Source organism: Pristiophorus japonicus, chromosome 18, assembly GCF_044704955.1.
Source record: "Pristiophorus japonicus isolate sPriJap1 chromosome 18, sPriJap1.hap1, whole genome shotgun sequence".
Classification (NCBI taxonomy): domain Eukaryota; kingdom Metazoa; phylum Chordata; class Chondrichthyes; family Pristiophoridae; genus Pristiophorus; species Pristiophorus japonicus.
This window is the reverse complement of record NC_091994.1, coordinates 9,306,571-9,450,749: the sequence shown is the minus strand read 5'-3', so window position 1 is coordinate 9,450,749 and position 144,179 is coordinate 9,306,571. Positions and strand designations below refer to the sequence as shown.

The following is a 144,179-nucleotide window of genomic DNA, read 5'->3' as shown; positions in this document are numbered from 1 at the left end:
AATGACCAGATAATCTCTTATTTTTTTAGTGCTGTTGGTTGAACAATAATTATTGGCCAGCACGCCAGGGATAACTCTCCTGCTCTACTTCAAAATAGCTTTTTTTAATGTTTACCCGAGAGCGCAGATGGGACCTCGGTTTAATGTCTCATCCAAAAGACTGCACTTCCATCGGTGCAGCACTCCCTTAGTACAGCACTGGAGAGTCAGCTTAGATTTTATTTATATTTATTCCTGTAATCCAGGTGCTTCTTTCCGGTCCTTTTATCCTGAAAGCAAGGATTGAGGCTGCCCCGATTATCACACAGCAACATGCAATGTATTGAAAGGGTTAAATTCAGCTAGACACTTGGGGCATGAGTGTTGTTTTCTGTTTGTCTACACACTGCAGCTGCTTTTATGAATGGCCTTGTTTAATAGCTGGGCTTCCTGATTAAACAGAGACAATTCAAAGAGACGTGCATCTGCTTGCTTGATATATAACTGTTTTAATGCACACTCCACCAGTGTATACATCACACTCCTCCTAAGCTCACACATGCACAGAAAACATTTTTAATTTCTGTAAGAGGACAGAAAAGATGAAGCAGAGTGGAGGTGGTTGGCGGAATGGAACTGACGAGTAACCTTCTTCCGATTGTACTAGTCCCAGCAGGATACCAACTCCAAAGGTGAACTTTGTTCATGAAGCAGAGACCAATTTGACACAACCCGTGTCTATACTAGCAATCACAAGGTAAGATTTTGTCAAATTACATATTCCAAACCATACGCCAGTGGTGAGTATAACACAAAGCACAAGGTTTATAACTATTGTTTCAGCTGCTGAAACCCTCATCCATGCCTTTGTTACCTCTAAACTTGACTATTCCAATGCACTCCTGGCTGGCCTCCTACATTCTACCCTACAAAACTCGGCTGCCCGTGTCCCAACTTGCACTAGTCCCACTCACCCATCATCCCCTGTGCTCGCTGACCTACATTGGCTTTCGGTTAAGCAACGCCTCGAATTCAAAATTCTCATCCTTATTTTCAAATCTCTTCACGGCCTCGCCCCTCCCTATCTCTGTAATCTCCTCCAGCCCCACAACCCCCCGCGATGTCTGCGCTCCTCTAATTCTTCCCTCCTGAGCATCCCTGATTATAATCGCTCAACCATTGGTGGCCGTGCCTTCTGTTGCCTCGACCCCAAGCTCTGGAACTCCCTCCCTAAACCTCTCCGCCTCTCTATCTCTCTTTCCTCCTTCAAGATGCTCCTTAAAACCTATCTCTTTGACCAAGCTTTTGATCGCCTGCGATAAGTTCTACTTATGCGGCTCCGTGTCAAGTTTTTTGTCTCATAATACTCCTGTGAAGCACCTTGGGAAGCTTCAGTACGTTAAAGGCGCTATATAAATACAAGTTGTTGTTGTAGACCCTTCATCAAAATGGAGGTTCTGGTGAAAGGTCTATTCCTGAAATGTTAAATTATCTCTTCTGTCCACAGACGCTGACCGACCTGCTGAGTTTTTCCTGAATCTTCTGCTATTGTTTTAGTAAATGCACGGCCTGGTGTGGAACTAAGCCTAGCAGTCGCTGTCGGTGATATTCACGGGTTACTTGTGGGCGAATAAAAGTTTTCTTTGGAAGTAACAAAGCACGGTAGTTTAACCCACAGATTGATGGATAAAGATCATGGATAAAGTGGAAGCTTTGTCTCCCACACAAGCCAACGAAAAGGGAAAAACACTAATCCTCTTAATCAGCTGTGAGCTGCAAATGGGAGGCAGTTAAGCAGCCAAACTGATAGTGGGCCTACTTTAATTGGACCGGTAGGGGTGGCACTGGAAAGCCCAGTGACTCCAGACAAAGAACAGCATCACAAGTGCCCCCTCTAGGAGAGCAGTGGTAGTGGGAAGATGAGCAGTAATCTTTGCTGAGCAACATTTCTGTAAAATTGAGCTTTACAGAGTGAGGGGGTTGAAAACTTACTGGCCAGGCACTGCACACCCTACTGCAAAGGAGTCAGAGAGAGAAATCATATACTTTATGCCAAGAATGGCCTAGTGTACCAGGCATGGTGAGACGATGGCAGAAAGCAGGCCGCATCGGTCAGCCACCACAGACCTGGATATTACTAGCTCCTTATTCACATTTTCATTTCACTTAAAAGATGTAGTAGTGCCAGGTTAGGTGTTGGATGGAGTACAAAAGCAGGGAGGTCCTTCTGCAACTGTATAGGGTATTGGTGAGGCCGCACCTGGAGTACTGCGTGCAGTTTTGGTCACCTTACTTAAGGAAGGATATACTGGCTTTGGAGGGGGTACAGAGATGATTCACTAGGTTGATTCCGGAGATGAGGGGGTTACCTTATGATGATAGATTGAGTAGACTGGGTCTTTACTCGTTGGAGTTCAGAAGGATGAGGGGTGATCTTATAGAAACATTTAAAATAATGAAAGGGATAGACAAGATAGAGGCAGAGAGGTTGTTTCCACTGGTCGGGGAGACTAGAACTAGGGGGCACAGCCTCAAAATACGGGGGAGCCAATTTAAAACCGAGTTGAGAAGGAATTTCTTCTCCCAGAGGGTTGTGAATCTGTGGAATTCTCTGCCCAAGGAAGCAGTTGAGGCTAGCTCATTGAATGTATAGATTTTTAACTAATAAGGGAATTAAGGGTTATGGGGAGCGGGCGGGTAAGTGGAGCTGAGTCCACGGCCAGATCAGCCATGATCTTGTTGAGTGGTGGAGCAGGCTCGAGGGGCTAGATGGCCTACTCCTGTTCCTAATTCTTATGTTCTTATGGACATCATGCACCAGGAGGACTTCTTCAAATAGTGCCATGGGATCTTTTGCATTCACCTATTCATACCAATTGGACATGGGTCAAGTAGGCCGCATTATTATGGACAAGGGGCTGGATTTTCTGGTCCTTTGTGTTCCGGGGTCTCGCCCCAGAGCGCTGTGAAATGGGATGGCAAGGTCTCCTGCGTCCGGTCGGGAGCTTCGGTTCGGGTTTTGCGGCAGCACGGGAAGAGCTGCGCCAAGTGTGCAACGCCTCCCTGCCAGGGAAAGGTAAGTGCGAGTGTTTGTTCTTTTAATTATTTTAGCGATTTGTGTTGTGGTGACGTGGGCATATGTTTTGGGAATATTTTTGTGGGGTTTTTTTCAAGGTCCCCCCCCCAACAAAAGGCCCCTCTCGGATGCAAACGGCATGGGACTTTAGTTCGCGAGGTTCCCGTTTTTGTGCCTCAAAAGTTGTACAATGCTTCCCTTTGGGTCCCAGGGTCTAGATGGTGAAAATTCCCGGTAACTTTCCCGCCCCGCCTCCATTTTTGCCCCGAAAACAGAAGAGCCTAAAATCCAGCCCAAGGTCTCAAGTGGCTACATGTGTGCAATCAATCACCCTTCGTACTCATGGATAGCCAGCAGTGTAATAGAAATGTGCAGCCCACTCATGCTGTTGTTGCTGCTCAGTGCTGCACATTATCAAGGTTTTAGTCCTCCTGAATAAAGTATCAGTCATCTCCTTGATGGATCTAAAAGCAGCAGACTGGATGACAGTGCAGATGTGCCCAGACTGAAGTATAAACATCAAGGACGCAGTGCCATCTGGATTGCAGATGCTGTCTACAGTCTTCTTTTGGGAGACAATACATCTCGGTCACTGCCTCTCTGCTAAAACTTAGCCTCCTGATGCACTGCTTTTCCAATCCCAAGTAGCTGTGCCTGGGATGTACACCTGCTAGGTAGCAATAGGGGTAGAAATGGGCAACAATCTTGGTGCCATCTTCCATCTCTGCCAGTCCTTTCCTACTAATCTTTCTCAGCCAAGTTGAGTGCCAGGAAGCACTGTACGCAATACGCATCATCGCTGCCCCTCCACCCTCCCCTTTGTGTCCAAGATAGATCATCTGTTTAGCTGCCTCTGCTGCACCCCCATTCCCCTTCCCACCCAGCCACCCCATGCCTGAACATATGTCTCTCTCCAGCTTCTCTCCCATATCCTCTTAATGCTCATCTACAAGATCCACCTTGTTCCCTGGACCCCCCCGTAACCACTAAGCTTCAGTCCATTTAATTTCTCATCTTGGCCCCCATGGAGGCTGACATTATAAATGGTTTCCTCACCATTTCAAATCTGCCACCATCACCATCCCACAAAAATGCCCATCTTTAACCCTTCTGTCCTTGCAAGCTACCATCCCATCTTCAACCTCCATTTACTCTCCGTAATCCTTGAACATGTCGTCTCCCAGATCTGAGCCCCATCGATCCTGCAACTCTAAGTTTAAATCTCTCCAATCAGCTTTGTGCCCTGTCCTTGCTGAAATGCATTGGACCTTGGTCCCCCAACATCTCCAATTTAAGATTCTCATCCTTAGGTTTAAATCCCCGCATGGCTTTGGCTTTGTCTGCCTCTGTATCCTCTTCTAGTCCTACTTTCCATTCCTCTGACCAGCTTCTGTGTTTCCCTGCCCCTCACCCCCACCCCCTTTGCCCCACTATTGGTGGTTGTGCCTCCAGCTACCAGTTCACGGGGTTGGGGGTAATATATTAGCATGGATAGAGGATTGGCTAAGTAACAGTAAACAGAGAGTTGGGATAAATGGTTCATTCTCTGGTTGGCAACCAGTAACTAGTGGGGTGTCATAGGGATCAGTGCTAGGACCCCAACTATTTAGAATCTATATAAATGACTTGGAAAAATGGACTGAGTGTAACGTATCCAAGTTTGCTGATGATACAAAGATGGGATGAAAAGCAATGTGTGAGGAGGACACAACAAATCTACAAAAGGACATAGACAGGCTAAGTGAGTGGGCAAAAATTTGGCAGATGGAGTATGATGTTGGAAAGTGTGAGGTCATGCACTTTGGCAGAAAAAAATCAAAGAGCAAGTTATTATTTAAATGGAGAAAGATTGCAAAGTGCTGCAGTACAGCGGGACCTGGGGGTACTTGTGCATAAAACACAAAAGGATAGTATGCAGGTACAGCAAGTGATCAGGAAGGCCAAGGGTATCTTGGCATTTATTGCAAAGGGAATGGAGTATAAAAGCAGGTAAGTCTTGCTACAGCTATGCAAGGTTTTGGTGAGGCCACACCTGCAACACTGCATACAGTTTTGGTTTCCATATTCACAAAAGGATATTCTTGCTTTGGAGGCAGGTAAGAGAAGGTTCACTAGGTTGATTCCGGAGATGAGGTGGTTGACTTATGAGGAAAGGTTGAGTAGGTTGGGCCTCTACTCAATGGAATTCAGAAGAATGAGAGGTGATCTTATCGAAACATATAAAATTATGAGGGGGCTTGACAAGGTGGATGCAGAGAGGATGTTTCCACTGATGGGGGAGACTAGAACTAGAGGGCATGATCTTCGAATAAGGGGCCGCCCATTTAAAACAGAGATGAGAAGGAATTTCTTTTCTCAGAGGGTTGTAAATCTGTGGGATTTGCTGCCTTGGAGAGCTGTGGAAGCTGGGACACTGAATAAATTTAAGATAGAAATAGACAGTTTCTTGAACAATAAGTGGATAAGGGGTTATGGGGAGCGAGGGGGGAAGTGGAGCTGAGTCCATGATCAGATCAGCCATGATCTTATTTGAATGGTGGAGCAGGCTCGAGGGGCCGTATGGCCTACTCCTGCTCCTATTTCTTATGTTCTTATGTTATACCTGGATCCCCTGCTCAAATTCTTTCTCTAAATCCTTCTGCGACTCCATCCTCCCTCCCTCCTTTACGACAGTCTTGAAACCGGATGAAGAATTTTCCACTGCCGAGTGACCAACGAGATTTTCAGGAACTTATGGCCACCTCTCTTACTATCTCCTTTGGCTTAGTATCCAATTTCTTTCCTTTTGCCTCTGTAAAACTCCTTGGGACATTTTTCCATTAAAGATGTTCTATAAATGCAAGTCATCATTGTTGTTGTGTTGTGCTTTCAGAATAATGTCTGGAAATTAAAAGGAACAGTTTGCTACAGACTAGGGGCTGGTTTAGCTGTAATGCCCGTGATGGTCTGAAAGGTGGTTCGTCTCCAATTATGTCAACATCATTACCTTGTATTGAGCTAACATAGACACTGTGTATTTTAGTGCACAGAAGCCTTCACTTGTAGTTAAAGAAAGACTTGCAGTTATATAGCCTCAAAACACCCCAAAGCAGTCTACAGCCAATGAAGTACTTTTGCAGTGTAGTCACTCTTGTAATGTAGGAAACGTGGCAGCCAATTTGCGCACAGCTCCACCAGCCTGTCCTCACCACACAGCATTGCCCACCCTGTCATCAATGTCCATGCGCGGCCCTGGACACCGTGGCTCACTTCCTTATCTCGGGAGCCTCCTATCAACAAGAGCAGACATTGACGACGAGATCCAACACTGTCTTCAGTGCGCCAGTGCAGCCTTCGGCTGCCTGAAACATAGAAACATAGAAAATACGCAGGAGAAGGCCATTCGGCCCTTTGAGCCTGCACCACCGTTCAATAAGATCATGGCTGATCATTCACCTCAGTACCCCTTTCCTGCTTTCTCTACATACCCCTTGATCCCTTTAGCCGTAAGGGCCATATCTAACTCCCTCTTGAATATATCCAATGAACTTGCATCAACAACTCTCTGCGGTAGAGAATTCCACAGGTTAACAATTCTCTGAATGAAGAAGTTTGTCCTCATCTCAGTCCTAAATGGCTTACCCCTTATCCTTAAACTGTGTCCCCTGGTTCTGGACTTCCCCAACATCAGGAACATTCTTCCTGCATCTAACCTGTCCAGTCCTATCAGAATTTTATATGTTTCTATGAGATCCCCTCTCATCCTTCTAAACTCCAGTGAATACAGGCCCAGTCAATCCAGTCTCTCATATGTCAGTCCTGCCATCCCAGGAATCAGTCTGGTGAACCTTCGCTGCACTCCCTCAATAGCAAGAATGTCCTTCCTCAGATTAGGAGACCAAAACTGAACACAATGTTCCAGGTGAGGCCTCACCAAGGCCTTGTACAACTGCTCCTATACTCAAATCCTCTAGCTATGAAGGCCAACATGCCATTTGCCTTCTTCGCCGCCTGCTGTACCTGCATGCCAACTTTCAATGGCTGATGTACCATGACACCCAGGTCTCATTGCACCTCCCCTTTTCCTAATCTGCCGCCATTCAGATAATATTCTGCCTTCGTGTTTTTGCCACCAAAGTGGATAACCTCACATTTATCCACATTATACTGCATTTGCCATGCATTTTCCCACTCACCTAACTTGTCCAAGTCACCCTGCAGCCCTTGAAAAGAGTGTTTGAAGACCAGGCCCTCAAAACTGCCACCAAGCTCATGATCTACAGGGCTGTAGTAATACCTGCCCTCCTGTATGGCTCAGAGACATGGACCATGTACAGCAGACACCTCAAGTTGCTGGAGAAATATCACCAACCATGTGTCCGCAAGATCCTACAAATCCCCTGGGAGGATAGGTGCACCAATATCAGTGTCCTCATCCAGGCCAACATCCCCAGCATCGAAGTACTGACCACACTCAATCAGCTCCGTTAGGCAGGCCACATAGTTCGCATGCCAGACACGAGACTCCCAAAGCAAGTGCTCTACTTGGAGCTCCATCATGGCAAACGAGCCAAAGGTGGGCAGCGGAAATGCTGCAAGGACACCCTCAAAGCCTCTCTGATAAAGTGCGACATCCCCACTAACACCTGGGAGTCCCTGGCCAAAGACTACCCTAAGTGGTGGAAGTGCATCCGAGAGGGCTCTGAGCACATTGAATCTCAACACCTAGAGCATGCAGAAATCAAGTGCAGGCAGTGAAAAGAGAGTGCGGCAAACCAGTCCCACCCACCCCTTCCCTCAACGACTACCTGTGACAGAGTCTGTGTGGCTCTCCTATTGGACTGTTCAGCCACCAAAGAACTCACTTCATGAGTGGAAGCAAGTCTTCCTCGATTCCGAGGGACTGCCTATGATGATGATGGTGATGATGAGCAAGGTCCCACCAACAGCAATGTGTTAATGATCAGATAATAGTGCAGTTGATTGAAGCATAAATATTGGCTAGGAAACCAGGGATTACTCAGCTGCTCTTCTTCAAAATAGCACCATGGGATAGATATTTTACGTCCACCTGACGGGGGGAGACAGAGCCTCGGCTTAGCAATATGGAAAGAACTGTAGTCCGGTTGAAACATGTGTTATGTGGTTACCCAAATTACCACAGCAGTAACTGATCGTAATCTCTAGGTTATAGATCCTTGATTTATGCTGTGTTTGTTGATCTCAGTGGGATTGGTAATGGGGGGGGGGGGGGGGGTTGCTACTATTGGCTACAGAGCCACTGGGCTAGCATTGAGAAATATCAACCATGCTTTCCTCTCCAGCATCAGGGTCAGCTTTGATGCTGCCCACAGTTGAATAGCTGGAGGACGTTCACTGTCTGGATGGACAGTAGCATACCAGAGGGTGATCAGCACTTGTTCTTCAGCAAAATGAGAGAAAGACTTGGATTTATACAGCGCCTTTCACGACCACCAGACGTTTCAAAGCGCTTTACAGTCAATGAAGTACTTTTGGAGTGTGTTGTAGGAAATGCGGCAGCCAATTTGCGCAAGCAAGCTCCCTCAGACAGCAATGTGATAATGACCAGATCAACTGTTTTTTTGTTATGTTGATTGAGGGATAAACATTGGTCAGGACACCGGGGATAACACCTCTGCCATAGGATTTTTTACGTCTACTTGAGAGAGTAGACGGGACCTTGGTTTATCATCTCATCCGAAAGACGTCGCCTCTGACAGTGCACCGCTCCCTCAGCACTGCACTGGAATCTCAGCTTCGAGGGCAAAAGCAGAGCACAACAAAGTTAAGATCTTCAGGTTTGACAATCTGTTACCATCAACATCAATGCTGTGCCTGCAGTGTAAACTAGCGTGAACATGATTGTTAGACTTGGGACGGGGGGTGGGGGGGGGGGGGGGGGGGCGATGGGTGAGGGCAGGGGAAGGAAAAAGGAAGATTGTTGATATTCTTGCTGGCTGTAGAGGTTTTCTTGATTATCCAAGGGAGTTGGAATGAAAAACTAGCTATAAATCTGCAAATGAACTTTCCTTCTCAGAAATGTTTGTCTTTCACCCAGGGCCTCCTCCAGGGGCATGGTTGATAATGGGAAATAGCCCCGTGGGGAGTGACAGGCACGAGCGCATCTCTTGCTCTATTTTGCATACTATTCTTGTTCCATCTGACCTTAATGAGTGGAACAAAACTCACATGAAACAGTTCACAGTTTTGGTCTCCTAAGCTGAGGAAGGACATTCTTGCTATTGAGGGAGTGCAGCGAAGGTTCACCAGACTGATTCCCGGGATGGCGGGACTGACCTATCAAGAAAGACTGGATCAACTGGGCTTGTATTCACTGGAGTTCAGAAGAATGAGAGGGGACCTCGTAGAAACGTTTAAAATTCTGACGGGGTTTAGACAGGTTAGATGCAGGAAGAATGTTCCCAATGTTGGGGAAGTCCAGAACCAGGGGACACAGTCTAAGGATAAGGGGGAAGCCATTTAGGACCGAGATGAGGAGGAATTTCTTCACCCAGAGAGTGGTGAATCTATGGAATTCTCTACCACAGAAAGTTGTTGAGGCCAATTCACTAAATATATTCAAAAAGGAGTTAGATGAAGTCCTTACTACTAGGGGGATCAAGGGGTATGGTGAGAAAGCAGGAAAAGGGTACTGAAGTTGCATGTTCAGCCATGAACTCATTGAATGGTGGTGCAGGCTAGAAGGGCCGAATGGCCTACTCCTGCACCTATTTTCTATGTTTCTATGTTTCTATGTAGTATTCACCATTCTGTTGCTATTTTCTGACATAATGTTATGTTGAACTGAGTGACTCAGTGGCTTAATGGACAGTGCAGTGGGGTATTGAGTCATCGGCTAGAAGCTAAATTTGACCCCCTCTATGCTGACTTAGCTGATCGTAGCAGGGTCAACATTGCAAAAACTATAATTATTCTCAAGTGCCTCAGCTTTTGAGGAGGCGCCTGGGGTGTCAGAAAAAAAAGAGAGAACCAACATTCTCCCTCATGATGGCTAAACAGTGACCCCTACTGGGAAGGGCACATGATTAGCAAGGGAGATTTTGTCAGTTATATATAATAAAATCATAATTCCCTTTTTTATATAAAAGGAGTTATAATTTTGTTACACACGGCACAGAGGAGATCTTGTGCACCCCCAACAAAAAATACAGGATAGCATCCGATGGTTCAAAAAAGGAGAGAAAAGGCCATGTGGTTCATCAATGCTCGCCCTTGTGTACTAACTTCTGGGGGCAAACAAAAGGCACGAGGAAAACAAATCTGACCAAGTTAAAGGAAAAACTTGGAAATTCCGCCCCTACTCCCTTAAATAAACAAGCAAGCTCCAGGAGACCATGGCTATCAATGACATCTCACTAGCCCTTGAAATGCGCCAATGTTCTTGGGGGAGATTTTCCACACATCAACAAATTGCGCACTCCTAGCCCATGATTTTCTGCTCATTAATGTCCTTTCTGGTCCTTGTAAAGCCCTACTTCTATCCATCTGGCTAGGCCTCTACTCCATTTTATCTCTGATGCCCATCAAAAAAGGATTAAGTATGGCTGTAATGTCCCCTACAATCCAATCACACCCGGTCTTGCATTGAAAATGGCTCCCATGTCAAGTGCTGCTATTCCCCTCGCATGAATCGCAACTTTCATAAGAGGAGTGCAAATGTTGTCCCAAAAAAACAAGAACTCATTACAAAGACGTTTCCTAAACAATTTCCTTATACAGAACAACGAGTACCCAACACTATTTTAGGGAGGTGTGTGTGTGGTTTTATTTTGGTATGCTGAGAAAGACACTATTTTTAAATGATGAACAGTTTCTTAAACCGGTTTATTTCCTTTCCTTTCTAAAAAAAACATCCATTTATGGCATTTTAATCAGGCTGAATTTTTTTTAAAAAAAGAAACAAAGATCGAATTTCCAAAACTACCCATTTTGAAACAGTTCCGAACATCCTTAACTGCTTGGTGTGCAGGTTAAACTCTAGAGATTTACATTGTTTTGCAAAGTGGCGGCTGCAATTTATTGCTTTCACCTGATTTAATTATGATTGAGTTTCCTTCTCCCACTGGCGAAGTGGATAAAGGCACCAAAACAATGTTACACAAAGTCCAACCTGTGGGCCACGTGCAGGCACCAAGTCCTGCCAACCTGGCCCTCGAAGCCCAGGGAACTCATTAGTAGCGCAATTATTTATTCATTGGTTTGTCCTTTTTGGTTTTAATGAGCCTAGAGGTTTGGAAATGGCTGTTTCCAGCACAGTCACCTTATTGGTGGACAAATCAAAAATTGCACCATCAAGAACTGCAACTTTAAGCCATATGCAAATGAATGAGAACATGGATTTCAACTTTATTCGCAGCCCATGAAGACGCCCCTGATTTCAACGAAAAGCTCCCAGGGTCAATTTTTAGTCTGTCAAGTTAATAATCTCATGTGGGGCATCAATTTGCTTCAGCAGTAGGAAAAATAAGACAGCCTGGGTCTCACTCGTGATTGCTAAGCAATGATGCCTGAATCAACATGTGCTTGCTGACCTACATTGGCTCCAGTTTTGGCAACGCCTCGGTTTTAAAATTCTCATCCTGGTTTTAAAATCTGTCTATGGCCTCACTCCTCCCTATCTCTGTAACCTTCTCCAGCCCGACAACCCTCTGAGATCTCTGCACTCCTCCAATTCTAGTCTCTTGCGCATCCACAATTTTAAAATCGCTCCACCATTGGCGGCCGTGCCGTAAGCTTTCTGGGCCTTAAGCTCTAGAAAGCCCCTCCGACTCTCTTTCCTCCTTTAAGACGCACTTTAAAACCTACCTCTTTCCTGTCCTAATATCTCATGTGCCTTGGTGTCAAATTTTGTTTGGTGTCAAGCAGAGTCAGCATGGTTTTATGAAAGGGAAATCGTGTTTGACAAATTTGCTGGAGTTCTTTGAGGTTGTAACAAGCAGGGTGGATAAAGGGGAACCAGTGGATGTGGTGTATTTGGATTTCCAGAAGGCATTCGATAAGGTGCCGCATAAAAGGTTACTGTATACGATAAAAGTTTACAGGGTTGGGGGTAATATATTAGCATGGATAGAGGATTGGCTAATTAACAGAAAACAGAGAGTCGGGATAAACGGGTCATTTTCCGGTTGGCGAACAGTGACTAGTGGGATGCCACAGGGATCGGTGCTGGGGCCTCAACTATTTACAATCTATATTAATGACTTGGATGAAGGGACTGAGTGTAATGCAGCCAAGTTTGCTGATGCTACAAAGATGGGTGGGAAAGCAAGTTGTGAGGAAGATACAAAAAATTTGCAAAGGGATATTAACAGGCTAAGTGAGTGGGCAAAAATTTGGCAGATGGAGTATAATGTGGGAAAATGTGAGGTTAACCACTTTGGCAGAAATAATAGAAAAGCAAATTATAATTTAAATGGAGAAAAATTGCAAAGTGCTGCAGTACAAAGGGACCTGGGGGTTCTTGTACATGAAACACAAAAAGTTAGTATGCAGGTACAGCATGTAATCAGGAGGGCAAATGGAATGTTGGCCTTTATTGCAAGGGGGATAGAGTATAAAAGCAAAGAAGTCCTGCTACAACTGTACAGGGTATTGGTGAGGCCACACCTGGAATACCGCGTAAAGTTTTGGTCTCCATATTTAAGGAAGGATCATCATCATCATCAAGGTTGTTCAGAGAAGGTTCACTAGGTTGATTCCAGAGATGAGGGGGTTGATTTATGAAGATAGGTTGAGTAGGTTGGGTCTATACTCATTGGAGTTCAGAAGAATGAGAGGTGATCTTATCGAAACATATAAGATATGGAGGGGGCTCGACAAGGTGGATGCAGAGAGAATATTTCCACTTCTAGGGGAAACTAAAACTAGGGGGCATAGTCTCAGAATAAGAGGCCACCCTTTTAAAACTGAGATGAGGAGGAATTTCTTCTCTCAGAGGGTTGTAAATCTATGAAATTCTCTGCCCCAGAGTGCTGTAGAGGCTGGGTCATTGAATATATTTAAGGCGGAGATAGACAGATTTTTGAGCGATAAGGGAATAACGGGTTACAGGGAACGGGTAGGGAAATGGAGCTGAGTCGATGATCAGATCAGCCATGATCTTATTAAATGGCGGAGCAGGCTCGAGGGGTCAAATGGTCTATTCCTGCTCCCATTTCTTATGTTCTTATGTAACGCTCCTGTGCAGTGCCTTGGAACCTTGTTGTTGATGAATGTCATGTGAGGGTAGGATCCATCTCATCGGTCAGGCACTCCAGAATCAAATGTCCTGACACTAACTATCTAGGTTTACGTGAAAAATATGTAATTTTAAGAGATACTGGAGTGACCCCAGCACAGTCGAAATATGTCCCAGCATTACAAAACATAACCTCTGCTACCATATATCCCCTATTTATCTCTGCAATTATCTTATCCAGGGATGGAGTATCATATCATTTGTGCTTAATTTGTTGGTCACACAGTCCCACAAAGGGATATTGGGAGTCTTGAGATTAAGGATGACTACCAAGTGAAAAACCAATGTGTCAGACGATCGATGTCTTCAGTTTGACCACTATACGCCAAATCTTTCAGCTTTGCTTCAACTTTCTTCTATAAAGAAAAGGGTTTCTTGCAACAACACTGAGCAACAGAAACAACAAACTTGTCATTATACAGTGTAAACTGCATGCCCTTCAGCTAGCCTATAACTTTGAATAAGTGAAAGAATTCACGGCAAACGGCATCCTCTGATGTTGGCATATTGACGTTAAGTACTGCTGAAGCAAGCCTAATGAGCTGTAGTGCTTCAGCTTTTTGTTGGCCACGTAGAATCATTACAGCACAGGAGGAGGCCATTCAGCCCGTGCCAACTCTCTGCAAGGGCACTTCAGCTAGTCCCATTCCCCTGCTATTTCTCCGTAGCCCTGCATTTTTTTTTTCCTTCAGGCTCTTATCCAATTCACTTTTAAAAGCCACGTTTGAGTCTGCCTCCATCACCCTTTCAGGCAGCGCATTCCAGATCCTAACCACACGCTGCGTAACGAAGTCTATCCTCATGTCACCTTTGGATCTTCTGCCAAACACCTTAATTCTGTGTCCTCTGGTTCTCGACCCTTTGCCAGTGGGAATAGTTTCTCTCTACCTACACTGTCTAGACCCCTCGTGATTTTGAACACCTCTATCAAATCTCCTCTCAATCTTCTCTGGTCTATGGAGACCAACCCCAACTTCTCCAGTCTATCCACGTAACTGAAATCCCTCATCCCTGAAACCATTCTTATAAATCTTTTCTACACCATCTCTAAGGCCTTTACATCCTTCCTAAAGTGCAGTGCCCAGAATTGGACACAATGCTCCAGTTGTGGCCGAACCAGTGTTTTATACAGCTTGTGGGACTCAATGGGACAAAATTGTTTCCCCAATCGCTGGAAGGGGCTTTCATTTACTAAATGGACTTAAGTGGATCTGCATGTGGTAGAGTTTTATTTGAGATTCAGAACCAGCAACAATGGATTGGCAACATATTTTGTCATTGGAACTCCATGGATAGCTGTAACAAACACTGATTTGAAATGATACATCTTGAAAATATACTATTGTTGGCTCGTTGTTGATCATTGAATTGATTATATGCTGTTTTAAGATGACGAATAAATGAGTCAGTGTCTGGAGAGCTGGATACAGTGGTTCCAATTTCAGTAACCTGCTGTGTTGTGTAGATTGAATATGTATTAGGGTTGCCATGTTTCATCAGATGTTTTTCTAGAGGGCTACAGTTGGATGATTGACAGCACTGGGAGAAGTAGTTCTGTTTCTTCAAAAGCACATTATTTGGCCATTGTTGGTTATCACCAATATGGGAGTAATTTCCACCAGAGTAATAACACATACAATTAGTTGATTTGTCTTGATTGATGTTTCGCCTGAAAGCATCATGCTTAACATTTATCCAATTGATAAAGACTTGTTGCTTAGTTTCTACATCTGTTGCACATCAGTCAGCTACATTCCATGGCCTGGTCAGTTCTAAAAGCTCCATAAAGATGTGCCCATTCTCCATAAACACAAGAACATAAAATAGGAGCAGGAGTCAGCCATCTGGCCCCTTGAGCCTGCTCCACCATTCAATAAGATCATGGCTGATCCGATCCTGGCCTCAACTCCACTTCCCTGCCCTCACCCTATAACCCTAGACTTCCTTATCTTTCAAAAAGCTGTCTATCTCCACCTTAAATATATTCAATGACCCAGCCTCCACAGCTCTCTGGGGCAGAGAATTCCACAGATTCACGACCTTCAGAAGAAATTCCTCCTCATTTCCATTTTAAATGGGCGGCCCCTTATTCTGAAACTATACCCCCTTGTTCTAGATTCCCCCACGAGGGGAAACATCCTCTCTGCATCTACCCTGTCAAGCCTCCTCAGAATCTTATACATTTTAATAAGATCGCCTCTCATTCTTCTAAACTCCAATGGGTATAGGCCCAACCTGCTCAACCTTTCTTCACATGACAACCCCTTCATCTCAGAAATCAACCTCCTGAACCTTCTAAATTAATCAATCGTATTCAGACTTTTTAAAAACTAATTCTCCTGCTCTTGACTGTGCAAAATTTTAGATAATCATCCTATAACCTGTGACTTGATCTCAAGATCTGTATCTTACATTTTGTTGCTCAATGATGCAAGTGTGGGAAAAAGGCATCTACAGATTCATATCTTGTATTTTGCTTAAGAGCGAAATAATCAGATAGCTTTCATACTCTTATCGTAATCTACATAATTTCCTGCAACAGATAGCATGTCAAATATATCCTGCCGATGTTATTTCCCCCACCCCCACAATGAAAATTTAAAGTTCTCCTTCACATGCTACTGGGCATATCAAAACCTACCATGAAACTCAACTAGTTCTCCCACCATGAAGGGATTGGAGTTGAATGGGGATAAGTGAGTCAATATCCCTTGTACAGGTAGAATGTCCAAAATCCAAAAACCGTAATTGTCCGAAAACCAGATATTGTGCAGATTGCAAGAGGCGATGTCCGGAATCCAGAAATATTTCCCGAAAACCAGACTTTTAAGCTGTACAGGTACATATCTTTCTCCAGGCAGGAATCCAAAAAAAGACGCAGCCCGGCGCGATCTCGAGGTCGCCATGGGATGTAATGCTCCAAAATCCGGAAATTCACAAAAAGTCAGCCCATGGGTTACCAGATTCGGGACGTCGGATTTCTTCTCTGAAATCCAGAAAAACCCGAAAACCGGAATGGCCTCGGTCCCGAAGTTTCCGGTTTCGGGAAGTTATACCTGTCGAACTGTAGTTACTTGGATGAATGCTGATACAGGAGATGCACTAGATTTATGGTTATTGACTCATTCAAGACATATACAGGCTGACAGCTGAGCAAGTCCGCATGCCATAGGGGAATTAATCAATCGTATTCACACTTTTTGAACTAATCTTCAAGTCCTAAATTATCCATAAGCCTCATTAATATTCACAGAATTTTAATGGACGGGAGACTGCTCAGCCCATTGTATCTGTGTGGGCTCTCGCAAAGAACACTCAATTCACTCCCATTTCCTTACCTTTTATCATATCTATTTCTCTTGTAAACATTATTTAGGAATACTTGCCTTTATTAGCTGAGGCATAGAATATAAGAGCAGGGAGGTTATGCTTGAACTATATAAAACACTAGTTCAGCCACAGCTAGAGTACTGCATGCAGTTCTGGTCACCACATTACAGCAAAGATGTGATTGCACTAGATAGGGTACAGAGGCGATTTACGAGGATGTTGCCTGCACTGGAGAACTTTAGCTAGGAGGAAAGATTGGATAGGCTGGGTTTGTTTTCCTTGGAACAGAGGAGGCTGAGGGGAGACCTTATTGAGGTGTATAAAATTATGAAGGGCCTAGATAGAATGGATAGGAAAGGCCTATTTCCCTTAGAGGGGTCAACAACCGAGGGGCATAGATTTAAAGTAATTAGTAGGAGGTTTAAAGGGGATTTGATGGGAAATTACTTCACCCAGAGGGTGGTGGGGGTCTGGGACTCACTGCCTGAAAGGATGGTAGAGGCAGGAACCCTCACCACATTTAAAAAGTCCATTTGAAGTGCCTTAACCTACAGGTCTATGGACCAAAAGCTGGAAAGTGGGATTAGGCTGGAGAGCTCTTTGTCGGCCGGCACAGACACGATGGGCTGAAATGGCCTCCTTCCATGTTGTAAATTTCTATGATTCTATGACTCTGCTTCACCATTATTTCTGGCAGGGCACTCCATATCCTTACAGTTGCTGTAGGTATAGGTACAGGAAGTTATAGTTTACAAAGCTCTAGCTTGTGGTAGAAGTGTGCAACTGCGTCATAAGAACATAAAAAAGAACACAAGAATTAGAAGTCGGCCATACGGCCTCTCAAGCCTGCTCCGCCATTCAATAAGATCATGGCTGATCTTCTACCTCAACTCCATTTTCCCGCCCTATCCCTCGATTCTCTGTGTCCAAAAATAAATATTGGCCAGGGCACCAGAGAGAACACCCCTGCCCTTATTCAAAGTTGTGCCATGGAATCTGCAGAGGGCAGACGTGGCCTCGACTTAAAGCCTCACCCGAAAGAAGACACCTCCCTCAGTACTGTACTGGTGGGTCAGCCTAGATTTTGTGCTCAAGTCTCTGGAGTGAGACCCAAACCCACAACCTTTTGACTCAGTGGTGAGTGTGCTACTCACTGTGCCAACTACTCAATGGTACAATTGTCTACTCAATTGTCACAATGTTAATGCTCAAATAAAGAGTGCATGACATGCACTGCACATTTAATATATCCCTGATGAAAAAAAAAGCCCACTTTCTTTAGTACCTCCTCATACAAAAGCCTTTCATTCCTGGTATAATCTTAAACCATCTTTGTTGCCAAGGTTGTCATGAATTGGCATTGTGAACATAGATTATTTATTTACAAGAAATGTCCTTGGTGGCTACAAGTGATACAATCACATCAACCTTATTCCAACAGAAAACCCCTAGTTCTGCCTCTAATGTCTGGATGAAAAAAAAATTAAGCAAAAAAATAAACAAATCCTTTGGAAATATTGCAAATTGTTGCTGGAAGTGGAAAAAAATAATTGGGTTGCAATAAAAATTGTAAAAGTTCCAAGAGCAAAGACAGCAAAACACAGATCTCTGATTCTTGGCGGTTCTAATGAACTAACCCCTGGCGATGATAAAACTTAATGCGATGTGATTTCTTACAAACAGGTTTACTAGCACTCTTTAATCTTACTCATAATTACCGTGATGTTGGACTGCGAAAGGAGAGTTGTGTGTATGTATAGCGCCCGTCAGTCACAACCAGACTTTGCAAACCAATCTCTGAAAGATAAAGTGAGATATTGACCTAGAGCCTGAAATTTACAAGCAGTTACAATTTACTCTTTATGTAAAGAGTGTAATCAAGCAACATTAAATTTATCTCAGCAGTTTAGAAGTAATTATAATTACCTGGATTTACCTATTTACAGCATACACTTAAAAGGGATAGGGCCAGCCAAACAACAACTTGCAACATAGCAAAACATCCCAAGGTGCTTCACAGGAGCGTTTTGAAACAAAACAAATAAATAATGACACCAAGCCACTCAAGAAGAAATTACGGGAGATGATCAAAAGCTTGGTCAAAGAGGTAGGTTTTTAAGGAGCATCTTAAAAAGAGGGAGGGAGGTTTAGGGAGGGAGTTCCAGAGCTTGGGGTCGAGGCAGTTGAAGGCAGAGCCACCAATGGTTGAGCAGTTATAATCAGGGATGCTCAAGAGGGCAGAATCTTGGGGGGTGGTTGAGGCTGAAGGAGAGTCATCATCATCATAGGCAGTCCCTCGGAATCGAGGAAGACTTGCTTCCACTCCTACAGTGAGTCCTTTGGTGACTGAACAGTCCAATGCGAGAGCCACAGATCCTGTCACAGGTGGGACAGACATTCGTCGGGGGAAGGGGTGGGTGGGACTGATTTGCCGCACGCTCCTTCCGCTGCCCTTCCGCCTGACCACTTCACGCTCGCGGCTTTGAGATTCGAAGAGCTCAACGCCCTCCCGGATGCACTTTCTCCACCTAGGGCGGTCTTCGACCAGGGTCTCCCAGGTGTCAGTGGTGATGTCACACTTCACCAGAGAGGCTTTGAGGGTGTCCTTGTAGCGTTTCCACTGCCCACCTTTGGCTCTTTTGCCGTGAAGGAGCTCCGCATAGAGCAATTGCTCAGGGAGCCTCGTGTCTGACATGCGAACTGAAGGCCTGCCCAGCGAAGCTGATCGAGTGTGGTCAGTGCTTCAATACTGGGGATGTTAGCCTGGTCGAGGACATTGGTGTTGGTGTGCCTGTCCTCCCAGGGGATTTGCAGGATCTTGCGGAGACATCGTTGGTGATATATCTCCAGTGACTTGAGGTGTCTTCTGTACATCGTCCATGCCTCTGATCCATACAGGAGGGCAGGTATTACTATAGCCCTGTAGACCATGAGCTTGGTGGTAGATTTGAGGTCCTGGTCTTCGAACACTCTTTTCTTCAAGCGGCCAAAGGCTGCACTGGCGCACTGGAGGCAATGTTGAATCTCCGCATCAATGTCTGCCTTTGTTGATAAAAGGCTCCCGAGGTATGGGAAGTGGTCCACGTTGTCGAGGGCCGTGCCATGAATCTTGACTGGGGGGCAGTGCTGTGCGGCGAGGACAGGCTGTTGGAGGACCTTTGTCTTATGGATGTTAAGCGTAAGGCCTATGCTTTCATATGCCTCGGTGAATACATCGACTGTATCCTGGAGTTCAGCCTCAGAAGGAGAGTACAGAGATAGGGAGGGAGGAGGCCATGGAGGGATTTGTAAACAAGAATGAGAATTTTGAAATTGAGGCATTGCTTAACCGGGAGCCAATATAGGTCGGAGAGCACAGGGGTGATGGGTGAGTGGGACTTGGTGCAAGTTAGGACATAGGCTGCCGAGTTTTGGATGACCAAGTTTACGTAGGGTAGAATGTGGGAGGCCAGCCAGGCGTGTATTGGAGCAGTCAAGTCTAGAGGTAACAAAGGCATGGATGAGGGCTTCAGCTGCAGATCAGCCATGATCTTATTAAATGGCAGAGCAGGCTCGAGGGGCCAGGTGGCCTACTCCTGCTCCTATTTCTTATGTTCTTATGAGCTGAGGCAGGGGCAAAGACAGGCAATGTTACGGAGGTGGTAATAGGCAGTTTTAAATATGCCAGGGATGTGTGGCCGGAAGCTCATTTCAGGGTCAAATATGACGCCTAGGTTGCGAACAGTCAGGTCCAGCCTCAGATGTTAGGGAGAGGGATGGAGTTGGTAGCTAGGGAATGCAGTTTGTGGCAGGGACCAAAGAAAATGGCTTGTGTCTTCCCAATATTTAGCAGCACAACTGTGCTCTAGGCCCTACCTATGGACAATGTCACAGGAAAGCCACTATCTAATTTAAAAAATAACACCAAAGTCATCCATAGTTTGATCTAAACCCTCCCGCCCCCCCCCACCCGCCAAATTTTTTTTAAGTAGGCTCTTGCTATGCCAACACTTAACTGAATCATAAATTGCTGAAAAAAACCACAACTGATAAAAGTTAGCTACCCAAGTAAGTTGTGTACACGTTATATTACTGTTTCATTATGGTGGGAGAGCCAATTATTTTCATTTTAATTCTTACATTACAACAGTGACAACACTTCAAAAAGCATTTAATTGTCTAAAGCGCTTTGGGACATCCAGTGGTCGTGAAAGGCTCTATATAAATGCAAGTCTTTCTTTCTTTTGATGGCAGAAGATGAAGAGGAATTGGGAACACAAGAAATAGGCGCAGGAGTGGGCCATACAGTCCCTCGAGCAAGCTCTGCCATTCAATAAGATCATGGCTGATCGTCTACCTCAACTCCACTTTCCTGCACTATCCCCATAAGCAACTAAAGGCCTCAAAGAAAGACTCATCCTCGATTACAAATTCTCCATGGTCCTGCTCCAGCCCACATGCTCTGCTTGAGTCAGGAGTACGGTGCCAACTCACCCACCAATGGCACAGCCCTCGGGCAAAGTCTGGAATCCTCGCAACCCTCTTCATCTTGCAGCAACTCTCCCAATCTTCAAAGAGTCTCCTCATAAGCCATCTCGTCAATCACACCTTTATTCAACTCCCCTAACTTCTCCCAATGTTACTAGACATACCATCAGCCTCTGAGAAGTATCTTAGTGACTTTTCGCACTTGAAGACAAACTTCATGTCTGGCTTGATTAATAAAAATTAATCTAATCTAAAACTTTTAACTTACAAAAATATATATTTAAAACTGATTTTGATTTCCAATGTGTCCTCAGTGGAGGCACTTGCCACAACAGAGAAACTTGAAGAGTGGGACATAACATAAGAACATAAGAAATAGGAGCAGGAGTAGGCCATTAGGCCCCTCGAGCCTGCTCCGCCATTCAATATCATGGACTCAGCTCCACTTCCCTGCCCTCTCCCCATAACCCTTTACTCCCTTATTGCTCAAAAATCTGTCTATTTCCGCCTTAAATATATTCAATGATCCAACCTCCACAGCTCTCTGGCAGAGAATTCCATAGATTTACAACCCTCAGAGAAGAAATTTCTCCTCATCTCAGTTTTAAATGGGTGTCCCCTTATTCTAAGTATCCTAGTTTTAGTTTCCCCTATAAGTGGAAATATACTCTCTGCATCCAACTTATCGAGCCCCCTCATTTTCTTATATGTTTCAATACGATCACCTCTTATTCTTCTGAACTCCAATGATTATAGGCCCAATGATCATAAGTCAACCCCCTCATCTCCAGAATCAACCTAGTGAACCTTCGCTGAACAGCGTCCCATGCAAGTATATCCTTCCTTAAATACGGAGACCAAAACTGTACGCAAAGGTGTGGCCTCACCAATACCTTGTACAGTTAGCAGGACTTCTCTGCTTTTATACTCTATCCCCCTTGCAATAAAGGCTAACATTCCATTTGCCTTCCTGATTACTTGCTGTACCTACATACTAACTTTTTGTGTTTCATACATAAGGACCCCAGGTCTCTCTGTACTGCAGCACTTTATAATTTAAATGGCGAAAAATTGCAATTTGCTTTTTGATTATTTCTGCCAAAGTGCATGACCTCACATTTTCCCACATTATACTCCATCTGCCAAATTTTTACCCACTCACTGAGCCTGTCTATATCCCTTTGCAGATTTTTTGTGTCTTCCTCACAACTTGCTTTCTCACCCATCTTTGTATCATCAGCAAACTTGGCTACATTACAGCAAGTCCCTTCATCCAAATCATTAATATAGATTGTAAATAGTTCAGGCACCAGCACCGATCCCTTCAGCACCCCACTAGTCATGGTTTGGCAACTGGAAAATGACCTATAAATCCCAACTGTTTTCTGTTGGCTAGCCAATCCTCCATCCATGCTAATATATTACCCTCAACCCCGTGCCTTCTGGAAATCCAAATACACCACATCCATTGGTTCCCCCTTATCCACCCTGCTCGTTACATCCTCAAAGAACTCCAGCAAATTTGTCAAACATGATTTCCCTTTCATAAAACCATGATTGAATTATGCTTTTCCAAATGTCCCGTTACTGCTTCCTTAATAATGGATTCCAGCATTTTCCCCAACGACAGATGTTAGGCTAACTGGTCTATAGTTTCCTGCTTTTTGTCTGCCTCCTGGGGCATTACATTTGTGGTTTTCCAATCCACTGGGACCGCCCCAGAATCCAAGGAATTTTGGCAGATTACAACCAATGCATCCACTATCTCTGCAGCCACTTCTCTTAAGACCCTAGGATGTAAGGCATCAGGTCCAGGGGACTGGTCTGCCTTTAGTCCCATTATTTTACCTAGTATTACTTCATTAGTGATAGTATCAAGTTCCTCCCTACTTATAGCCTCTTGATTATCCACAATTGGAATGTTTTTAAGTGTCTTCTACCATGAAGACAGATACAAAATATTTGTTCAACGTCTCTACCATTTCCCTGTTCTCCATTATTAATTCCCCAGTCTCATCCTCCAGGAGACCAACATTGACTTTAGCCACTCCTTTGCTTTTTATGTACCTGTAGAAACTCTTACTATCTGTTTTTATATTTCATGCTAGTTTACTTTCATAATCCTATCTTCCCTCTCAATCATTGTTTTTTAAAGTCATTCTCTACTGGCTTTTAAAAATTTCCCAATCCTCTGGCCTCCCACTGGTCTTGGCCAAATTGTATGCCTTTGTTTTCAATTTGATAATCTCCCTTATTTCCTTAGTTAGCCACAGATGGTTATCCCTCTCTTAGTCTTTCCTTCTCATTGGACGAACAAGTGGGACACACCAACTCCACACTATTGCCCATCAGATGCATTTTACAGCAAAGCAGGCAGGCCAACAATTTGCTCTGTAAAACAGACGGGCACTTGGAAGTAAATAAATAAATAAAAAGAGTAATGAAACAACAATAAATACCTAACTGGAGCAATTCAGTTATGTTTTATTGTACATTTATGCAAAGAAAATTCAGAAGGCATCTTTTCCCTAAATTGCGGTAGTTAATTTAGTTTATGAACAGGCATTAACAAGGTAACGCGATTTAACTGTGCATCTATTTTATTACGAGTCTCTGTGCTGCACGTAAATTTAACAAGTAATGACACACAGATTAATACATTAGATTGATAATAAATCAAGGTGTAAATAGTACCTTGCTGGCAATTTAACAAGACAATATGGCACGTGTTGTGTTTCTTTATGAAACTGGAATCTGTAATGTGCCATTTCTTTGTATACAAACACAAATAAGATGCGGCCTGCAAGGCAATACTGATGATGCGATGTGCATTCAAATTGTCCTAAGCCCGAGCACACAAGACTATACTTTCAGTGCATCTCAGAACACAATTGGGAACAGTACCAGTTGTGGTTAGGGTTGGTGACTTCCAGAGCTAATTAAACAGATGTGACCCTCAACAGATCTTAAGGCAACCAGGGATGGATGTAGGATAATGGGATGAAAGGGCAAGGATTCATAGATTTATACATTCTCACTTTGTCTTCTGTTCCTCCATCCCTTTTATTGCAGTTCAAAACTTCTCGTTTCTACCCTTCATTTAATACTCGGCAACCCTCAAATTAGGACAAATGAGAATTTTAGACTCCAAGGTTCCAATGGTATTACTATTGGGGGGGGGGGGGGGGAGGGTGGGGGGCAAAAACTAATATATTCTCTTACAAATAGATAGTGTGGTGGAAATCCCCAGTCAGTTCTTGTTGGGCCACCCCAATTAATGTCAAGTGCTGACCAAATTCATCATACTTAATTGGTTTAACTACTAGTTCATCAAAATGCAAACATTAAAAAAGGTTACAAGTTCATTAGATTGTTTAGGAACTTTTTTTTTTAAAGTTCACTTTGCATCAGATGCAGTTAGTTTTCAGTTCAGCAGTTTCACTCTATATTACAGCCAAAGCAACTTCTCATATGTACATATAGAATTCAAAGTTCTACATCTGGCACATCTATAGGGCAATGAGCCACAGCAATATTCAACAAGTGTCAGTCGTGGCTCAGTGGGTAGCACACTCGCCTCTGCGTTCAGGTCCGGCTCCAGTGGGAGCGCTGCACTGTCGGAGGTGCTGTCTTTTGGAAGACATGTTAAATAGAGGCCCTGTCTGCTCTCTCAGGTGGACGTAAAAGATCCCATGACACTATTTCGAAGAAGAGCAGGGAAGTTATCCCCGGTGTTCAAGCCAATATTTATCCCTCAATCAACATCACAAAAACAGATGATCTGGTCATTATCACATTGCTGTCTGTAGGGGCTTGCTGTGCACAAATTGGCTGCTGTGTTTCCCATATTACAACAGTGACTACACTTCAAAAGTAAAGTGCTTTGGGACATCTGGTGGTCGTGAAAGGTGCTATATAAATCCGTCTCTTTCCAACATGCCCAAGAGTGTGAAGCATGCCAATTGGCTCTAAATCAGCTAAAATGTCTGTACAACTATTTTCTCACCATCTCTTTATGCAAACTCAAAAAATCCAACTATTCACTAAAAGCAACCAAATTGATTATTTTACTTTCAAAATTCCTTTGAGCACCCACATAATAATGAATATATTTTTTTTGAAAAACTTACTTATTCTATATTAGAAAACCCTACAATCAATCCATATTACAAAACATAATATGGAGCTGGTGTACGAGGTTGATATGTAGATGGACTTTCAAAAGGTGTTTGATAAAGTGCCACATAATAGACTGATTAGAAAAATTAAAGCCCACGGGATTAAAAGGACAATGGCAGCATGGATACGAAATTGGTTAAGCGTTGTTCAGACTGGAGGGAAGGATGCATGCAATGTTGCGAAAATTAGCGGTAGGCCAAAAGATTGGCAAATTTTTAGAAATCAGCAATGGATGATTAAAAATAATAGAGGGGGAAAATAGATTAGAGTTAACTAACAGTGAATATAAAAACAGACAGCAAGGGCTTCAACAAGTATATAAAAAGGAAGCGAGTAACTAAAATAAACGTTGGTCCCTTGAAGGATGAGACTGGGGAATTAATAATGGGAAACAAGGAAATGGCAGAGACTGAGCAAATATTTTGTTTCTGTCTTCATGGTAGAAGCACCCCAATAACAGTCGATAATCAAGGAGACAAAGGGAGGGAGGAACTGAAAACAATCACTGGAAAGTACTAGGCAAATTAATGGGACTAATGGCTGGCAAGTCCCCTGGACCAGATGGTCTGTATCCTAGGGTCTTAAAAGAAATGGCTGCAGAGATAATGATATTTGGTTCTAATCTTCCAAAATTCCCTAGATTCTGGAAAGGTCCCACCGAATTGTAAAACCACAAATGCAATGCCAATATTCAAGAAAGGAGGGAGACAGAAGGCAGGAAACTATAGGCGAGTTAGCCTAACATTTGTCATTGAGAGAATGCCGGGATCCATTATTAAGGGAGTAGTAGCAGGACATTTAGAAAATCATAATACAACAAGCAGAATCAACATGGTTTTATGAAAGGGAAATTGTGTTTGACAAATTTATTCGAGTTCTTTGAGGCTGTAATGAGCAGGGTGGATAAAGGGGAAACTAGTAGATGTAGTGTATTTGGATTTCCAAAAGGCATTCTAGAAGGAGCCACGTAACAGGTTACTGCACAAGATATGAGCTCATGGTGTTGGGGGATAATATGTTCGCATGGATAGAGGATTGGTGAACAGAAAACAGTGAGTCGGGATAAATGGGTCTTTTTCAGGTTGGCAAACAGTAACTAGTGGAGTGCCACAGGAATCAGTGCTGGGGCCTCAACGATTTACAATCTATATTAATGGCTTGGATGACGGGACAGAGTGTACTGTAGCCAAATTTGCTGACTATACAAAGATAGGTGGGAAAGCAAGTTGTGAGGTGGACACAGAATCTGCAAAGGGATATAGATGGTTAAGTGAGTGAACAAAAATATGGAGTATAATGTGGGAAAATTTAATGTTATCCACTTTGGTAGGAAGAATAGAAAACCTAGAGCACGGTGTAGTTTTAGTCTCCTTACTTAACGAGGGATATACTTGCATTGAAGGCAGTTCTGAGAAGGTTCACTTGGTTGATTCCCGAGATGAAAGGGTTGTCTTACGAGGAAACGTTGAGCAGGTTGTGCCTATATTCATTGGAGTTTAGAAGAACGAGAGATGATCTTATTGGAACATACAAGATTTTGAGGGGGCTTGACAGGGTCGATGACGAGAGGATGTTTCCCCTCGTGAGGGAATCTAGAACGAGGGGGCATAGTTTCAGAATAAGGGGTCGGCCATTTAAGACGGAGATGAGGAGGAATATCTTCTCAGAGGGTTGTGAATCTTTAGAATTCTCTACCCCAGAGAGGCGTGGAGGTGGAGTCGTTCAATATATTTAAGGTGGAGATACAGATTTTTGAACTACAGGGGAGTCAAGGGTTATGGGGAACAGGCAGGAAAGTGGAGTTGAGGCCAAGATCAGGTCAGCCATGATTTTATTGAATGGCGGAGCATGCTTGAGGGGCCAAATGGCCTACTCCTGCTCCTATTTTTTTTAATGTTCTTATGTATACAATGCTTTTCCCCCCCAGAGTTCAATATTAGGACCACTGCTTTTTTTGATATATATTGATGACCTGGATTTAGGTATACAGAGCATAATTTCAAAGTTTGCAGATGCCACGAAACTTGGAAATGTAGTAATCAAAGAGGAGGATGGCAACAGACTGGTGAAATGGGCAGGCACATGACAAATGAAATTTAATGCAGAGAAATGTGAGGTGATACATTTTGGTAGGAAGAATGATGAGGCAAGGCAATATAAACGAAATGATATAATTTTAAAGGGGGTTAAGGAACCGAGAAATCTGAGTGTAAGTACACAAATATTTGAATGTGGTAGGATAAGTTGAGACGCGGTTTAAAATAAATAAATAAAATAAAGAATTGTATAGTTGGCTCATTGGCTTTATAAATAGAGGCATAGAGTACAAAAAGCAAGGAAGTTTATGCTAAATCTTTATATAAAACACTGAGCTGGAGTATTGTGTTCAATTCTGGGTACCACACTTTAGGAACGATGTATAGGCCTCAGAGGGTGCAGAAGAGATTTACTAGAATGGTACCAGGGACGAAGGACTTCAGTTATATGGAGAGAGTGGAGATGCTGGGGTTGTTCTCCTTAGAGCCAAGAATATTACGAGAAGCTTTGATAGGTGTTCAAAATCATGAACGGTTGTGATAGATTACATAAGAAACTGTTTCCAGTGGCAGAAGAGCGTAACCAGGAGAGACAGGTTTAAGGTAATTGGCAAAAAAAACAGAAGCGAAGAGACAGATTTAAGAACCAGAAGCAACAGGAGGGGGAAAAAAAAAATTCCGCAGCAAGTTGTGATCTGGAATGCACTGCCTGAAGGGGTGGTGGAAGCAGATTCAATAGTAACTTTCAAAAGGAATTGCATAAATACTTGAAAGAAAAAATTTACAGGGCTATGGAGAAAGAGCAGGGAGTGGGACTAACTGGATAACTTTACCAAAGAGATGGCACAGGCATGATGGGCAGAATTGCCTCCTTCCATGATTCTATTATCAACCTATTAATGATATCATTCTATAGTTCGATTAACAACCCCCTCCCACCACAAACAATCTAGAGTTTTAATGCGACCCTTTTAATTTCTAGATGGATGCCACGGTAGTGTAGCTTAAGAGTAGAGAAAGGAAAGTAAATAATGCTCAATCTCAGCTTGGTCAAGACTGCACAGCCAGGCAAGCTATAAATGAAGGCTGTACATAGTCCACAAGTGAGCCATATAGGAGGGTGGGTATCACTACTGCCCTGCAGACCATAACCTTGGTGCTGGGTTTGAGGTCCTGGTCTTCAAACACTTCCTCAGGCGACCAAAGGCTGCAATGGCATACTGAAGGCAGTGGAGAAGTATTACCAACGCTGCCTTCGCAAGATCCTGCAAATCCATTGGCAGGATAGGTGCACCGATGTCCGTGTTCTCACTCAGGCCAACGCTCCCAGCATCAAAGCATTGACCACGCTCGATCAGCTCCGTTGGGCGGGCCGCATTATCCGCATGCCCGAAGTGGAGGAAGAGCATCTGCGAAGGTGCTGAGCACAGAGTCTCATCACCAAGAGTAAGCTAAAGCCAAGCACAGACAGCAAAAAGAGCGTGCAGCAACCCTGGCACCCCAGCCACCCATTCCTTCAACCCCACCTGTGAAAGACTGTGGGTCGCACATTGGACTCAGTCACCTGAGAACTCATTCTTAGTGTGAAACAAATCATCCTCAACTCTGAGAGATTGCCTAAGAAGATGATTAAGAAAGGGAAGATAGACTATGAAAGTAAACTAGCGCAAAATATAAAAACAGATAGCAAGAGTTTCTATAGGTATATAAAAAGGAAAAAGGTGGCTAAAGTAAATGTTGGTCCCTTAGAGGACAAGACCAGGGAATTAGTATTGGGAAAATGGCGATGGCAGAAACTCTGAACAAATATTTTGTATCAGTCTTTACGGTAGAGGACACTAACAATATTCCGACAGTGGACAGTCTTGGGGCTATTGGGGGGAGGAACTTAACACAATTACTACCACCTCCTTGGTGATTGTAAGATAATGGGACTAAAGGCAGATAAATCCCCTGGACCTGATGGGCTTGCAACCTAAGGTCTTGAGAAGTAGCGGCAGAGATTGTGGATGCATTGGTTGTAATTTACTAAAATTGCAAATGTAACACCCCTGTTAAAAAAAGGAGGCAGACAAAAAGCAGGAAACTATAGACCAGTTAGCCTAACATTTGTGGTTGGGAAAATGTTGGAGTCCATTATTAAAGAAGCAGTAGCAGGACATTTGGAAAAACAAAGTTCAGTCAGGCAGAGTCAGCATGGATTTATGAAGGGGAAGTCATGTTTGACAAATTTGCTGGAATTCTTTGAGGATGCAATGAACAGGGTGGATAAAGGGAACCAGTGGATGTGGTGTATTTGGACTTCCAGAAGGCATTTGACAAGGTGCCACATAAAAGGTTACTGCATAAGATAAAAGTTCACAGGGTTGGGGGTAATATATTAGCATGGATAGAAGATTGGCTAACTAACAGAAAACAGAGTCGGGATAAATGGTTCATTCTCTGGTTGGCAATCAGTAACTAGTGGGGTGCCGCAGGGATCAGTGCTGGGACCCCAACTATTTACAATCTATATTAACGACTTGGAAGAAGGGACTGAGTGTAACGTAGCCAAGTTTGCTGACGATACAAAGATGGGAGGAAAAGCAGTGTGTGAAGACACAAAATAATCTGCAAAAGGACATAAACAGGCTAAGTGAGTGGGCAAAAATTTGGCGGATGGAGTATAATGTTGGAAACTGTGAGGTCATGCACTTTGGCAGTAAAAATCCAAGAGCAAGTTAATTTTTAAATGGAGAAAGATTGCAAAGTGCCACAGTACAGCGAACCTTGGGGGTACTTATGCATGAAACACAAAAGGATAGTATGCAGGTACAGCAAGTGATCAGTAAGGCCAATGGTATCTTGGCCTTTATTGCAAAGGGGATGGAGTATAAAAGCAGGAAGTCTTACTACAGCTATATAAGGTATTGGTGAGGCCACACCTGGAATACTACCTGCAGTTTTGGTTTCCATATTTACGAAAATGATATACTTGCCTGGGAGGCAGTTCAGAGAAGGTTCACTAGGATGATTCCGGGGATGAGGGGGCTGACTTATGAGGAAAGGTCGAGTAGGTTGGTCCTCTTCTCATTGCATTTCAGAAGAATGAGAGGTGATCTTATCAAAACGTATAAGATGGAGGGGGCTTGACAAGGTGGATGCAGAGAGGATGTTTCTACTGATGGGGGAGACTAGAACTAGAGGGCACGATCTTAGAATAAGGGGTCATCCATTTAAAACAAGAGATGAGGAGGAATTTCTTCTCAAGGTTGTAAATCTGTGGAATTCGCTGCCTCAGAGAGCTGTAGAAGCTGGAACATTAAGATAGAAATAGACAATTTCTTAAACGATAAGGGGATAAGGGGTTATGGGGAGCGAGGGGGAAGTGGAGCTGAGTCCACGATCAGATCAGCCATGATCTTATTGAATAGCGGGGCAGGCTCGAGGGGCCGTATGGTCTATTCCTGTTCCTATTTCTCATGTTCTTGTGTAAGAAATAGAAGGCACATGGAGCTGTCAACTCTGTTGAGTGCCTCATGTGATGGCAGGCTATGCATGGGCAGCGATGCCTACATCCCATGAATAAATTTTTAAAAAAGGGCAGGCTGGAAATGGTCATTGGTCCAAGAACTGTCCATCCTTGCGATGCCTTGAACCAACTTCTAGTTATAAGATGGAAGGTGGAGAATTGGATCTTAAAAATGGAATTACACCATTAACTAGGCTGAAGTCAAACATTTATTTAATAGAGGTGCCAAAATTGAATATAGATAAGAATAATGGGATATGGAACTTGAGCATATTATATCCAAAGTTCCAAATAAGCACTATTTTGATTATTCTCTGAAGATGCGTACATGAAGTTTTGCATTAATCATGTAACTTTGGTTTACAACAGATTTCTGCCACTCAGAAAAATGGCAGCTAATATTTAGAGCGGCATTGTCACTTTAGGAATGCATCAGTTTTAATGACATATATAAAGAATGACAATTAAGTTGATGTACTGAAAATACTGAACACTTTATATAAAAGATTTGCACTGTAGTTGTATTTAATGGTTAACTTGGTCAGGCTACAGCTACATTTACCAGAAATATCCCAAGATGGCTGCCCCATTCCTGTCTACCCCTCCCTCCTTTTAGCATCAAGTCTTGCTGAAGCACAGTTGCAGACACTAGGTGCCCTTTAGTGCCGTACCAAAGTGAGAACCTGGACAATAAATACCAGCAGATTATTCCAACACAACTACACCCCAATCCAATCCTATTCCAATATTCCAGAGGGAAGGGTAAGAGCATGCAGGAGCTGGTGCCCTAGTTAGCATTTCCCATTTCCAACTCCAGGCAGAAGCCAACTGCAGCACCCACGCTTTGGAAATCAGCTAATTCAGTACAGACGGAGGGATCAAACCTGGCTCCTTCTCAGCCCTTAGGACTAATGTTCCCTCTTTTTAAAAAAAAAATGTTGGCCTGTGCAGCCCATTCAAAATTCGATCTAAAAGTTGGCTCACGGTCAGGACAAGACCTCAAGAGCGTTGCGTGGCCGCACAGCTTAAAGGGAACATTGCTTATTACTCGGCTACAGACCGCCTTAACCAGCTGAACCATAAAAGGAAGCTGCAACATTCTGCCTCAAGTCACTGGCGACACCATTCCATGCTTGCTTGATTTAGAACAGCTTAGTGGTGGATTATTTAAGCAATATGCTGCAGCACTAAGATAGATCGTCAGACATTTTACCAGCTCTTTGGGACTAAAAAAAAACAGAATAACACGCAACATTTTTTATAAACAGTGCCCCAGGGTTACCAGTCTTCAGGAATTGTAAATATACGAGTGGTTTGGGATTAAGGTTTCATCCCTTTAACAAAAATTGAAGCAAGGTTTTATAATCAAATCTGCATTAAAATACCACAGTAGTCATTTATTTAGTACAGGGTACTTCCAAAAGCAACCAGACACAGTTGGGTCTCCATTCCGACTGTACAGTGATGCAACATTCCAACTTTTATAGAGCGGTCATCACCCATCATCATAGGCAGTCCCTCGGAATCGAGGAAGACTTGCTTCCACTCCTGAAGTGAGTCCTTAGGTGACTGAACAGTCCAATAAGAGAGACCAGACTCTGTCACGGGTCGGACAGATAGTCGTTGAGGAAAGGGAGTCTGGTTTGCCACACGCTCGTTCCGCTGCCCGCGCTTGGTTTCTACATGCTCTCGGTAATGCGACTCGAGGTGCTCAGAGCCCTCCCGGATGCACTTCATCCACTTAGGGCGGTCTTTAGCCAGGAACTCCCAGGTATCAGTGGGGATGTTGCACTTTATCAGGGAGGCTTTGAGGGTGTCCTTGTAGTATTTTTGCTGCCCACCTTTGGCTCGTTTGCCATGAAGGAGCTCCAAGTAGAGCGTTTGCTTTGGGAGTCTCGTGTCTGGCATGCAAACAATGTGGCCCGCCCAGCGGAGCTGATCAAGTGTGGTCAGCAGTCATCTAACCATGGCAAGGTGACGAGGACCCCAGGCAGCTGCCAACTTCGAACCCATCACAGTAGTGACATTCACATATGCGTCTACAAGAAAAGAAACACAGCAAGCGAAGAAAAGGTTGTTTTTGCCACTGCAAAAATAAAACATAATTGGATGTAGATTTTCACAAGTTAGGAAACTCTCGAATAAGGAAAATGTGGAATCTAGTAATTTTAAAATTTAAAACTTTTATATTGAGGCTTGATTTGGCTCAGTGCTTCACTTTTGAAATGTTAGCTCTTACGAGTTTTACAAAGTCAGTTATTTAAAAACAAGCCAGAAAAATCTGTAATTGTTACAAATGCAACTATTTAGACTCACATAAGGAATGGGCCTGTAGGTGAGGGACAGAGGGTGGTCAGCTCAGCAGATACCAGGCACCAGTACGGGTAAAGTTTGAGGGACAATCACAAACCCATTTACTTTTAAGAAACTGACTGGTGCTGCAAGCACATCTGCACAATGTACCCAGGAGAGTCCGCGCAACACGTGAGACAAGATGCAAAGTGAAAACATTGAAACCAGACCTAAATGTTGGACAGAAAGAGACTAACTTGTACCATTTGACATACAAACAGCTCCCTCAAGAGGCTAAAAGGAGGACTAGTTCACAAAACATCACATCTATCCATGTGCATCAGCTGAAGCAAAACGGCAAATGCTGTTTGTCATGAGGAAGGACCCAATACTGACCAAGAAAAGCATCAAAATTGTATATTATGTGTATTTACAAGAAACTAATCTAATCCGTGATCAGATGGCTCATTACAAATTGAGCAACCGTTGCTTTTAGCTCATACCAGCCTGGAGATTACATTTTTACTGTCACTCATATCCTTCATGCTCTTTGCAACATATTACACAGAAATTTTTCTACTTACTTTCAATACATGCTGCAAAGACAAAGCATTAATAGTTGATACTGAAGCGCATAGATAAAGAGTAATTCCACCCCCTTCAATATGTCCCTTGTTCTCATTCCTGCCTCCTTTCAGACACTCCCAGTACTGCCTTCAGCAATCGGCCAGATGTCTCCCGCCAATACTGAAACCAACGCTGCCCTGGGGTTCCTACAAAAGGAAAATTGGCAATCACTGCAGATGAAAGGGGCTGGCGCCAAAAGTGCTAAAAGTGTGAGGTACAAGCTATTACCGAGCTGTAAAAACTGACCACAGGAGTGCAAAATTCCCCAAATCGGTAGCAAAGCGGATCCAGAATTGAGATTTCTCCTCCAACTTGCTGTTGGTCTTCTGGAATATCAGCCTCTGCTTTATGACTTGGACACTTGTTTTCACAGCACTTACTTTTACAAATTCACTCACCCATAACTCCATTATTTAGTCAACATTCCTGTATTGAAAAAAGGTCTCTGGATAAAACATTTGCAGATTACCTATAGGAATGGAACAGCACATTAAAAAATCCATTCGGAAGAGGTGTGTATTGGCCTCTGGTGACGGTCACAAACAATTAAAAAGTATATACATTAGTGTTGAAGCCAAATGGTTCTCCGAGCATAAAAATAAACTTTTTCTAAAAATTAAAGATGTGCCAGAGTTTCAGTGATGGCCCATTTTAGATAAGGCCCTCCCTCGCCTGGTACTGATTCACTTAGGGACAGAAGGTCCCAGATTCACTTTCTACTTGCAGTTAGCCGATCACAATCCTGTGGCTAGAGCAGCAACAACTGGGCTCAGCAACCCTAGGTTAGAATGATACAGCACTGAAGGAGGCCATTTGGCCCAGCGTGGCTGTGCCAGCTCTTTGAAAGAGCAATCCAATTAGTTCCACTCCCCTGCTCTGTCCCCATAGCTCTGCAAATGTTCCTTTTTCAAATATGTCTAATTCCCTTATTTAGTCAACATTCAGGATAAAACAAATCTACCTCCACCACCTTTTCAGGCAGTGCATTCCAGATCACAACTTAAAAAAAATGTTCAAAACTAAAGGATCCTGTTTGCTATTTAGTGACACTTGTTGGAAAATGAATGCACCTGGCATCATGGCAAGAAAGGATTAGATTTGACTGCGAGCCTCTTCCTTTCGAACCTTCAGTCAAAAATCCAGTTCACACAAGAAGAATCGCCAGGTGAAATGTAAGATCCCATCTGCAATAACCTCAAAAAAGCAACTTCTCCATCTGTGGAGTATGTGCCCGTGGTGGCACGGCAGAGACTAGGCTCTTCTTCACCATAGGCATGAAAAACAGAGCACGTTACTCGTGGTGAACAGCCCGATTGCAGGTAGAATCTGAAGTTATCCTTGCCAGAGATCAGCTGCCCATCTTCCTGCCTGAGACCAGATAGGGGTGATTACAAAAAACACTTGGAAAACTAGGAAGAAAAAAAAAAAATGTAGGGTTTATGGCAATACACAAAATTGCAATTAAATGCAACAAAGATTTAATTACTATTAGTAATCTTTAAGGACACAGCAGAGGAATAAAACTGCTTTGAGTTGAGGAACTACTTTTAATGAATTGAATAAAAACAGCAATTTCTTCTTAAACCTTATCGTGCTCAGCTGGTAGTATTTATTATCCTGTCGGGGCCATGTTGGATTGCAAAACAGACATTTATGGCTTAAGAAGAAAAGCCCATGGGGATTTGTCATTTCCAAATAAAATCCCTTTCCCAGAACAGAAATTATCCTAAAAAAAGTAGAAGAATATATAAAATTTTAATCACTGAAATACTTTGCTGAAAAGCCAATGAGCACAAGAAACACTGGGATTAGCAAAACTGGCTCTCTCAAAATATTCGGTACAAATTCATCTCCACCATGAGCTCATTAGTAATGAACTTATCACATCTGATTGAGGTATAAATACCAAGAGAGCAAGGGGCATAGAACCAGCAAGAACAGCCTATTACTGTAGAGACAAAGAAACTTCTAGGGGATATATATGCCACTGAACTGCCAATGTCCTCAAATGTTAGAATGGAAGATACATGTACACTTACTGACATCTCTCTGATGGCTTGTTAGTTTAAAAAAAAATGACTGGGTAGAGGCAGCTTAGAAGATGTGTTTTTCCTGATGTGGGCATCATAGTTTGGTTTATAAGAACATAACAGGAGCAGGAGTAAGTCAGCCTCGAGCCTGCTCCGGCACTTATCATGGCTGATCTGATCATGGACTCAGGTCCACTTCCCTGCCCACTCCCCATAACCCTCAAAAATCTGTATCTCCGCCTTAAATATATTCAATGACCCAGCCTCCACAACTTTCTGGGGCAAAGAATTTAATAGATTTACAACCTTCCAAGAGAAGACATTCCTCATCTCAGTTTTAAACAGGCGACCCCTTATTCCGAGATTACGCCCCCTAGTTTTAGTTTCCCCTATGAGTGGAAATATCCTCTCTGCATCCACCTTGTCAAGCCCCCTCATTATCTTATATGTTTTGATAAGATCACCTCTCATTCTTCTGAACTCCAATGAGTATAGGCCCAACCTACTCAACCCATCATAAGTCAACCCCTCTTCTCCAGAATCAACCTAGTGAACCTTCTCTGAACAACCGCCAATGCAAGTATATCCTTCCTTAAATACGGAGACCAAAAGGAACTTAACACCATCACAATCACTAAGGAGGTGGTACTCAGTAAGATAATGGGACTAAAGGCAGATAAATCCCCTGGACCTGATGGCTTGCATCAAGGGTCTTGAGAGAAAGAGCAGCAGGGATAGTGGATGCACAAAATTCCCTGGATTCTGGGGAGGTCCCAGCAGATTGGAAAACTGCAAATGTAAAGCCCCTATTTTTAAAAAAGGAGGCAACTTTGGAAAAGCATAATTCGGTCAGGCAGAGTCAGCATGGATTTATGAAGGGGAAGTCATGTTTGACAAATTTGCTGGAATTCTTTGAGGATGTAACAAACAGGATGGATAAAGGGGAACCTGTGGATGTGGTGTATTTGGACTTCCAGAAGGCATTTTACAAGGTGTCACATAAAAGATTACTGCACAAGATAAAAGTTCACGGGGTTGGGGGTAATATATTAGCATGGATAGAGGACTGGTTAACTAACAGAAAACAGGGGGTCGGGATAAATGGTTCATTCCTGGGTTGGCAATCAGTAATTAGTGGGGTGCCACAGGGATCAGTGCTGGGACCCCAACTATTTACAATCTATATTAACGACTTGGAAGGGGGGACTAAATGCAACGTAGCCAAGTTTGCCGACGATACAAAGATGGGAGGAAAAGCAATGAGTGAGGAGGATACAGAAAATCTGCAAAAGGACAGGCTAAGTGAGTGGGCAAAAATTTGGCAGATGGAGTATAATGTTGGAAAGTGTGAGGTCATGCATTTTGGCAGAAAAAAAATCAAAGAGCAAGTTATTATTTAAATGGAGAAAGATTTAAATGCAGTACAGCAGGACCTGGAGGTACTTGTGCATGAAATACAAAAGGTTAGTATGCAGTTACAGCAAGTGATCAGGAAGGCCAATGGTATCTTGGCCTTTATTGCAAAAGGGATGGAGTATAAAAGCAGGGAAGTCTTCTTACATTTATGCAAGGTATTGGTGAGGACACACCTGGAATACTGCATGCAGTTTGGGTTTCCATATTTACGAAAGGATATACTTGCTTTGGAGGCAGTTCAGAGAAGGTTCACAAGGTTGCTTCCAGAGATGAGGGGGTTGACCTACGAGAAAAGGTTGAGGAGGTTGGGCCTCAACTCATTGGAATTCAGAAGAGAGGTGATCTTATTGAAACGTGCAAGATTATGAGGGGGCTTGACAAGGTGGATGCAGAGAAAATGTTTCCACTGATGGGGGAGACGAGAACTAGGGGGCATAATCTTAGAATAAGGGGCTGCCCATTTAAAACTGAGACTAGGAGAAATTTCTTCTCTCAGAGGGTTGTAAATCTATGGAATTCGCTGCCTCAGAGAGCTGTGGAAGCTGGGACATTGAATAAATTTAAGACAGAGATAGACAGTTTCTTAACTGATAAGGAATAAGGAGTTATGGGGAGCGGGCAGGGAAGTGGACCCGAGTCCACGATCGGATCAGCCAAGATCGTATAAAATGGCGGAGCAGGCTCGAGGGGCCGTATGGCCTACTTGTGCTTTATTTCTTACGTTCTTATGTAAAACTGCATGCAGTACTCCCGGTGTGGCATCACCAATACCCTGTACAATCGTAGCAGGACTTCTCTGCTTTTATACTCTATCCCCTTTCAATAAAGGCCAATATTCCATTTGTCTTTCTGATTACTCACTGTACCTGCATACTAACTTTGTATTTCATGCACAGCTGAACTTTGGTGCTTAAACTAACTGATCAGCAATTTCAGAAATCCAATTCATAGTTACCACAAAGGTAAAGACTAGTACAGGAAGAAGTCTTTGAAGATGAGGTGAAGCATGATTCCCAGACATACAGTAATTGTTTTCACAAGTGGAAAAACCCATTTCTTCACTGCATATTTTATTGCCCCCTTGAGACATGCAGCATCCCCAAATCAGAGGTAACTAGACTATCCAATCCAGAGGGAATGACTGCCTCCTTGGCAAAAAAAAAGGTGACAATGACTTGCTCGGAGATATTTCCTTAATTCCTATGGAGAAAACCACCTAGCCTCCTTTCATCTGGGAACCAAATGATGCAAACCAAGGGATGCAAACTTATTTTATTAAAGATCAAATTAATCTTACAAAGGGAGCAATGACTATTTGAAAATTCCCTTCGCCGACTCTTCCATCCCCAAGGCATGTTCATCGAGCTCCTGATGTAAAAGAGCAGTCTCTCTGCTGACGCACGAAGACAGTTCCTCGATCTTAGCAAAAAATCTGTGAAAGTAAACAAGATTGTTTTAAAAAAAAACAGAATGGAATAAACCAAATAAGCGTTCGAGCTAGCTCCCATCTAAGAATTTTGATATCTTTCACATCAAGCAAACAACAGAGCCAATGACTCAGTCAGAAAAGGCAGTGTCTATTTACAACACCAAAGTTCTGATTGGTACCCCCTTGGATGACAAGATCAGATTTCTGACTGGTCGGGAACGCATGCACAGGAGGCTAGAGCTTGACGTTGCAACAAACAGTAGCATTGGTTCCAATATCACTGGCATTGATTTAATTGATATCAGCAAAATTTGGTACACAGATATAACTTCAATAAGGTTATTATAAAAGGAGTTTTGCTGCATTCCTTTCCTTCTGACATTCTCCCGTTCTCTCCTGAGCACAGTGACCTGGGTTGAGGAATATAGTTTCAAACACACTGGTCAACTGCCAGTAACTTGTCCAAGAGTCTAGTTTTCATATGCAAGCTTAAGATAAAAAGCGTCGTCAGGTTTGTCAACTATGGGGAGAGGTATCGCAGTAGGGCCAAACAACAACTTCCATTTATATAGCACCTTTAATAGAAACATAGAAAATAGGTGCAGGAGTAGGCCATTCAGCCCTTCGAGTCTGCATCACCATTCAATAAGATCATGGCTGATCATTCACCTCAGTACCCCTTTCCTGCTTTCTCTCCATACCCCTTGATCCTTTTAGCCGTAAGGGCCTTTTCTAACTCGCTCTTGAATATATCTATTGAACTGGCATCAACAACTTTCTGTGGTAGAGAATTCCACAGGTTCACCACCCTCTGGGTGAAGAGGTTTCTCCTCATCTCGGTCCTAAATGGCTTACCCCTTATCGTTAGACTGTGACCTCTGATTCTGGAACATTCTTCCTGCCTCTAACCTGTCCAATCCAGTCAGAATTTTATGTTTCTATGAGAAACCCTCTCATTCTTCTAAACTCCAGTAAATACAGGTCCAGTCGATCCAGTCTCTCCTCATATGTCAGTCCTGCCACCCCAGGAATCAGTCTGGTGAACCTTCACTGCACTCCCTCAATAGCAAGAACGTCCTTCCTCAGATTAGGAGACCAAAACTGAACACAATATTCCAGGTGAAGCCTCACCAAGGGCCTGTACAATTGCAGCAAGACCTCCCTGCTCCTACACTCAAATCCCCTAGCTATGAAGGCCAACATGCCATTTGCCTTCTTCACCGCCTGCTGTACCTGCATGCCAACTTTCAATGATTGATGTACCATGACACCCAGGTCTCGTTGCACCTCCCCTTTTCCTAATCTGTGGCCAGTCAGACAATATTCTGCCTTTGTGTTTTTGCCACCAAAGTGGATAACCTCACATTTATCCACATTATACTGCATCTGCCATGTATTTGCCCACTCACCTAACCTGTCCAAATCATCCTGCAGCCTCTTAGCATCCTCCTCACAGCTCACACTGCCACCCAGCTTAGTGTCAGTAAAACGACACAGGACACTTCACAGAAGCGTAATCGGACAAAAATTGGCAGCCAGCCAAAGGAGGAGATATGAAAAGGAGTAAAGAAAAACTTGGCGAGACGATTTTTTTTTAATAAGACGGTGTTAAAAGCGAAGCGAGAGCTGTAGAGCTGTACAGTTTAGGGAGGGAATTCCAGCAGTGCCTAGATGGCTGAAGGCATGGCCTTCAGTGGTGGGGCTAAGTGAGTGGGGAATGCACAAGAGTCCAGAATTGGAAGAAGAGAGAGTTCTGAGGGTTGTAGGACTGGAGGATATTTCAGATAGGATGGGGACAAGGCCATGAAGGGATTTAAACACAATGAAAATTCTAAATTTGACGTATTAGGGACCGGGATAGGATACGGGCAATCCCATCTTCGGATGAGCTGAAGTTTATGGATAGTGAAGGGCAGGAGGCTGGCCAGGAGAGTGTTGGAATATTAGTCTAAAGGCAACACAGGCACGGAAGAGGGTTTCAGCAGCAGATAAACTAGGTTAGGGAAGTGGAAGTAGGCGGTCTTTGAGATGGAGAGGACATGGGGTAGTTAGCTCAGCTCAGGGTCAAAGATGCCATTGAGTTTGTAAACAGTCAATGTTAATCGGAGACAGTGGCCGGGAGGGGGATGGAATCACTGGTGAGGATATGGATTTGTGGCAGGGGCCGAAGACAATGGCATTTAATTGGAGGAAATGCAGCTCATCCAAGACTGGACAGAGTTCAATCCTGTCCACAACATGCACACACTTTCCCAGGAGCAGTGAATAGGCAGTAATCAGGAGTGGAAAGTCTGTCTGGTTTCTCAGTTTCCCTATTTCAGGAACAGCCCACTTGTACATCCATACTGCAGCCCTGCCCTGCTAGAGATCACAGAAATGGTTCATTTGTACCACAGTTGTGTTTCTCGGTATGGATGCATTTCTTGTATACCACTGTGTTGTCTTTATCCTTTTCATGAAATCATAAGAGCTCCATTATCAATAGCTCTCTCACAGGTGAAGATAATATTGCAGCTTTGGAGAGAGTGAAATCCACCATCAGCCGTGGCTCAGTGGGCAGCACTCCCACCTTTGAGTCAGAAAGTTGTGGGTTCAAGTCCTACTCCAGAGACTTGAGCACCAAAATCTAGACAGACCCTCCAATGCAGTGCTGAGGGAATGCTGCACTGTCAAAGGTGCCGTCTTTCAGAAGAGCTGTTATACAGAGGCCAGTTCTGCTCGTAGGTGGATGTAAAAGATCCCATGGCACTATTTCGAAGAAGAGCAGGGGCATTAGTGCTGGTGTCCTCGTCAATGTCTATCCCTCAATCAAAATCACAAACAAAATTGTATGATCATTATCACACTGCTGTTTATGGGAGCTTGCTTTGTGCAAATTGGCTGCTGCGTTTCCTACATTACAATAGTGACTACACTTCAAAAGTACTTCATTGGCTGTAAAACGTTTTGGGATGTCCAATAGTCGTGAAAGATACTATATAAATGCAAGTCTTTCTTTAACTCAGATGGAGTTAAACTAGTCTTTAACGACCATCTTTGGGAAGGACTTCAGGCTCGAGTCGGATTGATTAGTAGATTGTTGGCATTGACATCAACTGGTTATTCTGGACACCAGGTCTCTTATACATAAATCAATCTATGGCAGATTTCACTGTATAAGCAAAATCATATTGATCAGTACAGGAAGCTACTTATAAAAGACAATGCACTTTATGTTAACATAAAATACACACTGTATAACTGATCAAACTAGCACGAGTTTAGGTTTCCGCACTGGGTAGGAGACCACAGGTAATCCCACCCCAGTGACAACTGTTCCATAGTGGGCCACCTAAACCACTTTTATACAATTAAAAAGTTCTCCATGATCCAGCTCTGCACATTATTTAAAGAGACATGCACAATGCATTGGTTTCTCTCCTCCTCACTTTAAAAGGCAGTGCATAGCCATAGTTTAACAAATTCAGTGCCTGTCTCACACGGATCTGAAAGTGGGGTTTTGTTCTTAAACAGTGTCTGCCAAATAATCAGTAGAACAAGTCAGTCTTTTCATGGTCATTATCTCCCCGTGCGAATAGAGGGGAACTCAGAATGGGATACATAACCTACAAATGTTTCTGACCCAACTCATCACGAGTAAAAGTTGCCAGTAAATTAGAGTCAATGCCACAAATGGAGCATACATCATATTCCGTAACTTATCTTTTACAGTTTACAGCACATTGTAGCCAAAATTAAAAATGTAAATATCAACTTCAAAGTGGAATCGACAAGATGCCCAAAGTGCAGAGTTACTCCAATGATATCATTTTAACATAAGAAATAGGAGCAGGAGTAGGCCATTTGGCCCCTCGAGCCTGCTCCGCCATGCAATAAGATCATGGCTGATCTGATCTTGGCCTCTACTCCACTTCCCTGGCCACCACCCCATAAACCGCGACTCCCTTATAGCTCAAAAATCTGTCTCTCAACCTTAAATATATTCAATGACCCAGTCTCCACAGTTTTCTCGGGTAGAGAATTCCAAAGATTCACAACCCTCAGAAGAAATTACTCCTCATCTTGGTTTTAAATGGGCGACCCCTTATTCTGAAACTATGCCCTAGTTTTAGATTCCCCACAAGGGGAAACATCTTCTCTGCATCTACCCTGTCAAGCCCCCTCAGAATCTTATACGTTTCAATAAGATCACTTCTCTTTCTTCTAAACTCCAATGAGTATAAGCCCAAAGAACTGGGGGAAAAAATCCTGATTTTATTCTATAATGAAAATAGAATTTGACAATCACTGCAAACCAGAATGGTTTTTAGGAAATTCTGCATAAATTATTTGTACAGTGTCCTTTCCTTTAAAATATATGACTGCAAAACACACCCTTTATTTGTAAATTATTCTCGCCCCAAGAATTTATAAGACAGCTAGTTTCTGAGTCAGGGCCGACACCTTTCTCATGCTTCTGAGGCTAGTACTGACTTGACATGTTCAATTTTTTCAGCTAGATTCGGGATTGAACACTAAAAATTGTTTCATGCCCGCACCATATTTTAAAATACACGTCCATACACATTCATATATACATATGCACACATGTACATATATACGCATACACACACTTTAAATAAAAAATGGGCTGAAAGTCACTCAAATAAAATTTAGCAAAATTGTGTGATTAGCAAAGTCAGTGACAAAAGCAAAATTGAGTCATCTAAAGTAGTTAGAGAGAGCAGTCAATGATACAAATAAAGAACTCCAATCAAATGATTTGAAAGGGATTGTGTGCCAATACCTCTTCATCTCGGTATCTGCCTCTGTAACAGCCGTTCCAAGCTCCTTAATTCCAGCCAAGGCTTTTGAATTATCCATGTCTGTTCTGAATCCAAGTCCATCTAGAAGCTGCTTTGTTATCTTTAGATGACTTTTCAACTCCTCTGTAAAGAGAACATCAGCATAAGGCTCTCCAAAGATGCAACTACCTATAAAGAAGGCAGTGGGGGTCTGGAACTCACTGCCTGAAAGGGTGGTAGAGGCAGAAACACTCACCACATTTAAAAAATACTTGGTTGTGCACTTGAAGTGCCGTAACCTACAGGGCTACGGACCGAGAGCTGGAAAGTGGGATTAACATAGAAACATAGCAAATAGGTGCAGGAGTAGGCCATTCGGCCCTTCTAGCCTGCACCGCCATTTAATGAGTTCATGGCTGAACATGCAACTTCAGTACCCCATTCCTGCTTTCTCACCATACCCCTTGATCCCCCGAGTAGTAAGGACTTCATCTAACTCCTTTTTGAATATAATTAGTGAATTGGCCTCAACAACTTTCTGTGGTAGAGAATTCCACAGGTTCACCACTCTCTGGGTGAAGAAATTCCTCCTCATCTCGGTCCTAAATGGCTTACCCCTTATCCTTAGACTGTGTCCCCTGGTTCTGGACTTCCCCAACATTGGGAACATTTTTCCTGCATCTAACCCCTTCAGAATTTTAAACGTTTCTATGAGGTCCCCTCTCATTCTTCTGAACTCCAGTGAATACAAGCCCAGTTGATCCAGTCTTTCTTGATAGGTCAGTCCCGCCATCCCGGGAATCAGTCTGGTGAACCTTCGCTGCACTCCCTCAATAGCAAGAATGTTCTTCCTCAGGTTAGGCGACCAAAACTGTACACAATACTCCAGGTGTGGCCTCACCAAGGCCCTGTACAACTGTAGCAATACCTCCCTGCCCCTGTACTCAAATCCCCTCGCTATGAAGGCCAACATGCCATTTGCTTTCTTAACCGCCTGCTGTACCTGCATGCCAACCTTCAATGACTGATATACCATGACACCCAGGTCTCTTTGCATCTCCCCTTTTCCTAATCTGTCACCATTCAGATAATAGTCTGTCTCTCTGTTTTTACCACCAAAGTGGATAACCTCACATTTATCCACATTATACTTCATCTGCCATGCATTTGCCCACTCACCTAACCTATCCAAGTCGCTCTGCAGCCTCATAGCATCCTCCTCGCAGCTCACACTGCCACCCAACTTAGTGTCATCCGCAAATTTGGAGATACTACATTTAATCCCCTCGTCTAAATCATTAATGTACAGTGTAAACAGCTGGGGCCCCAGCACAGAACCTTGCGGTACCCCACTAGTCACTGCCTGCCATTCTGAAAAGTCCCCATTTACTCCTACTCTTTGCTTCCTGTCTGACAACCAGTTCTCAATCCATGTCAGCACACTACCCCCAATCCCATGTGCTTTAACTTTGCACATTAATCTCTTGTGTGGGACCTTGTCGAAAGCCTTCTGAAAGTCCAAATATACCACATCAACTGGTTCTCCCTTGTCCACTCTACTGGAAACATACTCAAAAAATTCCAGAAGATTTGTCAAGCATGATTTCCCTTTCACAAATCCATGCTGACTTGGACCTATCATGTCACCTCTTTCCAAATGTGCTGCTATGACATCCTCAATAATTGATTCCATCATTTTACCCACTACCGATGTCAGGCTGACCGGTCTATAATTCCCTGTTATTTCTCTCCCTCCTTTTTTAAAAAGTGGGGTTACATTGGCTATCCTCCACTCCATCGGAACTGATCCAGAGTCAATGGAATGTTGGAAAATGACTGTCAATGCATCCGCTATTTCCAAGGCCACCTCCTTAAGTACTCTGGGATGCAGTCCATCAGGCCCTGGGGATTTATCGGCCTTCAATCCCATCAATTTCCCCAACACAATTTCCCGACGAATAAGAATTTCCCTCAGTTCCTCCTCCTTACTAGACCCTCCGACCCCTTTTATATCCGGAAGGTTGTTTGTGTCCTCCTTAGTGAATACCGAACCAAAGTACTTGTTCAATTGGTCCGCCATTTCTTTGTTCCCCGTTATGACTTCCCCTGATTCTGACTGCAGGGGACCTACGTTTGTCTTTACTAACCTTTTTCTCTTTACATATCTATAGAAATTTTTGCAAGCCGTCTTAATGTTCCCTGCAAGCTTCTTCTCGTACCCCATTTTCCCTGCCCTAATCAAACCCTTTGTCCTCCTCTGCTGAGTTCTAAATCTCTCCCAGTCCCCGGGTTCGCTGCTATTTCTGGCCAATTTGTATGCCACTTCCTTGGCTTTAATACTATCCCTGATTTCCCTTGATAGCCACGGTTGAGCCACCTTCCTTTTTTTATTTTTACGCCAGACAGGAATGTACAATTGTTGTAGTTCATCCATGCGATCTCTAAATGTCTGCCATTGCCCATCCACAGTCAACCCCTTAAGTATCATTCGCCAATCTATCCTAGCCAATTCACACCTCATACCTTCAAAGTTACCCTTCTTTAAGTTCTGGACCATGGTCTCTGAATTAACTGTTTTATTCTCCATCCTAATGCAGAATTCCACCATATTATGGTCACTCTTCCCCAAGGGGCCTCGCACGAGATTGCTAATTAATCCTTTCTCATTACACAACACCCAGTCTAAGATGGCCTCCCCCCTAGTTGGTTCCTCGACATATTGGTCTAGAAAATCATCCCTTATGCACTCCAGGAAATCCTCCTCCACCGTATTACTTCCAGTTTAGTTAATCCAATCTATGTGCATATTAAAGTCACCCATTATAACTGCTGCACCTTTATTGCACGCACCCCTAATTTCATGTTTGATGCCCTCCCCAACATCACTACTACTGTTTGGAGGTCTGTACACAACTCCCACTAACGTTTTTTGCCCTTTGGTGTTCTGCAGCTCTACCCATATAGATTCCACATCATCCAAGCTAATGTCCTTCCGAACTATTGCCTTAATTTCCTCCTTAACCAGCAATGCTACCCCACCTCCTTTTCCTTTTATTCTATCTTTCCTGAATGTTGAATACACCTGGATGTTGAGTTCCCAGCCCTGATCATCCTGGAGCCACGTCTCCGTAATCCCAATCACATCATATTTGTTAACATCTATTTGCACAGTTAATTCATCCACCTAATTGCGGATACTCCTTGCATTAAGACACAAAGCCTTCAGACTTGTTTTTTTAACACCCTTTGTCCTTTTAGAATTTTGCTGTACAATGGCCCTTTTTGTTTAGGCTGGGTCACTCTTTGTCAGCCGGCGCGGATATTTGGGCTGAAATGGCCTCCTTCCATGCTGTAAATTTCTATGATTCTATGAAAGACATGAGCCCAACAAGGGGGAATCTGATTCTTCTTCCGTGTGAAAAGCAACCGGTCAGTCAGCGACTTCCCTCCCTTCCACCGAGGGAAAATTAGATGAATTTAAGTTGCACTCGGCCCATCAAGTCACCACCTGTGCGAATTGCATTTACAAAAACAGGCAAAACGCACCCACCCCTCCCCCCCACTTTATCTTCTGTAACTGATCCAGCAACCCAAAATAGGCAACTCCCAGACTGCCTCAAATCTGCTGCACATTAGAATGTCAGATTTATATTTGTCAAAAAGCTTCAGGGGACTGTGTGGTGCAGCTGATCAGATAAGTTTGTTAAAATCTCTGGGCCTCAGGTTAAAATCTTGACTAGAGCGATGGGACGAAAAAGCAGCCTCAGTCTGCAAAGTACCGACTAGAAAGAAGCTTGGGCAGTCTCAATCCAGCTCACACTGGGAACAGGCCCACAGCACAAAACTGTCCCTATTGAAGCATTTAATTAGCAATCTTATTCAACGATGTGGGAAATGGGAAAATATTACAGGAAGTAGTGCTTTTCCCAAGATCGAAGTAATAATCAGCTGTGAGATCCCAACAATCAGATACTAGGGAGGAAGCTGCAGAATGTCAGCCAACTACTTTAGTGCACATTCTTGCAGCCTCACTGGCAGGAGCTGATAACTGGCATACAGCTTGGCATTGAGAAATAATAAGCACTCTGTAAAAAAAGTTAAAAACCCAATAAAACTGGTTATGATGTATTACCTTCCAAGTTTTAAAAATAAAATAAATGGTTGCAGCTAAAGATGGCAAGAAGAGATCCTGCATTAATACAATGTTGCTTTGCATCAAGGTAAAATGTGTGTGATTTTTGACTGGTGTCAAATTAAATCAATGCATCCAAAAAGCCTTAGAGGAAACCATGCTTCCTGAGCCAAGTCCATTCCATGACTCAGCCCACTGGAGGCAGTTAATGAAGGTCAGTGCAGTTCTCTTCTCTCCCTCTTATTTGCCAAATAAAAATAAATTCCTTGCTGTAGTTTATTATTTGTCGAGCATCCAGGAGAAAAATATGCATATTACAAGGCTCTCTCAATGACTCAATTGATTAAGCCATATACCTAGTGTAGAACTGGGCAGGTTTGATCCCTGGTCTGTGCTGAATCAGTTGATGGCAGCCGGAGTGGATACTTCTCCCGATCACTATCCAGCTGTCCATGCTGGAAAAGTGTATATGTGGATGTTGGGGTATGGCCAATATATTGAATTAGGCTGTAATGCCCCAACGTGTATTTATATAGCGCCTTTAATGTAGTGAAACATCCGAAGGCACTTCACAGGAGTATTGAGAAAAAATTTGAAACCGAACCGTATTAGGTAGAAATTAGGGCAGGTGAGCTTGGTCAAAGAGATAGGTTTTAAGGGACGTCTTGAAGCAGGAAAGAGACAGAGGCAGATAGGTTTAAGCAGGGAACTCCAGAGCTTGGGGCCAAGGAAACATAAGAAAGACACAGCCACCGATGGTTGAGCGATTATAATCAGGGATGCTCAAGAGGACAGAATTAGAGGAGCGCTGATATCTCAGAGGGGGGGGGTTTGTGGGCTGGATTACAGAAATAGGGAGGGCGAGGCCATGAAGGGATTTAGAAACAAGGATGAGAATTTTGAAATCGAAGCTTAACCAGAAGACAATGTAGGTCAGCGAGCATAGGAGTGATGGGTGAGCGGGACTTGGTGCGAGTTAGGACATGGGCAGCCGAGTTTTGGATCACCTCTAGTTTACATAGGGTAGAATGAGAGGCCAGCCAGGTGTGCGTTGAAATATTCAGCAGTTGAATAGCTTCTCAACATTCACTGGCAAACATCACACATGAAGAAAGGGACCTTTGGAACTGTACTGGAGGAGGAGACACAACTGGACACAGGCTAATGCAACAAAGTACTACAGGTGCAACATCCCAAACCTGGAACTCCAAAAATATGGAATTGTCCAAAAATCAGACATTTTGCACATAGGTGATGGAGTCATCCGGAATTATTGTCCCAAAACCCGAAATCCTGCAGATTAGGTTGAGGATTCCAGATTTCAGACAAGAAAATCAAGTGTGAAATCCGGAATCCTCAACCGAAACAATGCTGGATTTCAGGCTTTGCTGGACTTCGGACCTCACCACTCAAAACCCAGCACAGATTCGGTCGAGGATTCTGAATTTCAGACTATCGATTTTCTTGTCTGAAATCCGGAACGGACTCAGTCCCGAGGATTCCGAACATTGTACCTGTACTGCCAATGGGAACATGATAGAGTTAGCTCTGTAGAAGCTGCTTTGCTATCTGTCTATATTGGATCTCTCTGGTATCAACTATAGTTGTTCCATGGAGACATTGGGCCCAAATTTCCCCATGAATTGCACCGTTTTTTTTTGGTGTAACTTGATTTTTCTGGTGTATCTTTTTAGTTGCAAATATGGCCATTTAATTTGCGCCAGTGTAAGTGAGTTAGTTAGGTCAGTTTTTTTTCCCCCCAAAAGGAGAGTTCCCAGCCACTTATACCATTTATGCTAATTTGGCCAGAAAAAAGTTGTACTGAACTAACTCAGGGCAGCATATGTGTCCATTTTTGTCCGCACAGAAAGACCTTACTTAGTTAAGGAATCGGTGCAAGTAACAACATTTCAAGCACCAAAGCACAAGCAGTAATAACAATTCAATAAAAAATAAAGAAGTGAAGTAAATAATTAAAGTAACAAATAAAAGTACTGCATCAAATCCTACCTTAAACTGAACTATGCACCCGCTGGCCGTGCTGGAGTCCGTTCGGCCAAGGCGTGGGGGGTGGAGAGAGAGAGAGAGAGAGAGAGAGAAACGGAGAAAGAACACGGCAGGCTGTTGGGGGGGGGGGGGGGAGGGATGAAAGAACGCGGCAGGCTGTTGCGGGGGGGAGGCTGTTAATGCCCCACTGAGCATGCGCGAACGCTGCAACGCGCATGCGTGTGCTGCTGGCGCTCACTCAGACTAGGCCCTGCCACCCTACCGGCTCTGCACGGCTAGCACGGACCTAGCTCCGCCCCCCCCCCCCCCCCCCCCCTCTTTATTGTACGCCATGCCAGCTCCACAGATGGCCCGAGAATCGGCCATGATCGCACGGATTTTTTTTAGCGCTGCTTCTGAGGCAAAATGTCGGCAGGGGGCTCGGAGGTGCGGAGGAAAAAACGGAGGGCCAAATTTGGGCCCATTGTAACTAATGAGAATGGGCAGTAAGTATTGGTCGGTAGTCGTAAACTGAAAGAAAAATAAAAACCAGCTAATTTACTGTCTTGCAGTTAAGTCAACCCCTGTGCAACCAAAGAAATCGCAATGTGAAAGATTTAGCATTTTGTACCTTTCAGCAACATAAAATAACTGGCTCAAGATTCCAATTGCTCAGCGGGAATTCTACTAAAACACATTTTTCTTGCAAGTATCAAAGAAATGGGATAGGATGCATTGCTGCATTTTTTTTTTAAAACCATGGAAAACATCACTGCTAAATTTCATCATATCTTCATGGCACATCCGTTTTCCAGCAAGGGTCTCATCTGGATAACAATTATGAAAGGGAGTTTGTGGGCGAAGAGGAATGCAGGTATGACAAAAACAATTGTAGTACCTCTACAGCTGCCCCAGCTATCTCAGCACAAACTGAGGATCAAACCTGGTTGGGACCTGCTAGTTTGCATTGCGCAACTACACACTTTGCCTTGATCAACTAGGCTAAATCCAAAATTCATGCACATCAAATGGTCGAATTTGTCCAAGGACTTGAACTTACCCAAATTCTCACTCGGATCTTCTGACACATAAATGTTCTTTGTTTGAAGGCTGTGTCTTGTTGTATCAAGCGCCTGGCCCAAGGATTTGTACTGCATTTTGAACGGCTGCATAGCCACCACCACAGGTCTTAAAAGTTCTATCTGCAATTAGAATGAACTGAATTCACAATTACAAAGCTAAGCGCAAAAGATACGATTACAATAAGCTCAAATCCGGCTGTAAAAAAACTTATAAATACATAGACTATGAAAATGCAAAATTTTAAAACAGCAAAAATAGAGTAGTTGGTTCCGCCACATTTACATTCCTTTCTTGACCCATTCTTCCCCTCTTGGTTTTATAACATAGATGTTCAATATACGACCTATGAAAAAGTTTCATCCGGGTCAGGGGTTCAGAGCTATGCTTCATTCTGATTATTATTGATGGTAGTGCTAAATGTCACCCACTGGAATCTCAGTTACTAGATATAATTTTTCTTTTTTAAATATAAAAAGTGACATAACCAATGTTTCCATTCCGATCTAGTAAAACGTAGGGGCCCCCAAACCAAATCTTGTCAGCTGTGGTTCAGTGTCAGAAGGTTGTGGGTTCAAGTCCCACTCCAGGAACTTTATCACAAACCTAGGCCGACACTCCAGTGCAATGCTGAGGGAGCACTGTCCTTTGTATGAGACCTTAAACAGGAGGTCCTGTCTGCTCTCAAGTGGACGTAAAAGATCCCATGGCACTATTTCGAAGAGGAGCAGGGGAGTTATCCCCGGTGTCCTGGCCAATATTTATCCCTCAATCAACATAACTAAACAGATTATCTGGCCATTATCACATTGCTGTTTGGGGAGTTTGTTGCTGCGTTTCCCATGTTACAACAGCGACTACACTTCAAAGGTACTTCATTGGCTGTAAAGCGCTTTGAGGCATTCGGTGGTTATGAAAGGCACTATATAAATACAAGTATTTATTTTCTTTTTGCAAGGGGCCCTCGCATCACCCCCATTACAACAATTCTCCTGTCCTAACAGGTTAATTCCAAGTTATATAAACACAAGTATTCAATGAATAAGTAAAACTATTTTTTTTTCCTAACTTGTGCATAATGCTTAGTGGATTTGCCTGGTAGCAAAGCGACCTGAAGGTTACATTCCAATACCTGTGCATGCATGAATAAAACAAAACAACTAAATGTCTGCTGAAGTACCGAAATAGTAAGCACTTTTACACTCGCAAGTATCTGATTCAGCAATTTAAGTTGTTGTTACTGGCCATGGGCATGAATTGAATAGATTACTGTGTTGGCATCAATGTAAAATAATAAGAAGCAAATTAATTGCCAAAAGCCATTTAAAAACCTATGGCTATTATGGAAATGTTTGTAAAAATGCAATCTAAAATGTAATTGCAATAATGGTTTATCTTTACCCACTTCCATTTTCAAAACTTTTGCTGAATACAACCCATACCAAGTGCCAGGATAACGAATCAGGTCCACCATGCAAAAATGAGTTTTGATATCCCGTTTTATAACCTTGTTCTCATCCTTCATAACTCTGTTCCAGAGTGAACGCTTTTTAAAATTTGACATGCTATTTTCTTTGTTGCCATGTTTATTCCACAAGTGGAATGCTCATAACACAGCCCAAGGCCACTTGTGGCCAATCGCTTGTTCAACCAGCTTCTCCTTGCATCTTGGCTGTGGTGGGGAAAGATTTGTACAAGTAATTCCTTGCCCCTCTCACCATACACTCTTTACAATGAAATGCAAAGATGTTAGAGGAAACATTGAAAGAGTGATATTTAACCCTTATTCTCCAATCATGATCATATGGTTTCAAACTCTTTTCACTTCCACGCCAGGCTTATCTTCACGACAGCCATCAGACAGATTAGCAGAGTCCAAGTCTTTAAAATGCCAACACGGTCTTGCATCCTGCCAACACGAAGTACACACTTGCTCCGTTCCTCAATAGGAAGTATGCTGTTGCATTAGAGCCTAGGTAGGAATGTGTGTGCACATTTACATCACTGGACAGCAGGAACTTGGCTCCGTTTGTCACCTGTAATCTTTAGTAAATCAACGCTCCACTTTGGGTACAATAGCATCATCAATTTTACAAACTTGCCATTAGATTAAGATTGTCCATTCCTTTTAACGTAAAAGTCAGATCTCTAGATTACAAAGGAGAGCTCATACGACTGAAAAGTTGTGGGGAGAAGGAAGTGGTGGTGGTGGGGGAAATTTACAAAAACCACAAGAAGTCAGTGTCCCTTAGAAATTTACAGGTAAATATGAAAGCACCTTTAAGCTTCATTCCATAGCATGCAGAAAGGTGTAGAGTACTTGCACAAGGAATAGGGTCTCAAAGAATAAGTTGGACTACAATCTACACCTCCACTCCAGCAGCCACTTAATGTTAACTCACCTGCTGGTCTACTATTGCATAAAACTGCTTTTCCTTTTCCTGCAGAAGGAGCGCTTGTTTTTGTTGGAATTTTTTTCTCCGCAAACGCTGATTTTCCTCTTCAATCAGCAGCAAGTTCCGTTCTGCCTGTTCTTGGTATTTTGCCAAACTCTTTTCCCTCTACAAATGGAGAAAAAGAAATGACAGTTAGCAATTTTGAACATTATGTCCACATGCACAACTAGAATAGGTTTTAAACAAGTTCATCAGCACTCTTTTACAAAAAGAAAAAAAGTTAATATTCGATGGGAAAGTCTCATTTTTCATGAGAGAAAAAGCATGGACAATGAAGGGCAGTTAGACAGTAACTGACCCTGACAGAATGAGCGAGATACCAAAGCAATTTGATGTTAATGCAAAAGCAAAATACTGCGGATGTTGGAACCTTTTTTCAGTACATTGATGACTATCAGTGCCATTTCTTGCTCTCGTCGTGAACTAGAAAATTGCATTCACTTTGCATCCAATTTCCACCCTTCCCTCACCTTCACGTGGTCCATCTCAGACTCTTCACCTCCTCGACTTCTCGGTCTCCATTTCTGGGGTTAGGCTTTTGACCAAAATCCACTTTAAGCCGACTGACTCCCACAGCTACATGGACTACACTTCCTCCCACAGCTACATGGACTACACTTCCTCCCATCCTGTAAAGACTCCATTTCATTCTCCCAGGTTTCTCTGTCTCGGTCGCATCTGCTCAACTTTCTAACTCGTGCCTCAGACATGTCTTCCTTTTCCCTCAACCCGAGGATTTCCCTCCGCCATGGTTAACTTGGCCCTCGACCGTGTCGGTTCTATTTCCCACACCTCTGCTCTCACCCCTTCCCCTCCCGCTCAACCACGACAGGATCCCCCTCGTCCTCACCCTTCACCCCACCAACCTCCAAGCTCAACGGATCATCCGCCGCCATTTCTGCCACCTCCAGCGTGATCCCACCACCAATCACATCTTCCCCCTCCCAGTATCCCAAAGGGACCGCTCCCTTCGCAACACCCTGGTCCATTCTGCAGTCACCCCAACACCGCTCCCCGTGCAAGCGCAGGAGATGCAACACCTGCCCTTTTACCTTCTCCCTTCCCACTATCCAGGGCCCCAAATACACCTTCCAGGTGAAAGAGCTATTTACTTGTACTTCTTTCAATTTAGCATACTACGATGTGGTCTCCTCTACATTGGGGAGGCCGAGCGTAGATTGGGCGACTGCTTTGCGGAGCACCTCCTTTCAGTCTGCAAGTGTGACTGAGCTTCCGGTCGCCTGTCACTTTAATTCTCCACTCCACCCCCACTCATATCTCCGTCCTCGGACTCCTGCACTGTTGCAATGAAGTTCGTGTTCTCTCTCTCTCTCTCTCTCTCTCTCACCCCTTTGTCGCCAATGGCAAGTGGTCATTATTCCGCCATTCACACCCTATTTAGACTAACCTTTTTCTAACTTCTGTCATTACCATTTCAATTCAGCCCATCATCCCTTGTGGCTCGAATCTCTCCTGTCTTCCACCCTATTACAGACCGTCCCTTTTGTTCTTTCTTCCCCTCCCTCTTTCAGTGCTTCTTAAGAATGTGTTCTTTTTGAACATTTGCCAATTCTGACGAAGAGTCATCAACCTGAAATGTTAACTGTTTTTCTCTCCACAGATGCTGCCTGACCCGCTGAGATTTCCAACTTGATATTAATTCTGATCCGTCATACCATCAGGCTCAGTAATTCCAGAAAGGTGATCTCATGGAAACATACAAAATGCTTATAGGGCTCGACAGGGTTGATGCTGGGAGTATGTTTCCTCTGGTTGGGAAGTCTAGAACCAAGGGTCACAGTCTTGGTGGAAATTGGCCCGAAATTGGTGGACATATCGCCGACAAACCACCCAAAATCGTGAAATTGATTGAAAAATACCAACATACTGCCTGGCGGAAAATTCATCAGCAACAAAACGCCGGGCAATATGCATACCATCCGCCCATGCACACTGCCAACATTACGCCCAAAATTGCCAAATTGCTGAATTACCACCAACCCTGGAAAAGGTGTTTTTTTAAGTTGATCTTCTGTCGGTGACATGCATCTTCACCTGTGAATTTTTTAAAAATCTGTCACCCCCAGTGTGATCGATCTCCTCCCGCCCCCCCAAAAAAAATTGGCCTGTGACTAAATAGAGGACAGAAGACGATTAAATGATAGAAGTGATGAATTATGATCATGATCTCAAGGTTAGATCAGAGAGAATGGACTGCTATAAGTTCAGAGGGAGATAGACTGGCGTGAATGATGAGAATGGAGAAACTAACCAAGGCTGGTCACACCAGCAGTTTGCAACAAAATGATCACGCGGGGGCAAGAAGCCAGAGGGAGGGAGTCCAGGTGGAACAGGAATTCTGAAGACAGAAGAAAGAGTCCCTTGTGTAGGGGAAAGCAGCCTGGCCAAAATAGTGGATGTGGAGGTGAAGATGTGGAAGTCGAGCTCGGAATTCATTGAGTTGGGTGTGCAAGGGAATGAAGTCGTGGATGGATCGTTCAAGGTCAGAAGAAAGTGATGGGGAAGAGGGACCAAAGAGTCATTGAAGCTTGCAGTCGTTGCCACATGAAAAGGAAAAAAAAAAATGTTGTTAAAAGTGCCGGATGAGGCGAAGGATGAAATGAACCAAGGATTAGAACAACTGTAAAGTAAAGTAAAGTAAAGGGAGTCAGTTCTGCTTAAGAGAAAGGTCAGAGGATGAATGAGCAAAATAGATTGACCTTTCACATGGGATGTATATTATCTTTCTTTCTCAGACTAGTATAGCTGTGTATTTCTACCACTTTCTGCTGTAAGAGAGTGGGATATAACCTGGAAAACTAAATGTTAGTGCAATTATTGCATCTCACCATAATGGCCATGTAGGAGAACAGCAATGCATCAACACAATGCACCTCAATTAAATCTTCTTCAGACAGCGAAGGAATCTGCACAAAAGAAATTAGATTCTTTTAAATATATAGCTGGATGAGTCAAACTAACACTTAAGGATAATACACTAGCCAGCTAAAGAAACACAACCACTATAGGCCCTTCAGTCTTTTTTTAAACCGCTACACACATTTTTAAATAGCAAGCCTTCAAAGACCGACACTGCAACAATAAAAGGTCTGAATTTATATAGCACCTTTCTGAAACTCAATGTCCCATAGCGCTTCACGCCCAATGAAGTACTTTTTGAAGTGTGGGTTCAAAAATTATGCAAGCACTGTTATGATGTAGGAAAATGCAGCAGCAAATTTGCACACAGCAAGTTCCCACAAACAATGAGATAATGACCAGATAATCTGTTTTGAAGTGATGCTGGTGAGTGATAAATATTGGCCAGGACATTAGGGAGAACTTCTCTGCTCTTCCAATAGTGCCATGGGATCTTTTATGTCCATGCCTCATCTGAAAGACCGCAATCCTGCAGTACTGCACTGGAGTGTCAGCCTAGATTTTTGTGCTCGAGTCTCTGGAGTGTGACTTGAACCCACAACTTTTGACGCAGGAGAGAGTGTGCAAACACTGAGCCAAGACGGACACTCAATGAGCATATCCCTCAACAAATCAACAGAGTATGGTAATATATAACATTACATAGAGCAGTCATAGGTTAGAATTTTTTTTTTTAAAAAGCTGAACTTAAGTTTGACCGCAGTTAGGACTCTCCAATTAACTTCAGCATCCCCTTTAAAGGGGATTAAGGGATGGAGAAAACAAGCCAGGGCTTCCTACCCCCTATCGCATTCCAGTGACAGGGATGCACTCTATTCTGATGTTCCCAATGTTTGGCTAAAGTTCACCATCTGGGCTCACAAAGAATGGGTGAGGTACTGGAGGGTGACAAGGGCCAGCTTGTTCAAGGAGAGCAAAGTGAAACAAAGTGCATAACACACCAAAATTAATTTCCACTTGGTCCTGCATTCCCACTCCATTTAAATTAAGCTTCATTGTCAGAGATGACTAGCCGCCAATCAATCTCATCAAGGTCACACTACTGAAAAGCAGGACATTAGATTTTAACAAGAATCCCTATCGTGCATTTAAAGCAATTTGCTGCTTAATAGCCAAGAGGCCAATTATACTCGGGTACCAATCTCAGACTAGCACATGTACAGCATCATGCAGGGCTACATTTACACCTCACACCCTGACCAGGGGTAATGGAGTTTTCACCATTGACAATTTATCCAAATGCCAGTTATATTTTAATGATAGGAATGCATTGCTCCCATTTGTTAACATTCCAAAATTTAAACCTTGCAAGTTTTAAAAGTTCCCAGGCAGTTGTATTTTAGAAAAACTTATATTTGCACAAGGATGCAGTTATATAGCACTGTGTGAACCTTCCTATTTAGTACTTTTAGGTGGCTTAGATCCAAATCCATCACATCAAACCATGCAGAATTGGTCTGTAATAGTCTGACCCGTTCAACAATCTTGACTAAAAGCCAGACTTTGAAAGGAACCTAGCTCTCATTTTGCTGAACATTAATGCTATTTAATTATCTAAAGCTTTCAACCAACAACTGTGTAAAAAATTAACAATTCTGAATATTTGTGGAGCAGCAGCAATAATATTGGCATTTACAGTGTACATGTCATACCCCTGCTGGCAGCTGCAGTAATGGAAAAAAACCCTGAGAGGTGGGTTACAACTGGCTGTAGGAGTCCTCAGTTAAAGAGGAGTAAGAGGGAGACGAGGGGCTCAATTTCCCCCAGTATTTGCTCTGTTTTTTTTTGGAGTAGGCTGCTTTTTCTGGCCGAACTTAAAAATCTCCAGTTTCCCCAATCAATTTGCACCAGCGTTAATGACTTAGTCACTTTAAAAAAAAAGATACATTTTTTTTGCTCAAAAGGGGGCGTTACCAGCCACCTACGCCAATTCTGCCCATTTTAGGCAACTTTGGCCAGCTAATAGTTACTTCATTTCTACTTAGGCCAGTATATGTGGCCACTCGAGAAAACCCTTGCGGAGAGCTAAAGAAATCAGCGCAGGCAAGTGCAGCAGATGCCCGGACAGCAGCAGCAACAGGAAAGGTAAGGGCGGGTGGGGGGAAAGAGAAAGAGATTGGGGGGGGGGGGGGGGAAAAGAGAAAGAGAAGGGGGGAGAAAGAATGGAGGAGGGGTGTAGTTAGGTGCTGTGACCGGGAGGGAGGAGGCCATACGGCCTGAGCTAGGGGCAGGAGAACGCACCGGGAGGCCACTCGGCCTGGGCTAGGGACAGGAGGCCCTAACAGGTAAGTTTTTTAAAACTTTGTTTTACTTTACTTGTGGGGCCAGAATGAACAGGGTCCTCCCGAAACCGCTTCTCCATGACTAACCTTTTGATACCAGCCCACAATCTTACTCTTGCCCGCCAACAGAAACACAGCACTCCATCTGACACGCAGACACAAGTAGCTCTTTAAAAATGGCCGATTGCCAACTGAGCGCTACTGCGCATGCACGGCCATTTCAGAGACGTCAAGAACGTCACTTTTTCCCCCACTGTGCACGCGCAGACGCCCCGGCACATTTTTCCAGTGCAGCAGGCCCCCGAGGCGACTGGCCACGCTGCGCGGCTGCAGAGTAGAGACCAAACAGAGCCGAAAGTACGAAGATTTTTTTTCTGGAGCATCTACTGACGTAATGAAGCGCCGCAACTTGGGCAAGTACACTAGAAAACGGGCTCGGGGAAAATTGAGCTCTTAGAAAGGAGGCGAGGGTTGCGGCTCCTGATGGATATAAAGCAACGTTTGGAAGTGCACATGTGAGGCTTCCATGTAATGCTCTTCGCAGTTGGATAGGCTGCTGACACTTGCAGTCAAAGTACCCACACGGATAACAGTCACACAGATGAGATATCATTTACTGCAATGCAGCACTAAATTTTGTTCAGCTAGGTCCACAGCAGTCTCAATGATGGAGCCCATACTTTTTTCATACTAACATTACTAAAACTTTAAGTTAATGTCTGACTTTTAATCAACAATATTGAGCGGGTCAGACTATTAAAGACCAGTTCTACATTTTTTTTCCCCCAAGCCCATTATTTATCCCAACTCTATCATAGAAGCTTTTGATAAGTGAAGATATAAACTAAGATAGCATTATTTGGATTTGGATGATAAAAAGCATACATGAGCTCATCAGTTTCAGATGAGCAGGGACAATATAAGTTTGGAAAAATAAAGCAAGTTAGGTCTAGTGCTGGCTCACTTTGTCTGTAACACAGCGTGCCATGGCGTTATACACTTTGGACACACAACCAGAAATGTAATAATCTTACGGCAGCCACTAGAATGCTAGTAAAGCATAATAAATAGTCCACTTACTGTGAAAAACAGTGCATTTTTTTGCTTTCAAGCCTGGGCTATATCTAAATTTTCAGCTGTTTAAGGCAGTAAAGTGAAGAGCAGGCAGTTACAGGTTTATTGCTACAGTTGGTGGTGCTGGGACCAATGTGAGGTGGGGGAAAATTAAGCAGCAATTTTGATGTCTATATGTTGGTGCAAGTGTGAATTTCTTCCTACAATGTATTGCTATCAATAGCCTAAATCTGTTTCCATTAAATAAGGTGTACAGTTTCTTACCAAAGTAGATTCTTGAATGGTGGTCAGAGCTTCTGGCATTTCAATTGCAGAATATTCAGCTGAAATCAGAAACGGACAATAATCAGCAGCAACTCAAAAGGCAATTTTTAAAAAGGCATTTTATTTAAAACCTCAAAAAAAGCTACACTAACAGCTTGCCAACATCCTTCCATGTTGGTACCATCATTGTGTCCACTTTATACATCGCTGTTATCACTGAAATTTGCCCACATTTGTTCCAACAATGGATCAGCTGCGTAAACCAGTGAGCGGCTGGGCAATACAAACCAGGAATATTTCAGTTGCCCAGCAGAGCATTTAAGTGGCCATTCTTCATGGACAAACCTAATCAGTGACCCTTGGCAGGGTATGCAAGATGCAGGGGCGGAAAAGAGATGCATCATAACTGAGCCCAATCCCATCCTCATTTCCAGCAGGAATTTCTGAATTGTGACCAGGAGCAAGAACCTGCCCCATTTTCTCCTCCCAAACCAAGAGTCGCTGAGGCCAATTGTGACACCCTGTCCGCCATCTTGACTAATGCAGCACACATCACGGGTTGAGGCTGCGACCCTGCTCATCTGCATGGCTCAGCCATTCACTATCTTAGCCAGTTGAGCCATCACAGAACACCAGGCTGTTACAGCCAATATACCTAGCTTACTGCATGCACAAAGTAAGAGATACTGATGCATACACAGGTGTAAGCCTTTACCTAGTACATATTGGGTGCCAGTGAGTAAAGACACCTAAAATACCACATTAGGAACCCTCTTGCTTTCTTCATTACTACAATATTTGACATGGACATGAATAAAACAGGTAAGTTGGAGTTAGCGTCTCAGACAATTTTCCAACAGCTCAATGCCAAACCTTACTCATCTTAAAAGGTGCTTTTATATTGAGGTTTTTTTTGTTAAAAGTATTTCCTGAGATAGAAATTAAGGGAAAGGGATGTAACCTGGAAAGAAATAATCTGTGTGTACATAGCAGAGGAAAAACTTACATCCCATGGCCGACACATCCCAGTTTAGAGATGGCATAAGCATGCTTTCTTCAAGCCCTGTGGAGTTAAGGTTAGGCTTCTTTTTCTCTACGGTTTGTCCTGTTGAAAAGAAGACCGCATCAACATCCCATTACTCCAGGTTATTAGGCACAGTACCTCAATGGTTTAATATACTTGTAGGTGACGACACATTTTCACACAAAAATCAACAAAAGGTTCAATTGCTGCACAGGTGAATACAGCAGTGTACTTTGAGCAGGTCTTGTGTTCAACCAGGTGCACTGGACAAAATCTGGGGGGGGAGGAGGAGGAAGAGTCGGCAGGGAGTGAAATAAAAAAGCAGCTAGAGTTACTGCTCCTGATCACTATCCATTGCAAGTGCCTACGTGTGGCATTTGAGTGAGGGTAGGATTATTCTCTGATCCCAGACAATCAAATAGTCTGACACTTTGGCAGGATACAGGAAGGTGTCCAGCTTCCAGGGAACCCAAACCGCCAACAAGTCATCAATGCTTTCAAGAGGAAAGGGGACAGGAGTTGTGTGTAAAAATTTAACCGCCAGAAAAGGCTGCCCTCGAACATTAGCCAGGATGGTAACCAACAATGGCTACTTTAAACAGAATGAAACCTCTACACAGGGTAAAAAAACCTTAACCAACAAGTCCATTTTAAAATTAAGCATCTTGGCATCCTTTCCTTCTGAAAACTAAAAGCAACAGTTTGACAAATCAGGATGGAACACATCATAATTGAAAAATTGATGAATAACATTTTACTGATAGTTCAGGGAGTCAAACGGGAAAATTTAGTTCCATGTAGTATCATTGACCCTGAAGGTCTTTTTGCTGGGAGATTGTCTGCATTATTGATCCATTGGTTAAAAAGCCACTTACTTTTTAGCCCAGTTCCAGGTCCAGGACTTTTCGCCAAAATCTTAAATAAAAAAATCAGTTTGGGTTAGACCAGCAGTTACAGGAAACTCAGCTGTTGTACAGTATTTATCTTCCCAACACATTCTAATGATAGATTGGTGAATTTGGGACTAAATTTTAACCCCACTCTGCTGCCACTTTTCTCCCTCTACCAGATATTTTGACTCATTGTTGTGGTACTGATGTCCACACACATCAGTTATCCTGTAGCAACTTATCACAGTGACCATTCTTCATGGGTTAATCTATGTTTCCAATGGCTGAAGGGTCAATAATGAGGGCACAGATTTAAGGTGATTGGCAAAAGAACCAGAGGCAGCAGGAGGAAAAACATTTTTACCCAACGAGTGGTTAGGATTTGGAACACATTACCAGACAGGGTGGTGGATGCAGATTTAATAGTAGCCTTCAAAAAGGAAATTGGATAAATACTTGGAGAACAAAATTGTACGTATGTGGGGAAAGAGTAGGGAGGGTGGGACTAACAGGATTGCACTTCAAAAAGAGCTGGCCCAGACTCAATGGGCCAAATGGTCTCCTATGATATCCACACACATGCACTTTCCAGCAGGGGGCCACTGGATGGTGGTTAGAACTCTAGATGCGGCTAGGGGCAAAGACTGCTTAATTTTTCCTCTTCCGCAGGTCTGAGGCACTCTGGCCAATTGTAGCGCCCCGACAGTCATACCGGCTGAGTTCAGCTAGCGCAGCAGAGACCAGGGTATTGAATTTTAGACAAAGTCCTCATCTGTACAGTTCAGTTCATCACTGCTGTATCTAGTCACATTTAGCAGTAACCCATGTGTCAAGCTTTTGTTTCACTAAACCTGCAAGTTATACAATGGTTAAGTCAGGGTGCATTCATACTGCATCGCTGGATCTCACTGAATTGCGCCAGAATTCACTTCTGGCATCTCCAAAACTCGATCTCAGCTCGCGGGGATTTCTTTGGCGATGTGGTGACATTATGACCTCAAATCATCAAAAAAAAAGTTTCCTCAAGATACTCAAAAAGCTTTACTTCAGTACAGTATCAATCAGGTGACAACACACCATTGCTCAGAAGCACAACTTCTATACACCTTCAAATGGGCAAAGCTCAGATTTGAACCATTGAATTTGTGATTAGAATTGTAATGTGCTTAAAGCACATCTACTAGTCTAATAAATGCCCACACAAAGAAACACTGATCCTGCATATATTGCAGGCTATGATTAAGATGCACAAAATACTCCTTCTCCAGTAGACCCTCAAAAGAGAACCTAGTATCCAAGTATAAGGGTGAATAGGGTTCTTCCACTTAAATGTCTTAAGCTCTCCATATGAATGATCAGTATCCCTTTTGGGAATCTATTGTTGACAGCTATGGTGATGGATGCAACATCGCTGAGGGATGGAAAGGGTGCAGAAAGGTACCGTTTTGCTGTGCATCACTAAAACCAATAAAGAAATACCTGTTCTTAGACTCAGCATTATTGAGCAATACAAGACCACCAGTGAAATCAGATCCAAATCAGATTTTGCATCCACAGAATAGGAAAGGAGGGTATTAACAAGCTCCCCCACCCCCTCCAAAAAAAGTTAATTACTAACACATTGGGCCCAAGTTTCCACATGATTTGCGCCTGATTTTTAGGAGAAACTGGTGGAGAACGGACTATTTTAGAAATCGCAATTCTCCACATTTTATTTTCTGCAGTTCTAGTCAGGTAGAACAGTTCTAGTTCAGAACAGAATTTTTTCTTCAAAAGGGGGCGTGTCCAGCCACTGACGCCTGATTTGAAAGTTTCCACAGTGAAAATGTACTCCAAACTAAAGTAGAATGGAGCCAGTGAAGATTTTTGTAGAACTGAAAAAACCTGTTCTACACATTAAAAAATCAGGCGCAGGTTACAAATTAGGCGTCCAGAACGAGGTGGGGGGTTGGGAAGGGAAGTCATTAAATTCTACAATAAATCCTTATTTATACTTCTACAAATATTATACAAATAAATCCAACCTGAATAAACATTTATAAACCATCTTCCTACCTGTGTGAAAGTGCTTCAGCCAGGGAGAATTCTGCAGCCGTTCGTGCCGCTGAGCGGGAGGGAGGGAGGGAGGGAGGGAGAGCGCGAGCGGGGGGGGGGGGCGGGGGCGGTCGGGTCGGGGAACAGGAACGCGGGTCGGGTCAGTCGGGGGGGGGGGGAACGGGTGTCGGGTCTGGTCGGCGGGGGTGGGGGGTGGGGGGGGAGGAGAGCGGGGTGTCGGGTCGGGTCGGCGGGGGAGGGGGGGCAGGAACTGGCCGTGGGAGGAGCCTCATTCACGCAGCCCCAGTGAGGCCATTCAGCCAGGGCTAGGGGCTGCGTGCTTCGGGCCCCCCCCCACACAGTTCGGCGCCTGGAGCTACTGCACTTGCGTGCCGACTGTAGCGCGCATGTGCAGAGGTCCCGGCACTGTTTTCAGCGCCGGGACAAGGCTCCGCCCACCCCCCCCCCCACAGCTCGTGCTGGCTCCGCCGAGGGCCAGAGGACCGTAAGTAGGTGGAGAATACCGAGGATTTTTTTAGGCGCCCAGCTCGGAGGGGCGCCCGTTTTTTTTCTTGTGGAAACTTGGGCCCATTGACCTGCCTCAGAACTCGTATCTAGATTTAGTCTAAGCATGTTAATCTGGTTAGCAATATAAATGCAGATGGGTGTTTTACAAATCCAGTGTTAGAACCAAATAGGAAGGAAAATGTTACCCCATACCCTAGTGACCACTTTCTTTTTCAGGTTTGCTCCTTCTCGAAATCGAGACGGTACCTCTCGGGCCCCTACACGGAAAAGAGAGCGTGAGAAACTATTCCAAAAATTCTAATTCACAGCAGCAATATATTTTTATTGAAAACAAATGGACAATTATTTAATTCTTTAAAAAAAAATACAAGCTTCACAACAGACGAGAGTCCTGTATAGCTGGGAAAGATGCAACATGATGGATTAGCACTGCTGAAGTTTGCAAGACCAAATGTCATTTTTCCTCTTCCAATGGAGAGGCAGCTAACTTCACCCAAACAATCTGCATAATGTCAAAACAATGCCACAAACAATTGCAGGGTTTAAACTGCAGTTTGCAGCCCTCCATAAACTCACCAATCTGCTCCTTCTGGCTACAATAATCAAAGCTCAGGCAACATCCGTTTAAGTCATTAATGGATATTATACAACATTTTCATAGTTGGTCTAAGATGCTCTGTCTAAGAACTTACCTACAGGTTTATCACAAACAACTTCCTCTTACCTTTTAACTTCTTAGTATGCTCCTCCATTGGGGATGCTCTGGAAAAAATAAAGTTGAGCCATCAAAGCCTAAACTGATGACCCTATGAAAAAGGAGAATTCTTTCAAGATAAAAGATAAAGGTAGGACTTAAATAAAGATTAAAAAGTCTAGAAATCAAGGTACATGCCGTGCTGAAACCAAACTATGCTGACCAGAGATGTGACACCCAGCAATAGAATTGAAGATTTTGTCCTCCCAAACGGGTGGGTTTTTTTTCCATTCATGGGCGTCATTGGCAAGGCCTGCATTTATTGCCCATCCCCAATTGCCCTCAAGGTGAAGGCGTTACCATGCGCCTACTGCCCTTGTCCTTCTAGGTGGTAGAGGTCATGGGCGTGTGGAGAGTATTTTCAGCTGCACAGGGCTATACACTGGTGCTTACAGGTTTGTCACTGGTAGTGCACAGATGAATTTTTTTTTTTTAAATTGGTGTAACAAGTACAAATTTGTCACGTGGCAAAATGATATCAGTATTTACAAGCACTCAATTGTACCATCCTGACAGCAAATCAGTCAACATCTGAAAGAGACACCTTAAACAGTAACCTTTCATCAGAACGTATCTTTGGCTCGGTGTCAATGTTTTTTGTCTGATGACGCTCCAGTGATGTGCCTGGGAATGTTTTACTGTGTTAAAGGCACTATATAAATACACGGTGCTGTCATTGACAAAATACACCTGGGGCTTCAGCCAACAGGCAGCTCCCCCTTAACCATAAGCTTCAATGAGGAATAGAATATACACATCGCATGCAAAGTAAGCTAGGACCTGTGTGTTGTGTATCTGTAAAGCATGCGCTCCCATGTTCCGCCACCAGGGAGCTCATCCCCTGAAGTCCCAAGGGATCCCAGCATCTCATGGGAGCACTGTATATAAGCCGGCCCCCAAGGCCTGTTCCTCACTCTGGAGTGTCTTAATAAAGACTGAGGTCACTGTTACTTTAACCTCCCTGTGTGCAGTCACATCTGTGTTAGGAACACAATAACTGGCGACGAGTATACGAATCCAACGCAAAGATGCAGCAACCTGTGGGCATCCTGGAGAAGTTCTCGGAGGGTGAGGACTGGGAAGCCTATGTCGAACGGCTAGACCAGTACTTTGTAGCCAACGAGCTGGACGGAGGAGGAAGCGCTGCAAAAAGGAGAGCGGTCCTCCTCAGTCTGCGGGGCACCGACCTACAGCCTCATGAAGAATCTTCTGGCTCCGGTGAAACCCAGAGATAAGTCGGATGAGGAGCTGTGTACACTGGTACAGGAGCATCTTATCCCGCGGGAGAGTGTGCTGAATGCGAGGTATCAGTTCTACAAGTGCCAGCGATCTGAAGGTCAGGAAGTGGCGAGCTACGTCGCCAAGCTAAGGCGACTTGCAGGACAATGTGAGATTGATGGCGACCTGGAGCAAATGCTCAGAGACTTTTTTGTACTGGGCATTGGCCACGAGACCATCCTACGAAAACTTTTGACTGTAGAGACACCGACCCTCAGTAAGGCCATTGCAATAGCTCAGGCGTTTATGTCCACCGTGATAACACCAAACAAATCTCTCAACACACAAGTGCTAGCAATGTTTACAAATTAACTGGAACTGTGTTTGCGAGCAGAAATGTGCAGGGCAGAACCTACGAGTCTGTAACTGCCAGCAGGCCTCAGGTGACCCAGATGTTTGAGAGTACCCAACAAAGGATGAATGCAAGGCAATTCACACCTTGTTGGCGTTGTGGAGGCTTCCATTCAGCCTATTCATGCCGCTTCAAAAGGGTATGTTTGCAAGAGCTGTGGAACAATGGGGCACCTCCAACGAGCTTGCAAATGAGTTGCAAGCTCTGCAAAACCTGCTAAGCACCATGTGGCAGAGGAAGATCGGTCCATGGTGGATCAAAGCAATTCCGAGCCTCAGAGAGAGGAGGCAGATGCTGAAGTACACGGGGTGCACACATTTTCGACAAAATGTCCACCTATAATGCTAAACATAAAATTGAATGGCTTACTTGTAGCCATGGAACTGGACACTGGTGCTAGCCAATCCATCATGAGTAAAAAGATTTTTGAGAGACTGTGGTGCAACAAGGCATTCAGACCAGCCCTGAGCCCCATCCACACGAAACTGAGAACGTACACCAAAGAGCTTATCACTATCCTGGGCAGCACCATGGTCAAGGTCATCTACGAGGGCACGGTGCACGGTGCACGAACTGCCACTCTGGATTGTCCTGGGCAATGGCCCCACACTGCTTGGAAGGAGCTGGCTGGGCAAAATCCGCTGGAACTGGGATGACATCCGAGCGCTATCACATGTCGATGAGGCCTCATGTACCAAGGTTCTTAACAAATTTCCTTCCCTTTTTGAGCCAGGCATTGGAAACTTTTCCAGGGCGAAGGTGCGGATCCACTTGGTCCCAGAGGCACGACCCATTCACCACAAGGCGCGAGCGGTACCTCACATGATGAGGGAGAGTGGAAATCGAGCTGGACAGGTTGCAACGCGAGGGCATCATCTCCCCAGTGGAATTCAGCGGTGGGCCAGCCCGATTGTTCCAGTACTCAAAAGTGATGGCACGGTCAGGATTTGCGGCAATTATAAAGTAACTATTAATCGTTTCTCGTTATAAGACCAATATCCGCTACCTAAAGCAGACGACCTATTTGCGACACTTGCAGGAGGCAAGACGTTCACCAAGCTCGACCTGACTTCGGCCTACATGACGCAGGAGCTGAAGGAGTCTTCGAAGGGCCTCAGCTGCATCAACACGCACAAGGGACTGTTCATCTACAACAGATGCCCGTTTGGAATTCGGTCGGCTGCAACAATCTTCCAGAGAAACATGGGGAGCCTACTCAAGTCGGTACCACACACGGTGGTCTTTCAGGACAACATATTGGTCACAGGTCGGGACATCGTCGAGCACCTACAAAACCTGGAGGAAGTCCTCCAGCGACTGGATCGCGTAGGGCTGCGGCTGAAGAGGTCGAACTGCGTCTTCATGGCAACAGAAATTGAGTTTTTGGGGAGAAAGATCGTGGCGGACGGCATTCGGCCCACAGACGCCAAGACAGAGGCTATCAGGAACGCGCCCTGGCCACAGAACGTCACAGAGCTGCGGTCGTTCCTGGGACTCCTCAACCCCGGTAGAAAGTTACCGAAATAGTTAAGCACCCTTTTAGAGCCCCTACATGTGTTATTGCGCAAAGGTGAGAACTGGGTATGGGGAAAAAAAACAAGTAATTGCTTTTGAGAAAGCCAGAAACATTTTATGCTCCAACAAGCTGCTTGTATTGTATAACCCGTGTAAAAGACTTGTGCTAGCATGTGACGCGTCATTGTACGGAGTCAGGTGTTTATTACAACAAGCTAACGTTGCAGGGAAGTTGCAACCTGTCGCCTATGCTTCCAGGAGCTTGTCTAAGGCCGAGAGGGCCTTCAGCATGATTGAGAAAGAGGCATTAGCGTGTGTGTTTGGGGTAAAGAAAATGCATCAGTATCTGTTTGGCCTCAAATTTAAGCTAGAAAGATCACAAGCCCCTCACATCCGTGTTCGCTGAAATACTAATGCCTCAGCCAGCATACAAAAGTGGGCACTTGCGCTATCAGCATATAACTATATCATCCGCCACAGGCCAAGCACCAAGAACTGTGCGGATGCTCTCAGTCAGCTACCATTGCCCACCACGGGGGGTGGAAATGGTGCAGCCTGCAAACTTGTTGTTGGTGGTGCAGCCCGTAGACTTGTTGATGGTCATGGAAGCGTTTGAAAATGATAAAACACCTGTCACAGCCCGCCAGATTAGGACTTGGACCAGCCAAGATCCTCTGCTGTCCCTAGTAAAATAACTATGTACTGCATGGTAGCTGGGCCAGCAGCCCCGTTGAAATGCAAGAGCCAATCAAGCCGTTCCAGAGGCAAAAGGACGAGCGGTCCATTCAGGCAGACTGCCTGTTGTGGGGTAATCGCGTAGTGCTACCAAGAAAGGGAAAGGAGACATTAATCTCGGATCTCCACAGCACACACCCGGATATAGTAATGACGTAAGCGATAGCCAGATCCCACGTGTGGTGGCCCGGTATCGACTCTGACTTAGAGTCCTGTGTACGGCAATGCAGCGTATGCCGTACACAGGACCAGAGAGGCACCACTAAGTTTGTGGTCCTGGCCCTCCAGACCATGGAGGATCCGTGTCGACTATGTGGGCCCGTTTCTCGGTAAAATGTTCCTGGTGGTGGTGGATGCTTTTTCAAAATGGATTGAATGTGAAATAATGTCGGGAAGCACCGCCACCATTGAAAGCCTGAGGGCCTGCCTGACATACTGGTCACAACGAGCCATGTTTCACCAGTGCCGAATTTAAAGAATTTGTGACCCGCAATGGGATCAAACATGTCACCTTGGCACCGTTTAAACTAGCCTCCAATGGGCAGGTAGAGCGGGCAGTACAAACAATCAAACAGAGCCTTAAACGAGTCAGAGAAGGCTCACTCCAAACCCGCCTGTCCTGAGTACTGCTCAGCTACCGCACGAGACCCCACTCGGTCACAGGGATGCCCCTGGCTGAGCTACTCATGAAAAGGACTCTTAAAACCAGACTCTCGCTGGTTCATCCCAACCTGCATGATCAGATAGAGAGCAGGCGGCAGCAACAAAATGTAAATGATGGTCGCGTCACTGTGTCACAGGAAATTGATCTGAATGACACTGTATGTGCTAAACTATGGACATGGTCCCAAGTGGATCGTGGGCACGGTGATAGCTAAAGAAGGGAATAGGGTGTTTGTAGTCAATCTAGACAATGGACAAATTTGCAGAAAGCACCTGGACCAAACGAGGCTGCGGTTCAGACTGCCCAGAATAACCCACAGCAGACACCACCTTTTTCGAGCCCACAACACACACCCAAAGGATCAACGACACCACGCCGGATCAGGAAATCGAACCCATCGCGTCCAACAGCCCAGCAAGGCCAGACTCACCTAGAAGCCCTGCAGGGCCAACAACACGCCAGCCCCAGCGAGGGCACAGCCAACACACCAGAACAGACATTTGTATCGAGGCAGTCCACCAGGGAAAGAAAGGCTCCCAACCTTGTAAATAGTTTTCACTTTGATTTTGAGGGGGGGGGCGGGGGGAAAGAGGGGCGCAGGGAGTGATGTTGTGTATCTGTAAAGCATGCACTCCCATGTTCTGCCACCAGGGAGCTCATCCCCTGAAGTCCCAAGGGATCCCAGCATCCCTTGGGAGCACTGTATATAAGCCGGCCCCCAAGGCCTGATACTCACTTTGGAGTGTCTTATTAAAGACTGAGGTCACTGTTACTTTAACCTCCCTGTGTGCAGTCTCATCTGTGTTAGGAACAATACTTTGTACTCAGCATTTCCCATTGTTGAAATCCAGACCTGACATAAAACAACTTGTATTTATATAGCACCTTTAATGTAGTAAAACATCCCAAGGCACTTCACAGCAGTGTTATAAGGGGTGAGCGGTACAAAAATATCCAAGCATTACTACATACTGCTGGGACAACTGGGGGAACTCCCCTGCTCTTGTTCAAAATAGCGCCGTGGGATCTTTTATGTCCACCTGAGAGAGCAGGCGGAGCCTCGGTTTAATGTCCCATCCGAAAGACGGCACCTCCGACAGTGCAGCACTTCCTCAGCACTGCACTGTCAGGCTAGATTTTTACAATCAAGTCTCTGGATTGGCACTTGATCCCACAACCGTCTGATTCAAGAGGCGAGTGAGCTGCCCACTGAGCCACAGCTGACACTGTAAACTTCCACCATTGACTACTAGTTGGAACTCGAGGTGCAGATGCCAGGTTACATTTTTGGGGTCAGATGTAATGACAGAAATTCAAGCTCCGTGGCAAACACCAAAAGAATTTTGACTGAGCAGGTGCGACATGATGGGTCGACTACTTTTTTTTGCCACTAGAGGTCCACATTGAGCCATATAAATACTGACTTCCTCTTGTGGCAAAAAGACGTACTGCATGCACCATGAATTCACAGAGTTCCACCACAAACCCGTGCAGTTACCACATAGCTGAAGGAGTTTTCACGCATTGTACTTTAAAAATATATAATTTAAAGTGCAAATATTCCTGAATTTTTTTTAAACCTTGTTGCACAAAAAAAGTCACTTAATAAGCTTGCTTCACACTCCGAGTGCAACAAAGCACAGCGAAAGGAAAGGATTCAACTCAGCAACTCAACTTTCACTGTTATAAGGGGAAAGTAGAAGATTTTAAAGCAAGCAACAGTCTCAAAATGTGAGAACTGATGAGATAGGCAGAGGTACTCACTGCACTGAATAATACATAAGGCTAACAAAAATTGTAAAGTGCTGCAATAGAGGGACCTGAGGGTCCTTGTGCATGAAACACAAAAAGTTAGTGTGCAGGTACAACAAAGTAATCAGGAAGGCAAATTGAATGTTGATCTTTATTGCAAGGGGGATAGAGTATAAAAGCAGAGAAGTTCTGCTACAACTGTACAAGGTATTGGTGAGGCCACACCTAGAGTACTGCATACAGTTTTGGTTTCTGTATTTAAGGAAGGATATACTTGCATTGGAGGCTGTGGAGAGAAGGTTCACTGGGTTGATTCCGGAGATGAGAGGGTTGACTTATGATGATAGGTTGAGTAGGTTGGGACTGTACTCATTGGAGTTCAGAAGAATGAGAGGTGATCTTATTGAAACATAAGATAATGAGGGGCCTCGACAAGGTGGATGCAGAGAGGATATTGCCACTCATCGGGGAAACTAATACTAGGGAACATAGTCTTAGAATAAGGGGCCGCCCATTTGAAACTGAGATGGAGAAGAAATTTCTTCTGAGTTGTAAATCTATGGAATTCTCTGCCCCAGAGGCTGGGTCATTGAATATATTTAAGGCAGGGATAGACAGATTTTTGAGTGATAAGGGAGTAACGGGTTATAGTGAGCGGACAGGGAAGTGGAGCTGAGTCCATGACCAGATCAGCCATGATCTTATTCAATGGCAGAGCAGGCTCGATGGGCCAAATGGCCTGCTTCTATTTCTTATGTTCTTATAAAACATAATTGGCTTAGAAGGCAAGACGACATTATTGTAATAACAGAAGTCAGCCACATAACTCAGCAGCTATATCATAACACAGAATGCTTGGAGTCAGAGATTAGCAGACTAACAGTCACATTAACAGACTGAGCTTGGTTCAAAACGATATCACATGCATGCACTGGTAAAAAGGAACAGCACGGGTGGGAGAACTCATCATAGGTAGTCCCTCGAAATCAAGGAAGACTTGCTTCCACTCAAAGTGAGTTCTCAGGTCCAATACAGGAATTACAGTCTCTGTCTTTCTCACCTATGACAGTCGTTGAAGGAAAGGGTGGGTGGGACTGGTTTGCCGCACGCTCCTTCCGCTTGGTTTCTGCATGCTCTCGGTGATGAAACTCGAAGTGCACAGCGCCCTCCCGGATACACTTCCTCCACTTAGATCTTTGACCAGGGACTCCCAGGTGTCAGTGGGGATGTTGCATTTTATCAAGGAGGCTTTGTGAGTGTCCTTGAAACATTTCCTCTGCTCACTTTGGGCTCGCTTGAGAGAGAACTATTCCATCATCATCATAGGCAGTCCCTCAAACAAGGATAACTTGCTTCCACACCAAAAGGGATGAGTTCGCAGGCAGTTCATTGAAGGACCCGATGTTCCAGTCCTGAACGCCAGGGGTGGAAGATGCCTGTGTGTGGATTTTTTTTTAAACGTGTGGTGACCGTTGCACATCAGCAACCACACGGGTTTGACAGAGCTAGGCCTTTATCCAGTGTCCAGGACAACTGGAGACTTGCTCTGCTGCACGGACCTAGTGCGCACACATATCGCAGTGTGGGCTGGCCCGTGCTGCCCCTGGACCCTCCGCTCTTCTGGGTCCCATACCCCAATACTCTGAAGAGGCAAGTATTCCAATACTCTCCTGACCAGCCTCCCATCTTCTATAAACTTCGCTGTGGCTCACTGGGTAGCACTCTCACCCGAGTCAGAGGGTTGTGGGTTCAAGTCTTACTCCAGGGACTTGCGCACAAAAACAAATCTAGGCTGATGCTCCCAGTGCAGTGCTGAGGGAGTGCTGCACTGTCAGAGGTGCCATTAAACCAAGGTCCCATCTGCTCTCAAGTAAAAAAAATCCCATGGCATAATTTTGAAGACCAGGGAATTATCACTGGTGTCCTGGGCCAATATGTATCCCTCCATCAACATCGGTGACCGTGCCTTCAGCTGACCAAGACCCCAAGCTTTGGAATTCGCTGCCGAAATCTCCCTTTCCTCCTTTAAGACACTTTTAAAACCTCTCTCTTTGACTAAATTTTTGGACACCTGCCCCAATATCTCCTTATGTGGCTCGGTGTCAAATTTTGTTTGATAACTCTCCTGTGAAGTGTCTTGGGGTGTTTTACTATGTCAAAGGCGCTGTATAAATGCGTCATTGTTGTTGTAAACTCAGTTTTGGAGCCCCCTACAATGTATAAAGCGTAAACCCAGACTGTAAAAGTTTGATTTTTTAATTTAAACATTCATTCCCCCTCCCTACGGTGGTACTACGGTGCAGAGACACAAGTGAAGCAATAACCCCCCCCATCCCTTGCCCAGACCCAGACCCAGCAACACCTGGTAACCCTGGCAACGGGCCCTCGTCAACTACCGAGCCCTCCCACAATATTCAAACACAAACTCCAGCCAATATTTAATGTGTTTTTTTTTGTGTTTTATCCCGATCTGGCGACTTCCCGCGCCGCAGAAACCCCCAAAAATCTCTCACTATAACTATTTTTGTAAGTTACTCACGAAACACTCTTGCTGCTGCTGCTCCTGCCTCTCCCTCTCCCGCTCCAATCCGCCATCTTTAGTTCAAAAACTACCGCCTTCCTCTTCTAACCAGGAAAGCCCGCCCTCGCCGCGCACGCCAATCACAGAAAGCCCTGTTCACGCCAGACTATGATTGGTCCATTGTTCCCCCCCCGGGGTCCGTCCGTCAGAGCTCCATTTCCGATTGGGCGGTGCGGACGTCAATCATTGCCACCGCGAGCTGCTTGGCACGCATGCGTATCCGCAACTGTCGCGGCTCCTCCGTGCAATCCAATTTGCAGTCTCACCTCCCCTTCCTTTTTTATATATATATATAAACAAATATATAAATCTCGTCTATTTATTTCTCGTCGAACATCCGCTTTATTTTGCTTACAAACGCTGGGGCAAAAAAAAAAGACTTGACCATTCAAGGAGAGGTGACCGGGGAGGTGGGTTGTAGGTGATTGATGAGGGGAGCGACCATACAGAAGCCGAGCTGGGGACCGATTATGCTAAGGACGATGACAATCAGCCAATCAATTGGGAGCTCGGGGGCGGGACGGATCTTAGGCCCCCTCCCCACGGGTGTGGGATGTCTGTGTGCTGCCTGAAAGACCCGTGGCGCTCAGTAGCAGTGTGAGGCAGAGAGAGCGACAGTGTGTTTGTGGAGGAGGTGGCGGCGGAATTCAAGGACCAGAAGCTTTTTATTTTCTCTCAGAATAAAAAAAAAGATTGTTTCGTTTTTGAATATTAAATAATATATATATATATATATTTGAAGGAGACTTGTCGGGGGAAAAAAAAAATTCCAGAATGTTCGAGGAAGCGAGTGAAGTGTTTGACAACATGTTCAAGGGCTCTTTCCCGCTGACTTTCATCGTCTTCATCCCGGCCGTGTTGATCCTGGTCTCCCCGCTGCCCATCGAGGCGGCCCACGAGTTCACGGTGTACAGGATGCAACAGTACGACCTGCAGGGACAGGCCTATGGTGAGTACTTCCCTCCAATAACATCTCCTCTGAAGCACCAAACCTCTCAAAACAGCTCAGCGCTGCCCTGGAAGAACAAGAACCCTTGCTGCACCCAATGGCACGGGATGTACCCAGCACAGAAACAGGCCATTCGGCCCAACCAGCCCATGCCAGCCTTTTATGCACCGCTCCAGCCTCCTCCCGTTCTTTCCTCATTTAACTCTTATCTGCATAAATCTCAGCAGGTCAGGCAGGGAGGATAAAAGCAGCGAAGTCTTGCTGCAGCTGCACAGGGTACCGGTGAGGCCACACCTGGCTCACTTGCCGTGACCGAGTGGGGGCGCTTGCTTTGGGAGTCTCGTGCCAGGCATGCGGGCAGTGTGGCCTGCCCAGCGGAGCTGATCGGGTGTGGTCGGTGCTGGGGATGTTGGCCTGGTCAAGGACGCTGGCGTTGGTGCATCTGTCCTCCCAGGGTAACCAACCACCAAAGCATGAGTGGCTGGAGCGAGAGCGGAAAAGCGTGGCAGAGCCTGCGCATGGAGGTGCTGGAGCTGAAGCCAGGGGGGCCTGGGGTACAGTATCAGTATTCTATGGACAAATACGCAAGCTGAAAAACAGGAGAGAGGACCTGAGGGAGGAAGGGAGGGGGTTAGTAGGCATATGTGTATGTGAGGCCCATGCAGCAGAGCCTGGTCTTCAATCGTCTTGGATTCCCTTGCCATTGGACGAAGACCGTGCTCTGTAAAGCCCGTGTGGTGGCTGGTGTGCAACGGCCACCCCACGTTAAAAGAATTCACGCACAGGCATCTTCCACCCTTTAAAATGAAGTACCGGACCTGGCCCGCCTTGGTCTCATCAGTTACTTTAGAACTCATTTTGGTGTGGAAGCAGGTCATCCTCGACTCCGGGGGACTGCCTAAGAAGACGACCTGGAATACTGAGTACAGTTTTGGTTTCCATATTTACTAAAGGATATATTTGCTTTGGAGGCAGTTCAGAGAAGGTTCACTTGGTTGATTCCAGAGATGAGGGTGTTGACTTATGAGGAAAGGTTGAGGAGGTTGGGCCTCTACTCACTGGAATTCAGAAGAATAAGAGGTGATCTTATCGAAACATATAAGATTATGAGGGGGCTTGACAAGGTGGATGCAGAGAGGATGTTTCCACTCATAGGGGAGACTAGAACTAGAGGGCATGATCTTAGAATAAGGGGCTGCCCATTTAAATCTGATAAAGGAATTTCTTTTCTCAGAGGGTTGTAAAACTGTGGAATTTACTCCCTCAGAGAGCTGTGGAAGCTGGGACATTGAATAAATTTAAGACAGATAGACAGTTTCTTAACCGATAAGGGGTTATGGGGAGCGGGCAGGGAAGTGGACCTGAGTCCATGATCGAATCAGCCATGATCGTATTAAATGGCGGAGCAGGCTCGAGGGGCCATATGGCCTACTCCTGCTCCTATTTCTTATGCTCTTATCTGTGGAGGGAGAAACAGAGTTAACGTTTTGGGTTGGCAACCCGTCGTCAGAACTGCCAAATATTTGAAAAGCGCACATTCTGAAGCACTGAAAGGGGAAGCTTCTCTATTATTACAATTCCCCACCATTGGTGGCCTAGGCCCCAAGCTCTGGGACTCCTTCCCTAAACCTCTCTATCTCTCTTTCCTCCTTCAAGATGCTCCTTAAAATCATACCTCTTTGACCAAGCTTTTGGTCACCGGTGCTAATTTCAACTTATGCGGCTCGGTATCAAATTTTTTTATCTCGTACTACTCGTGAAGCCCCTTGGGATGTTTCACTACGTTAAAGGCGCTATATAAATACAGGTTGTTATTCCTTTCTCTCTCAACCAGCCTCCCCTTAAAGGCATCTTGCGCTATTCGTCTCAACTATCCTCTTTGGTAGCGAGTTCCACATTCTCTCCACTCTGCAACAACTTGCATTTATATAGCACCTTTAACATAGTAAAACGTTCCAAGGCGCTTCACAGGAGTGTTCTAAAACAAAAATTTGACACCGAGCCACATACGGTAGAAATTGGAACAGATGACTAAAAGCTGGTCAAAGAGGTAGGTTTTAAGGAGGAAAGAGAGGCAGAGAGCTTTAGGGAGGGAATTCCAAGTTCCTTCTGAATTCCCTATTTGATTTCTTGGTGACTATCTTATATTGCTGGCCTCTAGTTTTGCTCTTCCCCACAAGGGGTAACACACTCTGTGTCTACTCTATTCAAACTTTTCAAAGACCTCGATTAGGTCACCCCTCAGCTTTCTCTTTTCAATAGAAAAGAGACCCAAGCCTGTCGTTCTTTCCTGATGGGTATCCCTCGCATTTCGGGTATCCTTGTAAATCTGCTCTGCATTCTCTCCAGTGCCCCTATCTTTTTAAAAATATGGCGACCAGAATTGGACGCAGTACTCCCAAGAGTGGTCTAACCAAGCTTTGATACATCTTACGGTATCAATTTAATTGGAAAGTGGTATCACGCCCTTCATTGTCATCCTATTTTGTGCCAGAAACTTCCAAGAGCTGTTTGGCTCTCTGAAAGTCACAATTTTCTTACCGTGACACTTTTATGGTGTCACACACGTGTTTGGTTCCAAATACCTTCCCCCAAATAGCCATTTTTCAAATGTCAACCTAGACTGAGGGGGATGTTGGCAAACTATTTGACGAGAGTGCACCACAGCTTAAAAAGAAAGACTTGCATTTATATAACGCTTTTCACGACCACTGGACATCCCAAAGCACTTTATAGCCAATAAAGTACTTTTTGAAGTGTAGTCACTTGTAATGTAGGAAACACTGCAGCCAATTTGCGCACAGCTATCTCCCACAAATAGCAATGTGATAATGACCAGATAATCTGTTTTTGTGATGATGATTGAGGGATAAATATTGGCCAGGATACGGGATAATAACTCCCCTGCTTTTCTTCAAAATAGTGCCGTGGGATCTTTTACGTCCACCTGAGAGAGCAGAGGTGGCCTCGGTTTAACATCTCATCCGAAAGACTGCACCTCCGACAATGCAGCACTCTCTCAGCACTGCACTGGGAGTGTCAGCCTAGATTTTTGTGCTCAAGTCTCTGGGGTGGGTTTTGAACCTACAAGCCATTTGACTGTATAGAGCATCACAGCTGAGCATCATTCTGTCCTTGCCTGACATCTACACCTGCATGTACAGACAGAGGAGTTGCTGGCCAGTGAACAGGAGCAGCAACCCTGGCTGATTGTGTTTTCTTTCCACCCCCCCCCTCTAGCAGTGAGGCCAGTTGTGTCACTCTTGCCATTTTATTAACCTGACCGTGTGGAGTTTTCTGTTCCCACTTGCACTGTACATTGCACCTAACAGTACAATTCTAGGTGTCAGCTCAGCGCACTTGCGTCTCATTCATGACACTGCGGATTTAAACCCTATATGAAGTTTTTCAAATGTAAACATTTAACTTCATACATGCTCCGAGATAATTGGACTACCTGAAATTTGTATCAGAACCGAGTGTCTTTTTATACCTCTAAGTCTGGGTTTGAACCCAAACTCTCAAAATTTTCCAATACAATACTGAGGCATTGCTGCGTTGTTGGAAATGACATCCTAAAGATAGTGGCCTGGAATTGCCTGCATGTTTGGGCCTATGTACCACCACAGACCACAAATCACATATGTGACGTAAAAGATTGTGGAATTTCGTGCTCAAGTACAATTCTCCCAAATGCCCGTGCTCTTCTATAACCGTCTATCGATGTCTCCACTGAAACATATCTCTCTCCATAATAATGGTCCTATCGCCAAGTTACAAAACCTCGTGCACAAATTTCCTGAAATTGCGCTGTTCAGGGAGGCTCTTCAAATTATGACTAGATTCTCTGGTCCAATAACAACAACTTGCATTTATATAGTGCCGTAAATGTCCAAAGGTGCTTCACAAGAGTGTTATTAGACAAAATTTAACACCGAGCCACATAAGGAGATATTAGGGCAGGTGACTAAAAGTTCGGTCAGAGGTGGGTTTTAAGGAGCATCTTAAATGAGGAGAGAGGTTGAGAGGAATTTCCAGAGCTTCCAGGCAGCTAAAGGCACTGCCGCCAATGGAGGGGCGAAGGAAATCGGGGATGTACAAGAGGTCAGAATTGGAGGAACACAGATCTCGGAGGTTGTATGGCTGGATGAGATTGTAGAGAGAGGGAGGGACAAAGTCATGAAATACAAGGATGACAATTTAAAATTTGAGGCGTTGCTGAACCGGGAGTTGATAGTCAGCGAGCACAGGGATGATGGGTGAATGGAACTTGGTGCAAGTCAGGAAACATAGCAGAGCTTTGGATGAGCTGAAGTTTAGCGAGGATGGAAGATGGGAGGTGAGCTTTGGAATAGTCAGGTTTGGAGGTAACCAAAGCATGGGTGAGGGTTTCAGCATTAGATAGGCTGAGATGGAGCAGAGACAGGTGCTGTTATGTAGGTGGAAGTAGGCGGTTTTGGTGATGGAGTCATGGGGTCAGAAGCTCAGCTCAGAGTCGAGTGGTCTGATGCAAGAGGAACTAGTTGTTTTGTTTTATTGCAATTTCGGGGCATTTAAAAAATATATATATATCACAGACCTGCTCTGTATTTTCTGTTTCTTTGAATACATTTTTAGGCATTGATATAAATCACATTAAGAATGAAAAGCTTCCCTGATTTTGCAGGTTCTTGAACACGCTGTGCCAAATGTGCGTGCATAATGGTTAGATGAGTTGAAACTTTAATCTTCATACTTAAAGAAATAATATATGGTGTGAGTTCGACACTTTGCTTGGGTTCGACATTTTACATTCGGGTGTCTTCTAATGAGATTTGCAGGAAATTTGAGTGTAACCTGGTGTTGGCAGAATGGGTGTGTTTTCGGGTCCGAGTCATGATGTAAAGCAAGGTTTGATCTGTTTGTTGCACTGGTTCGGCTGTACATTAAAGATCTCGTGGCATTAGTTGAGGAAGATCAAGGAGTTTTCCCCAGTGTTTCATCTCATTGCTTGTTCGTGGGACAATGCCGGCACAGAATTTGCCTACATAATAGTCACAACAGTGATCTACAGAGATATTTTAATCTGATGGGACACTTGCATAAATTAAGCATGAGTAGATTTTGTCCTTCACAAACAATTATGACTAGAAGAGAGTATTTTGATTTGTGTAACACGAGGGTGAATGATCGGTTACAAATCTGTTACTAGTGGAGTGAGCCATTTGAGGTGAGTATCATAGAGAGCCCGATGTGTGGTTTATTTTTATTCCTTTAACACCAATATGCTAAATAGACCTAGTGATAACGTGGGTGGTCACCGTGATTAGTGTTCTCCACCTTTTACCAAGTACGGAACTGAACAGCACAATAAAAGGGATCTTAGTTTGAGTTAAGTTTACTTTGCTGGTGATAAATTCATTGTCTTTAACACTCTCAATAATTAATGTCTCTGTCATAAGGCAGAGGTAAATGGGCATAAAGAAGCTTTTTTTTAAAAAATCAAACGTTGATTTACATTTTTAGAAATCTCCACATAGCCAAAACTGTTCAACACTGCACAGATGGAAACCCGAGTTGTGATATTTACTGTGCATGTTAACTAGCTGGTCCCAAATATAGGGATCCATTTGCACCTAAGGAACCCTGGGTCAAATATCAGACTAAACCAACCATTTTGTGTGTAGAATTACGCGGTGTGACCCTCCAAGATGGCTGGCGAGGTTGTTTTATTTTTTCCACAATCCACAGAAGGTAGACGATACTTGATCAAGCATGATCCAACTTGGTTTGCAGCAAGGTTGCAAGGGATGTCTTATCAGTGTAGGGAGTGTGACCACTGTCACTCTGTGTACAGGCTACAATTGGAGTACCCAACATCGTGATATCACTTGTTGCTGTTAAGAGGTGCAAAGGTCCCAGGCAGCAAGTACTTGGTTTGCGCACGTAACTAATATAGGTCTGGTACCTACCCACAGAGAGCCTCCAGTCGAAAACCTGCTGGGTCAGTTACAAATGATGTTGCAATGGCAACAATACTAAGCTAGAATATTGGACTTCTGACCAGTCTTATCTGTCTCGAGTGGCTCCAGGTTTCCATGTGATCTGTGTGTAGGAGGGAGGGAGGGAGGAAGCAAAAACATCTCAAACACTTGATTGGCATTTATGGGGGGTGGGTAGATTCTCTCACCTTGCCTAATAAGGACATGGGACTGAGATGGGTGCAGAGTAAAATATTGACAATCTAATGTTGCCTAGTTTTTTTTTAAATGCTGAGTGTTTTTGCTCAGAATTAAATTTGCCAATTTATGTAAAACAGCGTAGAATAACCAAATTACATTTTTCTGCAGTTACTCACTAACCTAGTAGCAAGATGTTTGTACAATTCACAGCTCAGACGGAAAGTTAAATGGTTCTGTCAAAAGATGTGTGGAGCTGTGGTATTTGGGTGTAATTGTAAGACTAATAGCAAGAAATTCAGATGGTGTCTTAAGCCAGCAGTGCTAATATCTTTAGGGGAGGGGCATTTGCAGCCCAAGTCCCTGTGAACTTTCTGCTATATGTATCTCGCGGTCTCCATTCACTGCTTGCCTACGTTGATTTCAGCTGGAATTTAAACTCTTTACTTCGCAGGGTTTCCTCCAGCAGGGCTGCATAACAATATCACAGCCACTGATGGTACCAGAACTCGCCTTGTGAGGCTTCCACTTGGTCCTGCCAGTGTCAGCGAAGTTAAGCTGTCGGCACCACTTGAGTTGGATTTGCTATTTTGAGTCTTACCTACAGGTGGATTGACCACCCAGCCTGTCCGTGCAGTTCTGCAAGGCAGTTTTAGCATTCCTGGTCTGCATGAGCATGCCCCTAACTTGGGAGATAAATGCTTCATACACAATGAATTGCCTGTGAAGTGTGGTCATTGTTCTGTGGGCAAATGCAGCAGCCAAATTTCACAGTCAGGTCCCATAAACATCAATAAGATAATTATCAGTTACTCTATTTTTGGTATTGCTGGTTGAGGGATGGATGTTGGTCAGGACACTAGGAGAATTCCATTGCTGTTCTTCATAGTGCCATGGGATCTTTTACGACTACGTGAACAGGTCACTGGGGGTTCGGTTTGTCGTCTTATTCAAAAGACGACAGCTCCAACAATGCAGCATTCCCTCAGTATTGTACTGAAGTATCGTCTGACATATATTCAAATCCTGGAGTGAGGCTTTCTGACACATAGACCACGATCTACCATTATTTCAGGCTAACATCTGACGCTCAGTGTACAGAATCACTACATCCATCACCGAATTGTGCAGTGTGTTGCAGCATTCCTGAAAACAGTTTTCAAGAAAGGTGCTGATTAGGATTGCCTCTGAACCTTAAGCCATGTGCACAAAGCTTAAGAAGTTTGATTGCGACTTGAACCATTGGATGAAAAATAGAGGTAGCTACGTGCGGTGCCATGCCACTTCAGAGAGCAGCGCGTGCTGCTGCAGGAGGGCGATGGCTGACTGCAGTGTGGGTAGGTACAGCAAGAGTGGCGAGGTCGGGGCGAAGGAGCGACAAGAGTTTGTAGAGGGATGTGATCGGGGCCCAGGAGAGGCGAGAGTTCAGGGCCCAGAGGAGCCGAGGGCCCAGGGGCAGCACAGGCCAGCCCACGCTGCAATATGTATGCGCACTAGGTCCGTGCAGCAGAGCAGGTCTCCAGTCGTCTTGGTTAATCCTTGCCACTGGACCAAGGCCTAGCTCTGTCAAGCCCGTGTAGTGGCTAGTGTGCAACAGCCACCACACTTTTTTTTTTAAATCCACGCACAGGCATCTTCCACCCTTCAGGATGTAGTTCGGGATCTGGAATATTGGGTCCTTCATTAAAACACGTGTGAACTCATCCCTTTTTGGCATGGAAGCAAGTCACCCTCGATACGAGGGACCGCTTATGATGATTATGGATGAGACACATTGAAGTCTTAACGTAAGTTTTTCTTTTTAAAAGAAAATCTATTACAACAACATCAGGTGGTTTGTTTGGACGCAACTGTCAATGCCAGAAATGACGCCCAATGATACTGCGTGTCTTAGGTGCATGCCGGTATCTCTGCTGAAAGATTAAGACTGGTATATTCACTACAATTTTGATGATAAATAGTTTGGAGATGGAGTAGTGCAACCAAATATGTGTATATATAATGAATATCCGTACGCACATGGCCTTCCTCACAGTTATTTGGTGGAAATGCTACATCTTTTTAGTTCTGCTTGTGGTAAGAGACCAAAATAACAGGCATGGGCGACTCATGCCACCAGTGTGAGAGGCCTGATTAACAGACATTAGTGTTGCCTATTAGAGGTAATAGATGCAGATATTACCATTGTAAGTCAGGCATTACTTCTAGGCATTGTCAATGTCACACAAAAGCATTACTAAACTTTGACAAAGGGAAATAGGCGTCGAGTCTTGAGACAGCAGATCCAACTGTAAAGCACTGGAATTGCGACAGATCTGTCATTGGTGATATTACTGGAAGCAGTTTGATGTGATGAATTGAAGGTATTGCACAAGTGGCCTATTGCACAAGTGGCATATTGCATTGTATTAAAGTATATTGGCTTAAGCATATTATTTTCCTCTATAGAGTATTGATGCTAATATTTTAAACAGGCTGGTGATAACGATACACTTTGTCTTGTAGACAATGTTCTGCTTTCCTGAATAGAGTTGCGCAATTGACTGTCATTCTCAAATACCTTCCTCAAATGAATAAATATATCGACAATCTAGATATCGTAGAACCCTATTAATCCTGGAAATATAATCCCTGACGCCTGAGTGAGAAGGTTTCATTGTGAGCTTCTTAACCCATTTTCTATTAATCCATCACAGTTATTGTAATTATGGATTTCTGTGTCATAGTATGAGAGAAAAGCAGATGGAACTCAGAACACCTGACAAAAATTAAATGAAATTCCCTCCCTTCCCATTGTGAACTATTTATATATATATTTTATATTAAATAATGCAGATTTACACAGTTTGAAATTATTGCAAGGAGTAGCATAATGAAGCATAACCTGCTGTAGCCTATCTTGTTTATTATTGAGAAACCTAGTCAAAAGGCCAGGACTGATGCCGCAGGACACAGCCAAGGTTGGAATGGGTATTTATTTGTTCACGGGATGTGGGCATTGCTGGAAAGGCCATCATTTATTGCCTGTCCCTCGTTGTCCTTGAGAAGATGGTGACGAGCTGCCGCCTTGAACCGCTTTAGTCCTTGTGGTGACGTTACTCCCACAGTGCTGACTTTGTCATAGTGGTTTGGTACAAGTCAGTGGCTTGCTGGGCCATTTCAGAGGGGCAGTTAAGAGTCAACAAGTGTGAGAGATGTCCGGGTAAATCGAAAAGTAGGTGATGCCAAACTTGGGTTTGAAAAGGGTGTGGATTTCAGACTGGAGAGAGGTAAGGAGTTTCATTCTTTTGGGATCCTGGATACCACAAAGTTCAAGTAGAAGACAACACACGAGCCTTGCTAGAAGCACAGTGCAAAGAATGAGAGTGCAAAAAAGTCAGACAATTCTTTCCTGAAAATACGCCACTGTTGCAACTTTAAGTTGTTGAATAATGGAATGATTACATGGTTAACCATTGACGACGCTTGCGTCTGTGCACATGCAGAGGCTGAACTCCAAGTCGTCGTCAACATCTTCACCGGGGATACGAAAGCATAGGCCTTACACTAAACATCAGTAAGACAAAGATCCTCCACCAACCTGACCCCGCTACACAGCACTGTCCCCCCCCCCCCAGTCATCAAGACCCACGGCGCAGCCCTGGACAACGTGGACCACTTTCCATACCTCGGGAGCCTATTATTAGCAAGGGCAGACATCAACGAGGTTCAACACCGCCTCCAGTGCGCCAGCGCAGCCTTTGGCTGCCTGAGGAAGAGAGTGTACGAAGATCAGGCCCTCAAATCTGGCACCAAGCTTATGGTCTACAGGGCTGTAGTGATGCCCGCCCTCCTGTATGGTTCAGAGACGTGGACCATATACAGTAGACACCTCAAATCGCTGGAGAATTACCATCAACGATGTCTCCGCAACATCCTGCAAATCCCCATGGAGGACAGACGCACCAACGTCAGTGTTCTCGCTCGGGCCAACATCCTCAGCATCGAAGCACTGACCACACTCGACCAGCTCCGTTGGACAGGTCACATTGCTCGCATGCTCGACACGAGACTCCCAAAGCAAGCACTCTACTCGGAACTCCTACACGGCAAGCGAGCCTCAGGTGGGCAGAGGAAATGTTTCAAGGACAGCCTCAAAGCCTCCTTGATAAAGTGCAACATCCCCACCGGCACCTGGGAATCCCTGGCCAAAGACCGCCCTTAGTGGAGGAAGAGCATCCGGGAGGGTGCTGACCACCTCGAGTCTCATCGCCGAGAGCATGCAGAAAACAAGCGCAGGCAGCGGAAGGAGCATGTGGCAAACCAGACTCCCCACCCACCCTTTCCTCCAATGACCGTCTGTCCCACCTGTGACACTGTAATTCCCGTATTGGACTGTACAGTCACCTGAGAACTCACTTTTAGAGTGGAAGCAAATCTTCCTCGATTTCGAGGGACTGTCTATGATGATGACGATATAAAGCCAGGGATAATTTTTGTCGTTTACCCCACCACTGTTGAGTTTTGAATACCTGACTTTTATTGCTGTTTTTTCAGTTGCCCAAGAAATGGTGAGCGTTCTTAGAACAAGATTTGCTATTATAGGAATTCAGTTTCCACAAAGTAGAGAGCTGTGCCAAGAATAGCACAGTGATGTTCTGAAAGTGACAGCAGAATTTTTTGTCCAAGAGTGGACCTCCCCCTCTCCTCTGAGGTGCTCCTTGCCTTCTTGTCATCTTAGACTATGCATTAGAATTGAGGGGTTAACATTTTTCAACGTGTCAGCCTTGGCTCAGTGATCGTGCTTTTGCCTCCAAGTCAGAAGATTGTGGACTTGAGCACAATTTAAACTGACTTCAATGCGGGACTTGGGGAGTACTGCCCTGGTAGATGAGACTCGAGCTGTCGGCCTTGGTTCCATGGTAGTGCTTGTCTCTGAATCAAGAGGTAGTCGGTTTATACACCACATCAGTACTCGATCCTGAGAAAATAAAATCACTTGGAACAGCGTTAAGCCTGGGGAACAATGGAAATGTCTAGAGTGTAATCTCCTTTTCCCCCTTTCCATTTAAAAAAAAAACTGGCATTGTCTTTGTCATGGGGATGGAGAGGTGATATGTCGGTGATTCAATGTCACACTGATTTTGTTTTGCTGCATATCTTGTGGACTGTTCAGTAAACAGAAAAGGTTGGCAATCTAAAGAAAGTTTTGCCTTTTTTTAACTAGCAGAAGTTGCCATGTACGTATAAGTATTAAACATAGAAACATAGAAAATAGGTGCAGGATTAGGCCATTCGGCCCTTCAATATGATCATGGCTGATCATGCACTTCAGTAACCCATCCCTGCTTTGTCTCCATACCCCTTGATCCCTTTAGCTGTAAGGGCCACATCTAACTCCCTTTTGAATATATCTAACGAACTGGCCTCAACAACTTTCTGTGGTAGAGAATTCCACAGGTTCACAACTCTGAGTGAAGAAGTTTCTCCTCATCTCGGTCCTAAATGGCTTACCCCTTATCCTTAGACTGTGACCCCTGCTTCTGGACTTCCCCAACATCTGGAACATTCTTCCTGCATCTAACCTATCCAATCCCATCAGAATTTTATAAGTTTCTATGAGATCACCTCTCATTCTTATAAATTCCATTGAATATAAGCCTAGTCGATCTAGTCTTTCTTCATATCAGTCCTGTCATCCCGGGCATCAGTCTGGTGAACCTTCGCTGCACTCCCTCAATAACGAGAATGTCCTTCCTCAGATTAGGAGACCAAAACTGTACACCATATTTAAGGTGTGGCCTCAGCAAGGCCCTGTACAACTGTAGTAAGACCTCTGCTCCTATACTCAAATCCTCTCGCTATGAAGGCCAACATGCCATTTGCTTTCATATGGTCACTCTTCCCCCAAAAGGCCTCGCACAACAAGATTGCTAATTAATCCCCTCTCATTACACAGCACCCAGTCTAGGATGGCCAGCTCTCTAGTTGGTTCCTCGACATATTGGTCTAGAAAGCCATCCCTTATACACTCCAGGAGATTAAAGTCACCCATGATGACTGCTGGTACCTTTATTGCACGCATCCCTAATTTCCTGTTTGATGCCATGCCCAACCTCACTATGACTGGTGGTCTGTACACAACTCCCACTAGTGTTTTCTGCCCTTTGGTGTTCGGCAGCTCTACCCATATAGATTCCACCTCATCCACGCTCATGTCCTTCCTTACTATTGCGTTAATCCCCTCTTTAACCAACAGCGCTACCCCACCTCTTTTTCTTTTCAGTCTATCTTTCCTGAATATTGAATACCCTTGGATGTTGAGTTCCCAGCCTTGGTCACCCTGGAGCCATGTCTCCGTAATCCCAATTACATCATATCCGTGACCAGCTATCTGCGCAATTCATCCACCTTATTACGAATGCTCCTCGCATTGAGACACAGAGCCTTCAGGCTTGTTTTTTTAACACTCTTTGTCCATTTAGAATTATGTTGTAATGTGGCCCATTTTGTGAATTCTCTTTGTAAAGCCTTCCTCCTTACAATGTCATTTTTACACAACAGACTCTTGTGTATTGTATTACGGTATGTTCCTTTCTCCAGCTTCATAATTTGCAAACTTGAATGTCTCTTTTTAAAAAAAAAAAATGATTAAAAAAAAATATATATATTTGTTCATGGGATGTGGGTGTCGCTGGCATGGCCAGCATTTATTGCCCATCTCTAATTGCCCCTGAAGATGGTGGGATCTGCCTTCTTGAACCGCTGAAGTCCGTGTGGTGCGTTTGAGTTCTCGTATAGTTTAGTCGGTAAAAGCGCCACCTGGTGTGATACCGGAACATCCCAGATTTATTCCTGTCTGTACCGAGTTAGCTGATGTCAACACGGGACAGCAGTTGAGGTGCTACGATCTCCCCGGCCTGTCTCGGCTAGAAAGGATATCCAGGATTGCTGTCCACTGACCCTTGTTTGAAAGTCTATGTGGATGTAAAGTGACCACAGAATCTGGCTCTGCTCTGGTGCTCTTGACTTCAAATAGCTTGCCTACACTTTGTGTTTAGGCTCGCCTGAAAATTGCTCCATTTGGCAAGGCAGCAGAGGGCTGGCAGTGCCATTGGAATTGTACCCCAGCAGAGAAAATTGGATGGTAAAGAAACAAGCTAGCATGACAAAATTAAAATAACTATTAAATCATTGTGGAATCCAGAAACATTAGAAACAGGAGTAGGCCACTCAGTCCTTCGAGCCAGCTCTACCATTCAATTAGATCATGGCTAATGCCCACCTCAACTCCATTTGCTTACCTTTACTCCATATCCTTCTATACACTTGCATAACAAAATTTATCGATCTCCGTCTTCAAAGTTTTAATTGTCCCAGCATCCATAGCCTTTTGCAGGAGAGAGTTCCAGAGTTCTACTACAGTACCCTGTGTGTGGAAAAAGTGATTCCTGATTTTACTACTGAATGGCCTCACTAATTTTAAGATTATATCTTCTCATTCGTGATTTGCTCCACCAAAGGAACTAGTTTTTCTGTATCTACCCTATCAAATCCTTTTTAATATTTTAAACACTCATCCCTCAACAACAACAACAACTTGCATTTATATAAGCACCTTCAACGTAGTAAAACGTCCCAAAGGCACTTCACAGGAGCATTATGAAACAAAATTTGACACCGAGCCACATAAGGAGATATTGGGCAGATGACCAAAAGCTTGGTCAAAGAGGTAGATTTTAAGAAACATCTTAAAGGAGGAGAGAGAGAGACAGAGAACTCTAGGGAATACAAGCCAAGTTTATGCTACCTGTTCTCCTAATTTAACCCTCTAAGCCCCAGTATCATTCTAGTGAATTTGACCTGCACCCCCTTCCAAGGCTAATATAATCAATCCTCAGGTCCATTTCCCAGAACTGAATGCAGTAACTCCAGATGGGGTCTGGCCAAGGCTCTATTCAACTGGAGTGTAACTTCCTCCCATTTGTATTCCAGTCCTCTTCAGATAAAGGCCAACATTCCATTAGCCTTTTTGGTTTTTTTTGTACCTGTGCATAAGCTTTTAATGATTTGTGTAATTGACGCCCAAACCTATTTTGCTCCTCTACAGTTCCCAGTTTCACACCATTTAGTAATCATCTGATTTATCTTTCTTGGCCCCAGAATGCATGACCTCACACTTGTCCAGATTGAACACCATTTGCTATAGTTTTGCCCATTCGCGTAATCTGTTTCTGTCCCGTTGCAATCTCCTGCTTCCATCTACACTGCTTACTGCCCCTCATCACTTTGTGTCATCTGAAAATCACAAATATTCAGTACATACTATAGATTACTGGGCTATAGCAATGGCTATTCACTGCATTCCAGTGAAGTTGCAGATTCCTCGCAGCCATTGCTGATAACTAAAGCAATACCCCTAGGTGTTGGTGTTGTGGGCCTGGATAGCACTGAACAATACTGTATTTAAGTTCTTTGAAGTGACTCATAGATGACCATTGGGCACTATGTAGTGGTTGGCTGCAGAAGGCAGGAGCAGTCTATCGATGCCACGACAGCGCTTTCTTTGCTAATTGCTGTATTTACCAATGTGCAAGTGATCATACAGCAGCTAATGAATTCCCCAGAAGTTCATGTGCCACTGTAAAGGATGTTGTCCATTTAGCAATATGATGTAATTTAAATCTTGCCAATGGACACTTTACTGTTCAGTTGCTGCTGTGTACTGCCAATGTGACTGACAAAATCTTTTTCTCCCAATTTCACCCTCCTTTTCTTGAAGGCGTTGACTTTTACTAGCTTACTCTGGTAGCTTGAGCAACTAATCACCCTTACTGTGTGTGCCCAGAAACTAATTGTTGGCAAGTTGTACCAAAACTTTAAAGATCAGACAGAAGCGACCAGATCCACTCTCTGCTGTCTATTGTTGAAGAACCAAAGTTTCTCTGGCCCATTCTCATACTTCAATCTTCTGGCGATGCTTATGAAACCTATGATACAAAATCCAGGGTACAGGACACCACCAAAATTAGAGCCAAGACAAAGTAAATCAAGATAATTCTAATTCTGCTACCCTGGAGAATTTTTTGTCAGGAAAATATATTTTCTCTTGCTCACAAGGAATTCAACAGTTGATCCCCTAATCCAGCTGGTCACAACTTCTTTCACTTGCCTTTGGGGCAGCTGAAATCCGAATAGTGCAGTCTGGGGACCTGTTGGTTGTGTACTCCATGTATTGGCAGCTACCAAAACATTGTCTCTTTTTCTTGACAGGTACAAGGAATGCCATGCTGAACACAGAGGCTCGAACATTTGAAGCAGATGTGCTGAGCCGCCGGTGTGTGATAATGAGACTAGCGGAGTTCTCATTTGAAAAGTTCCAGGAGGCCATACGACAGAGTGCAGGGGCAGTGGTGATCATTCTGCCCCAGAACATGTCAACAATGCCTCAGGATGTCATTCAGGTACTATAGCTTTCTTGCATAAGAAATAGGGGCAGGAGTAGGCCATTTGGCCTCTCGGGCTTGCTCCGCCATTCAATAAAGATCATGGCTGATTGGATCTTGGCCTCGGCTCTACTCCCCTGTCCGCTCCCCATAACCCTTGACTCCTTTATCATTCAAAAATCTGTCTATTTCCACCTTAAATATATTCAGTGACCCAACCTCCACAGCTCTCTGCGGTAAAGAATTCCAAAGATTCACGAACCTCTGAGAGAAGAAATTCCTCCTCATCTCCGTTTTAAATGGGCGACCCCCTTATTCTGAAACTATGCCCCCTAATTCTAGATTCCCCCACGTCTTCAGAAGAAAACCGTCACTGGGGATTCAAGTGTGCAAAGGATAGTGTGTATTTGGTAGTGATTACAAATCAGTAAAGGTTTGGATAGCATCGCGGCAGATAAAAGTGAAACACAAGTAGGTTTAGGAGTGTCATTTAGAGCCCAAGTAGGCGGTGAATAGCACAGTGAATTCACTGTGTTCATGGAGAATGAACTTTGCTGAAACATCCACCCACAGACCACCTCCAATCATTGCTTCATAAACCATAAATCCCAAGTGATCAAACAGCGATGAGATGAAAGTCTCTTACGTTTGTTTGCTGTCGCTGTCCTACTTGAAAGGAGTTTGTACCGTCTCAATCCCATTCCTAGTGGGCATGGGCCCACAGCCATAAAACTTCCCCTAATTTGGCACAAATTGGCCATTTCAGTGAGAAGCTAGGGTGAGTAATGGAAACATGTTATGCTGGTCCTTCTGAAGTTGGAGATGAGGTGGGTTGCTATGACAGTGGAATGAATTTTAATCTACATCTAATAATACCCCTGTACTCATTATTGGGACTGTCTGGGTGTGCTTGATTCTAATGCTGAGTGAAAAGTTTTTCATTCCCCAGAGCTAACATCCCTCACATTTAAGTTTAAAATTCACCAAAAAAGTTTTATTAAAATGAAAGCTGTTGTCTTCAAAGAAGTTGTTTCTGAAGGGATAGCAGTAAATGAAATGGAATTGCATGTCGCACATCCCACAGTTTGCACAGGGAAATATTTTGGAATTTGTGGGAAAATTTGGACCTTGAGTTTAAAGTCAAATTCTATTTGCTCCAATCATATATCATTTGTTTTTAACTTTTTGATCCCTGAGGTCCACCTCAGACTCAGTAGGTAAATATGTAGTATGATGTGATAACTGGGACAGTCCCTGATCTGTGCTGTGTTAGCTGATCTCAGGGCCACAATGTGATGCTACATTTGGCCTCTGGCTCTGGGCTGGTGTGAGAAAGAAATAGCCATGTTTTCCCACTCCTGGTCCAGCATTGGTGACTTTAGGAGAGACGGGCAGCAAGTTGGAGGTGGTGAAACTTTAGCGTTTTCTCTCTTTGCTGGGTACCAGGCTGACTTTTTCTTTTAAAACTTGCAGCAATTTATGGAGATCGAGCCAGAGCTGTTGGCAACTGAGACAATTGTACCGGTGTACTTTGCCTTGGAGGATGACGAGCTCTTGTCAATACATGAACAAACAAATTCAGCTTCTGTCTCGCAGGGCACTGCCTCAGCTGCAGAAGGTGGGTTGAACCTATATTGTCTGTTTTTTTTTGAGTAAGGTGCGCCAGCCAGGGTTTCGCTAAGTTGTGTGGTATTATCTGCTTGCCTTCAGTCAGCAAACTTAATGCTGTATTTATGAATGCAAGTGGTTCCTGTACTGGAGAAACGCTCTTAAAGGTTCCAATTTTGTTTCATGTTGGGAGGAGAAAGAGAAAGTCCCCTTTAATCACCCTCCACTGTGAAATCATGGTCAACGAGCCTTCTGCCTCCTTATTGCCTTTCTGAGCTGGTAACCATGAAGCGTGTCCAAGCTGTACGGTGACGAAGCTCCTCCTCTTTTCCTCCCTCCATCTTCAAGAGTTGTCCAGTCTCCATTTGGGGGTGGGGACTCATTGGAGTAGAGTTAAACCTGCGTTGCACCAAATACATTAGTGTTGGCTTGATCGCTCATTATAGTTTGTTTGACTCCGGCGCTCCCTCCCACCCCACCTCATCTTACAGCTCAACCAATCAATTTCCCCACACACACAAACTTTCAGCACTGCCAGATGTTTATTGCTGATCTTGTCTCTCAGCTAGAGTGATCTGTTGCCACTTGATATTGAATCAGGAGAATTGGCAACTACAGGACATCAGTTCTGTTAAGTTTTGATGACATTTTAAATCACAGGAGTGAACCGTGAGCAGTTTACAAGCATCAGCAGAGCCGAGATACATTTCCACCTTGACCTCAATCCCAGGTTTGGTTTTTCTGCAATATATATTTATGGCAGTAGTTTTCAAACCTGTCGATAGGAACCCCCACAAACATTAACATGATTCCAGGATCTGGTTTGGAGGTCACAAGATGGCTGCTGTAGGAAATGAAAATGTGACACTAGTAGGGACTTTTTAGAGGCTAGAGCAGAATACAGGGAGCTTTATCCTGTTCCTGACTTTGTAGTATCTGACTTGGGAGTGCTTAATGCTGACACTGGTTTCTCCGCATTAATATGTCGAATAAAATGTCAAGAAAAAAATAAGAGAATAGAAAAAATTGTATCAATGCAAAGTCAAGCTATCCTTTTTTATTTTCTTGTCTCCTAAAAGCTCTGAATCCTGTTGGAGTACAGTTCCACGGACACTGATTAACCTCTGGTACCTTGCCATTTCACTGCGTGGAGCGTTCCAGCCAAGCCCAAACCAATCCTAACCGAATGTCCACACAGACACAGCAGGACTCACAGGATGGCAATCAGGAGCAGAAACCTTGACTCTGTTTTTTTTTCTCCCTGCCCTAACTCGCTGCCCCGAGATGAATTCTGTTACCTCTCTTACTTCCAGCCGAGGTCACCAAACTCAACACAGAGCAGGAATTGAGCATGGGACATTCTGGTCTATGTGGCTTAACTGTAACACCGAGCAGTGTCTTTACCTGTTTTTGACACCAAACTGTCCATTTGAAACTTGATACAAGTATGTAGCTACAAAGACTACTGACATAAAAACAGCAACTGTCGGTAAAGTGCATAATGTGTGCATGAAGCTTTATAACCTCTCCATTAAAACTGTAGAGCAACACCCCATCCTACCACTCTTGGCTAGTATTTAGAGCATTCTTGGCTGTATTTATAGGGCTGGTGGTGGGAACAATTTGAAGAACTGAGGTTTTTATTTTTATCCCCATAAAGCGTTGATTCCAAAAGACCTTGTTGGCAATACCATGCATACTGTGTTTCTGTCAACGCTACCAGTATCTTGGGTGCATTGAATAAAATGTATTTGTTCCTCCCCTCCCCAGTCCTCTTGCACACAGCTACAGCCAATGGCTTCCAGATGGTTACAAGTGGTGCCCAAAGCAAAGCCATCACTGACTGGTCAATAACCAGCCTTGAGGTAAGTTGGAATTCTTCTCCTCCAATTAATGACTGCTTAAATGGCTGGTGGTGGTGCTACAAATCAAAATTACACAGGCTCACTGGCATCACCATCAGGCACTTAGCTGGTCTGAAGATGTTCATAAAAAATCTGAGCAAAAAAATAATGAAATCTATTACTGCAGTTACAAATTTTGATCTGTAAATATGAAATAGCGCATTTGGAAAGCAGTGACAGGATCGGTCCAAGTCAGCATGGATTTATGAAAGGGAAATCATGCTTGACAAATCTTCTGGAATTTTTTGAGGATGTAACTAGTAGAGTAGACAAGGGAGAACCAGTGGATGTGGTGTATTTGGACTTTCAAAAGGCTTTTGACAGGGTCCCACACAAGAGATTGGTGTGCAAAATTAAAGCACATGGTATTGGGGGTAATGTATTGACGTGGATAGAGAACTGGTTGGCAGACAGGAAGCAGAGAGTCAGAATAAACGGGTCCTTTTCAGAATGGCAGGCAGTGACCAGTGAGGTGCCGCAGGGTTCAGTGCTGGGACCCCAGCTATTTACAATATACATCAATGATTTAGATGAAGGAATTGAATGTAATATCTCCAAGTTTGCAGATGACACTAAGCTGGGTGGCGGCGTGAGCTGTGAGGAGGATGCTAAGAGTCTGCAGGGTGACTTGGACAGGTTAGGTGAGTGGGCAGATGCAGTACAATGTGGATAAATGTGAGGTTATCTACTTTTGTGGCAAAAACAGGAAGACAGAATATTATCTGAATGGTGACAGATTAGGAAAAGGAGAGGTGCAGTGAGACCTGGGTGTCATGGTACATCAGTCATTGAAGTTTGGCATGCAGTTACAGCAGGTGGTGAAGAAGGCAATTAGCATGTTGGCCTTCATAGCTCGAGGATTTGAGCATAGGAGCAGGGAGGTCTTACTGCAGTTGTACAGAGCCTTGTTGAGGCCACACCTGGAATATTGTGTCCAGTTTTAGTCTCCTAATCTGAGGAAGGACGTTCTTGCTATTGATGGAGCACAGCGAAGGTTCACCAGACTGATTCCTAGGAAGGCAGGACTGACATGAGGAGAGACTGGGCTTATATCCACTGGAGTTTAGAAGAATGAGAGGGGATCTCATAGAAACATATAAAATTCTGACGGGATTGGAGGCAGGAAGAATGTTCCCGTTGCTGGGGAGTTCCAGAACCAGGGGTCACAGTCTAAGAATGAGGGGTAAGCCATTTAGGACCGAGATGAGGGGAAACTTCTTCACTCAGAGAGTGGTTAACCTGTGGCATTCTCTACCGGAGAAAGTTGTTGAGGCCAGTTCGTTAGATATATTCGAAAAGGAGTTAGATATGGCACTTACAGCCAAGGGGATCAAAGGGTATGGAGAGAGAGCAGGAAAGGGGTACTGAGGTTGAATGATCAGTCATGATCTTATTGAATGGTGGTGCAGGCTCGAAGGGCCGAATGGCCTCCGCCTGCACCTCATTTCTATGTTTCTATCTTGCAATTTTTGAAGAAAGACTCATGTGTTTCACCCTGTTGCAAACTTCAACTGGTATTCAAAGTTGTTTGCCCTCATTGAGCATCAAATCAGTTAACCTATTTCCAGCCAGGCCTTTTCTTTCCAACCATTAAGAACAGGACTAGGCCATTAAGCTCCTTGAGCCTGTTACTCCATTTCGATCAGATCATGGCTGATCTGTACCTCAACTCCATTTTGACGCATTTGCTCCATATCCCTTGATAACTGCCTAACATCCCCGGTAACCTTGCCTAACAAAAAGCTATCGACCTCCATCTTGAAAATTGCAATTTCCGCAACCCTTCCCTCACCAGAAACGAGAGTGTCAGCAATAAGGGGATGATTGACTCTGCGGTGAAGGGATATCGGTGCTAATGAGTCGCGATGTTTCTTGTAGAATGCAACTCCAGCATCTGAAAATTGGGATCCAGTATTGGGTGAATTCCCTTGCGTTTTCCTGCCTCCTGCAGCATCGCCCAGCATCTGTTATAGTACCGTTTCAGCTGCTCTCAATAGTTTGTCACCATCCTCCGTCTGCTCCACGATGACATACAAGCCGAGATCCTGACCAATGGATCCACCACAGACCCAATCCACGTCCGGACCGGGGTCAAGCAAGGCTGCGTTATCGCACCAACGCACTTTTCGATCTTCCTTGCTGCAATGCAATGCTTCATCTCACCCTTAGCAAGCTCCCCACTGGAGTGGAGCTAAATTATAGACAAATGGGAATCTGTTCAACCTCTGTTGCTTCCAGCCCAGATCCAAGGTCGTTCCATCCTCTGTCATTGAACTACAGTACACAGATGCGTCTGCGCACACTCGGAGGCCGAACTCCAAGCCATTGTCAACACCTTCACCGAGGCGTACGAGAACATGGGCCTTACACTAAACATCCGTAAGACAAAGGTCCTCTACCAACCTGACCCCGCCACACAGCACTGCCACCCGTGATCCACGATGAGGCCTTGGATAACGTGGACCATTTTCCATACCTCTGGAGCCTACTGTCAGCAAGAGTAGACATTGACGATGAGGTCCAACACTACCTTCAGTGCCCCAGCACAGCCTTCGGTTGCCTGAGGAAGAGAGTGTTTGAAGACCAGGACCTCAAACCCGGCACCAAGCTCATGGTCTACAGGGCAGTAGCGATACCCGCCCTCTTTTATGGCTGAGACATGGACTATATACAGCAGACACCTCAAAACGCTGGAGAAGTACCACCAGCCGCTGCCTCTGCAAGATCCTGCAAATCCATTGGCAGGATAGACGCACCAATGTGTGTGTTCTCGCTCAGGCCAACATCCCCAGCATAGAGCGTGGTCAGTACTTCGATCAGCTCCGTTGGGCTGACCACATCGTCCGCACGCCCGACACGAGACTCCCAAAGCAAGTGCTCTACGTGGAGCTTTGACACGGCAAGCGAGCTCCAGGTGGGCAGTGGAAAAGTTTCAAGGACATCCTCAAAATCTCCTTGATAAAGTGCAACATCCCCACTGACTCCTGGGAATCACTGGCCTATGACCGCCCAAAATGGAGGGAGAGCATCCGGGAAGGCGCTGAGCACCTCGAGTCCCATCGCCGAGAACAAGCAGAAACCAAGTGCAGGCAGCGGAAGGAGCGTGCGTTAAATGCAGGCTCCATGCCCACCCTTTCCTTCAACCACTGTCTGCCCCCCCGTGACAGAGACTGTAGGTCCCGCATTGGACTGTACAGTCACCTGAGAACTCGCCTTTTAGGGTGGAAGCAAGTCACCCTTGACTCCGAGGAACTGCCTATGATGATGAATATATGAAAGGTCCCGAGGAGAAACGGGTAGTGAATAACATTAGTAGAAGAATTGGGGATGGCGACTGAAAACATGGTTGAAAAGATAATCTATTGAACAGTCCCTTAAAGGAGGGAGAGAAGGGGCAAGGTGGAAGGGTTTACCAAGAACATTACAAAGAGTAACAGTGATGGTGGAGCAGAGGAAGTGGGTTTGTACAGTGAGAATTGGAGGACCAAAGACTACAGGGTAGAGAAGGAGCCTTTTAAAACCGAAACGTGATGTCGTCTCACTTTTGAAAAATTTATCTTGTTTTTTCTCCTGTTGGTTTCCACCTTAATGGTGTCCTGGACTTGGGGCCTTTGCTCTTCACCTAGATGTCTTAGTGATCGTTTAAGTTTTACAGTTGCCAAATAATGCAATGTGAGGCAGCGGGATGTTCTGTCTGTTTGCTTCATTCCCCTTCCGAGAAATACAACTCCTTCAGTTAATGGATTTTAAAAAGTCTCCTTTTAGTTTATAAAATGTTTTTGCTGTTTCTGATCGCCCGTTAAGCTAATACAAGGAATGTGGGTCCTGAAAGTGTGAGGTGTTTGACCTGACATTCTGTGCTTGTATTGTTCCTTTAGGGCAGATTGACTGGTCTGGGTGGAGAGGATCTTCCCACCATTGTCATTGTAGCACACTACGACTCCTTTGGAGTGGCTCCTGTAAGTACAACCCAGACTATTACATCACTGAATAATTACTACTGATGGTGCCTTTTTTTTAAACTGTTTTGTAAGGCTTTCTTCTGTCACAAGATTTTCAGTGAAGCATAATGATGACTACATATGAAAGTGTTACACTATGCCCTTGCTGGCCTACATTGGCTCCCGGTTAAGCAACGTCTCGATTTTAAAATTTCTCATCCATGTTTTCTAATCCCTTCACAACCTCGCACCGCACCACCGCCCCCCGTCCTCAAGCCCCAAAAACCTCAGAGATATCTATGCTCCTTTAATTCTGGCCACTAAAGCACTCCTGATTTTAATCGCTTAACCATCAGCTGCCTTGGCCCTAAGCTCTGAAATTCCCTCCCTAAACCTCTCCCCCCTCTTTCCTCCCTTAAAATGCTCATTAAAACCTACCTCTTTGCCCTAATTTCTCAAGTGGCTCGGTGCCGAATTTTGTTTTATGACACTCCTGTGAAGCACCTTTTTGAAGTTTTACTACGTTAACTGCGCTATATAAATGCAATTTGTTGTTACCCTGTTAAACTATAACTAACTATGTCAGCTGTGGCTCAGTGGGTAGCACACTCACCTCTGAGTCAGAAGATTGTGGGTTCAAGTTTCTCCAAGGACTTGAGCACAAAAATCTAGGCTGACACTCCAGTACAGTGCTGAGGGAATGCTGCACCGTCAGAGGTGGTGTCTTTCGGATGAGACGTTAAACCGAGGTTCCATCTGCTCGCTCTCAAATGGACGTAAAAGATCCCATGGCACTATTTCAAAGAAGAGCAGGGGAGTTATCCCTGATGTCCTGGCCAATATTTATCCCTCAATCAACAAAACACAAAAAAACCAGATTATCTGGTCATTATCACATTGCTGTTTTTGGGAGCTTGCTGTGCGCAAATTGGCTGCCACTTTTCCTACATCACAACAGTGACTACACTCCAAAAGTACTTCATTAGCTGTAAAGTGCTTTAAGATGTCCAGTGGTCGTGAAAGATGCTATATAAATCCAAGTCTTTTTAACACTCTATGAACGTCCAAACTTTGAGACACAAGAGCATCACGCAACTGCCTGGTGGGCAAAGGAACTACCTGGAGCAGCACTGAGCCATACCGTGTGCACTGAGAGCTGATCTCAGGCAGGGCTTCGTAAGATGGCTAAAACTGGTGTTAATCTTGGGATGGCGAGGGTTGGGTATGGGTGAGTTCTCGCTCCTGAGTGGAAATTAGGTGAGATCAGGTTTCTACTCCGTTATATGTTTTCCCATTCTCAAATAGTCTGTTGGCATTCAGTCTAGACTCGTACTTAAAAAAAATGACCGCTCGGTCAGGTTGACAGAGTTGCTGCGATATCGTATTCAAGTGAGCTTTGTGGAGCATGAAGAGGGTGAAAAATGTTATGAGTTTAACTCGTAACTTTTAATCTATCTACAAACATGTACTAACAAGCAGCAGTTCCTGTACCTTTCCCCAAGTTGTTATTTTAAACCCAGTTCTCAGTAAATGTATTTCTATAATATCATGCACTTCGTTTGTTACTTAATTGGTTGAACTTCTCAGATAGTGAGAAGGATGGGCTGTTTTCTGTCGTTTAAAGCTGTGCTGTGTACAGAGCCTTGTCCTGAGTGTAAATCACTCACTTAGAAACAAACTGGACCTAAAACTTGTAAACTATGAATGCTGCACCAATTGACAACAGATTTCTAACTGCAAGGTATTAATGGAGTTGTTCTGACGGATAGACACAAGTCTGGGGAAAGGCATTTGTAACATGCAGGATAAGTGGCTGTTGCTGATAATATAGTGAAACGCCTGCTCAGGAAAAAGCTTCATCACTGTAATAACCCAAAACTGCTAAATTAAACATGTAGAGCGAGTGTACATTGAAATAAGATTGAATTTTAGTGGACTGGGGATGTTTCCGCATTACCAACTCAAGGATGGATGCTGTACATTGCATTGAAAATTATTTATGCAAAGAGCAATAAAAGTTGGAACCGTCCACCAGTGAATTGAAAGGCATTGGAGAGTTCAAAATGTAGTTGGCCGATAGACTAGGTAAATTGGGGTATTAGAGGGACAAAGAGGATGGGTCATTCTTTTGTTGTTTTTTTTTATATCTAGTGAATGGAATAATTTTTTTTCTCTCCCATCCTATCCCACTCCCCTGACAGTGGCTGTCTTATGGCGCTGATTCCAATGGCAGTGGCGTAGCAGCTTTACTAGAACTGGCTCGACTATTTTCCAAACTTTATACTTACAAGAGGACGCATGCTGGGTGAGTGCAAAATGTGGTTCCAAAAGCTTGATTATGAAACATCGGCAAAAGGAATTTCAGAATTTTGTGTTTCATCTCTGCTTTTAGTTTATATAATGTGTTGCTTTATTTTGGTATCTTCAAATGAATGGAAATATGAAACTGAGAGATTGTCTGATTGTACTGTGCCTAAACTCCACTGAACGCACTGTGATTTTATTTGAGTCCGTGCTCGATATGCAGTTTCACTTATAACCTGATAAGGGTGCAATGAGTGGGTTTGCTACTTATTTTTTTTCTCCAACCCCAACCCCTCCAATTGACCCAGGGCATCATGTGTGTACACGTGTGCGGACCTGGAGTAATCTATATGTAAACTTTCTATGAAGCAGATTCCTTCTGCTAGTCGCTTTTGCCCACCTTCTGATTTAGCTCGGATTGATAAATGGAGTGCATAGTGTGGGGCTACTGAATCGAAGGATCCCATTCGGTGCTGACCTCAGCCAGGGCAACAATAGGGTCCTTATAGTTGACCTCGGCACCACTGACCTATGGTTGAGGAGAAATCAGCTAGGATTTGTGCTTATGTATGAAAGGAAGAGACTTTCATTTATCTAGTGCCTTTCACGACCACCGGACGTCCCAAAGTACTTTTGGAGTGTAGGAATGTAGGAAACCCAGCAGCCAATTTGTGCACAGCAAGCCCTCCCACGCAGCAATGTAACCATAACCAGATAATGTGTTTTTGTTATGTTGATTGCAAGATAAATATTGGCCAGGACACTGCTTGTTATGCATTGACCTGTGCTGAGAAAATATGCCTAATTAGACCATGAGGATAGCCTCAAGCTCATGTTGCAAAGTGCCTACAGTTATGCAGCTTGCCAGCCTTGTCTCAGCTTGCACGTGAACAGCTACTTGGATGAGATAAGGACGAGTGCCTGTGAAACCATATCCTAACGTGGGTCAGGGCATTTGGGAGATGGGGTGAGAATATTGGGATGGTGTGGAAGATCAGCCAATCAGCAAAACTGTATGGAAACTACTGCAGAAAAATGTACCAAACAGTCTGTGCTAATTTTGAAATTCTTTCTAAAAATAGAGGGGAAACATGATGAGTCTAAGTTGTAGGTTTCTCAGTCGAGCACTTGACTGTAAAGGATAAGTAGCAATTGCATTGATTTTGTTTTGATTTTTTTTGTAAAATGACACTTGGTCTACAATAATTTTTCAGATATAATATCCTGTTCTTTGTATCCGGAGGAGGGAAATTCAATTACCAGGGTACCAAACGCTGGCTGGAGGATAACCTGGATCACACAGGTAAGATGAAGGATTGTGTCTCTGTGCATTCGAACAAACAGCCCAAGTCCCCAGCAGAGCTATGAGTGCCAGTGAAGAATGGGGGTTGCCTAAATCTCTGGAATTTGAAATTACAGTCCCCACCACTTAAACCACCCACGTTTAAATCGGGCAAATAATGCAAACTATTTGCCGTCACCATTATTGTCAAATATAAGGTTGCCCTATACAGGATGTTAAGCACACCAGCTCTTTCAGGCAGAAACGGGTATTCGGGTGAGTCGGTTGGACCTCATTATGGTCCAGTTACCTATTTATTATACTTCAGTTATGGAGCCGTACAGGGAATTCTGCTGAAGAGAAGATGGGCGGAGTCGATTTGATCTCCGTGGGCAGCATCAGAGCGGAAGTCTCTTGCGCTTCCCTGAGTTTAATTGCTTCACCATTGGCAGCCGTGCCTTCTGCTATCTGGGCCTTCGGCTATGGAATTCCCTCCAACCCTCCCCATCTCTTTACACCTCTCTCTCCTTTGAGAGGCTCCTTCAAACTTACCTCTTTGACCAAATTTTTGGTCACCTGTCCTAATATCATGTAGCTCAGTGTCAAATGTCATTAACTCCCCTGTGCAGCGCCTTGCGAGGTTTTATTGCGTTAAAAGCGCGATAGGAATAAGTTGTTGTTGAGATGCTTGTGGTTCTTTGCCATGTCCCGTCAGTGTGAGAATCGCGCAGAACATTACACAATAACTATAGTTTATATTACACAATAACAATAACTTTTATTTATATATCTCCTTTAACGTAGTAAAACATCCCAAGGCGCTTCACAATACTGTTATAAGACAAAACAAATACATTTGACACCGAGCCACAAGAAGAATCTACACCAGAGACAGGTATGAGCGGGTCAGAATTCCAGAACGCTGAGATCGATCTGTACCTGCCATGTACCTCATTAACACAGGATAGTTCAGGTATAGTCAGCGATGTGGGAGATTAGCTTACTTTCAACAAAACACTTTGAAGTAGAAACCATCCAACGCATCAAGTGGGCAACTCGTGTTAACACCAACATGCCCTCTATAAGCAGTGGGGACTGTATGACTAAAAAACTACACATGATGCAAACCTGTTATTCATGGCTCTCGATAGAGATTTTCCCCACCCTGTTTTAAGAAATGATAAATAGCAATAAGCAATTTGGGAGAAACTTCTTTATTCAAAGTGGTGAGAATGTGGAACTCGCTACCACATGGAGTGATTGAGGCAAATAGCATGGGTGCATTTAAGGGGAAGTTAGCTAAATACGTGAGGGAGAAAGGAATAGAAGAATAGGATGGGATGAGGTTGGACGGGAGGTTGCTCGTGCGAAGCATAAACATCGCCTAGACCTGTTGGGACAACTGGCCTGTTTCTGTGTAGTGAAATTCTTTATAATAGTTCCCTTGTAAGCTCCATCTGCTAGTTAAAATGATCAGATTCACCCTGCTTCTGAGAGGATAACCAGAGTGTCTGAGCTTGGCTGTAATCTTGTGGGTGGGCTCCATGTTTTCCAGATTCAAGCCTCCTTCAGGATAACGTTGCTTTCGTTTTGTGCCTCGATACATTGGGCAGTGATGATGGCCTTTACCTTCACGTTTCAAAGCCGCCTAAGGAAGCTACCCCACAGCACACCTTCCTGAAGGAACTGGAAACAGTAAGTGCGTCGCCACGTCGAGATCAGGTTTCCCAATAGAACTTGAATAATCTGCACAGTTGTAATGTGCAGCAGGGCAAGACCGTGGGCTCGTACACCATTTCTCTGCCCTTCACTTCCCTTTTACCCCACGACCCTCATTGAAGTAATGCTTTATCACATCCTCAGTATTTTTTGGAAGTACTTCACACAGTAAATTGCTCTCAAAGTGTCGTGTTTGTGGGGTGTTGCTGGTGCAGAATGGCTGTTGCATTGGCCTACATAACGTGGTTATATATCCCACTCTTTCTGACCTTTCAGTGAAATGGGTAGGTGGGCATTCCACTCCCAGCCCTCTACCCGTGAGCCCAAGAGCCAGCTATAGAGTGCCTTAGGAGCACTCGTTAATTTTTTTCATCCATGGTACAGAGAGGTAAAGTGCCCCCTATTGCATCCCACCGACAGCACGGCCGAGATCAGAAACTCGCTAAATGGAAAATGGCCGCCACGTTTATGAAATTTGAAATTTGCAGTTCCGTTGGTAAATGCAGTCCCCCTCGCCTTAGTCTGGAGCTGAGTGGGGAGGACCTAGGTTTGATCCCGTGTGCTCAATTAGTTGATCACATCTATTGCAGAGGCTGTTGTTTGCCTCAATGCCCGTGACTAAAGGGGGAAATCAGCCAGGGTTCCAGTTTCTGAAACCGAGCAGAAAGGTTCTAGCTCAGCAATGCGGTCTGTGCTGACTTGGTTGATCTCATCCGGGGCAGAGGCTACAATTGGCCTCAGTGCCCCAGAATTAACAGGCCTGAGCTCCTGGTCCTGATAACTATCCATTATCCCTACAGGAAAACATGCGTGTGCACACATGTAGGCAACCACAGAATCTGCCTTTGCTGGTGTTCTCCAAGGTTGAGCATCTTGACTCATACATCAGGAATCTGGGAGTTGATGGTGTTTCTTCGGAGATGATCCCTGCATGAGTTAGCATCTCCGGGAGAGATCGTCGGCGGTGGGGGAGTTATATGACGGAAATAAGAAATCTGTTGGTCTATTGAAAACCCAAACTCTTTTTTCTGAATTTTAAAATGCAGGTGACCTCCAGCAAATTTCCAGAAGTCAAGTTCTCCATGGTCCACAAAAAAATCAACTTGGCAGAAGACATGTTGGCCTGGGAGCACGAGCGATTCGGAATCCGCCGATTACCAGCATTCACAGTATCCCGTCTAGAAAGCCATAAAAACAGCCTGCGGACCAGTGTTATGGACATGAGGTGAGAACAGCTTCTTCAATGCTGCTATGATTATTTCAGTAACAACAACAACTTATTTATATAGTGCCTTTAACATAGTGAAACCATCCCAAGGCGCTTCACAGCAGTGTTATAAGACAAAACGGATAAATTTGACACCGAGCCACATAAGAAATTACGGCAGCTGACCAAAAGATTGGTCAAAGAGGTAGATTTTAAGAAGTGTCTTAAAGGAGGAAAGAGGCGGAAAGATTTAGGGAGTAAGTTCCAGAGCTTGGGGCCCAGGCAGCTGAAGGCACAGCCACCGATGGTTGAGCAGTTATAATCAGGGATGCTCAAGAGGGCAGAATTTGAGGAGCACAGACATCTCGTGAGGCTGAATGAGATTACAGAGATAGGGAGGGGCGAGCATGTTTTGTTTTAGTTTGTCTTGTACTATTTCAAAATAATCAGTTAATGCACTTTTTGTACCTGTTGGCTGTATAGTTGTTCACCACAAAGCATTGTAGGTCTCACACACACACACACACACACGCACACAGTTTAAATCTATGTTCCCATTAATTTGCATCAACAACTTGCATTTCTATAGCGCCTATAACATCGTGAAACATCCCAAGGTGCTTCATAGGAGCGTTATCAAACAAAATGTATCTGTAGTATCTCAATAGGTCTTGATTGTGCTTGGGATTTATCCCCAATGAGAGGCACCATTATCAAAGAGTAACACTTTCAAAATCGCCAGGACCATAAAATTCAGACCAAACCAGCAAAGAAGAAATGGGACCTAGCTACCTGGGCTCTCGCAGGTTGTCTTGGTTTGGGGGCCATGTGGTCCTTGGGTTGTAGTTTGGATGCCCCGAGTTAGTGTAATGGATATGTTACTCGTTCGACTACTCAGATCATCGCTTTATAGCTGAGAGTTACAGGGCAGCCAACCATGATGACTCGTGTTCTACATGTTGGAGGTCTCTTTCCTGTTTCAGGCTGGTTACCTTGATCTTTCTGCGGGTCTGTCGGGTTGTGTTCAGATTTTGTTTTAAAGCAGTTAGCAAGTGTGACTCTTTCTGTTCCCTTGCTTATCCACTAAATTAAAGGAATGCTGTGCAATAAGGCCCAACCATTTAGTTAGATAGCAAACCTGCCCGACAACAGGTTAGGAAAGCCTACACTGAGCCGATCAATGCTTATTAACCCACTCGATGGTGCAACCTCGTGCGCAGCTCTACCACCCTGCTGTGCTCGGTTTTCGGGGAAACTAAGGCATTCCTTTCCTGGATCTATAAGGCAATCAAGCAAATCCAGGATACTCTTTACCAATGATTTAACTTTCCTAATCCTGCCCCATCCTTCCAATATATTGTAACATCCTCCTCATGCAGGATGTAACAGTGAGGGATTTCTGTGACTTTAGATAAGAAAAATGTAAATGTATAAATTGGCTTCAATCTGCTAAATCTCTTGGTGAAAGCTCTTTCTTTGGAACTAGTTGCTGGCTTTTAAATATTAAATATTTCTCAGCTTGATTGCATACCAACCCCTGGTTGACTGGATGTCCAGAATCCACTCTACTTGCGTGTTCTGTTTGCCTTGAGGGTAAAGTTAAATTTCTACAAATGCCGGTCAAATGAAAATGTAACATTTGTTTTTGCTTTATTTTGAAAGCAAGTAGAATGACTGGCAGGTTTGTATTGCAGCAAAAGACACAGCTCCTGCTCCTCAGCTGAAGAGCAACATGAGCATACTCAAAACAAGGTGCCTGCTTGGCTCAATGGCTAGCACTGTAGTTTCGGGGTCAGAACGTCGTGGTTTGAGCCCTACACCAGGAGCCGATCTAGGTGGACACTCCAGTGCAGCAGCACTGAGGACGAGTTCCATTGTTTGAGCTGAAGTCTTTCAGTTGGATTGGACAGTAATGCCCTGGGTGTCTGTCTGGATGTTGAAAGCTGTAATGGGAAGATAATTAAAAAAAAAGACTTGCATTTATATAGTGCCTTTCACGACCAACGGACGTCTCAAAGTGCTTTACAGCCAATAAAGTACTTTTGGCGTGTAGTCACTGTTGTAATGTCGGAAATGCGGTAGCCAATTTGCGCTTAAGCAAGCTCCCACAAACAGCAATGTGATAATGACCAGATCATTTTTTTTTGATATGTTGATTGAGGGATAAATAACTCCCCTGCTCCTCTTCGAAATGGTGCCATGGAATCTTTTAAGTCCACTTCAGGGAGCAGACGGGACCTCAGTTTATCGTCTCCTTTGAAAGACGGCACCTCCAACAGTGCAGCACTGGAATGTCAGTTTAGATTTTTTGTGCTCAAGTCCCTGGAATGGCCTACTCCTGCTCCTATTTCTTATGTAATTGGACATGACATGAGAGTTCTATGGAATACCAGGGAAAATCACATCTTTTGGCAAGAATGTCACTCCCATGCCTGCATTGCACTGGGACTGAAGTCTGAAATTACTTGTCTTTGAGGAGAACAGATTACAGAACTGAAGCTTTCAAAATAATGAAGGGGATCGACAAAGTTGATCCAGACAAATTGCTTAGTATAAATGAAGGTTCAAATCGTGGATCACGATATTAGGAAGTTAAGAATAAGAAGGGAAGCTGGGTGGACCTTTTTCTCCCCAGGGGTGGTAATGTGTGCGGGGGAAAAAATTCTAGGAAGGTCATTTGAAGCAGACCATATCAATGAAAGAGGTAGTTGGATGAGAAAGAAAGGATTGAGGCATATGGTGAGAACACATTCGATTTATCAAACGTGATTAGGGTTCTCCGAAAATAATTGTCTTCTTAAAACAACAGGCGTATCTTGTGCCTTGCGATGAATGTCGAGCAAAGTTTTCTTCATCTGCTATCCTCTCAAATTTAGGTCCCAGGTTGATATTCAGAAGTTATGTCGCAATACCAAAGTAATTGCCGAGGCACTAGCACGGGTAATTTACAACCTAACAGAGAAGGTAAGGGTGTTTTTCATTTCTTAGTCATTTTTACTTTATTTTTTTATGTGCATGTGCAAGTAACTGTAGTAAGGTGTCTTTCTTTGAAAGAACGGATTCGTAGGTCCGTGATGATCTGGTGAGTTTTTTTTTGAAAAGGTAACATTTGGTTGGGAGGATTTTTTTGTCAATGGGTATTGTATCTGTTTTCATGGATGCCTGTGAAATGCAAGGTGACCTTTGGGGTGGCAGTGACTGTGTATGGAGCTCCTCGTGTTTTGTAGTGAGGCACTAGGATGCAGCTTTCTACCTACGATTTACTGTGCTGTGTCTCCTATCTCAGTCATGGCACTGTAGGAGCCGAGTTCCCAGAACTGTTTTGCCTTGCTACCCCTCCTTCCAAAGCCTCTTGTAAAGCGATCACTTCCCCCTAGCCTCCCGCTCTACCTATCAACTCCTGCAGTGTCCACCTCTCTACCATTAGACGAAGGAGTGTGATATAAATCTGTTGAGGTGGTGTTGTTGTGGCTGCAGCTGGTGTCTCTACCTAGTGGCTGGCTGGAGATTAGCATGTGTGGGGGACTAGGAATAATCTCCAGCCTCTTGGGCTGGGATGGTGCTGGTGACTCCAAACGGGGAGGAGAGAAAATATCTCGTGTTTTTAAAAAAAAAAAACAGCTTTTTTAATGAGAAGGACGCAATATGGAATCAGCACTCACTGCTCAAACAAAAAATAAAAGAATATATATTGGATATAAAGAGAACTAGCGAGTGTTGAGAATATGAAATGAACATGAAGGGTTCCACTCTGATAACCTATTTTTTTCTTTCAGGCACTGATGAATCTGATGTGCGTTTCTGTCTTAATTTCAAAATGTTAATCTTGGTTAAATGCAGCAAAAAGGCTAATTGCAGCAGTAGTTTCTGGCATAGCAATGCCCCGCTCCAGCAAGATCGGGCGAAATGTTGAGCACTGGCTTGCTTGCAGATTATTCTCAGGAGGATTCCGTTATTCCAAGCCTGTGGAATGATGGGACATAGATCTACATGTGATCCCCCCCCCCCCCCAACTCTCCGCTCCCGGTTTGGATCATGCTGCGACAATAAGCTGCCGACGTGCTGCAAATGCGGGAATAGCCAGTGCCTCTTAATAACGTACTCTCGCTTTTTCTCTCACTAAAGTGCAAGAGGAGGAGAGGGAATTAAAGGATATGGGGACCGGGCAGGAAAGTGGAGTTGAGGTCGAAGATCAGCCACGATCTTATTGAATGGTGGAGCAGGCTTGAGGGGGCAGAAGGCTAACTCTTAATTCTTAAGTTCTTATCAAACTGCACTGGTTTTCAACCCCAGCAATACTTCACAGACAAGTAACTAATCAGCTAAAGGCCACCAGTCAGATAGATGGGCCACAAGTAGCCCTTGAGCCTATGTCATTGGTGTATAATGTGTGCACACATAGCTCTGGCTGTGTGTGTCTCATCCAGTTTTTTATTTGCCCCATTCTGTGATCTGTCTGTTCAGCCTTTACAGGGCTGTCTCTTTTTAAGTTTGTTTTCTTTTTTTAGGGTGCCCCAGAGGACCTTCAGATCTTCACAGAGCAAATGGTAAGCAGAGGGCTTCTTAATTTCTCTAAACTTCACTTTCCTTTTTTTAAAGCAAATGGCATCCCAGCTGCTGTTTCTTACTGGAGTTGAGGTGCACAGTAGCTGCAGGTGAGTCTATACCTGGGGAACTGAGGTAATGTCCTCTGTCTTAATACTCGACAAGAGGATGAGGTTGGTGGCGAGATGTTTTCAGGTGTCCAGCTTCCAGACCAGTTAGAGCCAAGCATTGTGGGTAGCAACCAAGGCTATTGCCTGACCTCAAAGTGCCAGAAATAATAGTTAGGCTGCATTATGATCTATGCTACAGCAACAACTGCAGAATCAATTTGCAGCTTGTAACAAGTGATATATATTACTTGGCTGCAATCACAGACATATACAGCCAGGGGACAACTCCACATTTCCATGCAAGGATTCACACACGCGCACACAAGGATTTTTTAAAAAAGGTACTGAAGTTAATAGAGTGTCCAACTTGCAGATCTCTTAGGGACTTTTCGAAACCCACCTTAGCACCAAACTGAAGTTATACTCCTTCAGTGTCACGCCTCTTAGTCAAGTGAAATGGCCTCCCAGACGGGTTAGTCCCAGTGATCTCCATAACATTTTCTTGGGGGTCTGCGGCCCGTTCAAAGTTTTGTACATGTGCAAAGTTTCACGTTGAAAAAGCTAGTCCCGGACTACATAACGTAAGAAATAGGAGCAGGAGTCGGCCATTTGGCCCCCCCAGCCTGCTCCACCATTCAATAAGATCATGGCTGATCTGATCGTGGACTCAGCTCTACTTCCCTGCCCGCTCACCATAACCCTTCACTCCCTTATCGCTCAAAAATCTGTCGATCTCCGCCTTAAATATATTCAATGACCCAGCCTTCGCAGCTCTCTGGGGCAGAGAATTCCACAGATTTACAACCCTCAGAGAAAAAATTCCTCCTCATCTCAGTTTTAAATGGGCGACTCCTTATTTTAAAACTATGCTCTCTAGTTCTAGACTCCCCCATGAGTGGAAGCATCCTCTCTGCATCTATCTTATTGAGCCCCGCCGTTATCGTTTATGTCTCAATAAGATCACCCCTCATTCTTCTGAACTCCAATGAGTACTGGCCCAACCTGCTCAACCTTTCTTCATAAGTCAACTTCTTCATCTCAGGAATCAACCAAGTGAACCTTTTCTGAAGTGCCTCCAATGCAAGTATATCCCTCCTTAAATAAGGAGACCAAGGTTGTATGCAGTATTCTAGATGTGGCCTCACTAAAACCCTGTACAGTTGTAGCTTTTATACTCCATCACCCTTGCAATAAAGGCCAACATTCCATTTGCCTTCCTGATTACTTGCTGTACCTGCATACTAACTTTTTGTGTTTCATGCACAAGGACCCCCAGGTCTCTCTGTACTGCAGCACTTTGTAATTTTCCCCCATTTAAATAATTTGCTTATTATTTCTGCCAAAGTGGATAACCTCACACTTCCCATATTATCCTCCATTTGCCAAATTTTTGCCCACTCACTTAGTCTGTCTATATGCCTTTGCATATTTTTTGTGTCCTGCTCACAACTTGCTTTCCAACCCATCTTTGTATCATCAGCAAACTTGGCTACATTACACTTGGTCCCTTCGTTCAAATCATTAATATAGATTGTAAATAGTTGCGGCCCCAGCACTGTCCCTGTGGCACTTCACTAGTTACTGTTTGCCAACCGGAAAATTATCCATTTATCCTGACTCTCTGTTTTCTGTTAGTTAACCAATCCTCTATCCATGCTAATATATTATTCCCAATCCAACTCCGTGAATTTTTATCTTGTGCAGTAACCTTTCATATGGCACCTTATCGAATGCCTTCTGGAAATCAAAATACACCACATCCACATGTTCCCCCTTATCCACCCTGCTCATTACATCCTCAAAGAACTCCAGCAAATTTGTCAAACATGATTTCCCATTTATAAAACCATGCTGACTGTGCTTGACTAAATTATGCTTTTCTAAATGTCCTGCTACTGCTTCCTTAATAATGGGCTCCAACATTTTCCCAACGACAGATGCTAGGCTAACTGGTCTATAGTTTCCTGTTTTCTGTCTCCCTCCTTTCTTAAATAAGGGTGTTACATTTGCGATTTTCCAATCCGCTGGGACCTTCCCAGAATCCAGGGAATTTTGGTAGATTACAACCAAAGCATCCACTATCTCTGCAGCCACTTCTTTTAAGATCCTAAGATGCAGGCCATCAGTTCGACGGAACTTGTCCACCGGACTGCACGGGATGAGTGACTTCAGTTATGTAGCTGGACTAGAGAAAGTTGAGAGGAGATTTGAAAGAGGTGCTCAAAATCATGAGGGGCCTAGACAGACTAGATAGAGAGAAACTGTTTCCATTGGCAGACGGGTCGAGAACCAGAGGACACAGATTTAAGGTGATTGGCAGACGAACCAAAGGTTAGGATCTGGAATGCACAGCCTGTAAGGGTGGTGGAGGCAGATTCAATCGAGGCTTTCAAAAGGGAATTGGATAAGTACCTGATGGAAAAAAATTGCAGGGCTACAGGGAAAGGGCGGCGGAGTGGGAGTGGCTGAAGTGCTGTTGCAGAGAGCCGGCATGGGCTCGACAGGTCGAATGGCCGCCTTCTGTGCTGTTATGATTCTATGATTGGATCAGACTAATTTCAGAGTTACATTGTAACTTTTGCACCACTGCGATGCAAAGATGCCAGTATAACTGCACCCTTGGGCTCCCTGGGTTATCAAATGGATCGTCTGCCGATTAGCCTATTTGCTAAATGCACTGCCTGATGTCATAGTGAGCCATAAGCACCAGATGGCCCCAGGTACAATCCCCTGTCTGTGGTGTTAGTTGATCTCGGCAAATGGTTTTAACTGATCTTAGTGTGATTGAGCTAGGGAAGAGAAAAAAAAATTATCCTTGATTCCTGCTCCTGATTCACTATCCAGTGATCGTTGATGAAAAGTGTGTGTGTGGCATTGGGGTGAGACTGGCTGTGGTTCTCTTCTCCCCCCCCCCCCCCCCCCACCACCAATTGCAAAATAACCCAGCTTTTATGGGAAGAATGGCCATTTTGGGTGAGATACTGCAGACTGGCAGTGCTTGTGGAACCTTAGCTAAGTACAGGAGAGGAAAAAGAGAAGGATATAAATATGATTTATATCTTCACCCAGAGTGTGGTGAGAATGTGAAACTTGTTACCATAAGGAGTAGTTGAGGGTGTATAGCACGGATGCGTTCAAGGGGAAGCTAGATAAGCTCATGAGGGAGAAAGGAGTAGAAGATTATACTAATAGGGTTAGATGAAGAGGGGTTGGAGGAGGCTTGTGTGGAGCATAAACACCGGCGTGGGGCAGTTGGTCCGAATTACCGATTTCTGTGCTGTAACTATGTTATTTTATGATCGACTAGAATCGGCTAGAATTGTGGGAGAGTGATTGAAAAATTGGTTTTGCAGTCTTGCTGTTCAATCTAACTGCTTCTTTATTACACATCATACTTGCATATATATCAGCATTGTTTACCCAAGTGTAGCCTTCAGTTTTTTGTGAATTGCCACCTTTGAATTGTCAGCATTACAGTTTGCAAGCATGTGTTCATCTTTCAAACAACCTAATAGTCTCAGCCGTGACTCAGTGGGTAGCACACTCGTCTTTGAGTCGGAAGCTTGTGGGTTCAAGTCCCACTCCAGAGACTTAAAGCACAAAATCTAGGCTGACGCTTCAGTGCAGCGCTACACAATTGGAGGTGTCATCTTTTGGCTAAAATGTTAAACCGGGTCCCCGTCTGCCCTCTTGGATGGATATAAAAGATCCCATAGCACTATTTCGAAGAAGAGCTTGGGGAATTCCCCCTAGGTCCATATTTATCCCTCAACTCAACCACCTAAAAACAGATTGGTGATTATCAAATTGCTGTTTGTGGAATCTTGCTGTGCGCAGATTGGCTGCCGCATTTCCCACATTACAACAGTGACTACACTCCAAAAGTAATCATTGGCTATAAAGCGCTTTGGGACGTCCTTAGGTCGTGAAAGGTGCTGTACAAATACAAGTCTTTCTTTTACATTAAGCAGGAAAAGTAGTGAATGTTGAGCAATAGACAATAGTGAGAGGGTAGGATTGTGCGATAAATGACCGGGCTGGAGAATGTTTTTGTAAGCAGGTGGCAATTGAGCAGATAGTTGCAGAGGACAGAACGGAGGAGATTACGAAGTGGCCACCAACGATAGAACGGAGGAAGCGGGGATAAAGAGTAGTGGAAGGTGTGTGTGGCGCTGTCAGGCTGCAGACCACAAAGGCAAGCTGGAGCAAGGCTGTGCGGGATTTGTAGTCAACTCGGGGCACCGGCAACCAGTGGGACTTGGGGTGACAATTTGCAGGCAACAATTCGGGCTGTGATAATTTGAATTAAGTTGTGACTTGTGGAGAGCTAGCTACAAGAGGGTCAGAGATGTCTTGCAGAAGCTTTGGGTTTGGGTGAAGGTGGGCAATTAATGGTAATGAAAAACCAACAGTACTTTCTGTAAAATTGCGTGGATCATTTTCACTCCTGTCTACTGATATAATCACTAACTGACTGTAGACTTACTGTAATAAGCTGTCCTTTTTGTAGTAAAAAAATAGTCCAAGTGCTTTTATGTGGAACTCCTTACTTTCTGCTGGCTTTTAAAACTGAGCTTGGCATCACCTTATTACTCTTCGATTTGCATCAGCTTCTCTCCTCCTCCTGCACTGCAGGCCTCGGCTCTTCACACCCCTTTCTGAGCGAGCATGAATTTGCAGCGTATGTGCCAGAGTACTTAAAGTCAGAAACTAAAGAGCCACGGTGATGCTCCGGGAAATATCTGTTAATTTTCAGTGTGCTGCCTGCTCACCATTTGTCTGTTTCTCCCCCTCCCATCCAATTCAGCAACTACAGGAGGACCAGCTATCATCAGTACTTGACTGGCTAACAGCCCAACCCAGGGCGGCACAGCTCATCGATAAGGACAGCACCCTTATCTCCACCATGGAGTATTACATGAGTCGATACTTGAAAGATGTCAAACGTCATCATGTGAAGGCAGACAAAAGGTACATTGTGCTTTTAGTAAAGAAAAACTACCGTGCTAATACCCATGTAGGCTGCACCCCAAATATGGGCCGTTCATGATGGGAATCAACTTGCTTATTGGCTACATCTTCAACTTAAGCTGCTTCTTTTGCTGTAAGCATTGAGGCCTATGTAGGACTTAATACAGTGATCAAATGCAAGATAGATTTACAACAATTAATGTCAGTCATAAATCCATCGGCGTGGACTCCAACTGCATGGAGTGTCCTGTCTGTAGATGTCCATGATGATGACTACCACAGAGATGGGGAAGATAGAAAACTCAATACTGTTAACTCTACAGTGTCTATCAGAGCAAATGATGCATATTTGTGAGTGGTGTTGCAATGGTAAAGCCATCTCTACATTCTGGTGATGGTGAAGAAGGTTAATTCAAAGTTGAGTGTCGAAGTTCCCTCCTCTCGTTCTTTGAATGACTACAATAATATTAGAATCTATCCGTGTTGATCAGTGATGTCGTCATCATCATCATCATAGGCAGTCCCTCGAAATCGAGGAAGACTTGCTTCCACTCTTAAAATGAGTCCTTAGGTGGCTGAACAGCCCAATACGAGAGCCACAGTCCCTGTTACAGGTGGGACAGACAGTCGTTGAGGAAAAGGGTGGGTGGGACTGGTTTGCAACACGCTCTTTCCGCTGCCTGCGCTTGATTTCTGCATGCTCTCGGCGATTAGGCTCGAGGTGCTCAGCGCCCTCCCAGATGCACTTCCTCCACTTAGCGTGGTCTTTGGCCAGGAACTCCCAGGTGTCAATGGGGATGTTGCACTTTTTCAGGGAGGCTTTGAGGGTGTCTCTGTAACGTTTCCTCTGTCCACCTTTGGCTCATTTGCCGTGAAGGAGTTCCGAGTAGAGCGCTTGCTTTGGGAGTTTTGTGTCAGGCATGTAAACATTGTGGCCTGCCCAGCGGAGCTGATCAAGTGTGGTCAGTGCTTCAATGCTGGGGATGTTGGCCTGGTCGAGGACGCTAATGTTGATGCATCTATCCTCCCAGGGGATTTGTGGGATCTTGCAGAGGCATCGTTGATGGTATTTCTCCAGCGACGTGAGGTGTCTACTGTACATGGTCCATGTCTCTGAGTCAATTAGGAGGACAAGAGGAGGGGACTTCGACACTCAACTTTGAATTAACCTTCTTCACCATCACCAGAATCTAGAGCCGGCTTCACCATTGCGACTCCACTCCCATACATGCTGTGCTCTTGGTCGAGCAAGTGTCGGCTTGACACAGTTGATGGCAATCTCTCGAGAGTCGGATGGTGGTTTCAAATCTCGCTCCAGGTCCCAAGCATATAATCTAGGTTGGCACTGTGGTGGAGTGCTGAGTGGCCATCCTTCAGATGAAACATTGAGGTCCTATCTGCCTGTTCAAGTGGACATTAAAGATTCCTTGGCAATATTCGAAGGCGAGCAAGATGTTCTCCTAGTGTCTTAGCCAATATTGGTCAACACTTTGAGATGTTTGAGAGATGTGATAAGTTACCATATAAATGGAGATATTTACCTTCAATGGTGCTTCCTAACCAATAGGGATGCTATTGTTAGCGTTTGAGTTGGTTTGCATCTACCCTCCTCTCAAAGTTGAGCTGATACAAGGCTTAATCCAGGTACCACCAGGAATATGTAACGCCGGTTGGGGTCAGTCACTCGGGACTTCAAACCTGTGGGCTGTGAAGCTAGAATTTTAACTGTTACAGGTCAACCAAGTTTTCTTAAAGTTCTAACGGCATGGATGAATGTTATCTTTTTCTGTTGATTGCAGAGATCCAGAATTTCTCTTCTATGATCAGCTGAAGCAAACCATGAACGCATACAGGTACGAAATACAGACCACAAGAATGCCCCACCCCTGTAGCTCAGTGGGTGAATGTACTCCTCATGTGGTACTGAGTCATGGAAACTAACAGTTGTAGGCTGAGTTGGCTGGTAGAGAAATCTATAATTGGCATCAACTAACATTTGTTGGGGATGGAAAAATTTGCTCGAGTTCCTATTCCCGATCGTTGACCAGTAATTCCTAATGAAGAGTGTGCACGCATGGACATCAAGCGAGCACTGGATCAGGCCCTGTTGTGAAGTCATCCACAGTTGGATCGCCTTCCAGTACTCGCTGTCTAGGCTCACATCTTGAAGAACGGTCACTTGGGTGATTTTGTCAGAAGGTTATCGGAAGAGTCCATGCCTTCAGAAGATGAGGTACAGCGGTCTGGATGTCCCGCACAAGCCGCTCAGCAGCTTTTACATTAAGAAACTGTGCATGCGCAAAGATTTGAACGGACTGCACAGCCAGTTAAAGGGATGGCACACGATTTAAAAAAAAATTGGGATGGTAACATTGCTGGAGGGCTGCTCGTGTATGTAGAACTGTACCCCAACATGCCAGTGCTTGTAAGAGAAGAACAGAGGAAATCAAGACTTGATTGAACAGTGATAAATTCTGAAACTTATTACTGTGCCGTCAACTGTCCTATTAGAGGCATGATTGATTTAAGGATATAGGATTCACGGCAGACTAAATTGGTTGTTTACCAGTTACTAATACAAGAATGTCACTTGTTTTAATTTTTACGTAATTTATTATGGAACAATATTTCCACATTCTGACTGTTATTTTTCAGATTTGATTATCGGCCCCTGATTATCATGATTGCCAGTAATCTTATTCATATTTTTCAAATCTAACTTTCCTCTGATTTCAGCCTCCTCTCCTACCAGCCATTTAAATTATAATTCTTCAATATGTTCTCTTTGTAGAGTTAAACCTGCCATCTTCGATCTACTGCTGGCATTGTGTATAGCAGCGTATCTAGGAATTACCTATCTTGTTGCCCAGGTGAGTGAGTATATTACAACAGTGACTACACTCCAAAAGTACTTAGTCTTTCGAATGAGACGTTAAACCGAAGCCTCTCTCAGGTGGACATAGAAGATTCCATGGCGCTATTTCGAAGAAGAGCAAGGGAGTTATCCCCATTGACCTGGGCCAATATTTATCCCTCAAACAACATAACAAAAACAAATTATCTGGTCATTATCACATTGCTGTTTGTGGGAGCTTGCTGTGCACAAATTGGCTGCTGTATTTCCAGCATTACAACAGTGTCTAAGCTCCAAAAGTGCTTCATTGGCTGTAAAGCACTTTGGGATGTCTGGTGGTCCTGAAAGTGCTATATAAATCCAAGTCTTTTTAAAGCACTTTGAAACGTCTGGTGTTCGTGAAAGGCGCTATATAAATCCAAGTCTTTTATATGACCTGACTACGGAGCAAATGGGGAGCAGGCTGGCAGGCTGCTCGGTTTTGCACAAGTGAAGTTGCCCAGCACGCGGATGGGGGTATTAGATCTTGACTTTTTCCACCTCACTTATCTACACACCTGTACAGCAAGGGCGTGTAAGACATCCACTGAGAGCAGAATTTGGCTTTGATTGTGTTGCTCTCCGCCGGCTGTTGAACTGCACCCCACGCAGAGTGTCAGCAGCTTGAGGACAGGAAGGCAGGGGGGGACCACTCTTAACTGGAAAAAAACATGGCACTATTTTTTTTTCTTTCTTTGCAGAACTTTGGCTTGATTTACAACACAGTACGACGGATTACTCTGAAGCAGAAACAGCACTAACGCCAGAGTCCTCTGCTCTCGTCACCTTCACGTTGTAGAAGGATTCTTCCAGTACAACCTCCCTATGTTGTCACGGCTGAATCCAGCCGACAGCACTGAGCCAAATTTCTCTGATTATGAAGCGTCGGCAACTTTTCGAGGGTTGGAAGATGTTCCATAAATAATGGCACTATTACTATTTGACTTTTGCAACAACAAAAAAACTTTATTCTATTTTCACCCAAATGCAATCCATATTAAGCACTACCCAAAACCTGGTCACTTGCCCTCTGTTATACACTTCATAAATTAAGTATTTCCTACATAATGAACTCAGTCCAGGTTGGAATTCATGGATATATGTTTGTTGGTTGTAATTTGTTTAACCCAGTCTGCTGGCTGTAAGGATCCCAGATAAAATGAGTTAGTGGCAAGCATCGGAGTGTCCATAATTCAGCACTAATTACATTTCAAAGTGACCACATAGGCGTTTGTATGTAAAATATTTCTGCTGGGGGAGGGGGGGGTTGAGGGGGTTGTATTGAAGCTTTTTGTCTTCATGGGCCGTGTAAGTGTGTGTGTACCATGGAGCCCCAAGGCCACATATAACGGTTAAATCCACGTACCGTTGACTTCACTTCGGTTGCTGACACGAACAGACCTTGATGTTCCGATTTAGCATGAGGAACAGCCTTTACTACATTTTAGGGCCAGAATATTGAAACAAAGAACTAGCCAAGAAGAACTGTTCGCTCGATTGCCTGGGTTTTGGGGAGAGCTGGATTGCCAGTTCTTGGGAGCCATATGTGGCCCTTGGCCCACAGTTTGTACTTCCCTGCACCAGGGGACACTCTTCTGAGATTGAGGCTGGGACTGTTGTTGGACACAATAGAGGAAGCTTTATTCTGTGTCCCATCGTGCTGTACCTAATCTGGATGTGCCTGATGCTGACATTGGCTCCCCAAAGTAGAAAATGCTCCATTTCCTAACACTTGCGCCCCTCGTCATTTTATGAGCAGACAAAGTCGCAGGTTTTTGTCTTTGTTGTATTACAAGTAAACCCTATTTTAAAATTGTGACTCCTGATTAAGGCTGTGCAAATTGACTAATCTAAATAACTTCTTTTAAAACCCTTATACGTAGAGATTGCATGCTTGTGCAATGCTTTGCTGTTAATTTTTATTTGTGAATCTGAGCCATGCAACAAAAAAAAATTGCTCTGGCTTAATTTGGTTCAAGTGAGTGTTAGCGGGTAATTCAACTGAACGGCTGAAGCCATTCCATTTTTACCCAATGTCTGTTTTCCAGCAAGAATCAGGAGTGGGAACCAGAGCTGATTTCCATAACCCCACCCCATTCCACTCAAAGCCCACGGACACAAAAAGCAACTGTTACACCCCAAAACAAAAGCAAAATACTGCGGATGCTGGAAACACTCAGCCTGTCGGGCAGCATCTATGGAGAGAGAACCAGAGTTAATGTTACACACCCCAGCCACACAGGCGATCGGTTGGCTCCACACTGCCCAGGGATTGAAGCTGGGACCTTTGGTCTTTCACTTCATCTGCCAGGCCAGCGTGAGAGCTTGATCAAGTTAGCATAACTGGGATCCAGGCCCACCTCCGAGCACTTGGCCCTGTTCTTGTGAAGAGGTGAGGCGCTAAATATTAACAATGAACAAAAAAAAACCTCAAACTTACCTTCCTATCTTTCAACCCAAAAGGAAACGGCAGCTTTTCTATCCCAACATTGCAATGTGCTATTTCATTCCTCGTCACATACTGCAGTGAATGCAGAACACAAGTATTTTCTTTTGAAACTTGATGGGACATTTTTTTCCATTTTAATTGCTGCATCTTATTCTGAACTTTTATTTATGTCTGTAATGGTTATTTGTTGAAAATCATTGACATTGATGGGGTTTTTTTTTCTGATGTGTGATGAAGTGGATTATGAGATAACAGTGGAGCTGTATCGGACACTGACCTTCATCATGATTGTTCTATACAGCAGGAGGGAAAAATAATAAAATTTGGGACAAAAAACCGACTGAGCAGCTGACGTGTGTGTTTTTGAATGTAGCTCTACTATGCAATATTTTTAAATTCTCATCCTTGTTTTCAAATCCCTGCATGATCTTTCCCCCCTCTATATCTCCCTACCTTCCTCCAGCCTTACAACTCTCCGAGATCTCTGCGCTCCTCCAATTCTGGCCTCTTGCACATCCCCAATTTTAATTGTTCCACCATCCGTGGCTGTGCCTTCAGCTGCCTAGACATTCCGCTCTGGAACTCGCTCCCTAAACCCCACATCTCCTTTGACGCTCCTTAAAACCTACCTCTTTGACCAAGCTTTTGATCATTTCCCCTAATCTCTGCTTGTGTGACTGTCAAATTTTGCGAACGCTCCTGACGTTTTACTACATTGAAGGCGCTATATAGATGCAAGCTGTATTCTCTTTCCCCCACCCCCCCCACCAACGCCACCTATTTCTCACCAACTCTCTTGAAGACGTTGATTCGTACTGGAGTACAGTTTCACCAGTTCCAGCGGGGTCTCTGGTGATGCAGCCAAGTGAACCTAGATGATGAGGGTCACCAGGCCATTGGACCAAGGAGGGCTTCACATGTGAGGCTTGATTCTATCCTCGAATTAACTTGCTGTCGGAAGGAGTTTCTGTATGTCTAGCAATCTGGAGCTTCCCACCTCATGCCAACCATAGTCTCCGTTTTAGTCCTTTCACTGCTACCTTGATGGAGATGGGTCATCTCGGCACAAATAGGGGATTGAACCTTGGATCAGTCTGGTCCATATGGCTTGGTACCATAACACAGTGGATTTGCCTCTTGGGAAGATCCTAGATTGCATGTTGGTCAAAATCATCAAAAAAGTTGCTGGAGTAGGTGACTTGCCATAAGAACAATGTCTTTTAGGAACAGAAAACGTCTGTTTATAGCCATAGTTTTTTTTTGCTTAACATAGGAAATAGGTGCAGGAGTAGGCCATTCGGCCCTTTGAGCCTACACCACCATTCAATAAGATCATGGCTGATTATTCCCTCAGTACCCCTTTCCTGCTTTCTCTCCATACCCCTTGATACCTTTAGCCGTAAGGGCCATATCTAACTCCCTCTTGAATATACCCAATGAACTGGCATCCTCATCTCAGTCCTAAATGGCCTACCCCTTATCCTAAGACTGTCCCCTCACCACCTCATTACTGGTCTGCTCACCACATCTCTCAATCCCGCCCCTGTTCTGCAAACCACCTAATTTGCTCCTTGAGTCTTCCCCTCTCTGTGCTCCAGTTGAGCACCATGATGATTTTGTTCTTGTGAAGCTCTTGCAAGACTTTTAAAGTGGTTCCTGTATTTTTTTTTAATTGGAGGAATTACACAATAAAAGATCATTTATTATTTGTTCTCTGGATGTGTGAGACACTAGCAAGGCAGTGTGTTGATTTTGGGAAGCTGGTGATGGCCTTCTTGAATTGCTGTATTCCTTGTGTTGATTCTCCCACAGTGGTGTTGGGTTTGGTCAGAAATTAAGGATTCTGGCTCAGTGCTGATGATATATGTTCAAATGTAGATGGTGTGGCTTGGTGGTGCAGTTCCCATGATCTTGTTTCTCTTGCTCTTCTCGATGGTAGAGGATGTGGGGGTGGGAGCTACTGTTTTTAAAAATAAAAATGTCGAGAGAAAATTTGACTTGAGAAAGGAGTTAAAAGAGGAGCAAGTTTATTAACTTATGATGGGAAAAAGTCATCAGTCTCAACAGGTTGATCCCTTTTTGGTTAGAAACTATATCTAATTGCCTTAAACTCAAACTGTCTGCTTCAATAACCCCATGTAATTTATTCCACATCTCGATTACCACTTGAGGGAGACCTGCCTGCCCCCGTTCTTGCATTTTCTCATTTTTAAGCAGTTTCTCCATTGGACTTGAGGGGTGCTCGTATTACTGATTCCTGATGCGGAGCCTCTCCGAACCAGAAGCCGCACCGCCCCCCCCACCCCCCTCCAATGTGAAATGACTGGTATAGTCTTTACCAGTGACCACTCTTGGTGAGTCTGGCAAGTTCACTCCAGAGGTACCAGAAGGTACACATGAGACCTGTGTGCTGGGGTTGAGTGGCACAAGCCCCTCTTATTTGTCTGTGGGATGTGGGCATCGCTGACAAGGCCAGCATTTATTGCCCGACCCTAATTGCCCTTGAGAAGGTGGTGGTGAGCCGCCTTGAACCGTTGCAGTCTGTGTACTGAAGTTACTCCCACAGTGCTGATAAGGAGGGAGTTGCAGGATATTGACCCAGTGACGATGAAGGAACGGGCAATTATATTTCAAAGTAAGGATGCTGTGTGAGTTGGAGGGGAATTTTCAGGTGGTGGTGCTCCCATGCGCTTGCTGCCCTTGTCCTAAGTGGTAAAGGTTGTGAATTTGGGAGGGGCTGTCGAAGGACAACAATATAAAAGCAGTTTAATTTGTGCCCCTTAGAGTTGGAGCCCATTATCATGATTGGAGCAACTTTTATCAGTCAGCTTGGAATACATTGTATTGAACAGCTCGAGAACGCTCGACATGTTGGTACCTTGGATGTGAAAGTATTTTCGAAGCAGATTGATTTCCTGCTTTTGTTTTTTCACAAACTTTCTGGAAAATACTGTCGCAGAAAACTTAGTTTCTAAATCATGTGGCAGGAGGCCAGAAGAAGTGTATTTTTTAATAAACTGTTAGCCGGGTTACTTAAATATTTCGCACTGCATATCATGCATTTAATGTGCGCTCCTGTTTTGCATTATGTGGGAGGCAGGGAATGGATAGTCTCAATCATCACACCAGGACCACTCTACAGATCAACTACCAGGAGGAGGCTGACTCACTAAGTTATCAAGTATGCCAAAATGTGATTGCTCATTTAGGAACCTGCAAAACCTATCGCCTTCAAGCCTGTAACTAAAATATTAATTCTTTTTCTTTTTCTTACCAATTTTTCTCCCCTCCTTCTCTTCTCCTCCCCCATTCTCATCCCCTGAAGGCATTGACCTCTTCTACGATATTGCCCCAAGTGGCCATGATGTGAGAGCTTTGATAGTGAGTGTGGTATTGTGACCGAGCCGGGTCTTGTCCATACCTGATAGCCACAGGTGGCAGTTTCTAGCAGGGGTCACCTGCCCAATCTGGAGTGGGAACCCGTGCTAATTTTCTTTGCCCTAGCCATTAAATATTCTAATTTATACTTCCAGGTTTACACTGCATACAAAAGCAAAAATACTGGGATGCTAGAAATCTGAAATAAAAACAGAAAATGCTGGAAAATAATCCTCTAGTTCTGCCCTCCTTAGTATCCCTGATTATAATTGGTCAACTATTGGTCGCCGTGCTTTCTGTTGTATAGGCCCCAAGTTCTGGAATTCCCTGCCTAAACCTCTCTGCCTCTCTACCATTCTTTCCTCCTTCAAGACGCTCCTTAAAACCTACATCTTTGACCAAGCTTTTGTCACCTGCGTTAATTTCTACTTGTGCGGCTCAGTGTCAAATTTCTTATCTCATAATACTCCTGTGAAGCGCCTTGGGACGGTTCCGTACGTTAAAGGCGCTATATAAATGTAAGTTGTTGAAACACTCAGCAGGTCAGGCAGCATCTGTGGAAAGAGAAAAACAATTAATATTTCAGGTCGATGACTTGTAGACTCTATCTCTGAGGATTCTTCAATCTGGTTGGTTGAGGAGACTTGCTGTTGCTTGACCTGTTAACATGTGCTCCAGATCGCCTGTAGGTGGCGCCATGCTGAAATGTATCCCTAATTACATTAAATTGCCGCTCACAAGCCCGTGAAAAGTCTGGGCAACTGTAAGCGTGATAAGAACATAAGAATTAGGAACAGGAGTAGGCCATCTAGCCCCTCGAGCCTGCTCCGCCATTCAACAAGATCATGGCTGATCTGGCCGTGGACTCAGCTCCACTTACCCGTCCGCTCCCCGTAACCCTTAATTCCCTTATTGGTTAAAAATCTATCTATCTGTGACTTGAATATATTCAATGAGCTAGCCTCAACTGTTTCCTTGGGAAGAGAATTCCACAGATTCACAACCCTCTGGGAGAAGAAATTCCTTCTCAACTCGGTTTTAAATTGGCTCCCCTGTATTTTGAGGCTGTGCCCCCTAGTTCTAGTCTCCCCGACCAGTGGAAACAACCTCTTTGCCTCTATCTTGTCTATCCCTTTCATTATTTTAAATGTTTCTATAAGATCACCCCTCATCCTTCTGAACTCCAACGAGTAAAGACCCAGTCTACTCAATCTATCATCATAAGGTAACCCCCTCATCTCCGGAATCAGCTTAGTGAATCATCTCTGTACCCCCTCCAAAGCTAGTATATCCTTCCTTAAGTAAGGTGACCAAAACTGCACGCAGTACTCCAGGTGCGGCCTCATCAATACCCTATACAGTTGCAGAAGGACCTCCTTGCTTTTGTACTCCATCCCTATCGCAATGAAGGCCAACATTCCATTCGCCTTCCTGATTACCTGCTGCACCTGCAAACTAACTTTTTGGGATTCATGTACAAGGACCAAAAAGAGTTTCATGTACAAGGACCCCCAGGTCCCTCTGCACCGCAGCATGTTGTAATTTCTCCCCATTCAAATAATATTCCCTTTTACTGTTTTTTTTTCCCAAGGTGGATGACCTCACACTTTCCGATATTGTATTCCATCTGCCAAACCTTAGCCCATTCGCTTAACCTATCTAAATCTCTTTGTAGCCTCTCTGTGTCCTCTGCACAACCCGCTTTCCTACTAATCTTTGTGTCATCTGCAAATTTTGTTACACTACACTCTGTCCCCTCTTCCAGGTCATCTATGTATATTGTAAACAGTTGTGGTCCCAGCACCGATCCCTGTCGCACACCACTAACCACCGATTTCCAACCGGAAAAGGACCCATTTATCCCGACTCTCTGCTTTCTGTTAGCCAGCCAATTCTCTATCCGTGCTAATACATTTCCTCTGACTCCGCGAACCTTTATCTTCTGCAGTAACCTTTTGTGTGGCACCTTATCGAATGCCTTTTGGAAATCTAAATACACCACATCCATCGGTACACCTCTATCCACCATGCTCGTTATATCCTCAAAGAATTCCAGTAAATTAGTTAAACATGATTTCCCCTTCATGAATCCATGTTGCGTCTGCTTGATTGCACTATTCCTATCTAGATATCCCGCTATTTCTTCCTTAATGAAACACTGAACAGCTGACCACAAAATCCAGGCCATTGTCAACCAAGTGTGATAGAAGACTGTTTTACAGTGTGACAGTAATTGGGAAATGTGTGCTGCACGCAAGACTTTTAATATAGATAAAATATAAAATCAGCCTTTCCCAATGGCCTGGTGGTATAAGTACCATCCAGTTCTTTTGCTAAAGCCATACAGACTAGGTTAGTTTCTTGACATGTGTTGACCTCAGCCAGGACAGAATTTGGGGTGTTAGAACTACCTGTAATTTCTGGAGCACCTGGTCCAGAGAGGAAACAAAATCAACAAGAATATGTATAGAATCAAAGCAATTTACAGCACGGAAGGAGGCCATTTCGCCCCTTCGTGTCTGTGCCGGCTGACCAAGAGCTATCCAGCCTAATCCCACTTTCCAGCTCTTGGTCCGTAGCCCTGTAGGTTGCGGCACTTCAGGTGCATATCCAGGTACTTTATTAACATGGTGAGGTTTTCTACCCCTACCATCCTTTCAGGCAGCGAGTTCCTGAGTTCCAGACCCCCATCACCTGGGTGAAAAAAATTCCCCTCAAATTCCCTCTAAACCTCCTCTCTGATGACCATCAGTCACCCCCCCCACCCCCACCCCCGCCAGGAAAGTGTGTGCAAGTGGGGAGGATTAGTCTCAACTATGAGGACCCCTCGCCATCTAATATCCTATCAGCACGCGCTTTTGAGGCTTACACATGAAGATTGACCAGTTGGGGAGGGCACTGCTGGAATTGTGGCCCCTGCAAAAGTCTGCACTTTTGGGAGAGGAGGGGAGGGAGGGGGGAGCACAATGTGGGGGGAAGGCCGGAAATTGGTCCAGCTGTCAATTTTTTACTTTTCAGAAGTGAGGTATAAAATGCAGAATATTACAGTATGACCAGGAGAGGGCACACTGCATTGAAAAATAGTCCCAACTCTCTGGGTGACCTGCATGCTCTGCAGGGCTGCTGCTCAACAACAGAAGACTTGCGCAGAATTTCTTCCTTTCCCACTTTTAATGAGAATATTGAGGAAAGGGTCGTCATTCCTTCGAATGTATAGACGACTGGAATTTGTCTGAAACGAGGCTGCTGTTCCGTGAGGCCCTCTATCCTGTGGGACTATTCACACAGGAGGGGGGGGTCACTCAACTTCCTTCGCCTGGTGTTACTGGGTCGGTGACCTTACCATTCCATTTTGAAATGGGCCGAGCCGTGGAAGTCCAAAGCACCCGCCGGACTCAGGCGATGGGTCCCTTGTAATGTGGAAATCTGGGTCCCAAACTACAACTACTGGAAGATAGAATCATAGAAATTTACAGCACGGAAGGAGGCCATTCCGGGCCATCGTGTCCGCGCCGGCCGACCAAGAGTTACCCAGCCTAATCCCACTTTCCAGTTCTTGGTCCGTAGCCCTGTAGGTTACGGCACTTCAAGTGCACAACCAAATACTTCTTAAATGTGGTGAGGGGTTTCTGCCTCTGCCATCCTTTCAGGCATTGAGTTCCAGACCCCCACCACCCTCTGGGTGAAGAAATTTCCTCTCAAATCCCCTCTAAAGCTCCTACCATTTCCTTTAAATCTATGCTCCCTGATTGTTGACCCCTCTGCTAAGGGAAAGAGGTCCTTCCTATCCACTCTATCGAGGCCCCCTCAAAGCCCCAGCAACTCGGTCCTCATTATGCTGATATTTCTTACTCGTGGTTTGCCTGGTTTGGGCATTGTGAGCCTGGCGGTTTGGAAAGGGCAGTCCTTGGTGCTGTTGCCTCACTGCTGGATAAAACCACGGTCTAGTTAGGGGTGTATTTTTACTTTTGGGGGACTAACCAGCGAAACAAAGAGGCCAGCCCCCATGATATTGAGCCCCCACCCCTCCGGCCTCCTTTAAATTTAGCAGGCAAGCTGCGTTCGCTCAAGAAGGCATGCCACTGCAACTCCCCGGATTGAGGCCTTGAGATCGGGCCGAGGCAGTCGCCTGCAAGTTAAATTACAGGGTGTCACGATCACAGAGGATGTGGGTCATGGGGCAACAGCAGCCCAGATTATTTTTGTGCCACACTCCTGTTCCTCTGGGGCCCACAAAAATAATTTGCCGCTTACCTTTTGGTTGGGCCTCTTCGGTTCCATCGCCTGTGGAAAGGGTCAGCGTGTGTGCATAGCGCAGCCTGTGACCAGTTCCGACCTAAAATGACAATCGAGGTCCTATTTACATCATGGGACCCGATTTCCATGTTAAAAGGGGCCTATTGCCTTAATCAGGCAGACACTTTGGACACCCAACCGTAGGCCCCTTTCAAAATGGAGCCAGTTACCGGTGTTAATGGGGTGGTAAGGTCACCGATGCCATTTTGAGGGCGTTACAGTCCACTTAACGGCAGGCGAAGAGAGTTAACATCGGCCCCTTAGTGTCAGCAACTTGAGATATTTGCAAAATAATTTCAAAATTTTCATCCTTGTTTTCAAATCCCTCCATGGCCTCGCCCCTCCCTATTCTCCGTAATCCCTTCCAGCCCCACAACCCCAAGAGATATCTGCACTCCTCGAATTCTACCCTCTTGAGCATCCCTGATTTTAATCGCTCAACCATCGGCGGTCATGCCTTCTGTTGCCTAGGCCCTAAGCTCTTGAATTCCCTGCCTAAACCTCTCCGCCTCTCTACCTCTCTTTCCTCCTTCAAGGCCAACACTCATGGCACAGGCCTATCAATCGCTAACTAACATCAATTAAGGCTGAGGCCTGCGCGTAACCTGTACAAGAAAATAATGTAAGTGCATTAATTAAAGCACTTAACAAAATTAGAAGATTACATGACTTCATAATATTAAGCAAACACTGGCTAACAAAAGGTTCCTCTGTCTCCTCGGAGACCACAGGAATCATAGACATAGAAACTAGGTGCAGGAGTAGGTCATTCGGCCCTTCGAGCCAGCACCACCATTCAATATGATCATGGCTGATAATGCAACTTCAGTACCCCATTCCTGCTTTCGCTCCATACCCCTTGATCCCTTTAACCGTAAGGGGCACATCTAACTCCATTTTGAATATATCTAACGAACTGCCATCAACAACTTTCTGTAGTAGAGAATTCCACAGGTTCACAACTCTCTGAGTGAAGAAGTTTCTCCTCATCTTGGTCCTAAATGGCTTACCCCTTATCCTTAGACTGTGACCCCTGGTTCTTGACTTCCCCAACATCGGGAACATTCTTCCTGCATCTAACCTGTCCAATCCCGACAGAATTTTATATGTTTCTATGAGCTCCACTTTCATTCTTCTAAATTCCAGTGAATATAAGCCTAGTCGATCCAGTCTTTCTTCATATTGCAGTCCTGCCATCGCGGGAATCAGTCTGGTGAACTTTGGGTGCACTCCCTCAATAGCAAGAATATCCTTCCTCAGATTAGGAGACCAAAACTGTCATGTATTCAACTGTCATTGTAACCCATGTATAAACTGATCTAAGTTGTACACTGTGAGAACATTGATCATCAGGTGGTGAACTTGTGGGAGACACTCCTAACCTGGACTTTCAGGTATAAAAGGGGAAGCTCCACCCACCTTCATCACTTCAGTGCTGGCTAATAAAGGTTACTGGTCACAGAGTGACCTTCTCTCAAGTATGGGCCTCGTGTGCATTTATACTGTATAGTAAGGATATATCATTGGCGACGAGAAACTGGGATTTAAACCACGCGAGCATGGCCACTAGCAGCACAGACGAGAGGTACTGTGTTGGTGATGATTGGGATGATTTTATTGAGAGACTACAGCAAAGTTTCGTCACTAAGGAATGATTGGGACAGGATTCAGCCGACAAACGCAGGGCTCATCTCCTGACGGTTTGTGGATCCAGGACATACTCCCTGATGAAGGACCTTCATGTGCCAGAGAAGCCGGCGGACAAGACTTTTGAAGAGCTCAGTAATTTGATCGGGGAACACTTTAAACTGGCGAGCAGCCTGCACATAGCGAGACACCGGTTTTACACGCACCAACAGCGAGAAGGGCAAAGCGTTCCAGACTTCGTGGCAGACCTCCGGCGACTGGCGAGCCTATGTGAGTTCCCAGATGCATGCAGAACGGAAATGCTGCGAGACATTTTTATTGAGGGCATCGGGCACGCTGGGGTTTTGAGGAAACTGATTGAGACCAAAGACTTGACCCTGGAAAAAGCGGCTTTGATGGCCCAGACATTTATCTCAGGAGAGGAAGAGACCAGAATGATGTTTGACAAAAATCTTGGCTTAAATGCAGCAAATGGACAGGGAGTCAACATTGTTAACGCGGCAGTTCTCCAGGCAGACAGGGGCAATCGGACATGCCCGAGCATGTAGTCGAACCCAAAGGGGAAATTCAACAGAGACAATGGCTAGCTGAACAGCGATTCATGCCATCACAAGGGACAATGCGGCCAGTAATAGGGCCATTAACTCCTGTCAATGGTGCGCTTAAGGACAGTTACAGAGACAGTCAGAGATGATCGACTGGTAATGGACCTTTTGTTTCCAACAACGGCTCATGTTGGAGGTGTGGAAGCAAGCACCCAGCTAGAGCTTGCAGGTATCAGCAATATACCTGCAGAAACTGCAACGTCAGCGGTCACTTGGCACGTATGTGCAGGAAGCCTGCAGCCAGGTTGATGTACGAGGAGGACGGGCCCGATGTAAGCCCTACGAGGCTAAATGAACACTGGGGGAAATCGCTGTAAGCTGAAGTTCAGCGAGTTCATGTGGAGCACATATACAGTTCATACACCAGGATCCCACCGATAATGATGAAAGCGCTCCTCAATGGCATCCCAGTATCAATGGAGCGAGACACGGGGGCCAGCCAGTCCCTGATGGGTATCAAACAGTTCGACAAGTTGTGGGCGTCCAAGGCCAGGAGGCCAAAATTATTGCCGATTGATGCACAGCTACGAACTTACACAAAGCAGATCATTCCGGTGCTAGGCAGCGCCACGGTAGTCGTGACCCACAAAGATTCGGAGAACAAGTTGCCACTCTGGATTGTCCCGGGGGATGGTCCTACACTACTGGGGAGGAGTTGGTTTGCTGTCATGAACTGGAAATGGGGCGATGTCAAAGAAATTTCTTCTGTGGAGCGAATATCATGCTCACAGGTCCTGGACAAATTTGACTCATTATTTCAACCCGGCATTGGCACTTTCATGGGGACCAAGGTAGTGATTCACATAAACCTGGACGCCAGGCCAGTACACCACAAGGCCAGAGCGGTGCCGTACATGATGCGGGAAAAGATAGAAGGCAAATTGGACCGTCTGTTGAGGGAAGGCATCATCTCGCCAGTCGAATTCAGTGACTGAGCGAGCCCGATTGTGCCGGTGCTCAAGGCGGATGGGTCAGTCAGGATATGTGGTGATTACAAGGCTATCATCAATCGGGTATCACTCCAAGACCAGTACCCGCTACCGAGAGCAGAGGACCTCTTTGCGACGCTATCCGGTGGCAAACTTTTTTTTCAAAATTGGACCTGACCTCAGCTTACATGACCCAGGAGCTGGCGAGTGAGTTGAAGAAGCTGACCACCATCACGACACAAAAGGAATTGATTGAGTACAACAGATGTCCGTTCGGGATTCGCTCAGCCGCCGCGATCTTTCAACGAAATATGGAAAGCCTCCTCAAGTCGATTCCAAGGACGGTGGTTTTTCAGGACGACATCCTCATCACGGGTTGCGATACTGAAGAACACCTCCACAACCTGGAGGAGGTGCTACGCAGACTGGACCGGGTAGGGCTGCGACTGAAAAAGGCGAAGTGCGTCTTCCTAGCTCCAGAGGTAGAATTCCTGGGGATGAGGGCAGCAGCAGACGGGATCAGCCTTACTGCGTCCAAAACGGAAGTGATCCAGAGAGCACCCAGACCCCGTAACATGACAGAGCTGCATTCGTTCCTGGGCTCCTGAACTATTTTGGTAACTTTCTTCCCAAATTGAACACGCTGTTAGAGCCGCTACATGTGCTCCTACGCAAAGGTCGCGAATGGGTCTGGGGGGACAGCCAAGAAAGTGCTTTTGATAGAGCACGCAATTTGTTATGCTCCAACAAACTGTTAACGCTATATGACCCATGTAAGAAACTTGTTTTAACGTGCAATGCATCGTCCTATGGGGTTGGGTGTGTGTTGCAGCATGTTAATGCCAAGGGTCAGTTACAGCCGGTAGCTTATGCCTCCAGAAGTCTGTCCCAGGCAGAAAGGGGCTTCGGGATGGTAGAAAAGGAAGCGCTTGCATGTGTATATGCAGTAAAAAAAATGCACCAGTACCTGCTTGGCAGGAAATTTGAGCTGGAGACAGATCACAAACCCCTAACGTCCCTTTTGGCCGACAACAAGGCCATAAATGCAAATGCAACAGCCCGCATACAGAGGTGGGCACTCGTGCTAGCCGCCTATGACTACACAAGTCAGCACAGACCGGGCACTGAAAACTGCGCCGATGCACTCAGCAGGCTCCGATTAGCCACCACCGAGGGGGCAACCGAGCATGCTGCTGAGATGGTCATGGCTGTTAAAGCATTCAAAAGCGAAGGCTCACCCGTGACAGCCCATCAGATCAAAGTATGGACAAATAGAGACCCGCTACTGTTTTTAGTCAAGAAATGTGTCCTGAATGGGGACTGGGCAGCCACATACGGGGCATGCCCTGAGGAATTCAAACCATTTCACAGGCGCAAGGATGAACTCTCGATTCAGGCCGATTGCCTACTATGAGAAAACCGAGTAGTCATGCCCCAGATGGGCAGAGAGGTGTTCATCAGAGAACTTCACAATGAGCACCCGGGCATTGACATGATGAAGGCAATTGCCAGGTCACACGTTTGGTGGCCAGTGATAGATGCAGACCTGGAACTTTATGTTTGCAGGTGCATCACATGTGCCCAGCTGGACAATGCGCCCAGGGAAGCCCCCCTTAGCCCCTGTTCCTGGCCCGCCAAGCCATGGTCACGCATCCATGTGGACTATACAGGTCCTTTCATGGGAAAAATGTTTTTGGTTGTAGTAGACGCTTACTCCAAATGGATCGAGTGTGACATTCTCAATTCAAGCACATCCTCTGCCACGGTAGAAAGTCTACAGGCAATGTTCGCTGCCCATGGTCTACCGGACGTCTTGGTCAGCGACAATGGCCCGTGCTTTACAAGCATTGAATTCAAGGACTTCATGGCAGGAAATGGTATCAACCATGTCAGAATGGCACCATTCAAGCCAGCCTCAAATGGCCAGGCGGAACGAGCAGTGCAGATAATCAAACAGGGGATGCTCAGAATCCAAGGGGGTTCCCTGCAAAGCCGCTTATCACGCCTCCTGTTGGCCAATAGATCCCGACCACACTCGCTCACAGGGGTCCCACCCGCAGAGCTGCTAATGAAAAGGACACTCAAAACCAGGTTATCCCTTATACACCCCACCATGAAAGAAATTGTTGAGAGCAGGCGCCAGTCACAATGTGACTACCATGACGGGAATGCGAGGGCGTGATGTATTGATGTCAATGACCCTGTCTTCTTTGTCCTCAACTACGCTGCAGGGCCCAAATGGCTAGCAAGCACTGTGATTGCCAAAGAGGGGAATAGGGTTTTGGTAGTTAAATTTACCAATGGAAAAATCTGCCGCAAACACGTGGATCAAACAAAAAGGTGGTTCAGCAACCCCATAGAAGAAGCAGAGGAAGAACACGGTGTAGAGTTCACTCCACCACAGGTGACCGAACACCGGAACCAAGTGGAGGAGAGCCCAGTCACTGTGGGCAGTCCGGACAGGCCTGAGGCACCGCAAACAGCAGACACTCAGGCCAGTGCCCAACAGCCGGAGCCCCAACTCAGGCGCTCTACACAGAAGCGCAAACCACCAGAGAGACTTAACCTGTGACCCCAATAAGACTTTGAGGGGGGAGGTGATGTCATGTATTCAACTGTCATTGTAACCCATGTATAAACTGACCTAAGTTGTACACCATGAGAACATTGACCACTAGGTGGTGAACTTGTGGGAGACACTCCTAACCTGGACTTTCGGGTATAAAAGGGGAAGCTCCACCCACCTTCATCACTTCAGTGCTGGTGAATAAAGGTTACTGGTCACAGAGTGACCTTCTTTCAAGTTTGGACCTCGTGTGCATTTATACTGTATATTAAGGACATATCAAAAACTGTACACAATACTCAAGTTGTGGCCTCACCAAGGCCCTGTACAACTGCAGTAAGACCTCCCTGCTCCTATACTCATATCCCCTCGCTATGAAGGCCAACATGCCATTTGTCTTCTTTACTGCCTGCTGTACCTGCATGCCTACCTTCAATGACTGATGTACCATGACACCCAGTCTCATTGCATCTCCTCTTTTACTAATCTGTCACCATTCAGATAATAATCTGCCTTCCTGTTTTTGAAACCAAAGTGGATAACCTCACACTTATCCACATAAGAATGCATCTGCCATGCATTTGCCCAATCATCTAACCTGTCCAAGTCCCCCTGTAGCCTCCTAGCATCCTCCTCGCATCTCGCACTGCCACCCAGCTTAGTGTTGTAAAAGACCAGCTATAGCAATTCAGAAGTTAAAATACAAATATAAAGTAAAAATACACAAACCACAAAGTTGCGACGCAGGTTAGCAAGGCCATAAAAAAAGCAAACCAAGAACTAGGGTTTATTTCGAGAAGTTATGCTGAACCTGTATTGAACCTTGGTTGGACCACACTTGTGTGCAGTTCTGGTCGCCATATTATAAAGTATTAGGCAGTCCCTCGTATCGAGGATGACTTGCTTCCACACAAAAAAGGGATGAGTTCACAGGTGTTTCAATGAAGAACCTGACATTCCAGGTCCCGACCTACATCTTGAAGGGTGGAAGATGCCTGTGCGTGAATTCTTTTAACGTGGGGTGTACGTTGCACACCAGCCACCACACGGGCTTGACAGAGCTAGGTCTTGGTCCAGTGGCAAGGGTTATCCAAGACGACTGGAGACCAGCTCTGATGTACGGACTGAGTGCGCACACATATCGAGTGTGGGCTGGCCCGTGCTGCCGCTGGGCCCTCGCCTCTTCTGGGCCCCGAACTCTCGCCTCTCCTAGGCCCCGATCGCGATGCTCCTGGGCCCCAATTATAAAAAGGATATAGAAGCACTGGAGAGGGTGCAGAGAAGATCTGCAAGGATGATAGCAGAAATGCGAGGGTATACAAATCAGAAAAGGATAAACTGGCTGGATCTCTTTGCTCTTGAAAAAAGAAGGCTGAGGACTGACCTAATAGAGGTCTTTAAAATTATGAAAGGTTTTGATAGAGGGGATACAGAGAGAGTGTTTCCACTTGTGGGGAAGAGACACAGAAACAGGTCATTCGGCCCAACCAGTCCATGTCAACGTTGAGCTCCACTCGAGCCTCCTCCCGTCAACATAAAGTAGTCACCAAGAAATCCAACAGGGAATTCAGAAAAAACTTCTTTACCCAGAGAGCGGTGGGAATGTGGAACTCGCTGCCACAGGGAGTGGTTGAAGCGAATAGTATCGATGTATTTAAGGGGAGGCTAGACAAGCAGATGAGGGAGAAGGGAATAGAGGGTTATGCTGATAGATTTAGATGAGGAAAGACGGGAGAACGCTCGAGTGGAGCATAAACGCCAGCATGGACTGGTTGAGCCGAATGGCCTGTTTCTGTGCCGTATATCCGATGTAATCCTATGTAACATGCCATCCAGTGGAGTTTACTTCTGGGCAGGTTTTTTTTTAATCTTCTTTAATTCAGTAGAAAACAATAGATTCCGCCCTGCACCCATGTTCCACGGACAGCTGCTCCATTCAAAGATCAATTTCCTTCTTCTTGCTCTCTTGTCCCTGTACAAATGCCAAGTCAAATTGGATGAAGGGGAGCTTAATTTCTAGCTGCTAAAGCTCTGCTCCAGTCACGCAATACACCTACGGGGAATTTATGTACTTAAAAGGGCTTGCTGGCTGTAAAAACACAATAAGAACCTTCTCTGGATGACTCATCGGAATGAACAAGACCGTGATGCTGAAAGAGAAAAAAAAATGAACTGTTTATAATGATATCAATGGATGAATAATGGATGGATGATGTTGGATAATCTGACTTAATGGAACTTGGCTTCGATTATTTCCACGCTTTGTGTTGACTTGTGTACGAAGGAAATCACTCGGTGGAAAGCATTAAAAAGAGAACTCTATTTCAGATTCGGATTCCATCATCATCATCATCATAGGCAGTCCCTCGGAATCAAGGAAGACTTGTTTCCACTCTAAAAATGAGTCCTTAGGTGGCTGAACAGTCCAATACAGGAATTACAGTCTCTGTCACAAGTGGGACAGATAGTCGTTGAGGGTAAGGGAGGGTGGGACAGGTTTGCTGCACGCTCTTTCCGCTGCCTGCGCTTGGTTTCTGCATGCTCTTGGCGATGAGACTCGAGGTGCCCAGCGCCCTCCCGGATGCACTTCCTCCACTTAGGGCGGTTTTTGGCCAGGGATTCCCAGGTGTCAGTGGGAATGTTGCACTTTTATCAGGGAGGCTTTGAGGGTGTCCTTGTAATGTTTCCGCTGCCCACCTTTGGCTCGTTTGCCGTGAAGGGATTCCGAGTAGAGTGCTTGCTTTGGGAGTCTCGTGTCTGGCATGCAGACAATGTGGCCTGCCCAGCAGAGTTGATCAAGTGTGGTCAGTGCTTCGATGCTGAGGATGTTGACCTGGACGAGGACGCTAATGTTGGTGCATCTGTCCTCCCAGGGGATTTGTAGGATCTTGCCTCGGATTCCACCCTCTCACAGCTTTCTATGGAAGTACCTCCAAGGCTCTACTCTTTTCTCCCCCTCCTACCCCCATCCCCATATTTCTCCACTCCCTCCTCCCGGAGGCAGCTGACTTTTGACGGGCTACGGATCTGCAGGCTCTTTGCTGGTCTCCCAGCACTGTGCCCAGGTGGTCCTTCTTCAGGTGTGAGCCTCCATTGTGAGGGCTGGCAGACTATTGAACCGTGAGGGAGATCCTGTGCTAGATCCTGCTTCTTCCAATGCCCACACAGACTCATTTTCGAGTAGTAGGGTCACTGGATCGGGAGCAGGAACCATGGTTGATTTTCCCCCGCCCCAGGCCAAGAGCATTGAGGCCAATAGTGGTGGCCCTACTGATGACATGAAAACCAGGAATGGGATGTATCACCACCTTGATCCTTCGAATGGGATGTACCACCCAGGAATGCGATGTACACCTACCTTCATACCACCAGGAATGGAATGCACACCCACCCTTATCCTAATTGAGAATGGGATGTTATAAATCACACTCATAGCACCTGGGCTGGGTTGTAGCCCATCCTTATTCCATCTGGAATGATATGCACAAACTGAAAATGGGATGTGCCATTCAGGAATGGGATGTACACCTACCTTTATATTACCAACTACCTTTGGCATAGTGTCAGCCGTGGCTCAGTGGTTAAAACACTTGCCTCTGTGTCAGAAGGTTGTGGGTTCAAGTTCCATTCCAGGGACTTGAGCCAAAAATCTCAGCTGACATTCTAGTGCAGTGCTGAGGGAGCATTGCACTGTTGGAGGTGCCGTCTTTTGGATGAGATGTTAAATCGAGGCCATGTTCACCCTCTGAGGTGGATGTAAAAGATCCCGTGGCACTATTTTAAGGAAGAGCAAGGGAGTTATCCCTGGTGTCCTGGCCAATATTTATCCTTCAATCAACATAACTAAAACAGATGATCTGGTCATTATCACATTGCTGTTTGTGGGAGCTTGCTGTGCACAAATTGGCTGCCGCGTTTCCCACGTTACAACAGTGACCACACTCCAAAAGTATTTTATTGGCTGTAAAGTGCTTTGAGACGTCCGGTGGTCATGAAAGGTGCTATATAAATGCAAGTTTTTCTTTCTATAAAAAGTGCAAGTTCATTCTTCCCCTTGAGTACTGTTGTTTAGGTCTATCAATGACACGAGCATGTCACTAACTGGTGGATATGGTGTATTGGGACTTTCAAAAGGCTTTTGACAAGGTCCCACATAAGATATTAGTGTGCAAAATCAAAGCACATGGTATTGAGGGTAATGTATTGTTGTGGATAGAGAACTGGTTGGCAGACAGGAAGCAAAGAGTGGGAATAAATGGGTCCTTTTCAGAATGGCAGGCAGTGACTAGTGGGGTACCGCAGGGTTCAGTGCTGGGACCCCAGCTCTTTACAATATACATTAATGATTTAGACGAAGGAATTGAATGTAATATCTCCAAGTTTGCAGATAACACTAAGCTGGGTGGCAGTGGGAGCTGTGAGGAGGATGCTAAGAGGCTGCAGGGGGACTTGGACAGGTTAGGTGAATGGGCATGAATATGGCAGATGCCGTATAATGTGGATAAATGTGAGGTTATCCATTTTGGTGGTAAAAACAGAAAGACAGATTATTATCTGAATGGTGCCAGATTAGTAAAAGGGGAGGTGCAACGAGACCTGGGTATCATGGTACATCAGTCATTGAAGGTAGGCATGCAGGTACAGCAGGCAGTAAAGAAAGCAAATGGCATGCTGGCCTTCACAGCGAGGGGATTTGAGTATAGGAGCAGGGAGGTCTTACTGCATTTGTACAGGGCCTTGGTGAAACCATACCTTGAGTATTGTGTGCAGTTTTGGTCTCCTAATCTGAGGAAGGACATTCTTGCTATTGAGGGAGCGCAACGAAGGTTCACCAGACTGATTCCCGGGATGGCAGGACTGACATATGAAGAAAGACTGGATCGACTAGGCTTATATTCACTGGAATTTAGAAGAATGAGAGGGGATCTCATAGAAACTTTAAAATTCGGACGAGATTGGACAGGTTAGATGCAGGAAGAATGTTCCCGATGTTGGGGAAGTCCAGAACCAGGGGTCACAGTCTAAGGATAAGGAGTAAGCCATTTAGGACCGAGATGAGGAGAAACTTTTTCACCCAGAGAGTAGTGAACCTGTGGAATTCTCTGCCACAGAAAGTTGTTGAGTCCAATTCATTGGACATATTCAAAAGGGAGTTAGAGGTGGCCCTTACAGCTAAAGGGATCAGGGGGTATGGAGAGAAAGCAGGAATGGCGTACTGAGGTTGCATGATCAACCATGATCATATTGAATGGTGGTGCAGGCTCGAAGGGCCGAATGGCCTACTCCTGCAACTATTTTCTATGTTTCGATGTTTTAACCACTTGAGCACTTTTTCCAATGATACTAATTAACCGATGAATAAAGTCGTTAATGTGGTTTAATCATTAGAACACATTGATTGGGATCTACCAACAGTCAATGGATCAAATACTGTGGTCAAGCTCCTGCAATTCAACATCTAAACCCCAGGCCCCGGCACTGCATCTTCGAAACTCAGCAACTTACGTCTATGTAGCACCTAGAAGGTAGTAAAACAACAACAACTTGTACTTATATAATGCCTTTAACGTAGTGAAATGTCCCAAGGCGCTTCATAGGATTGTTATCAGACATAAATTTGACACCGAGCCACATAAGGAGAAATTGCAACAGGTGTCACGGAGGTAGGTTTTAAGGGACGTCTTAAAGGAGGAGAGAGAGGTTTAGGGAGGGAATTCCAGAGCTTGGGGCCTAGGAAGCTGAAGGCGCGGCCACCAGTGGTTGAGCGATTATAATCAGGAATGCTCAAAAGGGCAGACTTAGAAGAGCACAGACATCTCAGGGGTTGTTGTGGGGCTGGAGGAGATTACAGAGATAGGGAGGGGCAAGGCCATGGAGTGCAGCACTCCCTCAGCACTGCACTGGAGTGTCAGCCTAGAATTTCGTGCTTAAGGCTCTGGAGTGGGACTTGAACCCACAACACAGAGGCGAGTGGGCTACCCACTGAGCCACGGCTGACACTTCGTAACGTTATCCGATTCCCTTGGTGCCAGCTCTGAGGTCGGACTCGGTAGCGAGGTGTGATGGCACATTCAGCAATGTAGTCTATTTGAATCTGCGAACATGACTTTCAAGAAACGCAGTTGCAAACAAAACAGTGGTGGTGATTTTGATGATGTGGCCAGTGCCTTTCAGGGAAACATTCGAGCAGGGCCACATTGCCACAGGTCTATCCTTGGCCTGCGCTCAGCCCCATCTATGGATAAACCTAAAATGGCAACCTGGTGGCAGCCACGGTTCATATTGGCCAGCATTGGCACCCAGGAATGTGGGAAACACAGACTCCTATCACGGGGACTCTTGGTACGTCTGAAGACACAGGTGTCGATTTATTTACCTTACAGGCTTGGTTCCAAGTGCACATTTGGCATTAGAGATACAAGTTGCGTATAATAGAAGAAAGACTCGCATTTATATAGCGCCTTTTCACATCCTCAGGTCGTCCCTGCGCGCTTTACAGCCAATGAAGTACTTTTCACGTGCAGTCACTGTTGTAATGTGGGAAATGCGGCAGCCAACTTGCGCACAGCAAGCTCCCACAAACAGCAATGTGATAATGACTGGAAAATCTACTTGAGTTACGTGGTTCACGAGGATAAACATTGGCCATGCCAATGGTGTTTAGGATTGTTTAGGATTTCAAAATTCTCATCCTTATTTTCAAATCCCTCCATGCCCTCGCCCCTCCCTATCGTTGTAATCTCCACCAGCCCCTCAACCTCTCAGGATGTCTGCGCTCCTCTAATTCTGCCCTCCTGAGCATCCCTGATTATAATCGCTCAACCATTGGTGGTCATGCTTTCAGTTGCCTGGGCCCCAAGCTCTGGAACTCCCTGCCTAAACCTTTCCATCTCTCTACCTCTCTGTCCTCCTTCGAGACGCTCCGTAAAACCTGTCTCAGCTTTTGGTCACCTGCACTAATTTCTACATTTGTGGCTCGGTGTCAATTTTTTATCGCATAACACTCCTGTGAAGTGCCTTGGGATGTTTCACTACGTTAAAGGCGCTATATAAATACAAGTTGTTGTTGTAGTTGTTCCTATCTTATGGGATTCAGATTCTAACCTCACAATCTCATGGAAATTACCCATACCGACAAAGATTGAACAGTCATTCCTCAGTGAGTGACTCCACTAATGGGATCTGTGCCCTTTTTACTGCTAGGCACCAATCATATTAGTTTTGCAACTCAGTACCAGCTAAATACACAGCTCCACCCACAAGGAACTGAGAGGAGATACTGAGGGCGACAGTGTAAGAGAGCTGCATCAACACCAGTAAGGATGCAGTCATTAACTCAGGAAACACTTCAGCAATTGTGTCATTTGAGCTGTGTGCATTAATTCAGTCTGACTGTACCAATCGTGATTGCATCTCCATGGATCCGCACTACAAACTCCCCCCTTCTCCTGACCCAGCCTCTTGTAGAATTGCTCTTTCATTTTCCTGCGGCCGCTTTTGATTGGAACGATGTCTGATTGTTCCGCCCTCGAAAAAGCCTGAAGTACCAGCCACATTGCCACAAGCCCACACTTCGTGAAACATTCTATGTCTCCCTCTACCTTCTGTGCAGAACAGACCTGGGATTCCCAATCAGCGAGCTAAGGTAAGAAATGAGAATTCTTCTTTTGTGCAGCTTTGATTTGTAGCATTTTCATTAGCAGCATTGACACTCGGATTTCCATAAAGTGTAATAACATTCACAATCCTCATTCTGCATCCACTTAAACTGTGAAAAAATCTAACAGCACAATTATAGATTCTGTGACTACAAACACGAGCTGTGCCCAGAGGCAACATTTTGGATTATACAACAATTAAAGACAGAATTTTAATTTCTATAGTGCCTTTCCCATCCTCAGGAGATCCCGAAGCAGTTCACAGCCAAGTAATTACTGTTGAGCTGCAGTTATTGTTGTTCTGCAGCCAAACGAGGCAGCCGAATTGTGCACAGCAAGATCCCAAAAAACTGCAACCAGATGAATTGAGCTCGAATTGACACTTGAGGGTGAGAGGCTGAGGGTGAGGGGCTGAGGGTGAGGGTGAGAGGCTGAGGATGAGGGGAATTTGCGGAACCCCAGCGAGATTCAACACCTTCAGGAGAGATATGGCGAGGGAAGGGGGTGGGGGAGGTGGGGGGGGGGTGGTAGTAATATAAGAATTGGAATGATTCTTGACTCTCTGGAAACTAGAGAGTAGGGGCTAGATGCAGGAACAGGATGTCTTGTCTTTGATAATGCAATTAGCTGGTTGGGTTCGACATATTTCTTTTCTTCTTTTGCAAGATAAATATCGACAAGGGGGATCCATTCACCCCACCTTAGCTCATCCTTTTATTAATTTAGTCTTTCACGGGAGGCGGGCGTCGCTGGCAAGGCCAGCATTTATTGCCCAACTATTGAGAACAAACCTACAATGAGCCCCTCATAACATCCAATTGTCTCTGAAATGATTGCAGGAACTTTGTCTCCCCTAACTCTACAGGGAAGTCCGTTCCATGTGTTAGTCAGTCTTTGGGAGCCGCTTAAGAACATAAGAATTAATAACAGGAGGAGACTATACGGCCCCTCGAGCCTGCTCCACCATTCAATAAGATCATGGCTGATCTTGAACCTCAACTCCACTTTTCCACTTGATCTCCATATCTCTTTATTCCCCTAGAGTCCAAAAATCTATTGATCTCAGCCTTGAATATACTCAACGACTGAGCATCCACAGCCATTTGGGATGGAGAATTCCAAAGATTCACCACCCTCTGAGTAAAGAAATTCCTCCTCATCTCGGCCCTAAATGGTCGACCCCTTACCCTGAGACCCTTTCTCGTTTGTATCTGCCCATTTGTAGCCAGCTGACTAGAAGGAGAATTATTTCTATTTCCAACCTCTGGTTGAGGTATTTTGGAATGTGTAACATTGGCTGCCTTTCCCCACTTTGAACCTTTTCCCTCTTGTCCTATTGACAGGAAGTAATGGTTTACCTATGCTTTTTTTAAATCAAACTCTTTGGGATAGAAATTCATTTTGGGTGGGGGAGGGGATGGTGGGGGTTAGCACAAGACGGGTGGAATAGTATCGCCCGCTATACACCATGCCCGATCTTCATTTCAATGACTTCAATACAACCAATGTCACACAATCCAGAATACAACAACGACAACAACTTGTATTTATATAGTGCCTTTAACGTAGTAAAACGTCCCAAGGCGCTTCACAGGACTGTTATCAGACAAAGATTTGACACCGAGCGATAGAAGAGGAAATTACGGCAGATGACCAAAAGCTTGGTCAAAGAGGTATGTTTTAACGAGCGTCTTAAAAGAGGAGGGAGAGGTACAGAGAGGGGGCGAGGTTTAGGCAGGGAGTTCCAGAGCTTGGGGCCTGGGCAACAGAAAGCAGGGTTGAGCGATTATAATCAGGAATGCTCAGGAGGGCAGAATTGGAGGAGCGCAGGCATCTCGGGGGCTTGTGGGGCTGAAGGAGATTACAGAGATAGGGAGGGGCAAGGCCATGGAGGGATTTGAAAACAAGGATGAGAATTTTGAAATCGAGGCGTTGCTTATCCGGGATTCCAATTGAACTATTCATCGTTCAGATATTAAATATGTAAATGACCACTATTATTTTCAGTTATTTTTCTTTCCTGTCTGCATTGCCCCCCGACACCTCCATTTAAATATATTTTCTTCACTTGTTATTGGTTTGGTTTGACACCAGGCACCACTTTGAACCCTATTCCTGGGTCCTTTGCCGATGTTAAGCCCTCAGTGAGTACAGCATCTTAGAGAATCATAGCCTCATACAGCACAGAAGGAGGCCATTTGGCCCATCGTGCCTGTGCCAGCTCTTTGAAAGAGCGGTCCAATTAGTCCCACTGCCCTACTCTTTCCCCAAAGCCCTGCAAATTTTTCCTCTTCACGTATTTATCCAATTCTCTTTTGAAAGTTATTGCTGAATCTGCTTCACCACTCTTTCAGGTAGTGCATTCTAGATCATAACAACTTGGTACATAAAAAGTGTTTTCCTCATGTCGCTATGGGGACAGTGCGGGAAGGTGGAGTTGAGCTAGAAGATCAGCCATCATCATCATCATCATCATCATAGGCAGTCCCTCGGGATCGAGGAAGACTTGCTTTCACTCTTAGAATGAGTCCTAAGGTGGCTGAACAGTCCAATACAAGAACCACAGTCCCAGTCAACAAGTGGGACAGACAGTTATTGAGGGAAGGGGTGGGTGGGACTGGTTTTCCGCACGCTCTTTCCGCTGCTGCACTTGATTTCTGCATGCTCTCGGCGATGAGACTCGAGGTGCTCAGTGCCCTCCCGGGTGCACTTCCTCCACTGAGGGAGGTCTTTGGTCATGGACTCCCAGGTGTCGGTGGGGGTGTTGCACTTTATTGAGGGTGTCCTTGGAACGTTTCCTCTGCCCACCTTTGGCTTGTTTGCCGTGAAGGAGTCCTGAGTAGAGCGCTTGCTTTGGGAGTCTCGTGTCTCCCAATCTTATTGAATGGTGGAGCAGGCTCGAGGGGCCAAATGGCCGACTGCAGCTCCTATTTCTTACGTTCTTAAATGCTTAAAGGGCAGTGAGAGGCCTTTCTTGCTGAGAATGCACATTCGGCATGGGTCCCGGTGGCTCCAGGCCTGAGTCTTGTGCTTCTAAATGTTGCCCCCAATTCCCAGAGTGGGAAGCATATGTGTGGGCCTAACGTGACAAGCGAGGTTCTGATAATGAATGACAGCCAACCTCCGACCAACAACTCTTGATCTGAAAGGCGCCATGAATGGATTCATTTAGCCAGGCAGACTCAGGGTAGGAAATTTGGGTCATTAGTTCCAGATTATTAACGGCATGTACAGATCGCTCTGTGTGTGCGTACGTCAACTGCCGATGCACTTTCTGAAGCAAGTGACAATAGGCTAGTGTCTCAATTCGGCTGCTCAATTGTGAATGTGATTTTATTGCTTAGTGCTATGAGATGATGAATCCACAAGTTGTTGTTTCTCTTGAGTTGGGAGTAAGATAAAGCTAAGTTATTAATTCTAAAAAAAACGTATTTCTCATTGGGGAGGTTTTGTCAGGAAGGGGATTGCAAAATATGGAATAACAGAAGGGCATTCAGCCCATCAACTCCACTTCCCGCACAGATCTTTGACAGTTTGCTCTAACATGGACTCCACCCCACCCACTTAACCCTGCTGAGGGACAGGTTCTTTTAAAAAAAAAAAAATTTTTTACAGGTTGTGGGCATCGCTGGCAAAGCCAGCATTTATTGCCCGTCCCATATTGTGCTTGAGAAAGTGGTGGTGAGCTGCCTTCTTCACAACTGATGGACTTGTTAGGCTATTTCGGAGGGCAATTAAGAGTAGACCACATTGCTGTGGGTCTGGAGTCACATGTAGGCCAGACCGAGTAAGGGCGACAGATTTCCCTCCCTAAAGGGCGTTAGTGAACCTGGTGTGTTTTTAATGATAATCCGGTAGTTTCATGGTCACCATTACTGATACTAGCTTTTTATTACAGAT

General features: G+C 44.7%; 2 protein-coding genes across 4 annotated transcripts; one reads left to right on the top strand and one right to left on the bottom strand.

The window, feature by feature from the left end:
• Positions 1 to 38,458: 38,458 nt before the first annotated feature.
• haus8 (HAUS augmin like complex subunit 8) lies at positions 38,459 to 73,769 on the bottom strand. Its single transcript, XM_070860804.1, has 11 exons — positions 73,694 to 73,769; positions 64,829 to 64,866; positions 64,297 to 64,361; positions 61,528 to 61,567; positions 60,635 to 60,733; positions 59,629 to 59,687; positions 55,918 to 55,995; positions 53,015 to 53,173; positions 50,593 to 50,734; positions 43,417 to 43,558; positions 38,459 to 38,633 (listed from the first exon to the last, which is right to left on the bottom strand). The coding sequence occupies exons 1-11, from the start codon at positions 73,747 to 73,749 to the stop codon at positions 38,513 to 38,515; spliced, it is 999 nt and encodes a 332-aa protein (XP_070716905.1). The 5' UTR covers positions 73,750 to 73,769; the 3' UTR covers positions 38,459 to 38,512.
• Positions 73,770 to 74,342: 573 nt separating this feature from the next.
• On the top strand, positions 74,343 to 119,540 carry ncln (nicalin). Of its 3 annotated transcripts, XM_070859638.1 has the most exons (15): positions 74,343 to 74,684; positions 90,095 to 90,285; positions 91,741 to 91,885; positions 93,646 to 93,740; positions 97,658 to 97,738; positions 99,922 to 100,025; positions 101,239 to 101,327; positions 102,862 to 103,001; positions 104,072 to 104,250; positions 107,109 to 107,196; positions 108,741 to 108,779; positions 113,695 to 113,858; positions 115,658 to 115,711; positions 116,650 to 116,728; positions 117,453 to 119,540. In XM_070859638.1, exons 1-15 carry the CDS (start codon positions 74,510 to 74,512, stop codon positions 117,510 to 117,512), a joined length of 1,683 nt encoding a protein of 560 aa, XP_070715739.1. In that variant the 5' UTR covers positions 74,343 to 74,509; the 3' UTR covers positions 117,513 to 119,540. The 3 variants fall into 3 exon arrangements, with proteins under 3 accessions (XP_070715739.1, XP_070715741.1, XP_070715740.1); XM_070859640.1 differs by lacking the exons at positions 108,741 to 108,779; positions 115,658 to 115,711; positions 116,650 to 116,728; positions 117,453 to 119,540 and adding an exon at positions 108,832 to 108,887 and having other exon boundaries at positions 113,695 to 113,830; XM_070859639.1 differs by lacking the exons at positions 108,741 to 108,779; positions 113,695 to 113,858; positions 115,658 to 115,711; positions 116,650 to 116,728; positions 117,453 to 119,540 and adding exons at positions 108,832 to 108,887; positions 109,765 to 111,794.
• Positions 119,541 to 144,179: the final 24,639 nt, after the last annotated feature.

Coding starts and splice junctions, on each gene's coding strand:
- haus8 (XM_070860804.1), bottom strand. CDS start 73,749: ATGGCGGATTGGAGCGGGAGAGGGAGAGGCAGGAGCAGCAGCAGCAAG. Junction 59,688..60,634: donor GGATGTGTCGGCCATGGGAT/GTAAGTTTTTCC, acceptor TTCTGATTTCAG/CTGAATATTCTGCAATTGAA. Junction 43,559..50,592: donor AGATCCGAGTGAGAATTTGG/GTAAGTTCAAGT, acceptor TTCTCTTTACAG/AGGAGTTGAAAAGTCATCTA.
- ncln (XM_070859638.1), top strand. CDS start 74,510: ATGTTCGAGGAAGCGAGTGAAGTGTTTGACAACATGTTCAAGGGCTCT. Junction 97,739..99,921: donor ACTCCTTTGGAGTGGCTCCT/GTAAGTACAACC, acceptor CTCCCCTGACAG/TGGCTGTCTTATGGCGCTGA. Junction 116,729..117,452: donor TTACCTATCTTGTTGCCCAG/GTGAGTGAGTAT, acceptor CTTTCTTTGCAG/AACTTTGGCTTGATTTACAA.